At 50.1% G+C, this 119,154-nt stretch overlaps 2 protein-coding genes across 2 annotated transcripts; one reads left to right on the plus strand and one right to left on the minus strand.

Annotated features, from left to right (window-relative positions):
* Positions 1-1,570: 1,570 nt before the first annotated feature.
* On the plus strand, positions 1,571-12,335 carry Cebpg (CCAAT enhancer binding protein gamma). The gene is made up of 2 exons (XM_069998565.1): positions 1,571-1,659; positions 8,597-12,335. The coding sequence occupies exon 2, from the start codon at positions 8,700-8,702 to the stop codon at positions 9,150-9,152; it is 453 nt and encodes a 150-aa protein (XP_069854666.1). The 5' UTR covers positions 1,571-1,659; positions 8,597-8,699; the 3' UTR covers positions 9,153-12,335.
* Positions 12,336-15,649: 3,314 nt separating this feature from the next.
* On the minus strand, positions 15,650-106,635 carry Pepd (peptidase D). Its single transcript, XM_069998567.1, has 15 exons — positions 106,565-106,635; positions 102,188-102,371; positions 100,487-100,614; positions 94,156-94,219; positions 92,475-92,522; positions 91,852-91,913; positions 84,593-84,637; positions 77,349-77,424; positions 76,111-76,157; positions 39,119-39,187; positions 37,521-37,598; positions 28,048-28,196; positions 18,990-19,174; positions 16,327-16,518; positions 15,650-16,166 (listed from the first exon to the last, which is right to left on the minus strand). Exons 1-15 carry the CDS (start codon positions 106,579-106,581, stop codon positions 16,029-16,031), a joined length of 1,482 nt encoding a protein of 493 aa, XP_069854668.1. The 5' UTR covers positions 106,582-106,635; the 3' UTR covers positions 15,650-16,028.
* Positions 106,636-119,154: the final 12,519 nt, after the last annotated feature.

The following is a 119,154-nucleotide window of genomic DNA, read 5'->3' on the forward strand; positions in this document are numbered from 1 at the left end:
GATTAGAATCTCACAGATATTCCTGCCCAGGCTTCGCTTACAAACCAAGATCCTCAGATCTCAGCCTCCTGAATAACATGACAGGAATGAGCCACCAGAGCCTGGCTTAGTGCTAAAATCTTATAGAACTTTAGGCTCAGACATGGAGAGCCAAAGAGAAAAGGACATTTAGATGGGGTGGAGAGGATGTGTATCTTTTTGTTGCCATCTTCCTGGCTTTCTCCTTCTCTTTATCCCTCCATTCCTTTCTTACCTCCTTCCTTACCTTCCCTCTTTTTTCCTTCCTTCCCCCCTTTCTCTAATACTTGATCATTTCTTAGTGATCCTTCTAAACAGTTTTAACACAGGGATCTGACCCCTTTTAAAACGACCTTTTTTTCCCCTTTTAACATGTCTATTTTCTGAACGATCAGAATTGCTCCAGAGAAAAGTCATTCAACCCATTGGGTGGGCAGCGGAGTACTGCCCTCTACTCCAGGCACCGTCTACTCATTTTTAAGAGACTTTTTGGGCCGGAGCTTGTGGCTCTCAGGTGGTGATACCTGTCTTCCTCCTATAGGATAAAGCTCTTCTTTCTTTTTTTTTGTGTGGCCACTTCTGGGGCTTGAACTCTGGGGCTGGGCGCTGTCCCTGAGCTTTTTCACTCCAGGCTGGTGTTCTACCACTTGAGCCACACCTCTACTTCTGGCTTTTTGCCGGTTCCATGGAGATAAGAGTCTCACAGCCTTTCCTTCTCGCGCTGGCTTTGAACCGTGACCCTCAGGTCTCAGCTAGGATGACAGGCGTGAGCCACCAGGCCGGGCTTGGAGAAAAGGTTTTCTGTTCTTTTCTCTCTCTCCCCCTCACCTCTCTTTTTCTTGTGTTTTCCAATGTTTCCAGGGCATAAGCGTCCATCATAAAGGCAGGAGAGCAAGGGGCTCCGGACACCCCGATTGCTCCCCGGGAGGCGGATGCAGGGAGACGTCCCCCCGAAAGTCAACGCGGGGTGCAGAGCGGGGGAGGGGCTGCCCAAGGACGGCGGCCAACTAAAGAAGTCCCCCCGGGAAATACTTGTGAGCAGGTGTGATCCTCCCAAGAGGCCAGTTTCTTCAACTCTCCGACAAGTCTTTTCTCCTCACGGTCACCCACACAACTTCAGAGCCGCCGCCATCACCTCCTCGACAACCACAACCAAAGAACACCCCCCCCCCCCAACACACACCCAGCAGCCACCACAGGCCTGTTTTCCCCGCCGCACCCACCACACCCGCCGGCCACGCCCCGCTTCAGGCCCGCCTCCCTCAGTGAGCCAGCTGATGATTGGCTGGAAGCGCTGCCTGTTTCGAGAGGCGCCGCGTCACGCATAATCCAGCATTCCTATTGGTTATGGCGGCGGCGGTGGCGCGCGCGGCTCCTCCCCTCCGGCGGGGAGGGAGTGGGGTGAGGTGGTGGCGAGGGGAGGTGGAGGGGGTGGGGGGGGAGAGAGGGAAACCGGTGGCCGTGGCGGCGGCGGCGGCGGCGGCGGCGGAACGGGCGGAGGCAGCCGGTTTCGTAACCGTCACTCCTCGGGGCTGACTTGCGGGGCTTCTAGGCCTGGGTCGGAGTCGAGCCTGTGGCCGCTCGGGGCCCTCGCTTAGAGCAGAGACCGCCTGAGGGCGGGCGGGCGGGCTGGAAACCCAGGTAAGGAAGCCGCGGGGCGGTCACCACCTAGAGGAGGAGGCGGGGTGGAGGCCGCAAGTGAAGCCGGCCGCTTGCGTGGGCGCGAGCCCGGCCCAAGGAGAGACCTAGCCCGGGCCGCGGTGGCTCACTGGGCCGGGAAGGCCTCGGATGGTTCCCGACTCGGGATTACCCCCCCCCCCCCCCACCGACTTCGACGTCTGATGCAACCTGCCGGCAACACCCGACACCGACGGGCTGAGCTCATCGCTGGCCGGGGCCCCGCGCCCGGGCGCCATCCTGGACCCCCGCTCTCCACCCCCCGCCCCGCGGGGAGGGGACGAGGTGTCTCCCCTTCTCCCCCCCCCCCCGCCCTCCAAACGCGCTGGGTGACCAGCCAGGCGCGTATTGGCCCCTGGGGATGCAGAGCTGTGCCCAGAATAGCAGAAGGTGGACCATATCTTTTCGTTTCATGCCACACAGGACATTTCCTGTCGCTTCCAACCACAGCTGGGCTGGCTGGGTGGAAGAGAAGGGTGTGTAGCCATTTGTTTTATTTTATTATGCGGTTATATTGTTTTTCCCAGGATTATTCTTATTATTTTTTTAATTTTTGGCTGGTCTACGGAGATATTTGCATCTCCTGCAGGTCACTATATATAGACGTAGCGTAGTGCAAGGCAGCAGAGTTGAAGGGAAATAGAGCAGAGAGCAAGCAATGGGTGTAGAGGGGGAAGGTTGGTGGGAGCCCTCAGAAAGCTCAGCACACAGGTGTCAGGGGGAAAGAGGAAAGGATGCTTCCTCCCCGCCCCCCAAGTAAGCACGATTGTTTCTGCTTTTCATAAGGTTGATGGGTTTACCTTTTGCTAGATCCATCCTTCCTTTCTTCCTTTCCTTCCCTCCCTCTATCCTTCCCTCCCTCTTCCTCCTTCTCTCCCTCCTTTTTCTTTCCTTCTTTCTCTTTCCTTTTTCTTTCCTTCTTTCTCTTTCACTTTCTCTCCTTTCTTTCCTTCTTTCTTTCCTGAGAACCTACATCTTAACCTGTATTCCTCTTGGAAAGGTTTTTCATAGAGTTGATGGGCTACAGAAAAAAATTGGCAAGTTCTGACTCAGGCTGCACACACTTGAATCCTTATTTGAGTATATCAATCATTTTATGTAGATCTGTCTCAAAGCAGCGCAACACTCCAAGAAAATTTTCAAGTAAGATACTGTAAGCTGATTTTCTTGAAATTCTGCATGTCCAAGTTCTTGATATTAAAGAACTGGTTAGGTATTATGACTTGAATAGTATTTAGGTAAGCTAATTATTCTTCAGGGTAGTCTCTGCCTCTGGAAAAACTCATAAACAAGGATAACTAATTATGGGATGCTGAAGATTTCAGCGTCTTGTTTCTTACTTGCCTGGTTCAGTTTAGTGGCAGCCTTAAAAAAAAAAAAAAAGGTGGGATCTGGGTACTGGTGGCGCATGCCTGTAATCCTAGCTGCTCTGGAGGCTGAGATCTGTGGGTTGCAAAGTCAGATTTTCTCTGTGAGATAAACCACCAAAGAACCAGAAGCAGAGGTGTGGCTCAAATGGTAGAGTGCCAGTTCAAGCCCAGTACACTCCCCCCCCCCCCAAGCAAAACTTCACTTATAAAATTTAATTGAAATATCAACAAAAATTTAAATACAAAACTTCATTGTTAAAATTAAAATTTCAGGAGTATATTGTATTTGTCAAAAAGGCTATGTGATCTTGGAGAGATGGCTTCATCCTTGGGGAATAAACAGCTCTTGGTGGCCCCCTGAGAAAAACACGTAAGACCTTGTGGGGCTGATTATGGTCTGAAGTTGCTTTGTCTTTGAGAAGTGGCCACAGTAATGATAACTCTTCGGAAGCCACAATTCTAGGTTTATCCTTGGGAGGGGTGTCTGCATGGGTTCTTGTGCTGATAGGTACACTGATTGCCTTCTTTTCTGGCTGCCCAGCTCTAACAGTAAAAAAGAAAAAAGACATTCTGTTTGAATGTTGCATCTCATACTCTAGATAGGTTTAAAAGATGATAAATATATGTATGTTTTCTTCTTCCTTTTTTTTTTGTTTTTTTTTGGTGTTGGTCCTGGGGCTTGAACTCAGGGCCTCAGTGTTGTTCCTGAGCACTGTACGAGGTGAGCCACAGCTCCACTTCCAGCTTTTTGGTGGTTCATTGGAGAGAAGTCTATAGCCTTTCCTGCCCAGGCTGGCTTGGAACTTATCCTCAGATCTCAGCCTCCTAAGTAGCTAAGGTTAAAGACGTGAGCCATCAGATTCCAGCTACTTTTTCTTCTCAAACTCTTTCTTGGACCCTGCCCTAGCTGCTGGGCAAGTGAGGGTGAACTGAGCCCTGCCCTCAGCTGAGTCTGCAGGGAGATGCACTAGAGGTGGAGGCCATGACTGTGCTGGGGTAGCCCCGGGCTGCAAGTGGTCAAGCATTGCGGTGACCAGCACAAGAGATCCTGCACTGGAGGGTCAGGACCTTTCATGTAAGTCCTGGAGGCTGGAGGCACAGACCACTTGTCAGGGGGAGGGTGTGACTCAGGGAGGTTGGCTTTAGGGAACTAGGCTCAGCTAGAGACTGGTTCCCCTGAGAGATGATGTCAGCCTGAGGTAATTTGTGGGGCACTGGAATGAAGGGGAATGGGAGATGGAGGTGTTTTCTTCTGTTTCCCTTTGTCTTAGGAACAATAGTCAGACTTGCCAATGATTGAACAGATTGTAAAGAGTTAAAAGGAATGGAGGAGAACACTTATCTTCAGGGGAAAAGGAGGGAGCAACAGGTTCTAAGCATTTGAAGAAAACAAGTGACAAAAAGGGCTAGGGAAGTTCTTGACTTTTTTTTTTTTTTTTCCCCCAAGAGAAGATGGAGAAAAATTCAGTTTTATTTTTCTCATTCTAACATTCCGAGCTTTCATTGTATTAACTGATTTGAATGAACATGACTCAAATTAAGAAATCTGAATCAGAGGAAATGTGTTACTCATTTAGCTCAACATTCTTTAATACGTTTGTGCTGTTACTAGGCCTCGAACTCATCCTGGGCGCTGTCGCTGAAACTTTTTCTGCCTAAGACTGTTGCTCTACCACTTGAGCCACAGCTCCACTTCTGACTTTTTAGTGGTTAGTTGGCGATTAGAGTCTCACAGATTTTCCTTCCAGGGCTGGCTTTGAACCTCAGTCCTCAGATCCCAGCCTCCTGAGTTGCTGGGATTACAGGTGTGAGCCACCAGTAACCTGCTTAGCTCACTTTCACACTTAAGTGTTGCTGAATCCCTAGGACATTTTATTATACAAGGCCCATTAGCTCTTCCCCAGGATGAACCTGCTAGATTTCCATCTGTGCAAGGTTCCTAAGGATGCTGCTGCTTCTTAAGGATACTTGTCGGGGACCACTCTTTGAGATGTGCTCCTTAGCTTTCCTGTCCCTCCTGGAGTGGAGTGGTCACTTGCAAGGAAATGGGCACTACCCCGCTTCCTGTACCCTGAACTTCGGATCAGGGTTGGTTCACAAGGAGCCAGACCTGCATTAAGTTTTAACTAGCCATATTTGAAAAAACTTCATTTATTAGTCTGTTGTAGGTGCTCAGTAAATGTGGAAGGAACAAAAGTATAATGCCATAGTTTTTGTTCATTCACTATGTAAAGTACTCCTTTATTTTCCTCTTTGATCTGTTACTTGGTTCTTTTTTTTGGGGGGGGGGGTGTCAGTCATGGGGCTTAAACTCTAGGCCTGGGTGCTGTTGCTGTGCTCTTCAGTTCAAGGCTAGCACTCTACCACTTGAGCCATAGTACCACTTAAGCTATACAGTACCACTTCTGGTTTTTATGTGGTTGATTGGAGATAAGAGCCTCAAGTATGTTCCTGTCTGGGTTGGCTTTGGACTGCAATCTTCAGATCTCAAGTCTCCTGAGTAGCTAGGATTACAGGTATGAGCCACAAGCACCCGGCTTAGTTCATTTTTTCTTCACTTTAACAATTTTTTTTTTTTTTTTTTTTTTTTTTTTGTCGGTCGTGGGGCTTGAACTCTGGGCCTGGGAGCTGTCCCTCAGCTCTTCAGCTCAAGGCTAGCGCTCTACCACTTGAGCTATAGCGCCACTTCCGGTTTTCTGGTGGTTTATTGGAGTTAGGAGTCTCACGGTCTCTCCTGCCCGGGCTGGCTTTGAATCACGATCCTCAGATCTCAGCCTCCTGAGTAGCTAGGATTACAGGCGTGAGCCACCAGCGCCTGGCTACTTTAACAATTTTTTAAAAATTTATTTTTAATTAATTAACTTTTATTGTGAAAATACCGTACAGAGGGGTTACAATTACAGGGGCAAGGCAAGTACATTTCTTATCAAGCATTATAGCCTCCTCCTTTGTTTCCCCTTTCCATCCCTTCCCATCCTCCCTCCGTCCACGCCCTCCCACCCAATCTTCCTCCCCCCCACCAAAGTTATAAAGTTTGTTTTCGACATAACGACTTGTACATCTCATTGTTGCAATGGGTCCACCTGTATCCCTATTTAAACTATTTGTTGTTTCCCTTCCCCTCCACAAATTATACTGACATCAAATACAGTGAAATACAGGGGTTATACCGTGGGGGAGGGACATACAAACAAATATTTAACAACTTTCTTGAAGATTTTTTTTTTGTTGTTGTTGGTCATGGGGCCTGAACTCTGGGCCTGAGCACTCTCCCTCAGCTCTTCAGCTCAAGGCTAGTGCTCTACCACTTGAGCCACAGTGCCATTTTCAGCCTTTTCTATTTGTGTGTTAGGAGGAATTGAACCCAGGGCTTCATGCATGCTAGGCAGGCACTCTACCACTAAGCCACATTCCCAGCCCCTTACCTTGGCAGGATGAGTCAGACAGATAGAGGAACCCCTTCCCATTCCTGTAGCTTTGGTTCAAAAGTAGGCATGACCATCACTGAATTTGGAGTCTCTAATGACTAAAGTCAGAGGCTGAGTTTGTGGCCTGTAGTCAACCATTTCCACATATTTCCCTTGTGTGCAGCAGGGGGACCTTGAAGTCCCCAGGGAGGCAGAGCCGAGATCAGAGTTGACCTGCTTTTCTTGTCTACTCTGAGTTGGCTACATTTGCTATAGAGATTAGAGAGTAAGAAAATAATTGGTATATAAAAAGTTTTTAACTAGAGCCGGGCGCTGGTGGCTCACGCCTGTAATCCTAGCTACTCAGGAGGCTGAGATCTGAGGATCGAGGTTCAAAGCCAGCCCGGGCAGGAGAGACCGTGAGACTCCTATCTCTAATAAAACCACCAGAAAACCGGAAGTGGCGCTGTAGCTCAAGTGGTAGAGCGCTCGCCTTGAGCTGAAGAGCTGAGGGACAGTGCCCAGGCCCGGAGTTCAAGCCCCATGACGGACAAAAAAAAAAAAAAAAAAGTTTTTAACTAGATAATTAAGATGAATACGATTGCAGTTGCAAAGACAGTTCCAGGAGAAGTATTAAAACAAGTTTTTTTTTTTAAAATTGGGTAAAACACTGAATTTACACAAAGAAGTAAGCACTAGTGTCTCAGTAGTAGTGAATGGCAACTCTATAAGTAGAAGCAAAATGGGGCGACCTCATAGATTTTCAGGGGGAATTGTGAAAAGCCCATCACTGAGCAAAGACTTGGAGTAGAAATCCATCATGGTTTGCAGGGAAGCTCTCTGTCTTGCCTTAGTACTGGAGGGGGAACAGATGAACCACTAGCTCTGGGCTGGCCGAGTGGCTTTTAAAACAACTCATAGTAATGATATATGGTCTTGAAAAAGCAGACTTGAAAAAGCGAAGACTAATAACAGTGTTTATAGCAGTGCCTGGCTCAAGTTTGGTCAAAGCTATGGGTGTTTACTAAGTGAACTTTTCTGAATTAATTATGGGATGCACTCCAGAGTTTTCCTATTGATTTAGTTGTAGCAGTTTTGTGAAAAGGACCATTTTGTGGTTTTAATCCATTTCCATAGTTGAACCTAGTACTTTCATTTCTTTTTTTTTCTTTTTTCCTGATCCTTGAAGTTGGCCTGAGCATTGTCCCTGAGCTTTTGTGCTCAAGGCTGGCCCTCTACCACTTGAGCCACAGCTCCACTTCTGGCTTTTTTGTTGTTAATTAGAGGTAAAGAGTCTCATGGACTTTCCTGCCTGGGCTGGCTTTGAATAGTGATCTTGAAGATCTCAGCCTCCAGAATTGCTGGGCTGACAGCAGGAGCTTCCATTTCCATAGGCAGCAGCACTGCTGCCCTGCCCCTGAATCCCAGGCACTTGGACTTCCTTTCTTTGTGATTTCAGATTTCTCTATGTTTCAGGAATTATATCAAGGAAAAACAGAATGAGAAGCAAGGGGGAACCTTACCAGGTGTCTCTGAGTTCCTCTGTCCAAGAAACTCACTTGGTAACTTTGAGAAAGCTCAGCAAGCCAAAACCTTTTCAAAAATACCCCATAAAGGGTGCTGGCCAAGAGTTAATCCTGGCTGACTCCAGTTTCTGTCTGAATTGGGAGCGTGGGCGCCACAGCATCCTATTCCTCCTGGAGTAGTTTGACTCGACCTGTAGTTAAAAGACGGTTTTTCCCTTTGGTTGCAGGTGTCTCCTAACCATAATTAACCAAACACCTCAAATATCTCCCTGGCAGATTGTCAAGTGCTGCCGATTCATAGGAGCTACCCTAATTAGTGTCTTCTTTTGTTTTTTTTCTCTCCCTGTCTTGATAACCATCGATCACAGATGGGCAAAGCCCCTGGGGGTTCAGGTGGGCTGGGCTCCGCCTTAGGGTGCCTCTGTACCAGCTTACCTGTAACTGGAAAGCTTCAGACTTCAGAAGTGTTGGGACCGCTGGCTCTAGACTTGTCTCAGCGTCAGCAGTGTACGTGGCCTGCCGCAGGGGGGCCATGCAAGTTTAATCTCATTCAAGCCTGCCATTCGAAGTATTTTAATTCCATTTCTTTTTTAACTAGATACACCTGGAGATTTTGGGGGCAGTTTAGCGTGGCAACCCCATTGATCGCCTTGTGCTCATTTCTACCTGTCCCCCCCGCGTTGGCAAGGGAGAGTGTCCAAATGAGCAAGATATCACAGCCAAACAGTGCCGCAGGAGTGAACGGGGTCAGTGTCATTCATACCCAGGCCCATGCCAGTGGCTTGCAGCAGGTCCCTCAGCTGGTGCCTGCTGGCCCCGGGGGAGGAGGTAAAGCTGTGTCTGCCAGCAAGCAAAGCAAAAAGAGTTCCCCCATGGATCGGAATAGCGACGAATACCGGCAGCGCCGAGAACGGAACAACATGGCTGTTAAAAAGAGCCGCTTGAAAAGCAAGCAGAAAGCTCAAGATACCCTGCAGAGGGTGAACCAGCTCAAAGAAGAGAACGAACGCTTGGAAGCCAAAATTAAACTGCTCACAAAGGAATTAAGTGTACTGAAAGACTTGTTTCTGGAGCATGCGCACAACCTTGCAGACAACGTGCAACCCCTTAGCACCGAAACGACCACGACAAATGCGGAGAGCACAGGACAGTAGACCTCATTCTTTGCAGACTTGACAACTTGGGGGGCTAAAGGGGCGACCATGTGCACCCCTCAAATGGCTGAGTGGTGTCGAGCCTTCTCTATTCAACCATCCATTGGAGGTTGTTTTCTAGGATCACCACTAAAGAGTCGATTAGCCAGGGAATTTACATATCGATCTTAAAATGTGGGGGTCGGAAGAATGCTAAGGTATATGGTTAACAAAAAAAAAATCCTGGACCTTGATGTTCTTGAGTCTTGACTTTGTCAGAAATAGGCTTCTTTTAGGTTGACAGAAAGAATGGAAAATTGGCAGATCGTGCAGGCAGCTCTCGGTTTTAGCAGAAAAGATCAATTGGGTTAAGTGAAATTGCCATCTGTGTTAATCTATTTGTGATTAAATTGTCTATTACAATCCTGGGACTATAGAAACCAAACAGTTTGTAATTGGGCACAATTTTATGTATAGCATACACCTTGTTTTAATATAATTAATACTGTCCCATCCCTTCCCTCCCTCTGCCCCCACTGTAGTAAGTTTCTGAACTGTGATGTCAGCTTACATAAAGAAGCCACATCACACCATAAAAATAGAACACTTAGGAAGCGGAGAGACTTAAAAAATAAAAGACACATTAGAATCATGCTTTTGGGATACCTTTGGGTTACTGGGTGACATAGTTTTGTGATGGATTTTATATATATATCTATATGTCTACATATAGACATATAGATAGATATATAGATATATCCCCACTTGTGTCCCAAAATTTTAAGCTTCTGTAGTTGCTAGTGAAGCTTTTTTTTTTTTTTAAATTTCAGAATCCATTTTGACAGCCAAGTTAGTAAATAAAGTGATTTAGCAGCTTGGTGGCATAAGCTACTGATTAGGATTGGGAATACTAGTGCAGCTGGTAGTTTCTTCCCTATGCAAAATAACTGCCTAGGGCCACAATTTTTATGTGTGTGTGTGCGTGCTAGTCCTGGGGCTTGAACTCAGGGCCCAGGTGCTGTCCCTGAGCTGCTTTGCTCAAGGCTGATGCTCTGCCACTTGAGCCACAGTGCCATTTCTGGTTTTCTAGTAGCTCATTGGAGATAAGGACTTTCCTGCCCAGGCTGGCTTTGAACCTTGATCTTCAAATCTCAGCCTCCTGAGTAGCTAGGATTACAGGTGTGAGCCTTGGGCACCTGGGCCGCAGTTTTTAAAGTAAAAAATTTTCTGGTGAAGAAACAAGCACGATTTTTTTTTTTTAAGGCAAAATATATCTGGTAAAGAAACATTTGGTTGTAACCAAATGATTTGAAACATGTATCAACCCTGTGCCATCCCAAAAGAATACTCTTAAGAAAACTTGAAAGTCCAAGGTTTTAGCCTTTAATTTATTTCCCTTAAAAATGTCTTTTTATATTGTTTATATTGTGACAGTTTCTTTTTCTAGTTAGTAGGCTTTTCTTCTAGATTCGATATACCCTGCCTCTGTTTATCCACTTGGGTGCTTTTATGTTCCATAAATTATTTTCAAAAGAAAATATTGGTAACACTCAGGATATTGACATTTTTGTTGACTTAAAAATATGTCAGTTATTAATGTAAGGGCATCTCTAGAGTCTGCCTTATTTCATGTTGATAGTTTATAGATTGTCTCAACTTTTTTCCTTTTTTTTTTTTAAAGCAAAATTCTAACTCCCATTTGTTGGCTTCGGTGTATTAAGTGACTAGACACGAGTCCTCTGTGACTAGAGTCTGGGGTACCTGCACCTCACTTGAACCTGGCTGCTTTGCTGTTCTCCACGTAGGACTTGAGGTAATGGAACCAGCAGGGAAGTGGACTGGCCCCCTGGCTTTGGTGGGAGACTTCTGACTGCCACTCTCCTGTCATGTCGTGCTTGCAGCTCTCCAAAGCCAACACCTTGGGCAAGAGCCCAGCATTGTTCCTTGTGACACTTCCCGGGAAGGCTGCTAACCAGCCAGCAACCAGCCAGCAGGCTCTGTGGCTTTTTTTTAAACTTGTTTTTTATTAAACTAGGACCCAACACCAGTTTGTTTACTTCAGCTAGAATATTGATCTGCTCATAAAGTTGGTAGATGTTTTGAATAATTTAGCCAGGATGAACCCACAGAATCCTCCTGAATCTTTTAACTGCTGAGGGATGTTCTATCATTAGCTTAATTGGAGATGCAGTTAGGCCCCTTGAATGTTTAAACACCTATAATAGGTGTTAATGGACATTTTAATTTCTTATCTCCCCCCTCCCCAATAGCTTCCTGAAATGGATGCCTTCATGGGATTAACCAGGCATGAAAATGAAGTATATTGGAGGAAGTGTGTGTGTGAGAGTGTGCTCAGGAGAGAAGATTGGAGCTTGTAGGAAGATCAGTTCAAGCTTTCCTTTCACATTAGCACAAGCCAGTAATGGTGCATGGGACAGGGATGTTAGCCAGCTCTTGACCATCTTAGGGGAAAGTTGTTAGTCTGGTAGATTAGTCAGTGTAATGTTGAGGGAAAGCAGGAGTGGGGAGGGGGGTGAGTTTTAGGAACTGCAAGGTGACATTTGTAACTTTTGGACTATTAGCATTGGCTCTGTTCTGTGGCCCGCTCAGAGGTTGAGGGAAGCTATAGTGTGTAAGCTTAGAGCTGTGTGTGTGTGTGAATCTCCTGGGAGAGGAGCTCACTGGCTGGGGTCTCTTGTCCTGAGGTCAGAGCCCCTCTCCCTGGCCTGGCTCCTTGAAGCGACTAGGGTGCCAGCTCCAGATATCTGGGACATTTTTACTAAGTAGTAGCAAGATTTTCCTAAAATATGACCAGATGTTGGAAATTGAGGTCATGAGCGTGCGATTCTGAAGTTTCTGTAAAACGTCAACATCAACAATTGGACATGAAGGGAATTGTATGGATATTTCTTAACACCTACTAGAGGGCTGGAACTTTGTACCCAAACACCCAAGTTAGCACTCCCTCCCAGTGCTTTCTGATGCCTTAGAAATAGGAGAAATGGTTCTGTTCTTGTTGACAAGCTGGTGAAGAACAAGTTCACAAGGTAGTTAATTCCACCAGACACATCTGCCTCTCAGGAAAAAGTACTCGCTTGTTCTTTTTGTCCCTGGTTTTCAGTTTGTGAGATTACTCTATTTTTTTAAATATAATTTTATTTCTTTCAACAAATTTAAAAATAAAAAAAAGCCTTTGAACAATGACTATTTCACTGTGGGTTTCTTTATATTAGACACAAAAAAGCAGTTTGTACAAGGACCTGGGAGGAGCCTGCGGTGCCTGGCTGTTCTGGTCCCATCCGTGGAGCCTCGTCTCAACCTGCCTTTCCCTTCAGTGGTGAGAACTGGCTTTCTGTAGAGCACATCTTTAGTTATAGTCTTAGTAGAATGCATTCTACCACAGAGAAAGGATCCATGCGTTCTGCCTAATTACCTAGCATCTCAGTATTGGTCTCTTTTGACAGTGGGGATAGTTTTTTTTTTTGTTTGGGTTGGTCATGGGGCTTGAACTCAGGGCCTGGGTGCTGTCCCTGAGCGTGTTTGCTCAAGGCTTGTGCTTTACCACTTTGAGCCACAGCTCCACTTCTGGTTTCAGGTGGCTAATTGGAGATAAGAGTTTCCTGCCCAGGCTGGCTTCAAACCATCATCCTCACATCCCAGCCACTTGAGTATCTAGAATTCTAGGTCTGAGGCCCTGGCTGTGGGGACAGTTTTAATGGAGACAGTCTTAAGTTTGAAGTAGACAAAAGGCCTTTCCCCTACCAATACTATTTCATAGAGATGAATTCACTGATACGATGGATCTAAGAAGTATGTTTCAGAGGAAAAGGCCATTTCCATACTTGCCTTCTATGACGCTTTGTGTTTGGGGAAACAAATTATTGCGCTTTCATGAAAAAGTTGTAGGACAGTTATTTTCCCCTCAGTATATCCCATTTCATTTTAGATTTTTTTGGGGGGGGGGTCAGTCTGGGCTTGGGCACTGTCCCTGCGCTCTTTAGCTCAAGGCAAGCACTCTACTGCTTGAGCTACAGCACTACTTCTGGTTTTCTAGTGGTTTATTGGAGATGAGTGTCACGGACTTTCCTGCCAGGGGCTGGCTTTGAACCGCGATCCTCAGATCTCAGCCTCCTGAGTAGCTAGGATTACAGGTGTGAGCCACCAGTGCCCAGCTCTAGAATTTTTTTTTTTTTTTTTTTTTTTGGTGGTACTGGCATTTGGCTCAGTACACTGCACTTGCTAGATAGGTACTCTACCACTTGAGCCACACCTCAGTCCTTTTTCTGCTTTTAGTTAATTTTTCAATTAGGTTCTGGTGAGGGTTTTTGTCTGGCCAGCTTTGGTGTCAAGATTACCTATGGCCTACCGCGTAGCTAGGATGACAGGCACCCGCCAGTGTTCCAGCCTTATTGATCAAAATGGCATCTTGAGCTGGGTGCTGGTGGCTCACGCCTGTAATCCTAGCTACTCAGGAGGCTGAGATCTGAGGATCGAGGTTCAAAGCCAGCCTGCGCAGGAAAGACTGTGAGACTCCTATCTCCAATAAACCACCAGAAAACTGGAAGTGGCACTGTAGCTCAAGTGGTAGAGTGCTCACCTTGAGCTGAAGAGCTCAGGGACAGTGCTCAGGCCAAGTTCAAGCCCCATGACCGACAAAAAAAAAAGGCATCTTGAGAGTTTTTTGCCCTGGCTGGCCTCAAATCCTTATCTACTTCCAATCTCTATCTCCTGAGTAGCTGAAACTACAGGAGTGAGCCACCTCACCCAATGGGAATTTTTATAGATTGTGAAGGTCTCAGATCTTCTCATAACAACACCTTCAGATGAACCCTTTCACTGTCGGTAGGTACCTGTAGAGTTCATACACATTTAACAGGCACTTGAAGGAGAACACAGGCCGAGTCCTCTTCCACTGCAGCTCAGACTGCAAGTCCTTTCTAATTGCGTTTCTGGAGCAGGAGAAAGTATGCGGAGCCTCCTCTCCTGGGTCTTCCCAGACAGCAGGATGGTCTCTAGAACAGGTTGTAGCTCCCTAGCATGCCAATTGCCAGACCCAATTTTGTCATATGGCTCCTTCTGCCAACTACCCGTACTATTTCTCCTACTGTTTCTTTGGAGTCCTTGGTTTCAAATGTACCATGTTTTACTCCTCACTTCAATCCCTTCCTGACTGCGCCCCGCCTCCCCCCTCCCCTCCCCCAGCTGTCTGTACAAGGCCGATCCTGTTTCTGCCCTTCCTGGTGCTTCTCACCAACAGTGCACCTCTGCATGGTGTTTCTGGTGAAGCCCCTTAGGAGGGGTGGACTCAGTGAAGAGATGGTGATTGTGTTGTTCTGGTCCGCCGTTCTGGTACGAAGTAGATGTTGAGTTAGTCATGGCCCTTCCAGAGGGGGCTCTGGCACCATGTAGCTTCTGGAAGGTCTCTAATGAACTTTTTTTTTGGGGGGTTGGTCGATTGTGGGGCTTGAACTCTGGGCCTGGGCACTGTCCATGAGCTCTGCAGCTCAAGGCCAGTGCTCTACCACTTGAACCATAGCACCACTTCTGTTTTTCTGGTGGTTAATTGGAGGTAAAAATCTGCAAGGGGAATTTCCTGCCCGCTGGCTCTAAACTGGGATCCTCAGATCTCAGCTTCCTGAGTAGCTAGGATTACAAGTGTGAGCCACCAACACCTGGCTTTTAATGCACTTTTGAAGCTGTCTATCCTTCAGCTGAGGTTGGCGACCTTTTAGTGCAGCTACCTCAGAAATTCGGGTCATAACTCCTCAGGAAGACTAGCGTGGGCTGATTTTCTGCCCCATCATGCCTTCATTCCTGACATCCTTTCCTCCCATTCATCCTTCACCTTGGCTCAGAATTCCCGAAGCCAGTTTGGGGGATGGGCAGTTTGGTGGGGTCAGTGAGACAAATGGACACCTGAGGCTGGGACCAGGCACGAAGACCAGGCACTCACTAAGTCCATCAGTGGGCTTCCACTCCTGGCCATATGGCTGCTTTAGGTAGGCATTGTATGGCTGCTGGTTTGCTAGTGGTCCAGGGGCCTTTCCCTCATGCCCCAGTGCTTCTGGTGCCTGCTTGGGGAGCCTGGCAGAGCTGGCACTGCAGCCCAGCAGAGTCCCTGAAGCTCAAAGCAGGCTTGGGGGAGGCTCCCCTGTTCAGCCTGCCAGCCTGAGGCAGAATCAGAGGCGCACAGCCTGTACCCCCCCAGCGCCATTTTCTTTTCTTTCTTTTTTTTTTGTCGGTCATGGGGCTTGAACTCTGGGCCAGGGCACTGTCCCTGAGCTCTTCAGCTCTAGGCTAGCACTCTACCAATTGAGCCACAAGTGCCACTTGTCTCACAGACTTTCCTGCCTGGGCTGGCTTTGAACCATGATCCTCAAATCTCAGCCTCCTGAGTAACTAGGATTACAGGTGTGAGCCACTGGTGCCCAGCCCAGTGCTATTTTTTCTCAGGGTTCTGGGTCGAACATGCTCATTTGCAAAAACGATGAAGCAAAAGTCAGACATGGAGGGCTGTTTTTATGCTTGAAAAACTTTATTGCAAATTCCTTTCTGCACATTGATTTTTGAGAGAAAACACTGGAAATGTATCTTCCCGGAGAACAGAAATAAAAGTGGCAGCAAGCTGAAGTTTAATTGCTACTAAACAACAGGACTCATTTCCATTGGTCATTTAAATTGTTGTCGTTTTTAGACAGAGCACACAGAGATGAAGGGTAGGTTTTTGCAGAACAAGTGGCAGGATTTGGCAGGATCACGTGACAATGCAAGTTGTGACTTCTGAGCACCACGTCTCCCCCTGTGCAGGGCTAACCCCGAATGCTGCCTGGAGGGAGGGAGGCAGGGAGGCCACAAGGCCAGGCTTGGCTTCAGTCTCCCTGGGCCCCTAGGCTGCCTCTACTTGGAGCTGGAGAAGGGCGTCAAGGCTTTGTCAGCGCCCGCCATGCATGCTTCGATTTCCTCCACGGTGCGGGGCACGCAGGTGAGCAGCTCTATGCCAGAGTCAGTCACCGCAACGTCCTCCTCAATGCGGACCTGGGTCAGAGCGACAGGCACTCGTGGCGGACGGTGCCCTCCCCCCACCAGGACCTGTGTCCCGCCCTACTGTGGCACACATTGGGGGAAATCACCCCTCCGCTGCTAGGCAGGTTGAGGGCACTGTGGGTGCAAGAATGTGGGGCTCAGGGGCACTCACCCCTCCAAAACGGCGGAAGCGCTGCAGGGCCTCCTGGTTGAAGAAGCAGGCTTGGGCTGGGTCTGCCAGGGCCTGGTCCAGAAGGTGGTCGATGAAATAGATGCCCGGCTCCACGGTGAGCACCATGCCCGGCTGCAGGTGCCGTGCAGTGCGCAGGCTCCGCAGGCCTGGCTCATCGATGCGCTCCACACCCTGCGGGTTTGAACTTGGCTTCACACTTGCTAGACAACTGTCCTATTACTTAAGCCACACGTGCAGCCCATTTGTTATTGAGTTCAAATACACTCCTAATGTTTTTGCCTGGAACTAGCCTTGGACTGCTATCTTCCTACCTATACCTCCTGTCATGGAATTATACGCACATTTAGCTTATTGGTCAAGATGCGGGGGGGGGGGGGGGGGCGGAATTTCACTAACTTTTAGCCCAGGATGGCCTTGAACTGTGATCCTCTTGTTCTCTGCCTCTCAAGTTGTTGGGAATACAGGTGTACGCCTCCTCACCTGTCCACAGGTCCTTCTGATAAGGCCCATCTGCTTGCACCTATCTCTGAATTGTGAGTTGCTGGTTACTTCTGGGCTGCCTTCAAGAGCCCCCTAAGGTCCCGTGCACAAGGACAAGCTGCCCAGGTGGGCCCACGGGCTAGCAGGGCACCCAGCTGCCCCCGCGGAGGCCCCCTCTCCAGGCCAGAGGAACAGCAGCAGCCAAATGAGGCAAGCCAAAAAAGCTCTTAAGAAGGCTGCGGGCCTCCCGAGCGCATCTTTCCTTTCAGCAGTGGAAACCGGGCGCAGAAGTGCCAGTGCCGCTCCCGGCCCCACCCCTGGCCACCCCAAGTTTTCCACGTGAGCCTCCAGGAAGAGGAGCAGTGCTGCCACCAGGGCAAGCCTGCCAGCACCAGCAGGCGAAGGACCCGCGTGGGCACCGGCTGGCAGGGTGGCTCAGGAGGGAGACGTGCGCTGGGGCTGCCTGTGGAGGACTCATGTCCTTGCTCCCTCGGGTCCCTGTGCGTCCCTCTGGCCTCTGGCCGGGACCTCTATGCGAGCGGGCCGCGAGCGAGCTTTCTGGGGAGGATCTGAGCTTGCTCTGCTTCACTTGCAGCTCCCCAGGAAACCAGCTGCAGGGAGATGGGGCTGTCACTTCTGACTGTTTGGGGGCCAAGAACATCAGACTTCAATTAGTGGTTCATGTAAGGTAACAGAACCAGGCTGGCTCAGCCTCTGAGGGAAGGCTGGGGCTGAGCCTCCATCAGGGCGGGGACAGCCACTCTGACCTGGTGTGAACAGACTGGGGCACAGTGAAGGGACCCTAGTGGGTCACACTGGGCAGACGCTGGGCCGCTCAGAGCGCCTCTGGGCTGCCGAGCTGGAGGCTGGGCTGCAGGGGGGCTCTGCAGGCAGGGGTACCTGTTTAGCCTGGTGACTGGCACCTGGATGAGAGGCGCTCACGGCAAGGGCAGGATCTGTTTCCTGTCCACAGATAGCTCCTGGGGCTCTGTTCCAGAGTCTGCCTGCCCCTGCCCTCTATCCCTTTCACGTTGCACCTAAAGGTCTCATCCCCTTCCTCCACACATGGCTGTCAGCCAGGAACTTGCCAAGATGGCGTCTTTCTTCCTCTTCCACAGGGGGTCAGGCTTGCTGACCCCCCCACCCACTCCCACCCCTGCACAGAGCTGAGCTGAGGACGGAGAAAGGCTGGGCCAAGTGAGGTACAGGCCGAGGAATGCCAGCCTTCCTGGGGGTACCCATCCCTGCCTCTGCCTGCACAGAGAGCTCCAGGATGCCTCAGCTTTTACTGGGCTCTGAGCGGGGGAGACCCAGATGTGTCTGTAGGCCTGAAGTAAAACAAATGACTTTTATAGGAAAAGTCATATTTTCTTCCCCCAGTGTTTATCTGTCAGAAGAATAGACTCTGAGCACAAAGAGCTGCTTACTGGAAAAGATGAAAACAGTTTGCTGCCAATTTTCTTTGGTGGAAAAAAAAAAAAAAGTGCTTTGGCGACTAATGAATCCCGAACGTCAGCTAACAATGTCTGGAGGCCTCTTGGCTCTCCCGCACAATGGCATGGGTGAGGGGCAGAAATTAGGAAATTAAAACTGATTTTGTTTCTTCAAATTTAACTGTTTACACTTGAGGAAAAAAAATAATTGAATAATAATGTTCCTCTTGAGCAATGCCCTACCCCCCCCCAAAAAAAATCATTCTTCATGCTTTCAAAATACCCTGAAGCCAGGAGGCCAAGCCTAGTCTTGGCTAACTGGCTGGTGGGTCCCAGGGTGTGTGCCGATTGCACAATCGGCCCCCTGCACGGTGGGCACCAGGCCAAGCAGTGAGAATGGCTCTGCACCCCCCCCCCGCCACAGGGCCTGGAGGGGTGCAGCTACCTGCCCAGAAGGGCCTGGGGAGGGGGATGGGTTCTAAGGCCCCCCCCCGGGTGGTTCTGAGGGCTGGTGGGAAGGGCAGACGGGAGCTGTGGTGGGCATAGCCGCCTGCAGGTGCTGCCCAGGGCAGAGGGCGCCGCAGCCAGGAGCAGGAGGAGCGTGAAGGACCAGACTCGCTGAGGGACACAGCGCAGCTCTACAATGCTGGCTTCCACTGTACCCCGTACCTGCCCCAAGAACCCTCCAGTGCCCCCACAAACCCACTCTGCAGACACGCCCACACTGACCTCAGGGTAGCCTCCCACATCGTGCACATCAAGGCCCAGGAAGTGGCCGAGCCCGTGGGGCATGAACACGGCTCCCAGGTGGACCTGGACCATGGCGTCCACGCTGCCGCTCAGGATGCCGATGCGGGTCAGCTCCTCCAAGTGGATGCGGTCGGCGAGGCGGTGCATGTCAGGCCACCAGACGCCTGGGGGTCACAGCGAGGCTGCGGTGGGCTAGGGCCCCCCTCCCCCGCACAGGGCTAGGCAGAGAGGGACACACACCATGGGGCCCAGGAGTGTGGACCCTGGGACCCCTCTGTCTTCCCATTCTGTTTAAGGGGTTCAGCCCTTGCCATGGCTACCCAACTTAGTGTTTGTGGGGCCAGGGGCCTTAGGGAGACAAAAGCCTTGTCTCCCAGTAGCAGAGGTGGTGGCTCAGGCCCAATGCCACCCCAGAACTGTAGCCCCACTTTCGGTTTTCTGCCTATAGAGCAAGAGGGGGCCCAGCCGAGGGAGGGGCACCCCTGAATACCACAGAATGGCTTAGTCACCCTGGAAGCCCCTGTGGGGAGCAAAGGTTTCTGGGGTGAAGGTCCAGCTGGCACAGCATCACCCACAGTTGGGCAGGGGTCTGGAATCATCTCCAGGGTAGCTTGGATGGCCAGGCCCAGGCTGCTAATCAAGCTCCTCTTTGCCCCACGTTTCTGGGGTGAATGTCACCTTTCAAGCCGCTTTGGGGGGCACACAGGCTCTGTGGGGGCCAGGGCTTAACGCCAGAATTAGCCCGGCTGGTTCTGGGGAAGGAAGCCCAGGGGGCTGCTAAGTAGCCCACTCGCCAGCCTGCCTAGGACTCTGAGGACCCCTTAGAGTCTGAGCACCAGACAAGGCTGGGGGGGCAGTGCACCGGCCATGGGGCAGCCGGTGGCAGTCCCCATGACACCGCCTTGCCAAGTTCAGTCTCATGGTGCAACCTGAGAAGCAGGCTGACCTGCACACTGCTGCGGGAGGGGAAGCCTGGGGACTCTATGTCTCATGGTGAGAGGCTGTGCTATGCTCTAAGTTGGATCATGGGCCATATGGAGGTGCAGATGAGGGTGAGGGGTTGCTGCTCCCAGGTAGTGTCTGGCCCTGGGCCCTGGGGGCCTGGGAGATGCCCGGATCTATCCATGCGGCCAGCTAGGGAGCCTAGCCTGTGCACCCACCCCAGCCTGCAGGGTCCTAGGTCAAACAACTTTCCTAGGAGCCTGGCTACTGCACAGGCCTGAGATGAGTCCAGCTATGCTTGGCTCCTGTTTGGAGCCATTTTGGGCACACAGCTTGGCTGGCCTGGTCTGCATTCTAGAAAGCCCCACTTACTCTGATGATGGTTGCTGTTTCCCTCCTTCCCCAGCCTCTGATGCTGCCTAGGTCAGACAGGTCACAGGGGGCTGTGGCACTAGTCGCTCCTGGACAATTGCTGTGCCACCAGAGCTAGCCTGCCATACTTTCCAGGGGATTATCCTGGGGTTACAGGCCTTGTCTGGAGGGCCAACTTTCTTTTCTTTTGGTTGTAGGGTTTGAACTCTGGGCCTGGGTGCTGTCCCTGAGCTCTTTTGCTGAAGGCTACTTCTCTACCGCTTGAACCACAGCACCACTCCTGGTTTTTTTGTTGGTTTTTTTTGGGTCCGGTCGTGGGGCCTGAACTCTGGGCCTGGGCACTGTCCCTCAGCTCTTCAGCTCAAGGCTAGCACTCTACCACTTGAGCCACAGCGCCACTTCTGGCTTTTTTCTTTTTGCTTATGTGGTGCTGAGGAATCGAACCCAGGGCCTCAGGCATGCAAGGCAAGCGCTCTACCACTGAGCCACCTTCCCAGCCACATCTGGTGGTTTTTTGGAAGGTAAGAGTCTCAGGACTTTCCTGCTCAGGCTGGCTTTGAATCATGATCCTCAGATCTCAGCCTCCTGAGTAGCTAGGATTATAGGCATGAGCCACTGGCACCAGACCACTTCTGGCTTTTTTGGTGATGAATTGGAGATGAGTCTCATGGATCCTGGCTCTGAACTAGGATCCTCAGGCCTCAGCCTCCTGAGTAATAGGATTACGGGTGTGAGACCCCAGCGCCTGTCCAGGCGACCTTTATATTCTTGAAGCTTCCTGTTGGACCTGTGCCTAGCCCGAGACACCTCATTCTCTGGGTCTTAGCACTTAAGTGGCTCCCTCCTTGGAGATCCAGCCACTGTCCCTTGCGGTCACATGCTTTTCCTCAACTCTCAGGTTCTTCCATAGACCTGCCCACTTATTTCTCCCATCTCCCCCACCCCAAGATAACCAGTGCCCCGCCCAAGCTCAGCCTGGTAAAGCTGAGTACCCCTCAGGTCTGCTCATTCACGGGCTAAGGTTCTACAGACCTCCCCTCCCCACCCCCAGTTAACTCCCAACTTCCTACTTAGGCTGCAGGGGCCTTCTGGAGTCACTAAAGGGGAGCCCCAGGAAATGCAGCTCGTTTCACTTCCATGGCGGGGGGGGGGGGGGGGGGGGGGGAGGGGGCTGAGGCCTTGGCTGGGCGTCAGCAGAGGGAGGAGTCAGGTATAAATCACACCGCGGTGGCTCTCATGGGGGCCGTCCCTGCGCCTTGTGTGCTGCCCCAGCAGCCCCCATGGCGCCTCCGGTCCCCTCCTCTGCGGACCCTCAGGGAGGCCCGTGCGGCTCTTGGCCAGGAGCAGAGTTGCTGCCTGTGTGTGGTTAGGGTTGTGGCTGCCATTAAATCTCCAGCAACTTGGCCCCAGCCTCTGGCGCGGGTGGTGGTTGCGACACCCACGGCTGCGAGGGTCACGTGAGTATGTGAAGGTCACTGACCTCGAGCTTGGGCTGCTGGTGGGCACAGGCTGGGGTCCCCCTACCTCCCAACTGGCCTCAGGCCCTCCTCCCATCCCCGCAGCTGAGGTCTTGGGTACTAGTATCCTGGCACAACCTATACTGCCTGTGTGGATGAATGCCACGCGGGGCCTTGTGCCGGGTGCCTGTGGCTCACACCTGTCATCCTTAGTTACCCGGGAGGCTGAGATCTGAGGATCTCAGTTTGAAACCAGCCTGGGCAGAAAAGTCTGTGAGACTCTTATCTCTGCTACTCAGAAAAAGTTGGAAATGGCTCAAGTTGGTAGAGGGCTAGCCTTGAGCAAAAGCAGCTCAGGGACAGTGCTCAGGCCCTGAGTTCAAGTCCCAGGACTGGCATCGAAAAAAGGAAAGAACCTGGGCCTTGGCCACGTTGTTCTTCCTGCAGCTAGTCCAGACTTCCCGGAAGCTTCTCTCAAACCTGGGCCTACTTGGGAATATGGCACAGATGGCCGAGGGCAAATGCCTAGGGCCCTTGGCTGGCTTCCATCTGTGGGGAAGCAGCCTTGCTGGGGATGGGCACCTGCAGGCTCAGAGCGACACGAGCCCCAGGTGCGCCACACAGCCCGCTGGCGGCCCCCTGCTGCGCTCCTGTGCCCGCCCGGCCCCCTTGGGCGGTGCTCTTACTGTGCGCCAGCTCCAGCCTCAGCAGCATCCATCACAGCCCCGAGGCTTCCTGCCCGGAGTGTGACAGCCCCGGGGGCTCCCACGCCACAGCCAAGCCGGGAAGGCAGCAGAGGCCCCCACAGCCCCGCTTCCAGACAAAGAGCTCACTTCATCTGTGGACGATAGCCCTCGGGGGACAGATGACTGAGAGCCAAGCTTGGGGGGGTGGGGGTTCAGGAGGGGCTGCTCAGGGCCTGGGTTCCAGGGGCTGCAGGAAAATTTCTTGGCAGGCCCAGCTGGGGTGGAGCCCAGGGGCTTCCAGCTCAACCCAACTTGCTCACCCTCCTCCCCCCCCCCCCCCCCGCCTGCTGCCAGGGCCCTGAGGACCCCCTCACCCTTGCAGGAGAGCAGGAAGTAGTGGCCATCAGTGCTTCGGACAGCTCATGGCAAAGAAGGTCTCTCCCGCACCCCTTGGCAGAGCGCCCTGAAGGAGTATGTGGGGGCAGGGAGGCCAGGGGGTTGGCCTCCATGCTGAATCCTCCCTGTCCTGGCTCCTGCCCCAGCGGGCACCCAACTTACATCTCTGCATGGCATGCTGCCAAACTCCCTGTGTTCCTCTTTTTTTGTTGTTGTTGGTCGTGGGGCCTGAACTCTGGGCCTGGGCGCTGTCCCTCAGCTCTTCAGCTCAAGGCTAGCGCTCTACCACTTGAGCCACAGTGCCACTTCCAGTTTTCTAGTGCTTTTATTAGAGATAAGAGTCTCATGGACTTTCCTGCCTGGGCTGGCTTTGAACTATGATCCTCAGATCTCAGCCTCCTGAGAAGCTAGGGTTATAGGCGTGAGCCACTGGTGCCCAGCCTCACTGACTCTTAATGGGGGCAGCCAGTGGAAAATGCAGCCAGGCGTTCCTGCCTGGGTCGCCAGGAAAGGTGACCCACCCAGGTCCACAGAAGGCAGGCGCTGCTGCCCAACCCCCCACAACAGGCCAATTCTGGGGTCCCCTCCTCTGGCTTCACATGGGCAAGGGCAGAGGGGTGCTGAATGTCGCGCCAAACTACATGGGTAGCCAGGTGCCTGGGTGGCTCACGCCTGTCATCCTAGCTACTCAGGATGCTGAGATCTGAGGATGGAGCTTGGGCAGGAAAGTCTGAGACTCTTACCTCCATTTAACCACCAAAAGCCAGAAGTAGAGCTGTGGTTCAAACAGTAGTGTTAGCCAAGGGACCCACACAAAAAAGAAAGAAGCTCTATGTGGCACTGACCTGGGTGGCAGCCAGGATGGGGGCCGGGACGGAGGGGATGCTCTGGGCGCCAGGCATGGGGTAGCTGGGAGGCTTGGGTGATCGCAGGTGGCATGTGGGGACCTGGGTGTAGGCCACACGGTGGCAGGGCTTCTAGGGATGGCCGTGCAGCTGTGGCTGGCTCAGACATGGGGCTCGGCTCACTCTGCTGGATGGGGGACTTCCCAGCTCCCCTCACAATGGCTGGGGGTGGCATGGTCCCCCTGACACTAAAGCAGCATGACCCTGGATTCAACCTGGCTAGAAGCCAGTGCCCATGGGGGGGCGGGAGGGGAGAGAGCATTCCCGGGTACTGCAGCTGCAGCCTGGCCAGCCCCCTTTCTGCTCACCAGCGCCTCATCTGGCCAGGCTCAGCACAACAGGAAGGACATCCTCCCTGTGCCCACCCAACCTGCATTCAACCCCACCCCCCCAGCCCTATTTTGTATTCTGATCATTTTCATTTCTGCCTTTCCCCTGGGCGCTGCTCTGTGACTTTCTGCTTGCTTTTATTTACATTTCCCTCGAGGGTCACAGGAAGCAGCCTGCCAGTCTCAGCAGGGTGTTTATCTTGGCCCAGTTACTGGGCCCACAAACGGGGGAGGAGGGTGCTTCCGAGAGGACGGGCAGGGGGTTGCTGGCCATGGCCACCTCCGTGCTATGGGGTGACAACAAGACTCCAACAGCTGGACAACAGCTGTGGGCATAGGCCTCCTGACCCCCAGCCCTGTGATCAGATGGAGTCTGGCTGTGCCCTGGGGGACCTCAAGAGGCCACGCTTTGGCAGCACAGGTGGTTCAGTGTGGGGTACGGGGTACAGTGGAGGGCTCCCCCTCCCCCCCACTCCTCAGAAGCAGAATCAAGGCCCAGCAACAGGCTCCCTGGGCCAGCAGAGAAGCCCACAAGTAGGGAGCACCTCAGATATCTGCAGGGACTGGTCATTTGAGCTCGGTTGTTGCTACAGCTAGGTCTAATGCTAGGTCCCAGGAGTCAGGGGATCCGGTGTCCTCCATCTTCCTTAGTGCAGAGGGGGCCAAGGGCCTGGCCACTTTCTGGGGGTTGCTGGACAGGGTCTTTGTGCCAGCCAGGAGACCACCTATACAGAGGAGCCATGGAGCTCTTGCCCAAGCCCCAGCGTGTTTCTTACAGCCAGGGCTTGGCCGCTCCCAGGCTCAAGGTGGCCAGGTATGAGCAAGGCCAGTCTCTAAAGCCTGGCATTTTGAAACTAGCAGAGGACCTGAGAGAGATGCCAGCTTCCCAAAGCCAGCTGCCAAACTTCCCTCCAAATAGCACCTGTGAGCTGGGCTCCAGTGGCTCATACCTGTCATCCTAGCTACTTAGGATGCTAACATTTGAGGATCATGGTTCATAGCCAGCCCAGGCAGGAAAGCCTCTGAGACTTACCTCCAATGAACTACCTACCAAAAAGCTAGAAGTGGATCTGTTACTGAAGTGATAGGGCCCTAGTCTTGAGCAAAAAGGCTCAGGGACAGCATCCAGGAACCTGGGTTCAAGCCCCAGGACAGGCACAAAATAAAGGTAAGAAAGAATGCAAAGGTCCCTAACACACTGCACATGGTCCCAACTCTGTCGCCCTCTGGCATCACGCACAGACCAGCACGTGAACATCCAGGTTCTGGCTCTTTCTTCTTGTGCATGGGTTGTTTCTTGGGGTTGCGTCCCCCTGTGAGGGTCTGTTGTCCCCAGCGTATGTCCTGGGGACTGACTGCTCCTATAAACACTATGCTACTCCTACTTCCCCCTCCCCACTTGGTGCTTGAACTCAGGGTCTAGGCGCCAGCCCTTAGCTTTTTCACTCAAGTCTGGTGCTTTACCACTTGCGCCACAGCTCCACTTCCAGCTTGTTTTCTTGCACAATTGGAATAACAGTCTCACAGATCTTTCTCCCCAGGTTGGCTTTAAACCTGATTCTCAGAGCTCAGCCTCCCGAGAAGCTAGGATTACAAGTGTTGAGTGTCTGCACCCAGTTGCACTGCCACTTTTAAAGAGGGTGACCCACCTGAGATGCTGCGGCCCTGCGGCTGTACCCCTCAGGAGCATGTTTAATCTCAGGATTTCCTCTTTTATCTTCCTTTCAGGGCAGGTCTGAGTTCCTGTTCTTGAACTTGCCTGTCATGCACACTCTGATTCCGGGGCTGTGGGCTGTGGCCTGGGCCTCACATTGCCTCCTGTCCCCAGTACTCCCCGCCCCCCTCCCCCCCCCACCCCCCCTCCCATCCCGGCTGTCTCCCCTGCCAGCTCTTTAGCTTCTGTGGGGAACCTGGGGATGAAACCAGGGCCACACATAAAGGCCTGCCCACACTGTGCCACCTCTGGAGACGACAGATCTGAGGTCCCCTGCAAACCAGCACTTTGGCCTGCGCTTGTGGCTGTGGGGCCACAAGGGCTGGGCGGCCAAATGCTGAGCCAGCAAGTTCTGGAGGCCAGAGGCCACATCCTGGGGCTTTACAGTCCTGGGGCTCAGGATCTTCTTTTTTAAAATCAAGGTTCCACAGAGCCACCACAGTTCCACCGCTTAGGAACTCCATGTCCAGCCTTCAGCCCAGGGCCCCAAGGGGACCCAGAACATGAAGAGAGACTTGGACACAGCCAGCACTGTGCTGGCCTTTCAGCAAAGGGCAGATGCCAGGGACAGGGCTAGCTGAGCCCTCCTGGCATGGCCCTGGGCTTGGGGCCAGCTGGGGACCTGAGAAGACTGAGGGGCTGGAGAGGCATGGGAGCGGGCAGCTGAGTTGGGCCAGGCCTAGGGCTGTCTGGATCAAGGGCTTCTCTACTTTGGGGCCCCGTGGTGTTCTCTCTTCTGAAGCAGAGACCCCTATATGGCTTATGGAGGGTGCTTGGCTCTCTCCAGCCTGCCTTAGGGCCCAGAGGGCACAGGAAGCAAAGGCGGGCGTCACCAGGTGCTCCTGGCTTTCCAACTTTTGGTAGGTTCTGGGCAGAAGAGTGCGGTGGGGATGTATCTGACTCCAGCCGGATGACTCCAGGTAGAAAGGGGAGCCCTCCCCCAGCTCGGGTGAACCCTAAATCTCAGATGTCTCTGCTCCGGCCCTGCCTGACCATCCTTTCCCACATCTGTGGATCTGTGACAGCACCCAATGGCCGTGCCTCGGTGGGACTGGTAGGCATGGGGAGAGGGGAAAGTTGTCCCCACCAGAGCAGCCAAGCTAAGCATTAAGCATGGCCAGGGGGGGCCTAGGAGCCACGTGTCCCCAGTGGGCTTAGGGCAAAGCCATGCTCGGGCTGTAAGGAAGCCAAGGCTTTCAGGATACCATGTGTTGTCATGAAGACAAGGCCTTGTCCCCCCACCCACCCCCTCACACCTGGACCCCACATCTCAGCCTGATGGACCTAAGGTCCCTGAAGCAGGCCAGAATCTAGCCCTGCTGGAGGGACACTGCTGGTGTGAATGTTCAGGGTCATGGCACCTCTGTGGGCCGGGGGGAGGTACACCAGTGGAAGCTGGCTACTAAAGGCCAGAGGACAGGCAACAAGCTGGCTCCTAGCTACCTATTGAGAGAGTTGGGTCTGAGCTGAGACTCATTTCCACCTTGGCGGCTGGGACAAATGACCACGACAGAGAACTTAAGTGCCAGGCAGCATCATTCAGCTCAGTTTCTCTAGGCTGCATACAGATGAGAAAAGAGCCATCCAGGGGAGAAGCTTCCTGCCTAGAGTCTAACCAGATGCCAGCATCCAAAGCTGGCCAGACTTTTCCTGAGGTGGGGTCTGCTTTGGGACAGGTCTGGGGACACGCTGGTGTCCCGGTGATGGGTGTGGGTAGAGGGATGTGCTGAGAGGTGGCCAGATGTGACATGGGGGTCAAGCAATCAGGCCCAGGCACTGCTATTTTGTGTGTGTGTGTGTGCTGGTCCCGGAGCTTGACCTCAGGACCTAGGTGCTGTCCCTGAGCTTTTTTTTTTTTTTCTCAAGGGTAATGCTCTACCACTTGAGCCACAGCTCCACTTCCAGCTTTTTTGGGTGCTTTTTAAAATTGGAGATAAGTCTCAAGGGCTTTCCTGCCCAAATTTGCTTTGAACTGTGACCCTCAGATCTCAGCCTCCTGAGCAGCTAGATTTACAGGCATGAGCCACTGGTGCCTGGCTCAGGGGCCGTGTCTGACTGGTGGCCAGCCCTGCAGTTCTAGGAGTGACCCAGAGGATCTGAAGCCATTAGGGATCTCACTGGGTCCATGATGGGGAAGAGATGTGAACCACAGAAGGCAGGACCACTTCGAGCAGCCACAGTGCCTTAGTGCTTCCCCTAGCCAGCTTCTGGCTAGCTCCCCTCGCCTGCTCCTCACCTGGCTTCATGGTGCTCATGACAGCCCGGCAGCTCCGCAGCACTGCGTTGTAGATGGCCTTTTGGTCCTCAGTGAACTTGCCGTTGGCAGGAAAGGAACAGGTGATGTCGGAAGCGAAGCAGTAATACTCTCCACCCATGTCAAACAAGCTGTGGGGGAAAAGAGAGCAAGAAGTGGGGGGTGGGGAGAGTTACTCAAGGGCACCAGCTCCCCCTTACTCCTCCCACTTCCTTCGCACCTCACACTCCAGGGCAACTTTCTTGGGCCTGGCGTATGGAGGGAGCAGAGGCCGCCCCATCTGGAGATGTGAACAGCAAAGGCAGTTCAATCCTATGGCTTCCCCCCACCCCCGGCCCCATGGGGTGTGAGGAGCAAAGAAACCCAGGGCCATCCTGAAAGACCTCCATCTGTCCTCACGAGTGAGGGTGGTACAGGGCTCTTGCCAGTCCCAGGGCTGGCCAAGGGGGCTGGGGTCACCTTCCCTGGCCTGGCCTCAGTAGCTCTTCTGTCAGGCCTCATGTGGAGACTCAGGAAGGGCGGACAGGTGCTATCTGCCTATGTAAGATGATGGCCCTCCAGGTCTGCCATGTACCTGGCCAGGCAGAGGCAGTGCTCACAGACAGAGGGAAGGAAGAAGGAGCTGGCAGGAGCCTGGGGAGTTTGCACAGGGCCCAGCAGACAACACGGACTGAGCTGCAGAATCTGTTGTCCACATACCGGGAGTGTCTGGCTGGCACCTCTGGTGCTGATCTAGCTTGGGGTCCCCCCAGAAGGGGGAACCTTGACATCTCTCCCCGAGATGGGACACCCTTGTCCTCCAGGGTCTGAGAAAGGTCACCTCAGGCCCATTGAGGCTTTGCCAGGGTCTGGCTGGATGGTGCTGCCACCTGACCCCCTTGCCCTATGCACTTAGCAGTTCAGGGGGAGCCAGGCAGACAGAAGGGAGTATGGTGAGCATGCGTGGTAGGAGGGATGTGTGGGAGGGAGGATGGGAGAGGCCCAGGAGCCAGCAGAGGCAGGGCAATGGGGAAGCCAGCCACGGCTGCTGAGTCAGGATGGTAATGGAACCACTCCTCTGGACGCCCCGTGACAGGGCCCCTGGCACAGCAGAGGTTGATGGGTCCTCTGGTCAAGGGCAGATAAGAACCCCCCCTTCTTTTTTTTTTTGCCAGGCATGGGGCCTGAACTCTGGGCCTGGGCACTGTCCCTCAGCTCAGCTCTTCAGCTCAAGGCTAGCTCTCTACCACTTGAGCCACAGCACTACTTCCAGTTTTTCTGCTTATGTGGTGCTGAGGAATGGAACCCAGAGCCTCAGGCATGCAAGGCGAGCACTCTACCACTGAGCCACCTTCCCAGCCGGAAAAACCGGGAGAGAGCAAGGGAAAGGATGACTGACACTGTCCAAAAAGAAATGTCCTCATTACCTGACATGTCACTATAACCCCTCTGTCCATCACCTTTAGAGTAACAAGAAAATATAAAAATTTCAAATGAAAGAATCCTTTTTATTCTTGGTGCCAGTGCTGGAATTTGAACTCAGGACTAGGGTTCTATCTCTTAGCTTAGCTTTCTTTTTGCTCAGTGCTGGTGCTCTACCACTTGAACCACAATTCTACTTCTGGGGGGTTTTTTTTGGCTGTTTTATTGGAGGTAAGATTCTCACTGACTTTTTGGCCTGGGCTGGTTCTGCATCTCAATCCTCAGATCTCAGCCTCCTGAGTAGATAAAGATTACCAATGCCCGACTTCAGATTAGGAATCTTGCCCTGCTCATTCTGTGGCGAATGAGATGGGGCACAGAGCGGCCTGCTGTTCCCCAAGTAGGCCAGGGTGAGGCCTGGGTGCAGCCCCCCACCCAGGCAAGAATGGGGGAGGGGCCCTAAGCAGCCCACCCAGTCCTTTGATGGGATCATGGTCGAATCATGATACTGATGGGACCAAAATGGCTAGGGGATGGTGGTCCAGCCTCTATGGGGCAGGGGGGTGTCTGCTCAGGCAGACGCGAGGTGGGACCTGCCTGCTCGCACTGTCTGAGCCCTGCTCTGCTTGGAGTCCGGCTCCGGCTTGGGTTTCCCCTGGGGGTCCCTCTGCAGCCACATATCCTGGCCAAGCCGAGCCCCTGGGCACCGCTGTGGCTTCTTTTACAAGGGCCTCTCACCCAAATCCAACTGCAGGGAAAACCACAGGCATTCCAGAAGCTGCCTGTGTGCTGGCCTCTGGGGTAAGGGGTGGGACTCTGGCGGAGTGCGAGGAGGAGCGGGGCGGTGGCCACGTGGCCAGCTAGCAGCGGCAGCAGCCACACCAGAGCAGCAGGTCGGAAAGGTAGAGCGCCAGTGTTTAGGCTCCCCAGACGCTTTTGCTGAACTCCAAAGTCCTCCGCGGGGCACTGGGTTATCTCCTGTCTTTTCGGATTGCACAATACCCTGGGCAGTGTCAACAGTGCACACCTCAGGTGACTCTCAGTGTCCCCACTAGCAGGACAGGGAGGCTGGGGTTGGGTCAAACTCTTGGGGGGGAGGGGGAGAGCAGGGGAGACCTTATTTGAAGCAGATCCAGGGGGACCTGGCCTCAGTTGCATGTGACTCACCACAGCTCAGTTATACAAGGAAACAGACTCTAAAGCACACACGGCCAGGCACCTGCCTGGGGCCAGAAGCTGTCCATACATTTGCTCCCACATGCAGTATTAGCCCCTAAAAGCGGTCCAGAGGGTGGGACATAGCTAAGCCTGGAACTGAAGAGAAACTGAGGCTCTGAACATGGGTCTAGCAATGCCTACAGCTGCAGGGAAGAGAAGCCACTCAGAGCCCAGCAATGAGCTCTCATCCTGGCTCTGGCCTTCAGCCTTTGGGGCCTCAGCTTTGCCATCTTTAAAATGGGGACACTGCCCCTAGTGGCTGGTATGTGTCCTCTCAGGGCCAGGCCGCAGCGGAGACAGGGCTGCACTAGGGGTCTTGGCCTAGTTTTGCCTGGGAAAGCAGAACGTTCTCATTTGGGCTCCCTAGAGTCAACAAAGGAAAATTCTCTGTGGTTTGATGGTTTAGAACATCCAAGAATGGCCTGGGCAGACAGGACAGAGCCAGGAGAGAGAGAGAAGGGCGGGGGGAGAGTGTTAGATTCTTTGGGAACACAAAGCTCTATCGCACTACGCTGATCTAAAAGACCAGAAATTGGGAACTTTTTTTTTTTTTTTTTTAAATCAGGAAGCCCACAGAACACACCAAATATTGGACTCACCTAGAACAGCACAAAATAAGACACATCAGGTACAGATCAGACTGACCCAAGTTCAAACCTTTCTCAGTAAGGAAATGTGGGGTGGGATGTGCTTGGATTTTTTTCAGCCTTTACCTCCAAGATCTTAGCCACGTGTGTGTGTGTGTGTGTGTGTGTGTGTGTCTGTGTCTGTGTCTGTGTGTGTGTCTGTGTGTGTGTGTGTGTGTGTGTGTGTGTGTGTGTGTGTGTGTGTGTGTGTGGGTCCTGAGGCTTGAACTCAGGACCTGGGTGCTGTCACTGAGCTTTTCCGGTCACAGCTAACGCTCTGTCACTTAAGCTCTACTTCCAGCCTTCTGTTAGTTAATTGGAGGTAAGAGTCTTACAGACTTTGCTACCCAGGCAGACTTCAAACTGGGATCCCCAGATCTCAGCCTCCAGAATAGCTAGGATGACAGGCGTGAGCCACGAGCACCCAGCTTCAGTTGCCTTTTGTTGTTGTTGTTGGTATTATTTTTTTTAACCATCCATGTCCTGGAGAAGGAAGTTCAGACCCAGCCCCGTCAGCTTCATCCTGGCTCAGTGACACTCGGGCAAGGGCTTGAGTCTATTTTTGGGTTCTTAGTTCCCTATCTTTTTCTGTCTTGTTTGAAATCTCCCTCCGAGTTTCTTCACACGTAAGTGATTCTGATTCAGGACACTTGGAATCTAGGGACAAAAGCCATGGTGTTTATAAATCATCTCCCCGCACTCCTGTCTACTGGCTCCAGCGATCCTCTGCAGGCAGAGTGACAATGGAGAATTCCATCATGCTTGGCTCAGGGAAAAAACGCAAGATCCCTTCTTTTCTGGCTGCCTGGGGACACCCACCAGGGACACTACCCATCGCTGGCCGAGAGGATGTGTGTCATAATTTGAGACATCTGGGGAAGAGGCTCACATGTCGCCCAGCAATATGCTGGAGTCTCGATCCCCCCCCCCGCCCCCCGCCCCCAGCGTGTGTTCCTACAAACTGTATTTCTGGCTGAGATGACAGGCTCTTCCGGGAAGCTTTTGGCCTGGGCTACCTGCCACGATTGGCCCACCCAGACCCTCCCTGGGTCTCCCCCTCTCCCCTCCCTCAGCACCCATCACCCCCTGCAGGGACGGGCCAGCCCACAGGCAGAAGGCCTCCCAGAGAAATGCTGCCATTTGTTTTGTTTTGTTTTGTTTTAAATACAAGGGCCGCTTTGTCCTCTGGCTTGTAGCTTTGTTTTAACCAACTGAGCATAAGGCGTTGACTCTTAGCCGCTTCTCACCCAGCACTGACATCTCACACACGCGTGTGTCCAGAACAGCAGAAGCAATGCAAAACTGTGCTGACATTCATTTGTGTTCTAGGCCGGGGTGGGGTTTTCTGACTTCTCCCAGATCTCAGCAGGAGGTAGAAAGCCCACAGGGGAGGGGGGGGGTCACTTGTATCTATGGATTGCAGCGAGCTGACCCTAATCAGGTGAACTCCTCCCCAGGATCTGCCTAGGTCCTGTAAGACCTGGGGAAATAGGAATAGCCACCCTGCTGCCCCTATCACCAGCAGCTTCCTGTCCAGCGATACACACACTGATAAGAACAGTCACGTGCTGGGGGCCTGATTTCTGGAGAGAATCATCTTTACCAGTGTCCTGGAATGACACTAAGATGGGTGACATGCGCCAGGAAGAGCACCCCAGTCATCACAACCCTGGCCAGGGTGGTGGCCCCCAGAGGTTGCTTCCCCCAAGGGCCTGTTGCCACGTCTAAGGCCCCATAGTCCAGGCTGGGCATCAGGGCTGTGGCTGCTGGGTGGGTGGGTGGTGGGGGGAGTCACATGCTCCATTGCACTTTTCTGGTGACTAGTGTCTTGTGATGTTCGGGAGCACCCAGACCGTCTAGACAAGCACTTCTCAAAACTGTGACTCGAGACGTCCACTGAGCGGGTGTGGCCACACAGCCCTGACCCAGTGCACAGGAAGAGCAACCACGTGGGGAAGGTGACAAGCTCGGGAATGGTGGGGGTGGGGGGGGTAACTAAAGTGAGGTGCTGAAGGCCATAGACAGTTTGTCTAGACCGAGCTAACCAGAGCTGTGCCCTGCCCCAGAGCCTGGCATGTCCTGAAGATTACAAGATCCACCAGGCACCAGGGGGCTCACACCTGTAAATCCTAGTTACTCTGGAGGCTGAGATCTGAGGATGGAAGTTTGAAGCGAGGTGGAAGGCGGCGAGGGGAGAGAAGGGGAACTCCTCTCTAATCAAGCAGAAATAGAGCTGTGGCTTCCATGGTAGAACACCTGCCTCGAGTGGAAAAAGAGCCAAGTCCTAAGTTCAAGTCCCAGTACTGACACGAAAGAAAAAAAAGAAGGCAAACAGGAGCTCCATTTCTGTGGATCAGGCAGACAAGGCTGGAGTCATGGCAGGAAATGAGGGGAGGGGATTGGCAGGTGGCTGAGCTAGGGCCGGGGCTGCAGGTCCTCCTAGGGCAGGGGTGAGGGCAGGATATCACACCCATCACTACCAGGACGAGGCCCAGCCACGTCCTGAGACAACACTGCCCTCTTCTGGCCAGTGCTGGAATATTCAGCTCATGACCACACCAGTTACCTCCAGCCTACAGCTTAGGCAACCCAGGTCTGGGGCCTCCTTGGACCTGTGTTCTAGAAGTTTCGGAGGCTGGGGAGTGCGGAGGCTGATTTGGTGGTGGAAGAGACAGGAGGCAAGTTGGTGAAGAGGGCTGTCCCAAATTAGAGCTGCTGAGGCCACATCTTGGGCCTCCCCTAACCTTGAGGGCAGTTCCTATCCTGAAAAGGGGCGCCTGCCCAGGGCCAGGGGGGTGCACAGACTGTCCTGTCCAGGGGTGCCCTTGTTCCCAGGATTTAGACATGGGCACTGACATTCCAGGGTCGCCCAGGTCCAGCTTGCCAGTCCTTGGTGTCTCTAGACACCCACGGGCTCTCAAAGATGACCTAGCGGGAGGGGGGCCCACCCCCACCCCCTGTTTGGAACTGGCTGCAGGGGCCCCCAGTGACCTTGTCAGACCCCATCCTGTGAGCGAGCACGTGGGAGGCATTTGAGTGAGAGCCCCGCCCTCGGGAGCCCCGTTGGAGACGCCCTGCCTTGCTTGCCTTAATAAAAAGGAAAATGCAAAGCAGCTGATGCTTGCCCGTGGACAGTGACCTGCCTGTGGGCTTCATGAGGCAATGCCAGGACATAACAGAAAGCTCTGGAAGCCAAGAGAGAGCCCCCCCGGCCCCCAACACACACACCCAGAGGCATGAAGATCATAGGCCCTGTACATGGCCTCACAGTTCTGGCTGGGCTGAGCGAGGGCCCCGGGGCTTTGAACCACACTAGGTCCTGTTGCCCCCTGGGTTGGGATCTGGCCCTGGCAAGCACAGAGGGACCCAGGGGCCATCAGCTTAGGGTGAGGGACGGCCTTGAACTACTCTGTTCTTGGATCATAAGCTTAACCTGCAGTAGGGACCAGTGTGAAAGTTGGCAGAGGGGCTGAGAGGCAGCCCTGCCCCGCTCCACAGAGGCCCCTGCTGCTAGGAAGATGAGAAGGTGGGAGAGTGGACACAGCCTCCTTCAAGTCCTACCCAGCATCCTTGCCAGGGCTAAAATGTCTGTGGTGACGCATGCCTGTAATCCCAGCAGTTGGGAGGTTGAGGAAGGATGATCGGGAGTTTTTAAGGGCAGCCTGGCTTTGCTATTTTGTACTTACTCCCCCCAGGTGTCTCTGAAGCTGGGTGGTCTATGGGTGGCTCAGCTATGGAGGGTAACCCTCTGAGCTCATGAGCTCAGGGAGAGAGAGAGAGAGAGAGAGAGAGAGAGAGAGAGAGAGAGAGAGAGAGAGAGAGAGAGAGAGAGAGAGAGAGAGAGAGAGAGAGAGAGAGAGAGAGAGAGAGTGTGTGGCGGGAGGGCTACCCATACCTGAGATTTCAGTGGAACTGGGATTTGAACTCAGGGCGTTAAGCTTGCCAGGCAGAGACTACCATTTAAACCACAACCCTTAGCCAGGTGCTGGTGGCTCATGCCTGTCATCCTAGCTATTCAGGGGGTTGAGATCTGAGGATTGCGGTTCAAAGCCAGCCTGGGGAAGCAAACTCCATGAGAACCTTATGTCCAATTAAGCACACACAAAAAAGCCAGAAGTGAAGCTGTGGCTCAAGTGGTAGAGTGCCAGGCTTGAACAAAAAAGCTGAGGAAGGGGCTGGGAATGTGGCTCAGTGGTAGAGCGCTTGCCTTGCATGCATGAGGCCCTGGGTTCGATTCCCCAACACCATATAAGCAAAAAGAAAAAAGCCGGAAATGGCGCTGTGGCTCAAGTGGTAGAGTGCTAGCCTTGAACTGAAGAGCTGAGGGACAGTGCCCAGGCCCAGAGTTCAGGCCCCATGACCGGACCCCCCCCCCCCAAAAAAAAAAAAAGCTGAGGAAAAACACACAGGCCCTGAGTTCAAATCGCAGGACCAGCACAAAACAACAAAAACAACAAAGCTCCACAACCTTAGCCATACCTGAGATTTGGGAGAGATGGAGGGGAAGGACTGGTGTCCCTTAGCACCCTTTCCCAGAATGCTCAGAACCAGTTCTGATACCGTAATAGCTTTATTACAGACATAAAATCTCTCTGGGGCATTGTTACGTAATCAAAGGCTGGGACCCCAGGTGCCCTGCTGGGGCGTGTGCCTGAAACATATCCCCCCCACCCTGGGAGGCCCCTGGCTTCTGAAGAACTCCATGTGACACTGTATTCCTGTTTCATACCTTACGGTGAAGTGTTGTGCCTTTTATGTTGGGATAGCGGAGTGATTTATTATTTACTGAACGCAGTAGGGCGCTCGGCAGATCCATTTCAATAAAACAATGGATTATAAATGCCGCCAGCAATCTGGCAGTGGCAGTAATCAACAAAACATGTTGTTCTAAATGCTGCATAATAAATTGACTATAATAGACTCATAATTATTCTACTGGCTACATTTCAAAGTTACACTAGAAAAACAAAATCACCAATTTGAGTTTGGCATGAGCACCAGTGGGCTTCCTCGAATCATTGCTACTTACAGCTGCACTGGGAGACACAGGTGCCACGCACTGCCCACGTGGGCCGAGGCCACAGTACCTGGGCCATGTGTGGAGGCCTGATGTACACAGGACCTTGGTCTAGACCCCTGTCCTTCAGGGACTACAGCTAAGGACAGCCTTTTATGGAGTGAGGACCCCTGTTGGGGGCAGCTGAGGGGAGAGGAAGGGCAACTGATTTCCCTGGGGGGATGCTGTGGGGAGGAGTCCTCTAGCCAGCCACAGCTGCTCCCAGGACAGGAAGGATCTGCTTATGTGGCTGCCTCTGCCTCAGTTTCCCTGAGATTGGGTTTCTGTGACCTGTCCTTTTGGGTCCCCTTTGACCCTGTGATGACAAGGTAAAAAAAAAAAAAAAAAAAAAAAAAAAAACCAACCAAACAAACGAGGGGCAGGGCTGCATTGGGCCTTGTTCAGGACATCAGCCATGGATTAAAAAGACACCCTAGATCTGAGGCAGAGGTTACAGCGAGGCCAAGACAGGGTGGCCTGGCTGGCTCTGGTGAATGTCAGGACAGTGGAGATGAAAGGCAGGGGACACTCAGTAGCTGTGAGAGGGACTGTATGCATGGGTGCCCAGAGATCCTCCCCATGCTTCGGGATGGCACCCCAGCGTGTTCCACGCTCTGTGTCAGAGATCTGGGAGCAGAATCGCAATCTTGGGGTGCAGGTTGGGGCTCTGCCCACTCTACCTCATCATACCCTCCACGAGGGCTGATTACAGCCAGAAGCCCACCTGCTACCTCCCTCCTTGAACTTGATGGCGCAATGGTGCCCGCCATGGAGCTGTGGCTGAGGCTAGCAGGTTTTGGGGAACTGGGGGAAGGGGGATCTCTCAGCACTGATACACAAGACTGGAAATGTAGACCTCACTGGAGGGGGTATCCAGCCTGGGAGACAGAAAGATCACCATCCTATAGCCCCACAGAAAAGCTCAGAGGCGCCCTGTCCTGTACCCCCTTCAGCTTATTTGTAGGATGCAGGCTTTTGGCCCCAAAGAAGGCACCATACAGACCAGTGGCTGAGACTAGGAAGTCTGGGCTGAGAGCTGTGCTCAGCTCTCTTGGTTGACCTTGATGCTAAGTGTCTGGCCTTGGCTGGGCTGTTCACATTCAGAGCAGAGCTGGGTGGCAGCAACAGCGGCAGTGGAGCCTGCCTTGACTTACCACATGTCTCCGTCCTGAATCGTGCGGTCATTGGGGGCTCCGGCGTGTCCGTAGTGCAGCACGGCGGCATTCTCACCACTGGGAAGAGGCAAGAGAGGTTGTCAAAGCCATCCACTTTCCAGGAAAGGCCAGGGAGGGCGGCTGGGTAAGGCCCACAGCCTGGGTGGGGAGCCCCCAGGCCCAGCCAGCCACAACGGGAGGCAGCAGCAACAGTGCCCCCTGCAGATCAACCTGGGCATGACTTTGCCCTCTGTGCTGGGGGTGTGGACAGCACATGCAAAGAACAGAACTGGGGAATCATATTACGTGGGCCCGAAAAACGGCCCCAAGGAGCCCCCTCCTGAAGGGTGAGGGGCTCCCCAGGATGGTCCCCCGTGGGTGGTCTCAGGAAGACAGGAAGCTGGTGGAAGCTCTATGGAGCTGCCCCACAGAGCAACATCTTTTCTTTTTTCTTTTTGGTCAGTCATGGGGCTTGAACTCAGGGCCTAAGCAGTGTCCCTGATTTCACTCAAGGCTCTATCACTTTGAACCACAGCGCCACTTCTGGTTTTCTGGTGGTTTGTTGGAGATACAAGTCTCACAGACTTTCCTGCCCGGGCTAGCTTCACACTGTGATCCTCAGATCTCAGATCTCAGCCTCCTGATCAGCTAGGATGACAGGTGTGAGTCATCAGCCCCTGGCCCGGTACGATATCTTTAAGAAAAAAGAACTGTTGAGTGTCCAAAGGAAGAGAAAAAAAAAACAACACCTGGGTATAATATTTATGGCCCCATTTGAGAGTCTTGGGAATCATAAAAGTAGAAATAATGATTTTTTTCCCCTCGCTATCCACCAGAGAAGCGCATTTCCAAGAACTGAGGTGTTCAAATGTATTATTTATGTGGGAGGACGTGTTCATCAGCGAGCGCTGTCCAGCTCCTTCCTGGCTGGGCAGGGGGCAGACTCGAGGGGCAGAGCCTGGCGGGGTCTGGGGGCCAGGCTAGCTGGGGTGAGTTCCAGAGGCCAGGGGACCACCCAGGGGTGGGAGGTCGCAGTGCATAGTGACACATGCCGCCAGGCACCCACGCAGCTATGCAAACCCCAGAGGGGAACGCAGCACTCGGGGCCATTTTTACCAGCATGCTCAGCCATGTGCAGGCGCCACCCACACCTACTTGGAATCCCCGCAGCCTCCTGCAGTTGGTGATCGTCTCCTGCCGGAGCCGTGACCCAATGATCCTTGTACTGCTGCACCAGAGTCTCTCTCTCTCTCTCTCTCTCTCTCTCTCTCTCTCTCTCTCTCACACACACACACACACACACACACACACACACACACAAGGACATAAACCCTAGTCCCCATACCCCATCACAGTTACACACAAAGCCACAATCTCAAGCTCCTAATGGGAGCCCTGGAAGGGGACAGGATGGCATAAGCTGGGCTCCCTGGTTTGTGTGGCCCAGGGACAACCTGGTCCTAGGGCTTTAGGGGTAAGTATGACCTCTAGGCTTGGGTGCCAGGCACTGGTGTGGGCAAGTGAGCTCCCTATCCCCAGCCCTTCACCCCGCCCCCCTCACCCCAACACTCCTACCCAAGACACCTGGGTATACTTACCTACAGCAGATACAGGTGTAGGAGGTGTGACGCATGCCACCCCGAGAGTAGCAGTAATGTTGGAACAGGCTGCGGGGGGGGGGGGGGGGGGGAGAGAAATAGGTTAGGCAGTCGCCAGAGGTGCATGGTCCTAATCTCCAGTGAAAATCCACAGCTCAGGTCTGGCTCTACTATGCATCCAGGAAATCCAAGACATAGCCCTGTGCCAGGGAGCTCACCACCCTGGCTGCCCCAGCAGTGTCCTGATCCTAGGGCTTGGGACAGAGAGCTCTGGGGGACAGGCTAGAGCCAGAGGTCTGTGTGTCTGTAAGGCTGGAGATTTTCCTGTGTCTCCATCGCCCACCATCTTGCCTTAGCAAGAACACAACCCCCATCCAGGCCCCATGCTGTCCTGGGCTGGACCTCTGCAGATGCAAGATGAAGGCACAAACCAGCCTAACCCCTGCTACGCGGCCACCCCGGGCAGGCAGGCTAGTAGGTCTATGGTGGCTCCAGGATCTGATGTGCTAGACTGGCCACCTTGGGGTGCTGAACCCCAGAAAGGCTGCACTGCCCAGAGCTTTGGAGTGGCTCCACCTCTGTGCCTCTTTACCCCATGCCTTGTGATTACAGGACCTTGGATTTGCACAAGCTCTGGGGGGTGAGGGGCCCAGGCTGCACTCCAGATGCCCAGCTTTGGCAGAACTGAGCTGGTGAGGGGCCCCTTCCCCCAGACCTCTCCCCCCATCCTTCTCTGGCACCAGGGCAAGCCACGGACAGAGCACCAAAGGCAGCCGTGGGCATGCCTGCCCTGCATATTCTAGGGCTGCACTGGAGAACGTTTGTGCGGAGGAGTTTAATCTTCCAGGCACCGTAAACACAAATTATGTGTAATTGTGATGATTGGGTATTAAGTAGTTGTTATGCAGAAGCAGGTCTGCCAGATTCAATCGACTTTCAGACTTGCTTTAGAAACCTCACAGGCTAATTGGGTGTCTGGAGGGGAAGTATTTCCTCCATGCAAAGGATTTCAGGAGTTTCCAGGAGATAAGGTACCCCCTCCCCCCACCCATCTCCTGTGTTCAAGGTGAAAGAATAGGCAGAAATGCCCCTTTTGCCTCAGCCCGAGACCCTTAGTCACAGCCCTGAGTTTGGAGGGTAGAGGCAGTACCCCCCACAGCCAGCCCTCCTGCATGAAGGGGCCCCTGGCAGCTTCAGAATTGGTCCCCACGATGCTCTTGTAGCTTCGGGACAGGAAGTCTTGCCCCAGCAGAACTAACTTTCTGAAGGCTACATAGCCATGATCAAGGTGATAGGACAGGTGAGCTGCAGATGACCACGTGGTGTGTGGTGATTGGCTGGGTTCAGAAAGGACAGGCAGAGGGGCAGCCGTGCCACTGGCACGTGCACATGACAAACATGTTCTGTAAAGGCAGGGCCTGGCTGGGCTTGGCGCGCTGGCCTGCAGCACATGTCCCTGTCAAATATTCCCCTCAGCAGAGACTAAGTTATTTGTGGGTTGTGGGACTTGAACTCAGAGCCTTGGTGCTGTCCCTGAGCTTTTTTTTATACTCAAGGCTAGTGCTCTACCACTTGGGCCACAGCTCTACTTCTGGTTTTCTGGTGGTTCACTGGAGTTAAAAGAGTCTCACAGACTTTCCTGCCTGGGGCCGACTTTGAACCTTCTAAAACTTCTAGAAACAAGTTTATCTATCAGAGGAGAGCAGACAGCGGGTCAGGCAGGACAGTTACACGTTCTGTCGTCACCTCCACACACCTGGTGGTCCTAGATACTGTGATTCACACACATACGATATTGGCGTAATTGCTAGCCCCTGCCTCCTTGGGCTCTCTGAAAAGAGGGGGGTCTGGGGTGCAATGACCTGGTACAGGGGGGGCACCTCCTTCAGCAGTAGAAGGGGAAGGGATGGGTCCAAGTTCCAACCAGCAGCCAGCTACACCCCTGCTGCTCGGGACCCCTTCATTTCCTCACTCCAATAGCCTGGCCGGGGCAGAGGCTGCCTTGGATCGAGGCATCCATTTGACCCAGCCTGGAGATGATCAAGTGAATGGAACAGAAACACGGCACACAGCCAGGCCTGCACCTGCGGAAACATCTTCAAGAATGGCAGCACGACTTCCCCCCTGGGGCAGGGGAACCCACAAATCTAGCCAGACTTTGTGGACCGTTCTTGGGCCCAAAGCCCAGCTTATCATATTAGACGCAAAACGTCGGCGGGTGCATGATGAGTACAAGAGGGGCGAGCAGAGGGCCACCTGTGCCCCCAAGTGTCTTTCTGGGGGACACAGTTCATCTGTGATGTGTAGTTGAGCAGCCCCCTTCCTCCCCCGCCCCCGAACACTTCTTGGCTCTGGCCTTTGGCCTGGGAACTGCCTGCCCAGGGTAACAGCTTCTCACCGACATTTCCCAAGGGTCCTGCCAACTCAGTGGCTGGGTATGTGGGGCCGGGCACCTCAGGCCTGCATGGCCCAGCTCTACATGGCCTGAGCCCCACTGCTGGCCCAGGACATTTGCCCCAATGCCTCCGCTCCTGTCAGGGAGCCTTTACCAGTGCCCGTGATGTTTTTTTGCACGGGGAAGGGGGTGGGTGCATACAGGCTTAAGATTCCTGTGGACTAAGCCAGGCCTTGCTGCCAGGCAGGCTGAGACTACAGGTAGGCTTCATGGTCCCACCAATGAGAAAAAGCAAACAGCTACTCATAGAAGCATCCGACATTTCAAATGACCCTTTGGGTGAAGCCATGCAGAGCAACCATGCACTGTGCGTGCAAGGCCTCTGTGCAAAGCTTAGTCTTATTTTCCGTTCTGATACTGGTCCTGGGGGCTTGAACTCAGGGCCTGGGCACTGTCCCTGGAGCTGTTTTGCTCAAGGCTAGCACTCTACTACATGTACCATATCTCCACACTTCCAATGTTTGTTGTTGTTGTTGTTGTTTTTGTTTTTTTGGTGGTTAATTGGAGATGAGTCTCGACTTTTCTGCCCAAGCAGGCTTCAAACCACTATCCTCAGGTCTCAGCCTCCTGAGTAGCAAGAATTTACAGGTGTGAGCCACAGGAGCCTGGCGAATGTTATCATCTTCAGGACATGCCAGTCTTTGGGGAAGGGCACAGGTCCAGACAAGCTGTCCGTGGCCTTCAACACCTCATTTATTTATTTATTTGTGCCGGTCATGGGCCCTGAACTCTGGGCCTGGGCACTGTCCCTCAGCTCTTCAGCTCAAGGTTAGTGCTCTACCACTTGAGCCACAGTGCCACTTCCAGCTTTTTCTGCTTATGTGGTACTGAGGAATTGAACTCAGGGCCTCATGCATGCAAGGCAAGTGCTCTACCACTGAGCCACCTTCCCAGCCCTCAACATCTCATTTTATTCAACCCCCCCCCCCCCCGCCGTTCCTAAGCAAGGGCTCAGCTTGTTTTTTTTCTGAGCCTTGGGTCTGGAACGATGCCTACCTCTGGCCTCACAGTCAGGGCTGCAGGAGATCTGTACATCAAAATATGGCTAACGTTGTATAGACTCCTGACCTCACAGCTGGGCAAGGGGCCTGAGCTAAGCCAAAATGAGGATCTAAGGACAATGGACTCTGTTCAGTCTGGGGGAAGGGTCCCAGGTGGGCGTGGGTAAGCAACCTGCTTTGGAGAGGACACTGGGACCCCAGGATCCCCAAAGGGGAGAACTGACCAACTTGAGCCAAGGGCAGCCACAAAGACTGTGGCTAGGAGAACGGAAGCAACGGAGAGACACGGTTCACCTCTCTCCAAGAAAGGCCTTATCAAGGTACGAGGTAATTAGCATTTTAATTGGATAATTGGGAATTCTAAATTGCCTATCTCTTATTAAGCATAACTGAGGACATAACATGACATTCAATTAACAAATCTTCCCCTTTATTTATGACATGCTTGATTAGGCTGAATGCTGGACTTCTTCAGTATCAATTATTGGGGGTAAAGGGTGGGGGGGGTAGAGGATAATTCTTTAGTTGTCAAAAGTCCTAGCCAGAGGCTGGAGGCTGGTGGCTCATGCCTGAAAATCCTTGCTGTGGCTCAAGTGGTAGAGTACCAACCTAAAGGACAGCACCCAGGCTCTGAATTCAAGCCCCAGTACCTGAACAAAACAAACAAACAAAAAGCAAAACTCTGGCTAGGACAGATGGCTAATTACACACACACACACACACACACACACACACACACACACACACACACACACACACACACACACACACACACACACACACACACACACACACACACACACACACACACACACACACACACACACACACACACACACACACACAAAATATCTTGGAAATTCTTAGAAATTACACATTAAAAAAACACTCATCTTATCATCTAGCTATGACCTCTATCAAATATCATGTTGAAGCATCTTTTAAAAATGCATAAACAGAAATTTCAAAAGGTCTGACCTATCTGCAGACCTTTGGGCTAAGATAGACCCCAAGATACACTGCCCTGAACCCTGAGAATCTTTAGGAGTGTCTGGAGTCCATTTTGCAGAACAGATCCTGACTAAAAAAATGTGCATATTCTACTTGCAGGTCTTTAGCCTGACAGGAAAAATGTATGTGGCTACAAGTGTGTGTGTGTCTCTTTCCCTGCCATCTGTCTCTGAACCTATCTACCTACTCTCTCTTCCTTCCTCCTTATCATCTATCTCTGTATCTCTGTATCTATTTATCATCCATCTACCCACTTACCCACCATCCATCCATCCATCTATCCCTCCATGAGTACAGACTCATGCACCCATACATTTACCCATGTACTTATATATACATTCATCCATCTATCTCTATCTCTGTATCTGCCTATCATTTAACTACTATCCACTTATCCACCTATTCAACTATCCATTTGTCCATCCATCCATCCATCTTTGTCTGCCACTAGATTCCCTGCAGTTTTCCTCAGAGCTGCTGAGTGACTGACAGCCTAACTTTGAATAAGTACAGGTGGCAGTGCCACAGCTTGTAATTTCCTTAACTAGCTTCACACTGTCAGATGCTGGGTGATGTCCACCCCTGTTATGATGGACACTTGTGGCCACATGCCTTTTCCCTGTCAGGAGTGGAGGGTGCACATTTTTCATTCTCAGGGCCTGACACGTAAAATGGACCCCTGACATTCCTCAGGAATTTCAGAGTCAGAGGTTGGTGCACCGTGGGTTCTATCTACCCATTGGGCTGGGGACCAAGTGTTTCACTGTTTCAGTGATGAACTGGCACTTCCGAGCATGCTCATTCCTTCTTTCCTTTCTCAATGGCTTGTTCCCTTTTGAAAAATGTGAGTGTTCATCTTTTTCTTGCTGATCCTTATGGGATTTATATATGAAGGATCCTAGGCAGTGGTATGGGTTATTGACTATGTAACAAGTTTTCTCCCTTTCCTCTTTAATCTTTCTTATAGCATTTCTGGACAGACAATTTACATTTTTATTGGCCAGGTTCAGGTTTTGTTTTGTTTGCTTGCTTTATGGCTTCTTCCTCTGGCGCCATATTCAAGAAGCCCTTCCCTGTATCTCTTGCTGCGACTAAGGCGGCAGGCAGAGCTCTGCTTTGTTTTCTTTCATGAAATACCCCTCCCCCACTGGCCAGAGCATTTGCTGAAGATGAATCTCTGCTGGGCACTGGCAGCTCAGCGGATCATCCTAGCTACTCAGGAGGCTAAGAGCTGAGAATTGCAGTTTGAGTCTGGCCTGGGCAGGAATATGAGTGAGACTCTTATCTCTAGTGAACCGGAAAAAAAAAATCCCAAACAAAAACAGAAGCAGAACTGTGGCTCATGTGGTAGAGCACCAGCTTTTGGTGAAAAAGCTAAAAGATAGAAACCAGGCCTTAAGTTCAAGCCCCAGTTACTGGCACAAATGAACACACACACACACACACACACACACACACACACACACACACACACACACACACACACACAGACACACACACACACACAGACACATACACACACAGACACACACAGACACACACACACGCACAGACACACACAGACACACACACACACACACACACAGTAGAAAGGCTCTCCATGAAGGATGGAGATGATTTTCTTCCCTTCCCAGGAGAACAGTCAGGTATGCAGTGCCCCTGGGGAAGTGATGAGGGAAAGAAGGAGGGAAGAGGGAGCGAAGGACTTCCTCTGAGCCAACATTTCCTACAGCCTGAACGGCTGAGATGATGTGTACACAGATCATTGTGTTTACTTGATGCGTTAAGTATTTATTTGGAAGTTTACCTTCCATTTATCCTGGTAAATTATACTTCAGCGTTCCCTCCTGCCAGGGATGAAACGCTTCCTTTCAATGCGTGTTTAAAGGGAGTCATGAAGGACTCAATTTAAGGAAAACTAGTAAGCAGATAATAGCGGATATGGGTTAGAGACCTGGCTGAAAGCACCGAAGTGCCGTGTGAATGGCTGAGGCTGACAAATTCCACTCTAAGGTTTCCATGAGGAAAAAGGGCAAATGCAGGAAGAGCTGTGTCCCTAGCAGGAGCAGGAACTATGGCAGCCTAGGCAGCAGGGTCAGACCCCATGCAGCTAAGACAAGCTTAGAGTCTTTTTTGTATGTGTGGTAGCACTGGGGCTTGAACTCAGGACCTGAGCATTGTCCTTTGGCTTTTTCACAAAAGGCTAACACTCTACTGCTTGAGCCACAGCTCCCCTTCTTGCTTTTTGGTAGTTCCTTGGAGATAAAGAGACTTATGGACTTTCCTGCCTGGGCTGGCTTCGAACCTCAATCCTCAGATCTCAGCCTCCTGAGTAGTTAGGATTGCAGGTGTGAGCCACCAGTCCCTGGCTAAAATGCTTAGAATCTTCTAAGCATCCAGAAGGCCCAAGGTAGAGCCGGGCCTGCAGAGGAGGAGGCCAGGACTGGGCAGGGAGGGCCAGGCCTCGGTGGGTTCTAGCTGGCAAGAGCTCTTCCTGCCTTGCGTGTGGCTGTGTTTCACAGAAGTGGGTGATCCATCAGCTGTGAATGCCAGGAGCCCGTCTTCTAACAAGCCTTCCCAGGTCTGCTCAAAACCTCAGCAGACAGAGGGAACCATGGGAACACCATTCATCACTTTCAAAGTCTTTATCCACTTACGATGATAAATGGGGGTTGTTCTCAAGCTGCCCCTACAGAAAGACCAGCCCAGTAAAGAGGAGATGCTGCCAGCGGCGTGGGGGTGGGGTCAGGAATGTGCCTGATCAGTGTCTTTGGAGCAGCCCATGCCTGAGCTGCCTCTGTCAGAGGGTCTGGACCACAGATCAGAAGGGGAGGGTGACTCAGGCACTGTACTGGCTCTTCATGAGGCTGAGATTTGAGGAGCACAGTTCGAAGCCAGCCTGGGCAGGAAAGTCCATGAAACTCTTATCTCCAAGGAACCAGCAAAAAGCCAGAAGTGGCGCTGTGGCTCAAGTGGAAGACCATCCAGGCCTTGAGTTCAAGTCCAAGTACTGGCACAAAAAAAAGGTATGGGGGGCCGGGCGCTGGTGGCTCACGCCTGTAATCCTAGCTACTCAGGAGGCTGAGATCTGAGGATCGCGGTTCAAAGCCAGCCCGGGCAGGAGAGACCGTGAGACTCCTATCTCCAATAAACCACCAGAAAACCGGAAGTGGCGCTGTAGCTCAAGTGGTAGAGCGCTCGCCTTGAGCTGAAGAGCTGAGGGACAGCGCCCAGGCCCAGAGTTCAAGCCCCACAACCGACAAAAAAAAAAAAAAAAAAAAAAAAAAGGTATGGGGGAAGGAGGTGTGCTTGGATAGGGCAACAAGAATTCCCAGCCAGAGCCCTGGCACCCACTCCCACTATGCAGACTGAGAGATGGGGGTGGGGAGGGACGGCCACAGGGGCGCCTCATGTGTCCCCCACCTGCACCAAGATGTGTCCTCTGAGTCCACAGAGGCAAGAGAAAGATCCACAAGCCTTCATTGCTTCTCTGGTTGATACCTCCAAACACAGAGAGGGTCTGAGGAGTACTCCCCCGACAGGGGGGTTCCAGACACAATCCCCCACAAATTTCTATCACTGAAAACCTATTTACCAATAGCTCATTAATAAGGCCTAAGTCCTTTAATGACGGGAAGATTAAACTGTGTTTGAAATAATCCATTTTTAATTAAAATGTTATATCCTCTCTTGTTTCTGGACATATTCAAGAGGAAGCCTTCACATGTTTTATTTTGTTTTTTAAAATATATATTATACAAAGCCAATAATTAGAAGAACGCATGCTTTTAATTATATTTTAATTATTCCTCACCTATCAACACAAAGTTAATATTCTTTTTTATCTCTTTTATTTTTGTGTGTCAGTACTGAGGCTTAAATTCAGGACCCGGGAGCTGTCCCTTAGCTTTTTCACTCAAGGCAAGCACTCTGGGCTATACGTCTACTTCTGGTCTTTTGCTGGTTATTGGAGATAGAGTCTTACAGACTTTCCTAATCAGGTTGGCTTTGAACCTCAATCCTCAGATCTCAGCCTCCTGAGTAGCTGGGATGACAGGTGTGAGCCACTGGTATCCATCTAGGTAATACGGTATCTATCATATGTGGAATCGATTTCTGCCGTCTGTGGGAGCAACTAAGGTACCTGGAGACCCATGTCCCGACCTGACAGAAAGACTGGAACCACCAGGCTGGTACAGTGTCTCCTGGTCTCTGGCCCCCAAAGCAGCTGGCTCTGAGGCAAGGATAGAGGTTAAGTGAGGAGATTGGGCCCCATCCTGTTGGTAACAGGGCAGGAAGTCCCCAGATGCCTCCACTCCCTGGTCTGTACATTCTCTGCATTATCTCACCAGGATAACCCATGTGAGCCACCAAATCCCTCACCAAGATTTAAAAAAAAAGATCTACATACTCCTAATGAGAGGTCGGACAACATCTGGCCACATCTGTGGGAGCCATGGTCCCATCTGCTGTGCTGGACCATCCTGAGACTGCTATGGGGTGTCAGGAAAGTTCCTCGATGTTCTCTCCGCCTATGTCTTACACAGAAGAGACTGCTCCAACAGCTCACACTGGATTAACTGAACAAATCCCCCCAGGAAGCACATAGCGTCTGCTCACAGGACATAGATGCTAGCCCCAGCTGTGAGGAGACAACTCTCCTGAAAGGAAGTTGGGTGCCAGCAATCTATCTGCAGAATTGGTCAACAAGAGGCTGCCAGTTAAACATTTCCCGCAGTGAGATGCTAGAGAAGGCTGACCAGCCCAAGCGTCAGTCCCCTTGGGAAGGGGGGAATCTAGATAAGTGCACTGCAGTGGGGCACCACAGGGTACCCCAGGTTCCCTGAAACAGGTTTCCACTGTATGTGGGAAGAACCCAGCAAGACCTTCCACTCCAAAGCCTGTTTGACTGGAATTGTGGACAGATGTGGAGCGTGTTCGTTGAAGCAATCAGAGTGGGTGGGGGCCTCAGTATTGCAGGACTTTCTTTTTTCTTTTTTGCAAAGTTGGGGATGAAGTTCAGAGCCTTATTATGCCTACCAGACAAGCATTCCACCACTGAGCTCCAACCCCTCCTATCTTGTTTAGAATGTTCTATATGCACTGCAGGTCCCATTGGTGTGTTGATATATATATATATATATATATATATATATATATATATATATATATATATGTTTATATTTGTATATATTTATATTTGTATATGTTTATATATATATAATCAGAGTAAAACTATTTTAATCTGAAAAATGCTTTGGGGAAGAGATGAGAGCTACTTATCAAAGATCAGCTACTCAAACAACACGTCTTTAAACGCAGCAGAGATCTGCAACAACTCTGTGAAGCTGCCACAAGGGGTCACTCGTGTACACCGTCTGCCACCTCCTTGGAGCACCTTGACAAACCTGCCCAGGCTATAAGAACCACACCGGCGGATCTATTTTCTACACTACTGCGTGAGCAGATTATAAATACATAAATAGGCCAACTATGCCAGGTGCCAGTGGCTCACATCTGTAATCCTAGCTACTCAGGAGGAAGCCAGATAGCCTGGGCAGGAAAATCTATGAGATTCTTATCGATGATAGGGAAAAAAAGGAGACAGAAGTGGAGCTGTGGTGCTGTAGAGCACCAGCCTTGATTGAGTGAAAAAGCTGAGGGACAGCACTCAGGCCTCAAGTTCAAGTCCCAGTACTGCTACCAGCACACCAGCACATGTACACATGGCAGTGGGGGGGGGGGGGGAAGGGAAGAAACAAAAGCTCCTCTATCTTCCTACTCTGGAGTTGAATTCTTAGGCCAAACTAGTACAAGCAGAGAAGTAGGAACAGGAGAGAGAGAAACAGAGAAACAGCATCATCTGCTTTCTCGGCTAAGTAGGTACTCTACCACTAAGACGCGCCTCATCCATCTTTTTACGTATTTATTTTTGAACTAGGTGCCTTACACTTTGCTCATTGGCGTGTGCTCCACTGAGCCACATTTCAACCCCAGGGATGGGTTATTTCTTGTCTCTTCCTTTCCTTTCTTTCCCTCTCTTCCTTCCTTTGTTCCTCTCTTTCCTTCCTTCCTTCCTTCCTTCCTTCCTTCCTTCCTTCCTTCCTTCCTTCCTTCCTTCCTTCCTTCCTTCCTCTCTCCCTCCCTCTCCCTCTCTTTCTTTTCATGACTCACCTCTGTGGGCCACCCCCCAACACCAAAGAGCCCATTCTTCAGAGAACCAAGGACAGCGCTGGCTACCACTGCAGTGCAGGGCGCCAAGGCCAGGACAGGGAGAATTAAACACCCACTGTGCCTTGGGCACTGTTGCAGGGAAACCCCAGGGATCTGTCTCCTTGGGAACAAGAAGGCCCTCTGCCTAGGAGCACTGGGAAATGAGCTTGCCACCAGAATAGATCTAGCAGATGTGGACAAATCGCCTGGCGTGTATAAAGTATCACTCTTTTCAATCCCCTTGGATAGAAAACAGCCCAGATCTGAATGGACTTCTGGTCATGGCTTCTAAATCCATCCACCATTGGCCTGCTTTCATGACACAGGGCTGGGGCAGAGGTCAGGGGCCCTAGGGCTCCCAGCATGCATAGCCTGAAGACAGTGGTCATGCCATGGCCCTAGTTTTCTCTCTCTCTCTCTCTCTCTCTCTCTCTCTCTCACTCATACTCTCACACACACACACACACACACACACACACATTCTTTTGGAGACACTGCCAGCTGTTTTGTTAATTCTCCAGATGTGCTGGCCGCCCGCAGCCACAGGCCCCTCTCATCTTTCTATCTGCTCAGGTGTTCTTGGGGAAAACCAGAGTTGTTTCTACCCCACCAGGCCTGGGAAAAGCAGGTGGTCTTCAGGCTCCAGGAGCTACACAAACACCTCAATCAATTCTAACCCAAGTGGGAAGGGCTGTCTTTTGTGACACAAAATGCTGGGTGATGTCCCAAAGCCTCAGCCCCACTAGACATCTCTGTGGCATAGGAAGAGTCTTCTCTCTGCACTGCCTGCAGCTTCCTCCTCCCTCCTGCCTTGTGAGCAAATGTTTTATCTTTCTTTCTTATTGATCGATTGATTGCCAGTCCTGGGGCTCGAATTCTGGGCTTGAGTGTTGTCCCTGAGTTCTTTTTTTTCTCTATTATTGGAGCTAAGCATTACTTCCGGCTTTTTCTGTGATTAATTGGAGATGAGTCTCAGGACTTTCCTGCCTGGGCTGGCTTTGAATGGGGATCCTCACATCTCAGCCTCCTGAGTAGCTAGGATTACAGGTAGGAGCCTTTAAATAAATAAATAAGTAAATTTATTTATGTGTGTGTACTGGTATGAGGACTTGAATTTAGGGCCTGGCCTCTTACTGTCTCTTAGCTTTTTTACTCAAGGCTGGCATTCTACCACTTGAAGCACAGATCCACTTCCAGCTTTTGGGTGGTTAAATGGAGATAAAGAGTGTCGTGGACTTTTTTTTGCCTGAGCTGGCTTCAAACCACAATCCTCTCAGATCTCAGCTTTCTGTGTCGTTAGGATTATAGGCATGAGCCACTGGTTTCTGGCAGTTATTTATCTTCAAACCACAGAGCCAGGCAAAGGGGGCATCCCCTCCACAAACACAGGGCACAGCAAAGCCCTTGAGACATGCTGAGAATAATGATGCCCACTTTATGCCTCCGGGGTCCTAACTAATTTATAAGGCAATTTTAATAATAACTATATATTAATTTTACATCCCATTTTACCTATTCCAGTGGCTATGAGCTGTTAGGAATTTAGGTAATATATTACAATGGGCTTCTGGGGACTTTTTTTTTTTTTATTAACTAATGTCCCATATTTAAAAACCTTCTTGTCAAATGAGAAACATTAGAAATGCTGCCCTGTCTGTAATTGCTTCTAATAAGACTCAATATTCAAGGCCCTGGCTTTAACAGACAGCCCACGAGGTACTTCCTGAGGTGGAATTTAAGGTGACATTTTCTCTCATTGTTGACCAATAGAATACTTACCCATTTTCCCCCCACTAGATAGGGTCTCACTTCCTGCCTAATGAATGCCTAGACAGAAATCCTGTCATAGCTGGGGTGTCTGGTAAATGCCACTATATGTAGTTTCTTTCTGTTGAGATGGAGTCTCAAAGATTCTTCTGCCTGGGCTGGCCTGGAAGCACAATCCTCCTGATCTCAGCCTCTCAAACAGCGGGGATGCAGCTGCAAACAGCACTGTACCTAGCTAATGGCTGAGAAGGGAGTGTTGGGAACTTACTTGTCCTGGCTGACCTTGAACTTCGATCCTCCTGATCTCAGCCTCCCAAGGAGCCAAGATAATAAGTGTGAACCACCAGTGCCTGGCTCTGCCTATACTCACTTTCAAGCGCTATAACCTTGCTTTATCTTTTTTAAAAAAATTATTTTTTTCCCTTCCAAACCTATTCTGAAATGTAACATTCACCTTAGATGAGGAAATTTCATGACTGCACCTACAGATGGAGACCCAAGAAGACTGCTGGTTGCCCAAGAGCAACGCTGCCACCCCCTGCTCTTCATGGCCAGGGTGCTGCCTGTTTGAGAACTTTATATCTGAGCAGCGTGACACACTTTGAACCCTGCTTCTTTGATTTGACCTCTGTCTTCTTTTTGTGCATAGCCCAGGCTTCTTTAGTTGACTGAGCCGGGGTGGAGAGAGGGAAGTCAGAGCAGGCGCAGCGTCACGTCTTTGGCCCATGAGTAGAACTCACAGCAAGACTGCTGGGAGCCCACCATGGGTCAGCGTGGAGAGACTCTGCTGGCTATTTTTTAGTGATGGTTCCAGCATCCCTCTTTTCTGTTTGCCTGTCTCCCTGGAGGGAGGTGAGAGGAGCCACCCAAACCTTCAAGCCCATCTATTGCAAACCTGGAAGCAGGAGCCTCCAGTATGAGGCCTGGGTGTGGCTCCCAGGGCAGGGCTGAGGTGGGAAGAATGGACATTTTTCTACCAAGAGAGATGTTATAGAAACAGAAACCTTGATCACAAATGGTCTGAGAGAGAAAGGCAGATAGAGAGAGACAGAGAGAGAACACCAGAAAGGACTAGCATTGCCTGATAGGTTGTCCACTAGTGGCCAGGAAAGGTTATGCCCATGATGGCATTGGGCCTTGGGGCAGAGCAGTGGGAAGCCAGGTAAGTTCAGGGCGAGGAAGGTCTAGCTCCCTCAAGGCCTCCTGCAGCCTGAGCTCTCCCTGCTTTGTGGACTAAAGGGCAGACAGACAGTACTCGGGAAGTCGTGACCAGGACGAAAGAATGGGGGCAAACACCAGCCTGTGAAGAAAGGAGTCCAGGGAAGATCAAAGCCAGGGCTCCAAAGAAGCTGAGATGCAGCCAGAGTTGAGGCCACTCTCCTTCCTCCAGCCAGAGAGGAGAGGCGCAGGGGAGAGGGGAGGGGCGGGGAGCACCCACCGGAAGCCACAGTCTAAAGAGTCCTTTGTTTGTTATTTCTACACTCCAAGGCCCCAGGGTTGTGCCAATGTCTGATCCCCACTCAAAACCACAAGAGAGCCTGGGCGAGCCCACCGCAAAGGAGCCTCAGCTGTGCCAGCCTGGGGGCTTGGAAAATTGAGGCCCCAGAAGCCGTTTGTGAACAAGAAATGTAATTAGCAGGATGGAAAATACAATCTGGAGGCCAAGCGGGGGCCCCAGGGAGGTTGACTAAAGCAGGCCGCACCCTAGACAGAATGGACAGGTGGTATGGTGGGGGATAGGGGTGGGCATCTTCCTGGGGCCCTGGTCTGGCTTGGGGTCAGGAGAGCCCTAAGAACCGACTTCCTGCGCAGTGCAGGCCTGACAGTGGGGTCTTGGGTCTTATAGGGCACCCTGGCGGCCTCAGTTGACCATACTTGTGAAATGGGAATGACCACACTGCTGAGCATATATCTACACACAGGCTCTGAGGTAGCAGCTGTTATGTGTATGGCCAGCATCCTGGCCATGAGGGCAGATGGCCGCCCTGGGACTCTCCCTGGCAGCATGCCCTAACCACACTCCTGTGGTGCCAGCCCCATGAGACGCTCCAGTGTGCAAGAAGGCGGGTTAGTTAGGGTGTGGGATTCTCTCTCGCATTCACCACTCAACACTCCACAAACTCCTGGGCAAGATGCAGCAGGATGGAAGAGGAAGGGAAGCTACCTCCAGGGCAGAGGCAGGATGAGAGGGACAGGTAGGCCAGGGAATGAGGCAGGAATGGGGGGGGGGGAGGAGTTAAGCCAGCCCAGGCCTCCCTCTGACTGCTCTGCTCTTAGTTTTTGTTGCTATAACAAAATGCTGGCAACCAGACAATTTGTAGAGAAGGAAGGTTAATCACTAGTCCTGCCCTCCATCCCTGCCCGTCTCCCCCACCCCCGCCTGCCCCTGCCACACATATACAATTCTGGAAGTTCAAAAAGATCTGGGGAAGAGTTCATTCTACACTGGAACACTGCAGAGGCTGGAGTGGAAGCAGCTGCCAGCAGTGAGTGCCTGTGTGCAAAAAAGGTTGGGGGCCAGGCAACTGGTGACTCACGCCTGTCATCCTATCTACTCAGGAGGTTGAGAGCTGAGGGGTGAAGTTCAAAGCCAGCCCAGGCAGTGAAGCTGGCTTATTTCCAAGGAACCACCAGAAAACTGGAAGTGGAGCAAAGTGGTAGAGTGCTAGCCTTGAACAAAAGAGCTCAGGGACAGCATCCAGGTCCTGAGATCAAGCCCCATGACCGACAGGTGAGGGAGACAAATTTTCTATCAATGTTTCTAGCAATAACTGATCTCACCCTATCCCAGAACGAGAACTCACTGTGGCAAGAATAGCATTAATTCCTCTTAAAGGGCCAAATACCCCTGAATACTACTAAAACCACAGCAGCCTCCTACCATGAATTTGGGGGAAGGTGAAAAGAGAGGAGGAAGGGAAGATGTGTGAAGGAGAGAGAAACAGAAATGGGGAAAGGAGAGAGGAGGGAGGGAAGGAAGAGGGCTGGGAGAGAGGAAGAGGGCAAGAAGATTGGGGCTCAGTCATCCCTGATGCCCAGCCATCCTCAGGGGCTCCCATTCTCTAGGGCCAGGATGTTGCTGCCTGACCAAGATAGACACAGACAAGCCAGGCTAAGCAGACGTCTGGCCACAGTACCCCAGAGCACCCCTGGGTACTGGCGGCAATCTGCCAGGCAGACATCACCAGAAGGGGCCTCTGTACTGACTTCTGGTGCGGGAGAAGTGATTAATCTTTTTTCTCTACAAACTGTCTGGTTGCCAGCATTTTGTTATAGCAACAAAACCCAAACTAAGACAGAGCAGAGAAGTCAGAGGGGGAAGGTACTGTCAGGGAAGTTCTCTCTGCCCCAAAGTGGGAAAAGCACGGCTACTGTCACCTCCATCTGCCCACAGTGATCACTCTGCAGGAAACACGCAGAAGCTAGCAGTCTGCCAGGGTGAGGACAAGGGGCGCCCAGGCACCCATCCTGCACCCCGGAAGAGCACATGGTGGCAGTCTGTCAGAGACATCATCCCACCCTGCTCTACCCATATCCTGGAAGCCTCCACAGCCTCATCATTGGGTCTGTGGTCAGCATTACCACAGCAGGACAGACTCAGGCCCCAGCAAAGGAGGGACCAGTCTTTCCTTTAACTGGAAGAGTGCCACGTGCCATACGACTGTGCCACGGGATAGGGCCACATGCCATGGGACAGGTGGAAGAGGCAGCGTCTGCTGGGCTGGCCCACCTGGGCAACAGCCCTGGACAAGGTGAGCACAGTACCCTGAATCATCCTGTCTCACAACAGGAATTCCTTTCAGAATTCCTTTCGGTCAGTTGTGGGGCTTGAAATCTAGGTCTGGGCGCTGTCCCTCAGCTCTTCAGCTCAAGGCAAGCACTCTACCACTTGAGCCACAGTGCCATTTCTGGTTTTCTGGTGGTTTATTGGAGATAAGAGTCTAACAGTCTTTCCTGCCCAGGCTGGCTTTGAATTGTGATCCTCAGATCTCAGCTTCTTGAGTAGCTAGGATTACAGGTGTGAGCCACCGGCGCCCAGCTCAGAATTCTTTTAAATAGTAACTTGTTTAAACTGCCAACATCAATTGCCTGGCAATTCCCTGCACGGATGGCTCTCTGCTTTGTCTTTGAGTCTGTCCACTTTTATTTGTCCCCAAGTGTATGGCAGGAACCAGTTATATCAATGAAGAAACACCTCTGGTTTTGTTTTTTTGGTTTGTTTTTTTTTTTTAACAGCCACATGACATGCAAAGCTTCAGATGGATTTTCTGTCAGCAAACAGGGCGCCTAGAGGAGCCATTATTAACGGCCCTAGGAGACTCCTGAGCAGGCCTGGGAGATGATGCTCAGGATTCGGACTGGATTAAGGGGACACTGCCAGCACCAGACCTCTAGGTGTCATCAATAATGCTAAGACTCTAGACTGTGGTTGAACCCTCCACTGTCATAATTGCTTAGGTCATGACATCTGATGTTTGAGCCCAATGACTAATCGCTTTCTCCATTGCTGAGTGCAGGAAGCCCATGGGAATAAATCCCATCCAGTCGCCCACCCAGGTGAGCGGGAGACAATGTCTCAGACAATGTATGGGTGGTGGAGGCGTCCAGACATGACTCACGCTGGCTTCCCAGGAAACACAGGACATGTTCTCCTTATTGCCACTTTCTGTCAGGTAATCTTACAGTTGGATGAGGCACTTGATTACCCTTGGAGCCGGTGCCCAGGCTGTGCCCAGCAGTAGCCATGTCACAGCAGAGCCAAAGACAGGCAAGGAAAAATGAATATGGCGCCATTATTGGGTCAGACCTGTAATCCTAGCTACTCAGGAGGCTGCAATCTGAGGATCGTGGTTCAAACCCAGCCCAGGTGGATGAGAGATCTCTCATCTGCAGTGCAGCCTGGTGATGAGGTTGAATGGTTTGGAAAACCACCTGTTCCCACTATGTGTCACCTGGGACACAAGCTCAAAGCAATGGAACCAATTGATTGTGGCTTATAACCTCCAAAATCCTGAGCCAAAGTATTATTTTTCTCTTTAGAAGCTGATTATCTCAGGTATCTGTTCCAGCGGTAGGAAGCTGACTGATACAAACCAGCCTACTCAAGTCCAACAGCCAATCACCTGGTTGTGCCCCTCATCTCTCTTCCTGACCTTCATTACTGCCATCTTTGTTAACATCAAATGCACTAAACTTCACTTGTTCACTTGATCACCTCTCCTTCCAGGTTCACAAATGGGTTTCTTGTGATAGGAAGGCTAAAAACATGACACATCGCAGGGCCCAGGCAGCCTGCCTGCCGTGGATGAGCAAAGCATCTGTCCACATGCTTTAGCCTCAGAGGGATCAAAGGGTGGTTTGGGCAAACCCCCAATGGCCAAATCCAGAGCTTTTAGATGTGGACATTTGTGAATGTCATATTAGTGAATGCTGGCTAGTCCTGGTCTTGAAGCCATGATAAGTCTAGTTTGAGCTATTCCTACTAGTCCCAGAGAGATCATCCCAGCTCTCCAAGACTTTCTGAGATAAAAACAGGCCCTGGAATCGAACACCCTTTTGGTGAGGCTGGCCTCTGTCTGCCCACCTGGGAGGGATTGCCAAACACCCTGTTGCAACATCAACTTCATCTGCCAACCCAGAGATGTAGACCTGATCCCTTGATAAACCACTGGGCATGGTGACCACATCCCCAGGAAGGCCAGATACTGACAGCCACCTAAGCTTTGCCACTATCTAGCCAGACTGAGACTCCACTCCTTAATCCCGATGGTTTATTCAACACCCATCTGCCTGGCCCTGCCCTGGGCCCCTCTCTGCCCTGTCTACAACCTAGAACCTGAGGAGACTGGGCGCCTAGGACATGGATCACTCCTTCTGGTGACCTCTGACCCCTCCATAACTCTTCTGATGACCTTTCTCCAGCCCAGCTCAGCCTCTGCTTGGCAACGATTGTCTTAAAGGGGCCACAGACAGGGACTGGGGTAGTGGCTCTTGGCTGAATGTAACCTTACCTGGAGGATAGAGGGAGGGAGAGAGCTGGGCCTCCAGCCCCTTCTGTTTTGTGAGATAAATGAAGCCTTCTTTCTCAGCCTATACTGACCAGATCCTTCCCTGATTCAATCATGATGGTCTTATGGGTAATTCACAATCTATTATGCACTTGTCCTTTTTTTTTCCTTTCTTTTTTTTTTTTTATCAGTCATGGGGCTTGAACTCAGGGCCTGGGCACAATCTGTGAGCTCTAGTTCTACCATTTTGAGCCACAGCTCCATTTCCGGTTTTCTGGTGGTTAACTGGAGATAAGAGTCTCATGGACTTTCCTGCCCAGGGAGGCTTTGAACCATGATCCTCAGATCTCAGCCTCCTGAGTAGCTTGAATGACAGGTTCACACCTGTCACACCAGCACCCAGTTTTCTTTCTTTTTTTTGGGGGGGGGGTCCGGTCATGGGGTCTGAACTCTGGGCCTGGGCACTGTCCCTCAGCTTTTCAGCTCAAGGCTAGCGCTCTACCACTTGAGCCACATCGCCACTTCTGGCTTTTTTTCTTTTTGCTTATGTGGTGTTGGGGAATCGAACCCAGGGCCTCATGCATGCAAGGCAAGTGCTCTACCACTGAGCTACCTTCCCAGCTCTGTCTTTTTAATAAGTATGTTTAAAATCCAGACTTCTCCAAAGGCCACTATGCCTTACTGGTGCCCCTGCTGGGATAATGGTAACTGCCAGGCTGAAAGAAGCAGGTCCCCTTTTATCGGGCAGAGGCCTCGAGGTCCCTGAGCAGCTGAACACAAGCTCTGTGGCCAACAACCAGATCTAAATCCTGGCTCCCCACTGGCCCACAGCATGATGGCGGACAAACTGCTCAGCGCTCCTTTGTTCCTCACTCATAAAGGAGCCTAAGAAACGTCAGCAGGTCACTTGGCAGATGAAATGGATCATAGCCCTCACTTAGCTGAAGATCCATGAAGGTCTACAGACCAGATGCTGCTGGCACGTGGTCAGGCCTCAGGCCGTGTGTACTGGGGCGGCTGGCCATTCCTTTGCCTCCAAGGTCTGCTAAGGGGCAGACCAGTGTCCAACACTCAGTAGGTGTTTAATAAATGCTTGCTGAATGGGCTCAAAGCGGAGTGGGGTGATGGAGTCGGGCAGGCGCAGCATGAGGGGTACATGTGTGGTACATGAGCTGGATCTCTGGAAGGTGCTCTCTCCCTCTCCCTCTCTCTCTCTCTCTCTCTCTAACAGCCAGGCCCTGACTAAAAGTGCAGAGCCAGGGCTCTGGGGATCTGCTGTCCCTGTCCAAATTAATGAGTCTTATAAAAGTCCAGCCTGAGGGCACAGCCTCTGTGGTTTGGTAGGATATAATGACCACTGTCAGCAGACCAGGCAAGCTGGCACCAGGACCAGCTTCCTTGGCAGGGGACAGGTCATGATCACTAAGACTGGGTCCATCCAGCCCAGCCCAGCCCAGCCCTACTTAGTGCTAGGGCTCAGCTCCCACATCTACTTCCTCCTTTCCCTTCCCCTTCTTCCCCCCCCCCCCATTGCTGCCTTTATCTATGGGCCACCCAGAGCCACAGGCTCAGCTGGTCATCTCGTACCCCGGATCTCTCTGAGAGGTGTCTCACTGGAGTATGTCTGCTGCACGCTCCTCTCTGACCCACTGGGCCCCAGCCCCAGTGTCCCCATTGTGCCCTTCACTAGGTGGTTGCCCAGCATGTGACAGGTGCTGAGCTAGCTGCTCTTAGCCTTGTCTTGGCTTCAGCTCAAAGGTCACCTTCTTCTGGATGACAATCTGTCATCTGCCTGCCTGCCTTTCTCCAATGTCAGCTACATGTCTGGAACTGGAGCCCCGCCCTGTCGAGTGTCCACAGGCCTGCAGGCCTGGGCCCATGCCAGGGGTGCACCCCAAACTCATACATGGAGCCCCCCAAACTAATACCTCACATCATGAAAGTATTTGGAGATGAGAGTTTTAAAGCTTTAAGGGCTGGGGGTGTGGCTCAAGTGGTGGAGTGCTTGCCTAGTGAACATGGCCCTGAATACAAATCCTAGTACCTCAAAATCATAATAATCATAAGCATAACCATAATAATGAGGTGCTTCAAGCTGCAGCCTGTAGGCTGGGTCCTAATCCAACTGGGCTGGTGTCCCCAAGAGAGGAAATCTGAAGGCACAGGGAACATCAAGATGATCATGACAGGACACACAGAGTCAAGGCCGGTTGAGGGATAGTTGAGAAAACCTACCACACCCTGATCTTGGACCTCTAGCTTCCAGAAATGTGAGAAATGTATTTCTGTTGCATGTGAACTGCCCAACCCCAGCTTGGTATTTTGTTAAAGCAGCTAAGGCAGACAGATGTAAACACCTATACACTAGGTTGTCAAGGAAGGAAGCTGTGGGCACCAACATCAGGCCTGCAGGCATGCCACTGGCTCATGCCTATAATCCTAGCTACTTAGGAGGCTGAGATCTGAGGATTGAGGTTCAAATCCAGCTTGGGCAGAAAAGTCTGTGAGACTCTAATTTCCAATGAACCACCAAAAAGCCAGAAGTGCTGTGGCTCAAGTCACTTGGAAGGTGAAATGATAGCACAACAGCCTTGAGCAAAAAAAGCAAAGGGACAGAATCAAGGCTTGAACAAGCCCCAATACTGGCACAAAAAAAAGTTCTACCAGGAGCAAAGCCAAAACCTGACAAGAAGAGGGAAGCAGACCCCTAACCCACTTGTTCAGCTGGGGTTGTGCCCACCTTCCAAGGAAGAGCAGGTGGTCTAAACTATCCAGACTGTGCTTTGCACCTGTTAGAGATCGGTTTCTTTCCTCTTCAAAGCATTGTAGATTGATCGCTAAGTCTTGCTGTAAATCAAAAGCAAGTCACTACTCATTACCTACTTGGAATTCCCCAGGTTCTTCCTGGAAAAACTATTTCTCAGCTGTTTGATCTCTAGGCTGCCGGCACTATCTCTAGGCACGCCACCCATCAGACACTTATTTTTTTTTCCTTCTAGGCTCCTTTCTCAGTACCTAGATGAATTTCTACCTTTTTCCTGCTTTAAGAAGAGCTGCTGAGATAAATGATTCAAAGATTCGGGCTCAGGCTGAAAATATATGGACTGCAAAAGCTGATTCTGCATAAGTCACCCACTGGGGAGAAAAAGCAAAGATCAGTGCTGGCTGGATGTGCCCCAGTTACCCTGGCATCTGGATGCTCTCTCTGGGGGAAGGGAGGGATGTTTTACCCATCGAACCATGATACCTGCCCCAGCTGCTGCTGTGCCAAGTATCTGCGCCATACTGCCTCTCACATGATGCTCCTGAGGGCCAGGGAAGGTGCCAGCTGCCTGTGGCTGACAGAAAGGAGGGTGTGTCCCAACTGTACACTGTGTACTGGAGGAGGAACTTCCCTGCAGCTGATATCACTTTTCTAAAGAATCCAGATGCCAGGCTGGGAAGTTGGCTCAGTGGTAGAGCGCTTGCTGTGAATGCCTGAGGCCCTGGGTTCGATTCCTCAGCACCACATAAGAAAAAAGCCGGAAGTGGTGCTGTGGCTCAAGTGGTAGAGCACTAGTCTTGAGCTGAAGAGCTGAGGGACAGCACCCAAGCCCAGAGTTCAGGCCCCACGACCGGACCCAAAAAATAAAATAAAATAAAAAGACACCTTTAAAAAAAAAAAAAAAAGAATCCAGATGCCCATAAGAGCATGAGCCATGGTTGTGGGTAAGGGCCCACAGACAGAAGCCTCTTCCCCTGCTCGCTTGTGTTCCATGGGGGTCAACTGCTGCCTGTCTCCATAAACATCAACAAGCCCAGGAAGGGATCGAGTCCCACATCTGCTCTGATGAAACAGTAAGAAGGTAAAAGAGTGAAAACGACACCCGGCCAGGGTGGGATCTCTCAGCCATCCAACTATCTGCCCCATGTGTGCAGGGATGGGGTTAGATCTTTAGAGCCCAGAGGTGCCACCATGCACCTGGACTGCCAGGGAAGAGACCACAGTAATGCTGCTCAAAGTGGTGACATGGGGGCCAACCTGCCCCAGAGCCTAGATGCAGAGGCCAAATATCGCCACTTACAAACAAGGGGGCCCCAGAGTGCTGTGGCAATGTGCCTGGGGAGCTGGCACCCAGAAACAGAAGATGGCCTCAAGGAAACACACAGCTGCACAGGACCAGAAGGGGACATGAGGCGCACTGGAGCTCTACCTCAGGCATTTGGCTAATGTCTCCAGCCCCCTTTCCTGCAGTGTCCTTGTCACATTCTGTCTGGTGCTAGGACACAGGGTGCTCGATAGAGACCACAGCCACTTCAGGCTGGGCTGGATCATGCTTGTCCAGGTTAGTGTCATCACTAGGCATGGCTGGCAGCCATCAGCAGCTGGCTGCCCTGAATGTCCAAGTCTCTTCATCCTCCTGGAAGTGAGAGCCTCAAATCCTAGCTAAGCCGATTGATGTACCCAGCCTCTGGCCTGTGAGCCCGGACCAGGATGGTGGCATGTCCTTGAATAGCCTACACCACATCCACTCCATGCCAATGGGCTAAGGGTGGTAACACACAACTGGACAGGACAGAGGTGTGCCAAGCCTGGAAGGCCCTACAGCCCCAGGACACGAGGACTCTGTAGTTCGGACCTTTACACACTGGGGTGGGGGAGGAAATGCCCCGTGTTCCATCATAAATCACCTCCAGTTTCACAAGCCAGACATGCCTGCTGGCAGATATGGAAATGCCTTGCAAAGTTCCCAGGTTAAACCCTTCATGACATCTGCAGATTCAGAGCTAGGAGGGAAAAAGACTCCTGGCCCAGAATAATTGCTCCCACAGGGAGCTTCTTTTTACACTCGGCCTGTAAAAGGTCTGGATGAAAATTTTTGAAAAACCGACACTGAACCTAGAGCATCATGATGGCTATCCCGTCTGTTCCAGAAGCCACAGGGAAAAATTGCTCTTCTTCCTAAGAGGCGAGTCTCCTCATCAGGCACTACCAACCAAAGCCACTGCCATGCTGCCTTCCCAAGGCCGGGGCAGACAGGATACAGTCTTGCCAAATGGGCAATGGGTCCATCTGCCCTTCCTATCTACCAGGCATGATTTCCTGGAGCTCCAGGCAGGAGCAGAGTCAAACAGGCACCAAACCTAAAACCTCCTTTATCAACCTTGTGCTCTCATTTTTCTTGAAATACATTACCCTTTTCACCTCTCTTTTCTTTTCTTTTTTTTTTTTTTTTTTTTGTCCGGTCGTGGGGCCTGAACTCTGGGCCTGGGCACTGTCCCTCAGCTCTTCAGCTCAAGGCTAGCGCTCTACCACTTGAGCCACCGTGCCACTTCCAGCTTTTTTTCTTTTTTGCTTATGTGGTGCTGAGGATTCGAACCCCGGGCCTCATGCATGCAAGGCAAGCGCTCTACCACTGAGCCACTTTCCCAGCCCCCACCTCTCTTTTCTTCTCTGTCTCTGTCAGTCATCGGGCTTTAACTCAGGGCCTGAGTACTATCCCTGAGCTCAAGCCTAGGGTTCTATCAATTCGAGCCACAGAACCACTTCTGGTTTTCTGGTGGTTAATTGGAGATAAGAGTCTTATAGGCATTCCTGGCCAGGCTGGCTTTGAACTTCAATCCTCAGATCTAGCCTCCTGAGCAGCTTGGATTACAGGCGTGACACTCCCTTCCCCCTCCAGGCACTTGACTTTCCTCTCTCTTTTGATAGAGACACTGGCATTGGAAATCTTTCTCAGCTGACAGAGAATCAAGGCCTGGGTGTAATGCCAAGGGCCAGCCAACTGTTGTAGAGAGAATGCCTCTACAGGGCATGGCCTGGCCCACCCTGTGCTGCTCACAGCACAACCAGTCTTCAAGAGCCCATCTACAGCAACCCAAATCTTTCCCCCTCTTCTGTATCTAAGTGTTCCCAGCTGGGCTCTGCTCACCTTCCAATTCTCTTTCCTTGTTCTGTATGCTTAATGAGTGAATTCTAATATTACTGAAGGAGATTCTTTATTAGTAGTGTCTGTTTGGGGTCCTAAAAGCCTCTCTGCACCTGGACGATCAGGTATAAATCTTGCTCAAGATTTGGGACATTTTCTACTAGTGTTTTATTTAATATGTTTTCTATGCCTTTATCGTATACATTTTTCCTTCCTCTACACTCATGATTCATAGTTTGGTCTTTTAATGGTATCCCAGAGGTCTTTCATATCCCCTTCATATTTTATTTAGCTTTACCTGAGTGTTCTAATTCATCTATCTACCTTGTGTTCAGGCCCTGAAACTCTTTGTCTTCCAAGTTGACTCCTGGTGAGTCTTTAAAAAAAAAAAAAAAAAAAAAAAAGAGGAAAACAGGGCACACAGGCAAAGACAAAAGATAGAGGAGGAGCCCAAGTCAGGGAAGGAGTCAAGCTACAAAATGCAAGCAGCAGCTGGGTGTGCATGGCCCAGGCCCTGAGTTCAAGCTCCAGGACTGGTACACACACACACACACACACACACACACACACACACACACACACACACACACACACACACACACACACACACACACACACACACACACACACACACACACACACACACACACACACACACACACACACACACACACACACACACGAATTTTTTTTTTAAATGGAAGTAGCAGAGCACATGTGGAGGTTATAGGACATTTCTCCAAGTTGAAGTGGGGGTTCTGGGATTCTCTATAGAAGCCTTGTCTGCACTAAAGATCCAGCAGATGACTTCACCTTGGCTGGCAGGTATGTTGTATGGGAACCAAAGTTGTCTCGGGTGGCCTCAGATGGCCTTTACTACACAATCACCTTCACTTTTGTGTCTAACTAACAGAAGAACTTCTCAGTGGACCACTAAGCTTAGCAGACCGCCAGCCTTTACCAGCCCTAAAGCTAAAAGTGTTACAAGATAACACCAGAGACCTTCAGAAGAGGTTTCCCTGTCTTGTTGCTTTTTCTAACCTCATGCCCCCGTCAGTGTAATTGGAGATGATGACTGACTTAGAATGTTCTCTGGTTCTATGACAAGTTCACGTGAAGGAGGAAATGTGTCATTCAGGGTAACCTGAATCTCTGTTCCTGGCTCATGGGCACTCCTATTTGGCCCAGGATAAAAATATTTTTTCTTTGAAAACAGATTCACTATTTTACAACAGCAGGAGGAGAGACAGCAGCCCCCCTGAGCATCCAGAAACTTCCAATGTGTGAGATCAGGAATTTCAAAGTAGGCCCTGAGGTGGAGACCAGTGTCACTGTTCAGATGAAAGCTGCAGATCCTAGACAATTATGGGGTAGCCTCAGGCTCATCCTCATGGCTTCTAATTCTACTGGGCCTCCATGCTACCTTCCATGGCTGAGAAGGAAGCCACAGAGTGATGGGAAGTAGCACCGGTCCAAGGTGACATGACACACAACGATGCTGCAGGTCTCAGATAATGTAGCTCACAGATATGCATGCTTATCCTTGGAATGACTAGTGGGACAGACAGGAAGCACAGCAAGTGACATTGCTGAGTAGTGTGGTTATTGTGACCAGGCCGGCCATACTGATGTACAAGAGTCTGCAACTCCACACTCCACCCAGTTGTCAGAGTGGTTGTCTGACCAGTGACTAAGTCAGAACCCACGTAATATGAACTGTGTGACCTGCCATACCCATCACACCGCCTACTGACTGAATGCCAGGCACTGGGGGCTCATACCTGTCATCCTAGCTGTTCAGGAGGCTGAGATTTGAGAATCAAGGTTCAAAGCCAGCCCGGGCAGGGAAGTCTGTGAGACTCCTATCACTAATTAACTACCAAAAAGCTGGAAATATAAGTTATGGTGGCTAAGGTGGTAGAGTACTAGCCTCAAGCACAAAAGCTCAGGAATAGCATCAACGCCCTTAGTTCAAACCCCGGTATTGGCACAAAATAAACAAATACACACAATACATAAATTTATAAATGAATAATGCATACAAATATGAATACAAAAATAAATACATAAACATATAAATAATTAAAATCACCTCTCTTGATCTCAGAGCAAATGCATAAAAACTAGTGAGGAGATGGGCTGGGAATATGGCTCAGTGGTAGAGCACTTGCCTTGCATGCTCGACGCCCTGGGTTCGATTCCTCAGTACCACATAAGAAAAAAAAGCCGGAAGTGGCGCTGTGGCTCAAGTGGTAGAGTGCTAGCCTTGAGCTGAAGAGCTGAGGGACAGCGCCCAGGCCCAGAGTTCAGGCCCCATGACCGGAATAAAAAAAAAAAAAAAAGTAGTGAGGAGGATGAGGCCTGGAAAAAAGAAAATATTCCTGCTTAACGTACTCCAGAATATACATTTTAAAATAAAAACTAAATACTTGCCAGGATCCCATAAAATACTGACAAAAAATATTTTCAAATAGGTCAAAAGAAGAAAAAAAAACTCAAAAAAAATTTTTTTGGGGGGGGTCCGGTTGTGGGGCCTGAACTCTGGGCCTGGGCGCTGTCCCTCAGCTCTTCAGCTCAAGGCTAGCACTCTACCACTTGAGCCGCAGCGCCACTTCCGGTTTTTTTCTTTTGCTTATGTGGTACTGAGGAGTCGAACTCAGGGCCTCAGGCATGCAAGGCAAGCGCTCTACCACTGAGCCACCTCCCCAGCACCCCCAAAAAAAATTTTAAAGGGTGACATTTTCTAACTATAAATGGTGACAAAACTATTAACTAGTAACAAAAAGTTAATCAAGAAAACAAAACAAAACAAATAACCCTAACCACATCAATCTGGAATGAACTGGTTCATTTCTTGGGTCAAAAAACAAATCAATCAAAATTTATTAGGAAATGGCCAAGATAGTATTCAAAAACAAATTAGCCAAAGAAAAATCCATTTCCTACTGGTGAAGAAAACATGAACACGGATTAATCTGAAGAAGTTTAAAGATGGATGTTCAAAACCAGCTCCAGGAGAGGAGGAGAAAGGACTTAATAATAACATTGGAAATCTATAAGTTAGACAAACTGAACAGCTGGAAAATAAATGTAAGAAGAGAGACCTTATGAAAAGATCAATAGACAGATAAAATGCATGCAATGCTAAGTAATAAAGAACACAAATTCCAATCAAAAAGGCCAAAAAGGAAACAAAACTAAAGATACATGAGATTCTTTTTTTCTGTCCTGGGTCTTGAACTCTGGGGGTGGGCACTGACCCTGAGCTTTTTTTGCTCAAGGCTAGTACTCCACTACTTTGAGCTACAATGCCACTTCCTGAGATTTTTTTTAACTGAAGAGAATAAATTTTGGCATTTAAAAATCCTTGCTACAAATAAAAATTTTCTAGGAATGCACACTATTTTTTATCTTGATGCAGGTACTAGGGCTTAAACCCAGGGCCTATAGGCAACTGTCCCTTGGCTTTTCATTCAAGAGGGGAGCACTTGAGCCATAGCTCCACTTACAGCTTTCTGTTGGGATATGAGTCTCACAGACTTTCCTGCCCTGGCTTGTTTTTGAACTGAGATCCTCAGATCTCAGCCTCCTGACTAACTAGGATTACAGGTGTGAGCACTGGTGCCGGCTGTATTGGTTCTAAAGAATGAGTTGGAATAACACAACTCTATAGAAAAATCTGAAAAACAAAGAACAACTGGGGAACAAAAAACATGGAGACTTTTCCAAAACATAATTCTAAAGATAGTAGAGAGAGCCTGTACAAAATGCCACTGAAAGAACAATAAATGTGCATCGTCAGTCCTGCCTGTCCTGTGTTTTGTGTGTGTGGGGGGGGGGGGGGGGTGATTGTGGAGGGGGGTGGAGGGGGATGTGTTCATTGACTCTTCCCCATCATACCATGCTGTGTTATTGCCCAACCTCTTCTTAGATGAGGAAGCCAAGGTACCATGTTATCGATTTAACCAGGGTCACACGGCTGGTAAGTGGCAGAGCTGGGACCCAAATCCAGGATACTCATCTCTACAGATCATGCTCTAATCGCTACATTACACTGACTTCCTCTTTTCAGTTTATTAAGATTGCAGTCTACCAAGACAAGTAGGGTGTGTGCCAGGATGCCACAATGGCTGTATGGCATAAAGTCTGGTCATCAAATTTACCTAAGATACACACAGTGCCCAATCTAACACATTTCTCCATCAGGAGCATTGGCATTCATTGGAGAAATGGCTACCCATGGGCTAGAGGAGGGACTAAACAAGATGAGTCTGGAGCAAGGAAACATTCCTCATCTCAGCCAATTTAAAAAGCCAGGCCTGATAAAAAAAAAATAAATGCAAATCAAAACTACATTGAGATTCCACCTCATGCCAGTTAGAACAGCCATTATTAAGAAAACAAATAATAACAGATGCTGGCCGGAATGTGACCAAAAGGGACCGTTACTACACTGTTGGTGGGAATGTAAACTGGTTCAACCACTTTGGAAAGCAGTATGTAAGTTGCCCAAAAGACTAAACATAAGAGCTCTCCTATGACCCAGCAATCCCACTCTTGGGCACTTACAAATGATTACAAACAAGGCTACACTAAAGCTACCAATACAACCGTGTTTATTACGGAATTATTTACCATAGCTAAAATATGGAACTAACCCAGATGCCCCTCAGTAGGTGAATAGATCAAGAAAATGTGGTATATCTGCACAGTGGAATTCTATGCTTCCATCAGAAAGAATGACATCATCCCATTTGTAAGGAAATGGAAAGACATGGAAAAAAAATCATATTAAGTGAAGTGAGCCAGACACAAAGAAACATAGGCTCCATGATTTCCCTCATCTGTAATAATTATGCCTAGGATATTTCTAGCAGAGGATCACAATAGCTAAATAGCTATGTATATATGACCACATAAAATGATGCTAATTGAAATGAACTCCACCAATGTGGAAACAAGAGGGTTTTTTTGTTATTGTTTGCTTGCTTGCTTGCTTCCTTCCTTCCTTATTGCCTTCCTTCCTTTTCTCTTTCTTTCTTTCTCTTTCTTTTCTTTCTTTCTTTTCTTTCTTTCTTCCCTTCCTTCCTTTCTCTTTCTTTCTTTCTTTCTCTTTCTTTCTTTCTCTCTTTCTTTCCTTCCTTCCTTTCTTTCTTTCTTTCTTTCTTTCTTTCTTTCTTTCTTTCTTTCTTTCTTTCTTTCTTTCTTTCTTTCTTTCTTTCTTTCTTTCTTTCTTCTGTTTTTAACTGTCTTCCATTTTTTTCTCCTCTGGTTTATTCCCCATGATTTCGGTACCCTTTTTCTCATATGTAAGTTTATCTGATTTGGGAAAGGCAAGGAAATAAAAAAAACAGTGGGAAAAAGGGTGAACCAATGCAACAGCAGTACTCACTAGACACAAAGTTGGAAATGAACCTTACAACTTGCAGGGAGGGGATTTGAGATGGGAGGAGGGAAAGCAGGAGAAAACGAGGGAGGAGGTAACACTGTTTGAAAAGAAATGTACTCATTACCTTAGTCATGTAACTATAACCCCTCTGTACCTCACCTTTACAATAAAATAAAAAGCTGGGCCTGGTAGTGCATGCCTACCATCCCAACTACACAGGAAGCCTAAATAGGATCACAGTTCAGGTTGGCCAGGGCCAAAATCATGATCTTAGTTGAAAAGTAATTAAAGCAAAAAGGGGTAAAGATATGCCTCAAGTGCTAAGAGTACAGGCAAGTATAAGGCCCCAAGGTCAAACCCCAGTACCATCCTTCCCTACAAGAAGTCAAGGTTGTCAAAAACAAAGTCTGAGTAAGTGTCACAGCCTACAGGTGCCTAGGAGACATGACAACTACGTAAGTGTCTCCTGGACAGAACCCTGGAACAGAAAAAGAGTGTTAAGTAAAAGCTAAGGAAGCCAAGGTAAAGCCTGGGTTAGAGGTTAGATAACAATCACGTTCTGACAAATGTTCTGCTACAATGATAACAACAGCTGTGGGTGCAGGGTGTATCTTTACTACTTTTCTGTGATCTAAAGCTGTTCTAAAATAGTTTATTAATTGCTTAACACTGAGCCAAAAAAGCCAAGACAGATGTTAGAAAGACAGATGATAAAATTCCACATCCTCTCCTGATAAAAATCTCCCAGCAAGCCAGGAAGAAAACACTACTTCCTTGAACTGATGATAAATATTTATCTGAAATTGGCAGAACCAGGTTAGTGGTGAAACACTGGAGACAATCTATAGGTACCTGCTTGTACCACTGTGACTGGGGGGAGGGGGGAGAGGGGAGGGGGGAGAGGGGAGGGGGGCGGAAAGCGGCAGGAAGGGGGGATCCTCCAGGGCTACTTCTCTGGCATGCCTGACTGTGGCTTTGTCCCTAAATCCGTAATTATTCCAGCATGGACAAGCTGCACATTTGTACAGAGTCCTCCTGTCTGCTTCCTTGACCAGCACTCTGACAGGACCTTGTTCAGTTCTTCCCAAAGGCAATATGAGCTATTATTCCTGTGCATGGATCCAGATGAGTAAAACCATCTTGGGTTGTAACCATCATCACTGGCCCCCTATTCCTGAGTAACTCTAACTTAGATTTCCCAAGTATTTTCTCAACACACTATAAACAGGAAAAACTAGCTAGGCACAGGTGGTTCATAACTATAATAAATACTAGCTACTCAGGAGGCCAAGATCTGAGGAACACAGTGTGAAGTCAATTTGGGTAGAAAAGTCTAGGAGACTCTTATCTCCAATTAAACAGCAAAAAGCCAGAAGTGGAGGTATGTGGCACAAGTGTGGTGGAGTGCCAGCCTTGAACAGAAATGCTAAGGGAGACGGGCACTCATGGCTCAGGCCTGTCATCCTAGCTACTCAGGAAGCTGAGATCTGAGGATCATGGTTTCAAGCCAGGCCAGGCAAGAAGATTCATGAGACTCCAATTAAGCACCCAAAAACTGAAAGTAGAGCTGTGGTTCAGAGGTAGAGTGCTAGCCTTGAGCACAAAAGCTCAGGCACAGTGCCCAGGCCCTGAGGTCAAGCTCCACAATCAACAAAAAACCATAAGGGACAGCATCCAGGCTCTCAGTTCAAGCTCTAGTACTGACACAGAAAAACAACAAAAAGCAGGGCCTCTTAGAGCACAGAATGGGGAGCCAAGTCTGGACTCCACCTCCAAACAGCCCTTCTGTAAAGGTAAGAAGAAAGACCTGTCTGTTCAGCAAAAATGTGGCTGAAGTTTTACAACTTGATCCCTGGGTAAGATCCCCCTACAGGCTTAGATGAAGTAAGTGTGTGTGTGTGTGTGTGTGTGTGTGTGTGTGTGTGTGTGTGTGTGTGTGTGTGTGTGTGTGTGTGTGTGTGTGTGTGTGTGTGTGTGTGTGTGTGTGTGTGTGTGTGTGTGTGTGTGTACACACTGATGCTCTTGCTTAGCTTTTTTGCTCAAGATTGGTGTGTGTGTGTGTGTGTGTGTGTGTGTGTGTACACACTGATGCTCTTGCTTAGCTTTTTTGCTCAAGATTGGTGCTCTACTACTTGAGTCACAGCTCCATTTCCAGCGTTTTGCTGGTTAACTGGAGATAAAAGTCTCATGGATTTGTCTGCTCAGGCTGACTTTGAACCAGGATCTTAGATATCCTCCTGCGTAGCTAAGATTACAGGCATGAAGCACCAGCACCTGACTGGATGGAATATGCATGTAGGGTATGGTATGGCAAGAGTGGACATGGGAACTGTCAGAGAGAGAGAGAGAGTGTGTGTACACAGGTGTGTAGATTTAAGGTACTGTGGGGTTGTGTGCTGGGATATGAAAATCCACAACTGCTCCTCTCCCTCTCTCCCTCCCTGAAGATGGACAGGCACACTAAATACATAGGATGATCATGATCCCCTACATTTGTCCAAAGGGCAGAAAAAGCAATAAGACCTTAAATTAAAAAAAAAAAAAATCACAGCTGGGTAAATTCTTCACTAACAAAGGCCTAAAAGAAAGCAGAGGCTGGGAATGTGGCTTAGTGGTAGAGTGGTAGAGTGCTTGCCTAGTATGCACTAAGCCTTGGGTTTGATTCCTCATACCACATACACAGAAAAAGCCGGAAGTGGCACTGTGCCTCAAGTGGCCTTGAGCAAAAGAAGCTCAAGGACAGAGCCCAAGTCCTGATTTCAAGTGCTGTGACTGGAACACACACACACACACACACACACACACACACACACACACACACACACACACACACACACACACACACACACACACACACACACACACACACACACACACACACACACACACACACACACACACACACGATGTTCAAGACAGTTTTAGCTGGGTGCTAGCTACTCAGGAGGCTCAGATCTGAGAATCGTAATTCAAAGCAAGCTAGGGCAGGAAAATGTGAGACTCTTCTCTCCAATCAACCACCAAAAAGCTGTAAGTGAAGCTGTGACACAGTAGTAGAATACCAGCCTTGAGGGAAAAAGCTAAGGGACAGCACTCAGACCCAAAGTTCAAGCCCCATGACCAAGAAAAAAAAGAAAGAAAGAAAGAAAAGGAAGCAGAAAGTTGGGCGTTGGTGGCTCATGCCTGTAATTCTAGCTACTGTGGAGGGTGAGATCTCAGATCACAGTTCCAGGCTAGCCAGGGTAGGAAAGTCAGTTAAGACTCTTATCTCCATCAACCACCAAAAAGCTGGACGTGACTCAAGTGGTAGAATACTAGCCTTGAGGGAAAAAGCTAAGGGACAGTGCTCAGGCTCTGAGTTCAAATGCTAGTGTACACACACACACACACACACACACACACACACACACACACACACACACACACACACACACACACACACACACACACACACACACACACACACACACACACACACGCATGCACGCACGCAGGCTGCTATGTGGGATGAAAGAACCCAGGAAAAAACAAAACCCAGGCCTTATCAAGGGTCTCCAGACTATTTGCTGAGGAAATTCCCACCCAAGGGACATGGAAAAGGCCATACAGACCCTATCACACCCCACAGAACCTGTCTTTTAAATGATTGTCACCTCCCCCTCCCAGCTGTCACCAAATGGACTCCACGTGGCCCATTTGCAGCCTGAAGGGAAGGAAAGCCTAATTCCAATTAAAGTCCCAAGCTGTCAAAAGCATCAAGTTATTAATCTCTTCATGGCAAATGTAACCAGGACCTGCTTACACAGCCAATTGAGCATGCTCTAAATTAGTGTTTGCAGGTAATTGATTCAGGTGCCAGCCCCATGCCAGCCAGCGACAAGCTGGTTACGCCACTAACATTAAATAATATGGGGCGGTTAAAACAGACTGCCTGATTGGGTCTGCAAGTCAGATGCTGTTAGAGCCTGAATCGCCCAGACATTAACGGCTTATTGGTTTAACACAATTTACTACACCTCAATTTCGGAACATGATTTTCATTTCCTCTGAAATCTCAACTTGCAGGCATAGCACAGAGGAGGTGTCGTCCAAATGTCATCAGCTGCCTTGCTCTTTTTTTAATAGGCCCTTAAGACGATCATAAATCTCTGATAATTAAGAGGGGAAAAAAATCAGGTGCACATGGTTCATGCCTGTCATCCTAGCTACTCAAGAGACTGAGAGAGAATTGTAGTTCAAAACCAGCCTGGGCGTACAAATCTGAGACTCTTATCTCCAACTAACCAACAAAACGCTGAAGTGGAGCTGTGGTTCAAGTGGTAGAATGCCAGCCTTGAAGGAAAAATCTAAGCAAGAATGCAAGGCCCTGACTTCAAGTCCCAGTACAGACACACAGAGACATATAGACATATAGACATACAGACACACAGAGACACAGACACAGACACAGACACAGACACACACACACACACACACACACACACACACACACACACACACACACACACACACACACACACACACACACACAGAGCTTAGAAGGGAGTCTCTGGCCAGCACCTCTGAGCTATCCTAGTGATAAGCTAGTTTTCCATCCCTGCCTCCAGTCCCGATTCCTCCAGTTCCTGCCCTTCCAACCCCCTCCCCCCTCCAGCATCCCTCTGTGGGGCTGGGATTATGGGGTACCTGGCATCTGTGCAGGGTGCCATCAGCACAGATAATAGCTCACCTTACCCCCTGTGATCTGCACAGCATTCTGGCTGCCCTGAGCCAATCCAGCCAGGGTTCAAAGGGCTGCTCCCCCTTGTAACTAACACTGCCTGCTTTTGAAGACTTTTGTTCCCACCTAGTTAAGAGTTCTGAAGGTCCCAGTGGCACTGAGCATGATTTAAAGAAAAAAAATAGAGCAGGACCATTTCCCTCCTCCATCCATCCATGGAACCAGCCCCCTCATATATCCTAACACAAGCTGTGGGCCAGACACTGTGGACAGATGAGACCCAGCTCCAGCTCTGGAGAAGCTGTCTCTAGGCTCCTGTGGATTCAGACTATGTCCTGTTCCACACAGCAAACCAGACAGTGACAGAAGGCCATGCCCTCCACTGAGGCAATCAGCCCACCTCCAGGCTACAGATGCTTCCAAAGGTTGGGGCAGGCCCTCTTCAAATCCAGCCAGTATGGCTATGCCAAGATGTGGAGACATCTGGGGATTGCCCTCTTCCCACCACCTTAGGGTCTTATAAGGAATTATACCCTCTGGTCCTTCCCTTTCCCTTTAGGAACAATTGTGGGTCTTACTAGATCTTCCATTATGGGCCACAGGTGAGCATGGCAAACAGCCAGTACCCAACAGGGCTTCAGGGTCCGGCCCAGAGTCCACGGGACCCTGTCCACAGGCTGCAGCAGGTTTGGCTGGAGATTCAGGATGGAGGATGGCTCAAAGCCCCTCACACCCCATAGCACAGGGTACAAGGCTGCGGCATAAGCAGAAGGCAGGGCCCCATGCTGAGACAAACTATTTTTGTTGCAATTTCTTGCTTATTTTTATGTGGGGAATTATTTATGGGTCACTATGAGTCAACTCCACTGAGGACAGGTTTCTGGGGCAGTGGCAATCTGAGGGACTCTCTGCCCAGCCCATCTTTTCCAGAAGTGGTCCCATAGCACTATTACCTAATCGCAGATTCTCAAGGGGGGCCGTAATCCTGCATACCCCTCCCCCCATCCTCAGTGTGACAGAGCTGGGAATCTAATGGACACTTGTTATGTCCCACCCTCACTCCCCACCCCCATAGTCACAATAGCCAGAGCAAAGCCATTTTAATGTCTTACAGCCAGAATAAGAGAAAACCACAGAGGCTCACTGGGTTAACTATGACCAAAGTCATAGCCACAGGGAATGAAGGGGTGCACGCTGGCTACTGCAGTCCAACCTAGGCCTTAGCCTTGCCCTCCCTCACTGACACAGTAGGCAGGCCAGAGGGCTGGGAAGGCATACTAATCCTTTTCCTGTTACTGTAACCAAGTACCCAAGGCAGGTTACTTTATAAAAGGAAAAAAGGAGATTATCACAGCTCAGTTTTGGAGGTAACAGGCCAAGGTCAGACAGCCCATTGGCTTGGCCTTGAGAAACCCAATGGTGGATGGCATTAGGGCAGAACACAGGTTGAAACAAAGAGATCACAACACTAGACAAGAAATCAGAACGCTGGCAAGGCCCAGGCTTGCTCTTTTTATAACAACCCTCAATCAAAAGAAACTAACTCAGGATCTCACAAGAACTACCTTAAACCCAGAGGTCAGGTGTGCCAATGACTCAATGACCTCCCATTAAGCCCCACCCCTTAAAGGGCCCACTGCCACTCATACAGACACACTGAAGACCAACCTTCCAACACTTGAGCTTTAGAAGGACAAGCCACATCCTAGCCAAGGCAGATGGCAGATGGCATTGTGCAACTAGCCCCCAGCTCTGCACAGAGTGGCCTGAAGAAGCCTAGGGTAAACATAGACCCTATAAGGTGCGAAAGGACTAACAGAAATCAAGTTCTCATGAGGCCAGGTAGGAAAATGCCATGTAGCAACTCTTCAGTGTCCCCTCCCCAGGGGGCAGAGTCACTGGTAGGGGACCCAGGACAAGTATGAGTGACCGACAGCAGCAAACCAATGCCTGGGTCCCAGAGTGAGGATGAGCTGGCTAGCCACATATAGTACAGTCAGGTGACACCAGGCATGCTGACTGGCTGCAGGCCTAATTGGAGCCAAAGGCTGGGGGAGCCCTGCAGTGCACTTTATGAGCCACTTAACCATCCCTCGCCCCAGCCCTCCCAGCTCACAGACACAATGACAATGTTTACACATAAAAATGGCAAGCTGTTTTACTAGTGGCTTTCAAGACTTCACAATAGCTGCTATTTGGTAAAGTTTCCTACAGATTACAGAAACAAAAGTCCAAGAGTGGAATGATGGGGCACTAAAACCACTCTGAAAAGTAATCAAAGACCAGTACCATCCAACATTCTGCCAAGAGCCGGGGAAGGGGGGCCACCGTCAGGAGAAAAATTCCTATCTGCCCAAGATCCCAAGGCTGGCTTGTAATCCCCACTCCATCAGGACTCAGTATAGCACAGGCTCATCTGATACTTGCTCAGAGAACATAAATTACTGGAGGGCAAGGAGGGAGGGAGTTGGTGATGGTATTTTTACATTTTAATCTTTACTCAGAGAGAAACAGCTTACCTTTCCATCTCATATTCTTTCATTCCCACTTTCACCGCTTTCATTACCTGGAGGATAGATATTAAGTAAAGATGTTTGTATTAAGCAGCTAAGCAGCATGGCCTTATAAATAATGTATAGCAATTTCTCAAAAGAAGGTCTTCTTGCTAGGAGCCAGTGGTTTCACACCTGTAGTCTTTACTACTCAGGAGGCTGAGATCAGAGAATCAAGGTTCGAAGCAAGCCTGGGCAAGAAAAGACTTATCTATGAAACTCTTACCTACAATTAAGTAGCAAAAAGCAGGAAGTGGAAGTGTGGCTCAAGTGGTAGAGCACCAGCATGAATGAAAAAGCAAAGTGAAAGCATGAGGCCATGAGTTGAAGCCCAATGAAAGAAAGAAAAAGAGAAAGAAGGAAAGAAAGAAAAAAGGAAGGAGGGCAGGCAAGGCAAGGCAAAGCAGGCAAGCAGGCAGGCAATGTGGCTTGGGTAGAGTGCTTGCCTATCGTGCGTGAAACCCCAGGTTTCAGTCCTTAGTACCACATAAACAGAAAAAGCCAGAAATGGTGCTGCGGCACTGTGGTAGATGGTTAGCCTTAAGCAAAAGAAGCTTAGGGACAGCACCAAGGCCCTGAGTTCAAGCCCCAGGACTGGTAAAAAAAAAAAAGGAAGGAAGGAAAAGAAGAGAAAGAAATCTATATGGACTATCTCTACAAGGTTTTCTCTGTTTAACTCAGAAAAGAAACAAAATGAATTTTTACAAGAGATTAAACAGCCTATCAACCATCCTTGTCATTTCCTAACATTGAACTGTGATAGTCCCTGAGCTGGCACCAGGCTATCATACTAGGCAACTGTCTTTATTCAGTCTGTGCAGTGGGATGTTTAGAGAATGATGCTGTGAAGATGTTTTTCAGAAAGGAGATGATAAGCATGTTGGAATCATAGTTACAGATGAGAAAGATTCTTTAAAACAAGCTGAGAAGGGCCATAGAGGAAAGTCCTACCATCCCTGAAGCAGGGATGCCTTGTCGAGAAGTTCAGTGACGATTATAGCAGTCATGCCTCTCACAAGGCAGACGCCTCTCTTGGTCCTGTCTCCTGGTCCTCTCCTGTCTCCTGGTCCTGTCCCCTGCTTCCGGCCTCTCCAGTCAAGCTGAAACACGTAGTCCTCTTGCTCCGCCCACAGCAACGCTTGGCCTCACCCCCATCCCTCTTCATCTCCCTCACCCCTGCCAGCCAGAGCCAGTGGCCAACTCACCTCTCGGTGGGCCTCACTGGAGATCCGATTGGTGTAGCGCAAAACCTCCAATTCCATGTCTGTCTTGAACACTCGGCTTTAAGGAAGAGAAAAAAAAAAAGTAAAGTGGGTCAGTGATCTCTGGCAGGGGCTGAGCCCTCCAGGGAGACCCCCCCACCCCTTCAACACACACACACACACACACGCACGCACGCACGCACGCACGCACGCACGCACGCACGCACGCACCTTCAGAGCCTGGGTCTGAGAGCAGTCTATCTCATCCTACCTGTACCCCTAACAGACATTTCCAGTATAAACAGCCAGAAGTCACGGTGCATGATAGGAAGGTGCCCAGCCTCTGCAGCTAAACACATCATGCCTTCCTGAGCCTCAGTTTCTTCACCCACAGAAGACAAACACAATCTACACAGCAAAGGTCTTAGCCTCTAATGTTCAAGGGCAGCACCTAGGCCCTGAGTTCAAGCCCCAGTACTAGCACACACAGACTCAGAGGACAAAGGCTCAGGACAGGTCCTGAGCAGAAGGGGCAGAAGACAGCTTGGGTTTCCAGGCAGGATAAAGAGGTAACAGGTGGTATTTGAGGCTGTGGCCTCACAGCCACACCTAGCACAGAGGGGACGGCTGAATGAGAAAGGTGACAACCTAGGCAGGGAGAGGGACAAGGACTCCTGAGTCGCTCTGAGTCCAGAATCGCTAGCTACAGACTTGGAATGGCTAGAGATGTCCTAAGGAAGAGATTTATTTGTGCAATCTTTTTTTTTCATTCCTCTTAAATATTCACAGGTCACAAACTGCCTCTGGGTATATTAAACTCAGGATTAAGACATCAATTAACTGGGGTCCAAATGCTCCACTGATTATAACAGAGGCACCCAGGATGATACATTTCCCAAATCAGTCTCAAAGCATCCATGTTGAATAAAATCAACTTAAAGGCCCAGGAAATCTTTCTCTGCTGGAGATGAGCAAGCAAGGGAATGGCTTTGTGGGAGCTAGGTGGGTGAGAGATCAGGATTCTAGGACCCTGGTCCTCAGACACCGCAGAGTCAGAATGATACACCAGATAAGAATGACTGGAAAAAGCCAGGTGCTGAGGGCTCACACCTACAATCCTAGCTACTCAGGAGGCTGAGATCTGAGGATCACCATTCAAAGCCAGCCCAGGCCAGGCAGGCAAATCCATGAGACTCTTATCTCCAATGAACCACCAGAAAACCGGAAGTAGAGCTATAGCTCAAAGTGGGAGAGCTGAGTTCAAGCCCCACAACTGACCAAAAAAAATAAAAAATAAGTAACTGGAGAGACAGCAGAGACAAAGCCTGGTTGGAATCACATACCTCAAGAAACTCAATCAGTTAAGTCCTATGTCAGGGACAGGCAGATGTGGACCCATGTGTTGATCAGGGTCTGGCTGTGCTGTCCCACATCTGCTGTAGGGAGTACTCAGAAACAGTGTTTGTTAAAATGATACCCCATGGATAACTAAAAGCTGGATGAAGACTGGCATCTCTGTCTCTTTTACTGTGGGTCAGATTCCTAATCAGCCCTGCAGACAGGCATGCTAAGCATTTAAGGATTCTGCCTAAAAAAGCAAACTGTTGATACCTCATCTAACTCATTCCCCTTCAGGCCGAAGACACCAAGAGTAATTGAGGCACATAGCTAGACATAATGATGGCATACCGATAATCCTTTCAACTAGAGAGGCTGAGGTCAGAGGATGGAGAGTTTGAGGCCAGCCTGAGTTACACAATGAGACAATGTCTCAAAAGCAAAACAAAAGTAACTTAGATATTTTATTGTTAGCTTTTACAACATCATCCTCTTACATACAGGAGCAAGGTATCTCACAGTCTCTTACTGTCCTAAACTTGCAATCACCTTGGATTCTAAGAAAGCCTATCTTACAGACGCATCACCCCACATTGAAATCACCCCCTCTGCTGGGCCCCAGTGGCTCATGCCTATAATCCCAGCTACTCAGGAGGCTGAGATCTGAGATTGGTGGTTCAAAGCAGCCCAAGCAAACAAATCGGTGATATTCTTATCTCCAAGGAACCAGCAAAAAGCCAGAAGTGGAGATGTTGCTCAAGTGGTACAGCATCAGCCTTAAGCAAAAAAGCCATATATTGAGAGTCTTCTCAATATAGGTGAACTGATTAAACTCCTCCTCTGCTTCCCTCTTCTATTTTTCCATTTCATTGCTATGGTGAACTGCCAAACCTAATCTGTGACACCCCAGAGTCAGCCCGCTGGCCTAGGACTGGGGTTATACTGAGTCCCCTACATGCATGAAAACTCATGTTCCCTCACTCTCCTAAGAATCCCACTTTTCATCCATCTCTGTCACTAGATGGAAGGCTAAATGTCTCTTCATTAGGGAAGCAAAATCTTTTCACAAATACATCAAGGATCTAGGGGCAGGCCAGAGGCTGGTGGCTCATGCCTGTACTCCTCACTATTGAGGAGGCTGAGATCTGAGGATCATAGTTCAATGCCACCCTGGACAGGAAAGTCCATGACATACTTATCTTCAATGAATCAACAGAAAATTGGAACTAAAGTTGTAGTTCAAAGTGACAGAGTGCTAACCTTAAGTACAAAAGCTCAGGAACAGCACCCAAGTCCTGAGTTCAAGTCTCACAACCAATTTTTTTTTAAAAAATGAATCTAGTGCAATCTCAGGCATCAGTGGCTCATGCCTGAAATCCCAGCTACTCAGAAGGCTGAAATCTGAGGGTCGTGGTTCAAAGTCAGCCTGAGCAAGAAGGTCCATGAGACTCTCATAGCCAATAAACTACTCAAAGAATGCCAGAAGTGGAGCAATGGCTCAAGTGGTAAAAGTGCCAGCCTGGAGCAAAAGCTTAGGGACAACAGCTAGGCCCTCAGTTCAAGCCCTAGGATCAGTGCACACTTGTGCACGCACACACACGCACATGTGCACGCACACACACACACACACACACACACACACACACACACACACACACACACACACATACACTCAGGAATCTAGGGCACAATCTCTGTACTGCTTCATCTAGTACATCTTCTAATTTGAGATGTGTTACCCAGGATCCAGGGTCCTGGGACACTTCCTCCCTGTACACAGAAGGCAGGGCAGCAGAAATAAATCTGTTTCCCATCGCCTGCTTCACGCATGCAGGGCACTTTCACTCTTGAGTAATTAACAGCTCTAAAAACAGCGCATGACTCAGTTGAACACTGTCTCCCTTAAAGCCCAAGGAGGCACACAAGGATGGCTGATACACTCGGCTCTCCTGCAATGCTTTCAGAGGCTCTTAGCCAGAAGCCAAGGCATCGAGCCATTAGACGGTATGAAAGCATCCCCCATCATCTCCTACTCTCCCCTCAGATCAATGCTGTCATCTGCAAAGCAGCAAAGTAGAACCACAGCCTAAATTATGGAAGCGAGATGCCGGCTCTTATTAAATTTCAACTTTTGACCTGCGCAATTCCAACTGCAATACCTAGCACGAGGGAAGAAATGATCCGTTATGATCTCATGTTTGTAGGGAAGAGCACGATTACAGAGGAATTTACAGGAAATCAAAAAGGCTCTGCTTGAGAGAATAGAAAACAATAAAACAGTCATATGAAGAAAATGAATGACACCCAAACAAAACTGAGAACACATCAGCTTCCCTGGGCCTGGAGAGGAGGCTGCTGCTGCTTTCTGTGCAACCAGCTCTGGGAGGAATGCCTGCAGCCCCAGCCAAGCTGCTAGCTGGGGGCTAGGTGTATGTGGGGGTACCAAGGAAGCTTAGCTGCCCCTTGCCCCTGCTCTCCAGGCCTTCCTATATCATGGCATTGGCCCAAGATCCACAATAAGGGGATCCACCCTCCAGGATGTATTTGGAGCTTTAAAGTGGGGCATAAGATTCTAGGACCAACAGGTTGGGTTTGACTGTCTTTTCCTTGGCTAAGTCATGACCTGTGCTATGCCTCAATATCTCCCTCTGTGACATGGAGAACAACAAAGAATATCCAGTTAAATTAAAAAAAAAAAATTCATGCCAGATGCCAGTGCTCACGCCTGTTATCCTAGCTACTCAAGAGTCTGTGAGCTGAGAATCAAGGTTCAAAACCAGCACAGGCAGGAAAGTCTGTGAGACTCTTATTCCAATTAAGTAGCAAATGGTGGAGATGGAGGTGTGGCTCAAATGGTAGAATGAAACGAATGAAAAAAGGTAAGAGGCCGGGCGCCGGTGGCTCACACCTGTAATCCTAGCTACTCAGGAGGCTTGAGATCTGAGGATCACAGTTCAAAACCAGCCTGAGCAGGAAATCTCAGCCTCTTGAGAAGAGCACTGGGACAGAGCCCAAGCCCAGAGTTCAAGCCCCACGACTGACCAAAAAAAAAAAAAAGGTAAGATACAGTCCCAGAATCTGAGTTCAAGCCCCAGTATTGGCACACACACAAAAAGAAAGAAAGTGGGCTGGTGGCTCATACCTATAATCCTAACTACTTAGGAAGCTGAGATGTGATGATCAAGGTTCAAATCCAGCGCAGGCAGGAAAGTCTGTGAGATTCTTATCTCCAATTAACCACCAGAAAACCAGAAGTGGAGCTGTGGCTCAAAGTGGTAGAATGCAGGCCTTATGCAAAAAGTCTCATGGACTATCCTGCCTAAATTGGCTTTGGACTTCAATCCTTAAATCTCAGCCTCTTGAGAAGCTAGGATTATAGGCAAAGCAGCAGAGGCTCAGAAAAAAAAATGTAGTGACATCCTAAGGGGACAGGTTAGAACTTAAAATGTGCCCCCTGCCCCCAGAGAGATTGAGCAGTGAGGGCATTCAAGATCGGATAACAGGGGAGCAAAGATACAACATCGAGTTGCAATTTAATATCACAGAGCATTCCCTGCCACGTCTGGGAAGTGACAGGCCTGCCCACTATTCACCCAGAACCTTCCCTTCAGTCACAGGGCAGGGCAATAACTGTGGCTGTGATGGATCCACCAAGAGTGACGAGATCACTGCAGAGACAGGAAGCCCGGAGGCAGTAAGGACAATGTGACATTTCTGAAATCCTTCCATGGCCATCAAATGCCAAATAAGTCCTTTCTGCTGCTCTTTTTTTTTTTAAATAAAAGTTAAGAGGTATTGTTATTAAACGTGGGCTCCACTTCAGAGCCTTGGAAATGTCACGGGAATTAAAAGCATTGGTTTGCTCCAAAGTGACAAACTAATGGCTCATCCTTGGGAGATGAGGGAAGAGCTTATGACCCAGCTGAGGTCTGTAGAGCGTGCCTCACTGATTCGATCTGCAGGGAAAGTAATGAGGTGGCACAATGGACCAGGCGCAGGCTGCAGACCAAGGACTTGTTCTGCCCTGTACCATACTACCTGATGCCATCAACTTGAAAGACATGGCCTCATCCTTACAGAGTGTGTGGCTGTGACAAGCCTAGGTTGTAGACAGAGAAAGGAGCACTCTCTCTCTCTCTCTCTCTCTCTCTCTCTCTCCCTCCCTCCTTCCTTCCCTCCCCACTCTGTGTTTCAGATCAATACCAAAGCCCGTGGACAGTTCTCAGATCTCCACCTTCACTCAACCATCTTTCCCCATACTGCCCCCAAACAAATCCCAGAACTACCAAGCACCTATGGTTACCTCCTGCCCCGCCCCCAACACCGGTCACAATCTCAAGACTGCTCCATCCAGCTGCAGACGACAAAACCCCACAGTTGCCTTCACTCTACCACAGTTGGGAATTTTGCCTGGTACTGTTATTTACTGATCCTGTCAAATCTGTTCCCCCACCACCCCCTGCCCCCTGCATGTGTGTGTGTGCGCACGCGCACGCATGTGTGTGTGTGTGTGTGTGTGTGTGTGTCTGCTGAGTCTCCAGCCAGAGATCAGAATTACTTGGAAATGTAATTTCTTTTCAGCTCTTCCAGGATTTCCCATGATTCCCACAGTTCTCAAGACAAAGTCAAAATGGACACTAAGCCCCAAGGGTGTTGGTAGCTCACACCTGTAATCCCAGGAGGCTGAGATCTGAAGATCATGGTTTGAAGCCAGCCCCAGCAGGAAAGTCTGTGGTCTGTGATACTCTTAATTCTATTAACCAGGAAAAAAAATCCAGAAGTGGAGCTGTGGCCTAAGTAAAGGAGCGGCAGAGAAAGTGCCTAGGTCCTGAGTTCAAGTCCCAGTATCAGTACAAAAGAGGAAGAAAAAGAAGAAGGAGAAGAAGAAGAAGGAGGAGGAGGAGGAGAAGAAGGAGAAGGAGAAGAAGAAGGAAAAGGAGGAGGAGAAGAAGAGGAGAAGAAGAGGAGGAGGAAGAGGAGGAAGAGGAAGAAGAGGAAGAGGAAGAAGAAGGAGAAGGAGGAGGAGGAGGAGGAGGAGGAGGAGGAGGAGGAGGAGGAGGAGGAGGAGGAGGAGGAGGAGAAGAAGAAGAAGAAGAAGAAGAAGAAGAAGAAGAAGAAGAAGAAGAAGAAGAAGAAGAAGAAGAAGAATAAGAAGAAGAAGCCGCCAACGAAGAAGAACAAGAACAAGAACAAGAGGAATAAGAACAACAAGAACAACAAGAAGAAGAAAAAGCAACTTGGTGGCTCACTTCAGGAGCCCACAGAGGCCACACCTAACCTGAGTAGGCAGGCCTTACAGAACCTTACCTGATCTAGCTGCACTGTAGGTGCCAGCCCCTAGGGAAGAAGGAAGGCACCAAAAGTACATGCATACAGGTTCCACACCTGTCAAGACATTTGCACAACAGGAAAAAGCTGTGTGACTACATTCCAGCAACCAGATTATGTGATGTTTCCTTCTGGACTTTTTTACCTGCTATCTGAGCAGTGTCTGCCTTGTCCTATGGTAGGAGTTTGGAAAGACTGGAAATAAAGGAGAGACTGGGGGCACATCTCAAGTGGTAGAGTGCCTGCCTAGTAAGCCTGAGGCCTTGGATGCAAAGGAACTGGTAACCCTTCTATACAGCACTTCTTAATAACAATAAAATTATATTAAAAACAAGACAAAAAAGAAGAAGAAAGGAAATGATGGGGGGAGGGGAATAAAACAATCAACAACCACAAACAAAAACAAAAGAGATTTTTAAAAAATCAAGCAGAAATGGCTGAGACTGAGAGAGGAAGTTGTAGATATGGATTTCTGGTTTTCTGAGTGACCCTTTGAGTAGTGTAGGCAGGAACAGCGAAGTCCCCCCATCTCTGTAGCTGAGCAGGACAAACAGCCCAGGTAGCTACAGACCAATACTCACCACTCAACAATCTCCGGGTGAAGAATAGTGTTGTTGACATTGAACCTACAGAGAGGAATAAACCAAGGGCATTAGTTCAATGGTCTATACAGTGCCAGCCAAATAAACACACTATGACCATTACCTCCTGGTACCCCCTTGCATGCTGCACATTTTCTGCACACCTGGCCAGCTGTTGCCTCCTCCGAATACTGTCAGGGGCAGAGCAAGCTTTGTGTGTACAAAATACCAGCCTCATCCCCACCCGGCAGACAGACAGCCTCTTCTGTCAAGCATACCAACATATACATATGGACATACCAGCAAGGAAGAGGAAGAGAAAGGAACAGAAATGATATTTAGAAAAACAATGGTTTAGTTGGGGGCTGGTGACTCACGTCTGTAATTTTAACTACTCAGGAGGCTGAGATCTGAGGATCATGGTTCAAAGGCAGCCCAGGCAGCAAAGTCCCTGTAAGAATCTAATCTCCAATGAACCACTCAAAAACCAGAAATGGAGCTGTGACTCAAAGTGGTAGATTGCTAGCTTTGAGCAAAAGAGCTCAGGGACAGTGCCCTATTTCCTTTTTGATAGACAAAAGAAAAAAAAGGAAGGAAAGAAGGAAAGAGGGAGGGAAGAAGGGAGGGAAGGAAGGAAGGAAGGTAGGAGGGAAAGGAGGGAGGGAGGAGGGAAGAGGGAGGAGGGAGGGAGGAAGGAAGGCAGGAAGGCAGGAAGGCAGAAGGCACGCAGGCAATGGCTTGTTGAGAATGAACTATGTAACTTGTAGGTGGGAATGGGAAGGAAAAAGTGGGAGAGAGTGAGAAGGATTAACACTATCCTAAAAGAAATATACTCTAAGCTGGGCGCCGATGGCTCACACCTGTAATCCTAGCTACTCAGGAGGCTGAGATCTGAGGATCGCGGTTCAAAGCCAGCCCGGGCAGGAAAGTTCGTGAGACTCTTATCTCCAATAAACGGCTAGAAAACCGGAAATGGTGCTGTGGCTCAAGTGGTAGAACGCTCACCTTGAGCTGAAAAGCACAAGGACAGCGCCCAAGCCCAGAGTTCAAGCCCCACGACAAAAAAAAAAAAAAAAAGAAAGAAATATACTCTTTACCTGACTTATATAACTGTAACCCCTCTGTACATTATCTTTATAATAACAATTTCTAAAAATGCAAACTAAAAAAAAAAGACAATGGCTGAAGACTTGGGGGAAAAAAATCCATCTATATGATCCCATAAAGTTCTATGAACGCCGAGTAGTAAAATCTTAAGAGATATATACAGAAGATCATACATCAAACTCAGGACTGCCAAAAGACAACACAGGAATCCATATTCACAAATCAGTTGTATTTATATACTTTAGCAAAATAACCTGAAATGAAACTAAGACAATTCCATCTACAACAGCATCAAAACAAATAAAACACTGAGGAACTATTTTAATAAAAGAAGTACAAGACACACACTAAAAACTATAAAACATCATTTTAGCTAGGAGCTGGCAGCTCACACCTGTAAATCCTAACTGCTCAAGAGGCTGAAATGTGAGGATCACAGTTTGAAGCTGGCTCTGGTAGGAAAGCCCCTATTAACCACTCAAAAGCTACAAGTGTAAGTATACCTCAAGGGGTAGAATGCTAACCTTGAGCAAAAGAGCTTAGGAACAGTCCCAGGCCCTGAGTTCAAGCTGGTGGCTCATGCCTGTAATCCTAGCTACTCAGGAGGCGGAGATCTGAGGATCACGATTCAAAGCCAGCCCAGGCAGGAAAGGCTGTGAGACTCTTATATCCAATAAATCACTAGAATACTGGATGTGGTGCTGTGGCTCAAGTGGTAAAGTGCTAGTATTGAGCTGAAGAGCTGAGGGACAGCACAGAGTTCAAGCCCCACAACCGACACACACACACAAAAAAGATAGTGTGTGGTATTAGCATAAGGACAGACATACTTATTAATGTAATAAATTGTGCATCCAAAAATAAAACCATGTGGGGAGGGAACCGACTCTGATGAAGAAGCACTGGATACTTGGAAGGACACATTAAACTGTGACATATTATACAACCTTTTGAAATTAAGAAAAAGTAAAACAGGGGCTAGAGGCTTGGTTTAGTTGGTAGAGCACCAGCCAATGAGCAAAAGCATCAAGGTACCAAGTTTGAGTCTCAGTCTTAGACCAAAAAATGAAAAAAATAAAAATAGGAGCTGGGAAGTTGGCTCAGTGGTAGAGCGCTTGCCTTGCATGCCTGAGGCCCTGAGTTTGATTCCTCAGCACCACATAAGCAAAAAGAAAAAAGCCAGAAGTGGCATTGTGGCTCAAGTGGTAGAGCGCTAGCCTTGAGCTGAAGAGCTGAGGGACAGCGCTCAGGCCCAGAGTTCAGGCCCCACAACCGGACCAAAAAAAAAAGTAAAAATAAAGCAAATAAAATAATAAAACAGCTAGGTGCTGGTGGCTTAACGCCTGTAATTCTAGCTACTCAGGAAGCTGAGATATGAGGATTGTGGTTCAAAGCCAGCCTGGGTAGGAAAGTCTTTGAGACTCTTATGTCCAATTATCAGAAAACTGGAAGTGGAGCCATGGCTCAAAGTGGTAGAGCACTAGCCTAGAACAAAAAAGCTCAGGGACAGTGCCCAGGTTCTGAGTTCAAGCCCCATGACTGACAAAACAATAATACTGATAACATATTGTTAGTATTACTATTTTAAAAAAACACCAAAAAATCCAAAAATATGTCCATACATTTATGAACAATTTATCTTTTTTTTTTTATATATTGGGGCTTGAACTCAGGACCTGGGTGTTGTTCCTGAGCTTTTTTGCTCAAGGCTAGTATTCTCTCACTTTGAGCCACAGCATCACTTCCCATTTTCTGGTAGTTAATTGGAGATAAGAGTCTCGGGGTGGGCTGGGAAGGTGACTCAGAGGTAAAGTGCTTGCATTGCATGCATGAGGCCCTGGGTTCAATTCCTCAGCACTACATAAACAGAAAAGGCGGAAGTGGCACTGTGGCTCAAGTGGTAGAGCACTAGCCTTGAGCTGAACAGCTGAGGGACAGCGCCCAGGCCCAGAGTTCAAGACCCATGACCAATACAACAACAACAACAACAACAAAAAGTTTCAGGGTTTTTCTTACCTGGGCTGGCTTTGAACCATGATCCTCAAATCTCAGTCTCCTGAGTAGCTAGGATGACAGGCATGCGCCACTGGTGCCTAGCTTGATCTTTTATTCTGTCTTTTTTTTTTTTTTTTTGCCAGCCCTGGGGCTTGAACTCAGGGCCTGGGCACAGACCCTGAGTTTCATTTGCTCAAGGCTAGCACTCTACCACTTCAGCCACAGTGCCATTTCCAGCTTTTTTGGTTTATGTGGTACTGAAGAATAGAACCCAGGGCTTCATGCATGCTACATAAGCACTCTACCACTAAGCCACATTCCCAGCAGATCTTTTTAATTGTGGTATAAAGTACATAGAACATAAAATTGTCTTTTTAACCATTTTTCAGTGTACACTTCTTTAGTGACATTAGGCAGACTGCTGCACAATCATCCTTACTAGTTCCTGCAGGGCTTTTCCTCACCCCACGGCGGAACACTGGGTCCATTAAAAAGGAACTCCCCATTCCTCCTCCCCACCTGTTGGTAACCACTGCTTTGTTTTATGTCTCTATGAATCTATTTTAGGTACTTTGTATAAGTAGATTTACATGATGTTTGTAAAAATTCACTTTTGATAAGAGTGTTGAAGCACAGTTGTTTCAACAAACAGTGCAGAAACAATTGGTCAGCCATATGAAAAAAAGATGAAGTTGGAACCCCACCTACCACCACATGCAAAAATTAACTCAAACTAGTATACTGAGTATGGTAGTACATGCCTGTCATCTTGGCTATTCGGTAGAATGAGAGCTGAGGATCAAGGTTCAAAGTCAGCCCAGGAAAGAAAGTCTGTGAGCCTCTGATTTCCAATTAACCACCAAAAAAAAACAGAAGTAGCTCAAGTGGCTCAAGTGGGAGAGTGCTAGCCTTTAGCAAAAGCTAAAAAAAGCTAAGTGACAGCACCTAGGCTCTAAGTCAAGCTTTAATACTGGCATGAAGAAAGAGGGGGGAGGGGGAAAGGAGGGAGAGGGAGAACATGCAGGCATCTCCCCATCTGGTCCCCTACTCCAGGACTAGAACAGGGCCTCCCCTCGTGAAGATTTCCATAGACCCAATCTATAACCAATTGAATTAACTACTAATTTGATAGGCAAGCCAATAGTAGCCAGAAAGCCAAGAAGTCCCCAAACAACAAATTGGCATTTTGTCATCTATCATCATTTTAATAATGTCCCTCTACTTCCTGGGTTTTAAAATTCACATCTTCTGATATTAATATTCCTGCTATAACAAATTCAGCATTTCATATTTAACTGCCTAGTTAAATGGAATTAATTTGTAACCAATTGTCTTCAAATATGCAAAGCAGTTTCACTGAATACCAAAGGTAAAAAATAGGCTTGTAATGAATAACTACTGGACAGAAAATATGGGCCCTGTCCCTCCCTCAGACAAAGGAACTAAGCAGTCCTCAGCCTCTATAACCTCACCCAGAAGTCTGGATACAAGCTGGACGTGGGTGAGTCTGCTGTTGTCCCTTCCTCCTTACAGGCCAGTGAAGAAAGGTGGACTGGAAGGGTCCATCAGGACAAGGTAAGAGGTTAAGCTTGAACTTCTATTACACTGGAAAGATCAACTGTGGTTTGTGGAGGTGGAGGCATCTCAGAGAAGCTAAAGAAAAACTTCCAGGATAAGGAGCTTCAAGGGGCAGCAGGAGGTGACTGCGGACAGAGTGGTGGAGGACTAGAAAGCAGAGCAACGGCGAGACGCATGTGGCTTGGGAAATAGGCTATTATTATCCCCAGCAAATGGCTGGAGAAGCGCAGGGCAGACAGGTGAGTGTGGCTGTGAGCCGCAGGGGCCCTCAAGGTCAAGGTTACTCCCAGCCTGGCTCAGAGGTCGGGAGGAAGACAGAATTGGGTGCTGGACATCTGGGTGAGTAGGAAGCCGGGAAGGGGGTGGGGGGGCGGTCAAGCTGGACTCAGAGCCCAGCAATCCAGATGTGCAAGAAGGAGGTGGGAGAGGGGCACCTGCCGAACCTCCAAGTCAGCATCCATGGCCTGCAAAGTAGGGAACACTGGTTGAAGATTCCTGTCCCAGAGGACCAGCCCTGTGAGTTTACACAATGAGATGTGAAATTTGGGACAAGCCTGCCAGGGAGCCAAGAGCGGGGACAGTACCATAAGCAACCAGGAGACCCTAGATCAGAGAGACCAGTGTGAGGGTTCTCCCTTGGGCAGACCTGAGCTCCTGTCCATCATCTGGGTGTGGTGATGTGTCCACCCAGCACTGGGCATAGAGGGCATCTCCCAGCTCAGCCAAGCCCAATAAATTTGTAGCCTGTGCAGCTCTGAAACCAGCCTCTGCCTGGGCTGGACCAGATGGTGCAGCCAGGAGCTGGGAGGGATGGTGTGGCATTCAGGCAGTCCCTGGCATTCTCTTGCAGTATCTGAATGCTGACTGGACAGGGTTGACATTTGCAAGGCATAGGCTCATTCAGGGCTCAGATAAGGTCTTTGGGGGAGGGGGGAGGTCTTAGGACCCACAGGGGACAGAGGCTGAGGGGTCTGTCTATTGGAAAGGAAAGCCAGAGTTCATAGCAGGAAAATCTACCCCATGGGGAGTGGGGAACATAGCCTCCACTTCTTTTCCCCACTGGCAGTGATTATGGCTCTGGGGCAGTTTGGGGCTCTGCCTGCATCTCCATGACACCTCATGGGGTATTCATGCAGGAAGTCAGCCATGCTGGAGTCCAGCAGGCCGGCAGCATGACTACGCATGGGGTTCAAGGTCACAGAGCCAATGTGGTGATCACTAGGGCACCCCCTCCCAGTTCAGGACCCTTCCCAAGAGGCAGACCCCAGCCTCAGAGATCTGGTGGAGACATCCGTGGTGCTGGATGAGATAGGTGAGCAGGGTTCCTGAATGTGGGCATCTGAGGCTGAGGAGAGACACAGCTCCTTAGTGGTGAGCATATCACCACTAGGCTGCTCTGGGCAATCTCTGGAGAGGATGCAGAGATTTGGATGATACAAAGCAGCAAACCCGATCCTGCTCCTCTACCCCCATAGCTGTTATCATGGGGGTGGGGGGAGATTGATACATATTCATGAGCTCATAATCCTTCCTAATCACCCCTCCACCGCACACATGCACGGTCCCACAGCACGAGCCAGCTCATACATAATTATAAGGCGCATCTTCTACCACTGCCTCAGTCCACCAAAGGACAACAGAGGACACAGCGGCTAGGAAGATGGGTGGTGGGGGAGCGTGCAGGGGTCCAGACTGAGGATCAGGGCTGGGGGGGGCCACATCTACCCTTGGCAGCCTCACAGAGCAGGGGTCTCCTCATGAGGCCTCGTCTACAGCAGGAACAGCCCTGCCAGGCAGGCCCATAGACACACCACTGCCCCCAGAACCGGCCACCAGCCACCGGCCAGCCTTGGGAAGGGAAGAGCACACACATAACCAGCAGACAGTGCTCTCTGAGGGTCATGGGGGTGAGGGCTGACAAGAAGAGTGAGCTGCCGCTTGCAGGGCACACGGGGAGCTGCTGATGAGAGCTGGCCAGGGCAGGTGAGTGGGCAGGATTAAGGGGCAGGTCTGTATAGTGCAGGGAGCAAGGAACACAGTGCTAGGGGCACTGCTCCTGAAAGTATTGATGGGTAAATTCAGGCAAAGTCGTTTTCTCAACATTTCCTCAAAACGTTCAGTCTTGGTGGGTGCATAATTCTAGCTACTCGGGAGGCAGAAATCATGGGATCATGGGATCACGGCTCAAGGACAGTCTAGGTATCAAAGTTCAAGAGACCTCATCTCACTCAATGGTTAGGCAGTGTTGAGCACCTGTATAATCCAAGCTATGAGGAAGCACAATGGCTGGGCGCAGTGCACATGCCTGTCACCCCCAGGGTAGGAAGTTGGCAGCCCAGGTTAACCCAGTGGAAAGCCAGACCCTAGTTTGAAAATAACCAATGTAAAAAGGAATGGGAGGCATGGCTCAGGTAGTAGAGTACTTGTCTCATAAGCAAAAAGCCCTGAGTTCAATCCCCAAAGGAAAACAAAACAACACCCAATCAAGGCAATCTTTAGAAATCTCCTATACATGACATGCTTGTGCAGACTGGGGTAAAGATCAGGATGGAGAGATGGCCGTGGGCCCCTGGACTCACCTGCTGATGCCCTCAAAGGATGCCTCTCGGCAGACACTGCCGCTGTCTGTGTTGACACCACGCTGGAGGGGGGGAGGGGTATGTGAGAACAGATACAGGGTCCCCAGTGCCTGTCCTGGAGGGCCTGTCTTATCCAGCCAGGCTCAGGACAGTAAGAACAAGAAGCCCCACTCCAACTAGCCAACCCTTGCTCTCCTGCCTTGCCTGACAAAGAAGTCCCAGCCAAACATATACCCTAATAAAACACACTGGGCCACCTCTGACCACAAGCAACAAGCAGAACGCCCCCTCCGCTGCCACCAAAACCATTCTTAAAACAATGGATAGCCAGCTAGCTACTCAGGAGTCTGAGATTTGAGGATCACAGTTCAAACCAGTCTGGTCAGCAATGTCTGTGAGACTCTTATCTCCAATTAACTAGCAAAAAGCCATAAGTGCCCACTGTGGCCTATAGAAAGGACACAGCACTTCCTGTCTCCAACAGGGTCAGTCATTTGGACTGAGTCTCTGTACTTAGCACAGTGGTGGTGATGATTCCTCTCATGTCTTGCTCCTCCCCCATGACCCTCGGAAATTCCTCCCCAGTGCTAAGCACTCTTGGTTCTTGAACACCAGCCACTTACCAAGGTGAGGAGGACAGAGGGGTTCTGTGATGTCAGGACACTGGCAATCTGAAAAGGCAGAAAGCAAAATGCACTTTAGAACAGCCACAAAGTGTAACTGAGTTGATAAGCCACCATTACTTAATAATGAGCACACAAGCTGGATGCCAGTGGCTCATGCCTATAATCCTAGCCTCTCAAGAGGCTGAAATCTGAGGATTAAGGTTTGAAGCCAGGTCAAGCAAGAAAGCCCATAAGAATCTTATCTCCAATGAACCACCAAAAAGATAGAAGTGGAGCTATGGCTCATACATTAGAGTGCTGGCCTTGAGCAAAAAAGCTCAGGGATAGTCCCCAGGTCCCGAGTTCAAGCCCCAGTACACACACACACACACACACACACACACACACACACACACACACACACGCACACACGCACACACACGCGCACACACACACACACACACACACACACACACACACACGACCCAGTTGAGCAACTGGATCAGAAAGCATATATAGCCAGGCACTGGTGGCTCACACCTGTAATCCTAGCTACTCAAGAGGCCGAGATCAGAGGATTGTGGTTTAAAGCCAGACTGTGCAAAAAGTCCATGGGACCCTGACCAAAAAAAAAAAAAAAAAAAAAGCATTTACTCAGTTGGTGCTTGGAGAATGACTAAGCCCCTGAGCCTGTGAACAGCCTGGCTGAGGCCCTTTCTCCCCCTCCCAGCTCCTCCTGGAGAAGTGGGGAGGGCTTAGGAAAACGAACAGAGCTGTGAGTGTCAGGCCCTGAGTGTGTTGTTTCACTGATGTGAAGGGTCTGCATTCATCAATGCACAACGATCCCGTCAATTACGGTAGCAGAAGCGGCTCGAGCAGGCACTTGGGGATTGTATCTGCTATTGTCCTTGGGAGAGGGAACTGGATAACAAATGTGTGGGCTGATGCTTTTTCTCTCCACAATGACTCTCCGGACGTGCTGGTTAGGAACAACAGAGGAGAAAGCCACCCTTGCCATGCTGCCTGGTGTGCAGGCAGATCAAGGCCCGACACAGCAGGCCCGCTACATGTCTGCCTGCCTGGCAGGACGTCTTTTATTGATCCCATTGGCTTGAGTGGACCCTGGCTACCAACACAACTGCAAAACATTTCCTGGCCTGGCAGCCCCCAATCTTCCTTCTCCACAGAGACCCATTAGTACACCCTAAAAAAATCTGAGTCATAAGCTTGAAATGCAGCCTGGCACACACGACTACAGTACAGTTCTGACAAACCAGTGCCTCTGTCTTGTGGTAGGCCATGGTGAGCATCGATCTCCCAGGCAGTCCAGTCTCTCTGGCAGTCAAGATGGAGCAGTGTGGGCACAAGTAGAAGATACCCAGAGACGCCTGCCTCAGACAAATTTGACAGTGAACCTGTAACTGACTAGGACCTCTGAGAGGCCTTCCAACAATGAAGGCCAAGTCTAAACCCACAGTGACTGACAGATCTGTGTCCATCTGTGTGTAAGCCACATCCCTTGTTATACCTCAGTGGCTGCAATCCATGGCACTAGAGGTGCTGCCTAGCCCAGGAATGGCTTGTTCAGATGGGAGGTCTGAGATAGGCTTCCTGCCTGCCCCCTGATTAGGATAGTCAGGTGTGCTGCTGGGGGGCTGGTGGTTGGCTGTGGGAGGAGTGAAGATCCCCAGCTACTTACCTCATCCACGTACTGGATGTCATCCACGGCGTATTTCTCCTTGAAGTATTCCTTAGAATGGATCCTCAAAGGAAAGCACAAGGAACCCAGGATCAGGGCATGGCAATGACTCAGTACAACCCCCTTCCTGCCCCCTGGACCCAGGCCACAAAACCCTAGGCCCACATGTCAGACTGGCATAGCATTAAGCAGGTCTGCCTCAGCACAGAAGACAAGGCACCCAGTTACAAGGCGATCACTGGAACTGCTCCTGCCTCCTCCTTCCTCCATTCCCCACCGAGCCCGGCCAACCCCATCATTCAGTGTCCCTCCATCTACAGACACTGAGATCCCATGGGCTGTCAGTCAGTGTGCCCCCTACATTCAGGCACAAGCAAGCTCCATTCCCCCCTCCCAACCTGCCAGGGAGTCCCTTTCAAGGAAACCTAGCAAATTGACATGTTCAAGTTGTCGATTGCAATATAACTCAATAAGGTAAGAAAAACAATTCAAGCTTATTCCATCCAATTTGGAAAATCAGCCAGGGAGAAGATACAGTACAGTGGAGGTAGAGGCCTAGACCCACCTTTCAATGCCCCCTGCCCCCTCCCAGGGGCAACAGGCCTCCACCCCCTACCCCAGGTGGGTAGCTGAGTCAGAGGGAAGGGCAGTAACCATACCAGGGGAGGCCATCACCAGCCAAGATCACCAGGGGAGTTACCCCCATCCTTTTCCTACTACCACCCCCCTCCCCCCCCCCCCCGCCCCAGACTGTGGTAGCCTCTTGCCACTAGCAGGTGTGACATCTAACAGAGGTCTTCAGGCAACATACATAAGACAGTTTCCAGGTTCCCCTTCTTGAGCCCTCAGGCATGTAGATAAGGAAGCACTGGGGAGCCCCAGATCAAATGAGAGAGAGAGAGAATTACAGGATTCTGTGGCCTACACCACCCTCTTTGTGACAGTCTGAGAACTGGAGTCCTCCAGCTCTCCCTGGTCTCCACCCAAATGTTCCACACTTGACTCCAGAGGTACAGACCACAGGGCTCTGGGCCAGTAACAGAGCTCAGAGCTGCCCAGAGCCATCGAGGCCAGGGAAGAAACCCACTAGGGCCAAGGAACTCATCTCACTACTACCCAGAACATTTTTCGCTTCTTTGAGTTTTTTGGGTGGCAGTCCTGGGTATGTTGTGTGTGTGTGTGTGTGAGTGTGTGTGTGTGTGTGTGTGTGTGTTTTGGGTGGCAGTCCTGTGTGTGTGTGTGTGTGTGTGTGTGTGTGTGTGTTGTGTGTGTGTGTGTTTACTCACAGGCTTTCCTGCCCAGGCTGGCTTCAAACCATATTCCTCAGATATCAGCATATCCTGAGTAGTGAGAATTACAGCCGTGAGCCAACAGTGCCCAACCACCTCTCATTTCTTTTCCCTCTTGGTCTTGCTAAGTGGTCACTGACCATCAAACTCCCATCACTAATTAAATTTGCACAATTCAGTCACTTCAGCTTCTGCATTTGAGACAGGACTCAAAAGTTAAATGGCCAATGTCTGACACCTCCATTAGCACAGCCTCTAGTAACTAGTCAGGAGCAGCTTGGATAGAAACTGCTCTGCTGCAGGGCTGGCTTACAGGGAGCTCAAAGACCCTTTACTCCTGAGCAGTACTATCCAGTACTGAGTAGATACTGCAGATTGCATAAAAGCATGATCCAGAAAAGCAAGAGGTGCCACTGGTTCATGCTTGCAATCTTAGCTACTCAGGAGGCTGAGATCTGAGGATACAAGTTTGAAGCCAGCCTGGGCAGGAAGTCTGTGAGACTCTTATCTACAATGAACCAGTAAAAAAGTTGGAAGTGGAGCTATGATTCAAGTTCTAGAGCTTCAGCCTTGCGCATAAAAAGCTAAACTAGGCGCTGGTGGCCTGCAGCTATAATCTCAGGAAGCTGAGATCTGGGGATCACAGTTCAAAGCCAGCCCAGGCAGGAAACTCCATGAGACTCTTATCTCCAATGAACCACCAGAAAACTAGAAGTAGAACTGTGGCTCTAGCCTTGAGCACTAGCCTTGAGCAAAAGACCTCAGGGACAGTGAGTTCAATTCCTATGACTGACAAAAAAGAAAAAAAAACAAAAAACCAGTCTAAGAGAGATGAGTCAAGAAGGAAGCTTACCCACCTTCACATTTTCAATGCAAGGGACAACTGTGGCAGAAGTCCCCTCAATTCACAGGATCTCAATCCCCAGGACCTAAGCAGCCCACTCTGCCAGCAGGATGCGTTCCAGGCACCTGGAGGCAGGACTGATGCCTGCTCTGGTATAGTGAGCGCCAACACCCTGCTGGCGGGCCCAGGTGGGAAAGGGGCGTTAAATTAATGTCCTATGCTACAGACAGGATGGGGCCCTCAAGAAAATGAAATTTCAAAGAGCAAGGCTTGACGACTAGCTGACCACCTGCATACGGTTAATGAATAAGTAATAAGGCCAAATTACACCAGTCACCATCAATTTCCAGCGGCCCGAGCCTGCCTTCAGCTCCCAACAACACAGCTGCCTTTCATGCTGCTTGCGGGCAGCGGAACGTGGCAAGCCCTCGTGGCAGAGTGGAAGTCAGTAACCATTTCAAGATGTCATTAGGTTGTCAGAGAGAGAGAAGCAGCCCTCTCCAGTGCAGCGCGGGCGCCTCCTGCCCGATCCTGGAGACCTCTCCTGGCGTGTGACCACATCAGCGCTATCTCTGGAGGGCCTGGCTGGGGACTCTGGCAATTTCTAGGATGGCGGGGCGGGAGTTCCCTGAGGTAGGCTGCTCAAGAAGAACCAAAAGAATCCTGGCAGTCCTCTTTCAAGAAAGGTTGTACCCCTCAAAGTGGGCCCCACGCCCTCCCTGGTAATACAAGGGGCAAGGCTGAGGCCAGAAAGAGGCTGGGGGAAAGCCTTGAGCTTCCTCATGATCCAAGATGTATTCCTGGAGGCAAATGTCAGGCAAAACTAGACACACACATCGTATACACATCACACACCTGCCACACATATCCCATATGCCCACAGCTACACACCCCACCATACATGTCCACCACACACACTAAAAGGAGCCAAGTGCAGAGGGTCGGAGCCCCCAGCCCTGGGGCACTTTCTTTGGCCATCCCTCCTGTGCAGCCTAAGGACCAGGCAAGTATTTGGAGGGGGACGTGGGGGCGGGGGTGGGGGGGTGTCGGGCGTTGAGCACTGCCTCCCCATAAACCTAGGCCAGACTCACTGTCTCTGGTTGTTTGGCCAGGGACTAGAGCAGAGCTTCTAAAAGGATCTTCAGGCCTTGGTCCAAAGCTGCTCCCTACCCCGCCCCCCTCACCCCCCCCACCCCCAGCTCAAAGCTGTCCAGGGCTCTGAATCACAGAGGCAATTTCCTGCCTCTTCTGAGGACCCCAGACATCTCACAGTCAAGGCTGTCATCAGCTAAACCCGATTCTGATCGAACGTGACGGGGAAACGCTCTCGTGTCAAAAAGCCTTCACACTTTTATGAGCAAAGACTCCAAACAAAAATGAATTGGAAGCTACCATCCACCTGCTCTAACACGCGCCCCCCCCCATCCCCCCCGCCCCCTCCCAGCAGCGGCTGCAACCCTAACAGCAACACAGACGGTTCATGCAGGAGGCGGCAGATCCTACAGGCGGGGGAGTTGTTTCCCCGGGTGACTCTGGATTGTAGTATCTGCCAGATGGATTTTCAAAAGCCATCAGATAGAAGCTCAGAAGGAAGCTGAGAAGCTGAAGGTCAAATGCTCAGTCTGGTGGGTTTTGATTGCAAAGGCCAGGTAATCCCAGAAGCCTCTCTCCTGATGCCCTATTGATTACGACACCGTCTGGAAGCAGCTTGCACATCAGATCTAGCCACTCCCCAAACTCCAGCCCAGACAACCAGCCCCTTTGTCTGGCACTACCCTGTTGCAGTGAAGCCTTCTCTCCCAAAGATTCAGGACCAGGGGGATTCAGGAGAGGGCCACCCCAGAGCACAGAAAGGAAAAACCCTGCTGATTGCAATGTATCCTGGCTGTGGGGCCAGAATTCCCCTTGGGACCAAAGCTGTCTGGTCAAGCCTGCCAGCATGCACACGGAACCTTCCCACCAGGGAGACCAACTCGGCAAAGACTCAAGGTCACCCCAGGCTGTATGTCTGCACAAGTCTGCAAAACAGGGGCAGACTAAAGGAGCGCTTTAACGGCCTCTGTGGAACCCAGCTGTGTCCAAGGTACAGAATATTATTACTGTATTATTGAAGAGTACACTCCAGGAAAACCAACTGCTAGCAGCTGTTTTCTGACCAATCAGGCCCTGGGTTTTAAGCCCTCACTCAAGTCAAGTGCCAGTTGGTTCCTTAGATGAGGGTGAGGAGTGACATCCACTCAAGCTTAGCCACTGGAATGGTACAGTCACCAAGGCAGGGCCAGGACCCTCCTCTCAAAGCCTCAGCTTTGAGGACATCCATCCTCAACTCTCAGATAGGTACTCCCATTTCTTGCCTGCACCAAGAATTCATAAGAAGAAGTAGACAGAGAGATAGGAGATATACCCAGAGCCCCTCTACCTTTCCAGACAGTTAGGGCCCTGATGAAACTTGACCTGAAGCCATATTCTACCATCACTGTCCGTCTCTGGACAGGTATGTGCTCTGACTGCTAAGCTGACTTTCTGAGAAGTGGAACATCATGGTAAGCCAAGAGGCAAGGCCACCATGAGGCTGAAATAGCAGCCAGGTCAAAATCACAGGTACCATTCAGAGCCATGGGCCACTTGGAATGGGGGTCCCAACCACTCGAGAGACATTCCACTGATAACTCTGCCCTTGTAAACGCCTCTTTGGAGAAAGAATTGTGTGAGACTTTTCTTGTAAGACCAGCTCTTAAATGCTGCCAAGGTTTTATGGTTACTAGGTATCAGAGTGTCCCCCCCAGAGTCAGGAATTGAAGGCTAGATCCCCAATGTAGCAAAGTCTAAAGGTAGGGCCTAAGTTGGACCACCAGAAGCTCACACCCTGTAATCCCAGTTACTCAGGAGGCTGAGACCTAAGAAACATGGTTCAATGAATCTCAACCTTCCCCACCCACAAAGCCAGCTAGACCACACTCCTTCCAAAGGACCAAGATCCTCCAGGAGGAGCAAAGCCCACCTCTTCTCTGATGCCAACTCTGCCTGAAGCTGAGGGTTGTTTGAGGTTTTGGGGTTTTGTTTTGCTTTGTTGTCTTTGTTTTTGTTTTGTGTTGGTAGTAGTGGTGGTAGTGTGTGTGTGTTAGTACTAGGACTTGAACTCAGGGCCTTGTGCTCTCCCTTTGCTTTTTCTACTCAAAGCTGACATGCTACCACTTAAGCCACAGCTCCACTTCTGGCTTTTTGCTGGTTAATTGGAGTCTCACAGATTTTTCTGCCTAGGATGGCTTTGAACTATGATCCCTATATTCTCCATCTCTCCTGAACAATTAGGATTACAGGTGTTAGCCACTATCAGTGCTCAGCTGAAGCTGAGTCTTTACAACAAAGCTTAAGGCCCAAGGACATACCAGAGCCCTGCCAAGCCCTGGCCAGCAATATGTGGGTCTGGACCCCCCACCCAAGATGGTAGAATTGTCACCACAGATGTTGTTGAATCCATACAGACAGGTTTGTGGAGGAAGGACAGAGCAGCAAGCAGAGGAGGTGTGGCCCGCCCTGTGAGGCCCTGACCCTCCACAAAGACCCTCATCCTCCTAGCAGGTAGCCCATCACTCACAGCAGCCACAGACATGCCAGCCTATCTGATAATGAGCATTCTGGGGCGCTGGGCAGCAAAGACTGCAATTTATACATTAGCCTGGAATAATCACTCTCCAGGCAGAAATGACAGGCTGGAAGGCGGGGTCCTCTGATCACCTCAAACCTCCTGGATAAGCACAGCTTCTGCTCCATACTGTGAGTGAGCAGAAACGGCTCCTAGAGGCCCTGGGAGCTGGCAGGTGCCATGGAGGATGTGGGAGGCCCAGCTTCGGAGCCCACATGGTTACAGGGCACAGCTGGAGAGCCACCACCTTGTCTCACAGAGGAGTCAATGGAGGACAGACTCATCTATTGCCAGAGGCAGGCATTGAGGCACGCCTGCAAATGAGTGAGGTACCTCAGAAAGTCCCACTACCACCATTGCCCTCTCTGATACCAATCAGATGTACCAACAGGCACATTCAGGCCCCCACACCATACCCATTCAGGACATACAGGGGGACTGCCCCACTGTGGTCAAAGTAACTCCACTACTCTGTCCCTCCTGACCACCCCGGCCCACCTGCCAGTGACCATCTGCAGCCATGGTAATGATGACACGGGAACTGCTCCTTACTTTCCCATCCAGGTGGCATAGCTGTCAGGGAGCCTGGGAACAAACAGAGTTGACTTCCCACTGTCCACATCAATGACACCGTAGCAGCCTGACTCGATGACGCCAAATGCCCAATGAAAGAAGGACTCCTGTGGCAGCAACAGGGAACCTCGTTACCCAGGGACCAGGACCAAAACAGGAAGTGCCAGAGTGAAGACATCCTCTTTCCAGGCATCCCTTTCCCCCCTTGGAAACTGTCCCCCCCACCAGCCCTGTGCAGCCCACCTCTCTGCTGTGAGCTGCCCACCTAGCTACACCATGGATCTCCACTCCTGTCTGATGCTGTGGTACAGGTGCATGTGCCAGGTACACGACAAGGTGCCTCCAAGCACTAGTCAGACACCAGGCCAGATGCCTCATTCCATCCAGGACTTCTTACTCCTCCTCCTATTCCCTGGGGTAGCTGATGACGTCAGTGTTCAGCAGCAAGAATCAAGCTAAAATGCGTCAGCAAGGTACAAAGTGGAGGAGGAGCTCTTCTGAGATGAGCCCAGAATAACGTTAGTCAGGAAGCCCACAGCTGAATTTAGGAGATTGGTTTTTAAGTGACAAATACATAAATCTTGAAAAGCATCAAGACTAGTCAGGGGAAAAAAAAAAAAAAAAAAACCAAAACCTTCCTTAAGCCAGTGGTTCACACTTGGTAATTCTAACTATTCAGGAGGCTGCGATCTGAGGATTATGGGTCGAAGCCAGCCTGGACAAGAAAATGTGGGAAACTCTTACCTCCAATTGACGATCAAAAACACAGAAGTGGAACTGTATGGCTCAACTGGTAGAGCGCCAGCCTTAAGCCAAAGGACAGTACTGAGTTCAAGCCCCAGTACTGGTACAAAAATAAACAAAACAAAAAAATGTTGTTGCCTGTTGGGCTAGGAAGGTGGCTCAGCCATACAGTGCTCATCTAGCCTACATGAAACTGTGGGTTCGATTCCTCAGCACCACATAGACTGAAAAAGCCAGAAGTGGCGCTGTGGCTCAAGTGGTAGAGTGCTAGCCTTGAGCAAAAAGAAGCTCAGGGACAGTACCCAGGCCCTGAGTTCAAACCCCAGGGCTGGTCAAAAAGAAAATAAAAAAAATGTTGACTGTTTGACTATAGGCATATGGCTTCTGAGGACAGAAAGGGCCCTCTGGGCAGGAATGCCTTCCTGGCCAAGAACTAAGGTTGTTCTTGGCAGAGGATCTCAGCTCATCTGTGCTCTGCAGAGGCAGCTGGGGTCGGGTCCAGCTGGGGAGGCCAGCCCTTGCCTCATCTTCTCTAAACTAGATCCCTCCTCCAGCTCTGCATTCCCGTCCCCTGCTGAAGTAGATGCTGGATGGCCGTGGCTTTAGATCCACCCGCCCCTGAGGAAGCTTCTAGAGCTCCCACTGTGGTGAGACTGCAGCTCTGGACCAGGCAGCAGGGACAAAAAGAGAACTAAGTATAGAATCAAAAGATGTTTTGCCTCTTGGCAGGTCATTTCCTCTGTGGGTCTCGGTTCCCTCCCTGGCTTCCTGGGCAAGTGTTGTTCCTGGGGACCCAGTGCTGCTGACAATTCTCAGCCGGGTCACCTCATCCAATCTGTATACTTCCTATCCCCACACTGGCCTCTCCTGGGTTCAGAGACACTGCCCCTGACCTGCACAGCCTGCCCTGAGGACAGGAGGCAGGCAGAGCCTCACCTGACGGAAGATGATGGAGGTATCTGTACAGTAGCGCTGCATCTCCTCACCACCCTGCAGCAGCACAACCGAGCCGGCTTGCACAGCCATGTTCTTCTGCAGACGCTGGCACAGGCGCTGCCTGTTCAGGGCAAAGAGTGCCAGTGGCACCTTCAAGGTCTCGTTCCCCAGGGAGAAGGAAGGGCTATGAAGACAAAAGAACAAGGCCAACATACAGACCAGTTAACACTGCTACCACCCCAGCTCTGGCTCTGCTGAGAGGGCCTTGGACCTTCTTGGTACACTGTCCCTCAATTACACTATCTTTCTGTCATCCCTGAGGAACAGAAAGATGCACTGGACACTATGAATCACACAGCTAGATATGCTTTCTAGAGGGGCACCCCATCCTGGCAGCCAGAGCAAGAACTTAATAAATATCTGCTGAGTGTGCCACCCCTAGAGGACACATGGGCTACGCTTCTGGCTGTGCCCATCAGAAGGTGCTTTGTCAGCCCTATGGGACAGGAAGCAGACCCTTAGGCTATCAAGCCAGAAAGGGCCAAGCACCCACAGGCAACAGCCTCACTACCCCTTCCTGCACATGTGTTTCCTTCCTCCTGGAAGGCTGGGCAAGCAGTCAGATGATCAAGCAGGTCAGGCCGGTCTGTGTGCCACTTTCAGCCAGGAGGATGTATGGGCTCATCTTGGTGACACCTGTGAATCTACTGGCCCAGCAGGTACTAAGTGAGAAAGCACAGTCTCTAACACCCAAGCCCAAGGGACTCTATTCCAAGAAGCAACAGAGGAAACCACGGACCAGGCTCACATCTGTCATACTAGCTACTTAGGAAGTTGAGATCTGAAGATCAAGGTTCAAAGTTAGCCCTAAGCAGGAAAGTCCATGAAATTCTTCTCTCTCACTAAGCAGGAAAAAAAAAAAAGCTAAGGGACAGTGCCCAGGCCCTGAGTTTAAGCCCCAGAACCGGCTATAATTTGTATTTGTCTCATTAGAGTGACTAGGTATTACAGGACCAGAATGGTTACAATGCAAATGGGTTGTTACAATCATTTTCTGAATGGATCCTCCTGCCATGTGGCCCCACTTCCATACAAGGCGCTTATCCACACGTGCCTCCACCATGTGACGCCAGCCACAACACCAAGCTGTAAGGCAGAATGAGGCCCTCACCAGATGCACAGCTTCTACAACTGTAAGCCAAAACAAATCCCTTTTTTTTCTTTTTTGCTTACGTGGTGCTGAGGAATTGAACCCAGGGCCTCATGCATAAAAGGCAAGCACTCTACCACTGAGCCACCTTCCAGCCCTAATAAATCCCTTTTTTCTCCACCGTATAAAACTGTACCCAGTCTCGAGTATTTTGTTGTAGCAACACTGACCAAGTTAGGTACATAGATTTGTACTGGTATTTATGGGATCTATGGCACAAAACAGAACAAGACTCCCAAACTATATACAACGTGAAGCCACTTCTGAATATTGCTAAGTTCCCACCAAGAGAGGCCAGCCAAGACCTAGCTGGCTTCCCCATACTTGGCCTCCAGCCTAGGGTTAGGCTTGGCATAGATGGTCCAGTTACCAAACCATCCACTAAGGCCAAGCAGTCCATCCTGGCTAGAAAGGGCCTCAAGGCACCTAGCCAGCATTCCTCATTCCCATCTTCCTCTCTTCTGAGGAGGCTGAGAAGTTCAAGCACACACAAGACAGGACTGCGTAGAGTCAGGTCTAGGCCTGGAGAAAAGCTGGAGAAGGCAAAGAGACACTCAAGTGTCAATCTGGCTCCCATAGATTCACCCCACCCCCAGGCCTTCAGGGCTAATATGAAGCCTTTGCTCAGAGCACAAGATTCACTTTCGGGTGGGACCAGTGTTAGACCAAGAATGTGGCTTCTTTCAGACACTTTCACTTCAGAATGCAGACTTCAGCACTGCATATGGTCCAATAGGTACACACCCAGGGCAGGTCATCTACTGCTCCCTGCTGGCTCTGCAACTCCCAGAGCACCATTCAGGTAATGAGTGGGAGACAAGAGCTGGTGACTCATGCCTGTAATCTCAGCAACTCTGAGGTCACCAGCCCAGGCAAGAAAGTCCATGAGATCTTATCTCCAATTAACTACCAAAAAGCCAGAAGTGGAGCTGTAGCTCAAGTGGTAGAGGGCCAGCCTTGAGCAACAAAATTCTAAGGGATAACAGCCAGGCCCTGAGTTCAAATCCCAGTTCTGGCACAAAGATAATCCCACACATACACACACACAAAGGTTCTAAAGGGCAGCCCCACACTAGCCTAGGGTGGCTAGGAAGCCCTGAAAAGCTCTGAAAACTCCCCATACTGCCAGGCCTCCCCTCCTTTCCAATAGTGTCCCTCTCCAAGACCTATGTTTTACCCCCTCACCCATTCTGTATGATGACCCAGACAACCAGCACTACCTCAAGAATCCTCCTTCCAGCATCCAGCCAGTTCCCAGCCTGGCTCTTCTGTACTTATGGGAAAGCAGCAGGCACAGAGGTGCAGGCCATAGGCTATCCTGGAGCACTGAAGCCCAAATTCAGCCCCTCAAACTCCCTAGGACTACCTGGCCAGGCCAGATAGAGCCAACAGACCCATAGGCTCCCTGGTTTCCCCACCCTTGGCCTCCAGCCTAGGGTTAAGCAGAAGGCAGCTTGCATCTTTTGCTCTCTGCTCTCTCAGACAAGATCACAGGCAGGGTTCAAAGCTCGGGTTCTGAACTCCCTCATTCCCTACTGGGACTCTGTCTACACAGTTGTCTACCTGAAGTGTGGCTCGTTGCTTGGTACTAAAGGTCATCAAGCACAAAGGTCATCCTGCACTTAACTGACCTCAGAGTCCATGTCCCTCCTTGGCACATGCCAAGACAAGAGGTAGTAGACAGACTCGGAGTCCTCTGTGTCCATCTGCTCCAATGGTCTAAGGATAGGCCCAGTGCTGTTTTTAGAACACAGTAGGCACCCACTAGATGTTTGACTTGTACATTTGAGGCTCTCTCAGCCTTTGGAGGCCAACTGAGACCTTTGCTGCCATTCTCTTCACCTCCCCAAATTATTCATTCCTCCACTTCCAGTTTCCCTATACTGACCTTGCTTCCCAAACTGGTATCTGGGGTGCTGTCTCTGGTAACCCTGACCTTCCTAGCACCCTACACTACCAGGCCCACACCTTCTCCCACTGATCTGAGAGGCCAGGGAAGCAAGCTCTTTCAGAAGTAGATTCCAACCAGGTGCAGTAGCCCATACCTGTAATCCAATGGCCCACAGCTGTAATCCAGCCATTTGGGAAGTTAAGCCAGGAGGAGCTACAGTTGCAAGCCTTCCAGCCACTCAGGAAAGTCTACAGAGGACACCCAGAGCACCACACACTCTAACACAGGGATGTACCCCCACTCTTCTTTGTCCCTAGGACCCTCTGAACTCTGTCATTATAGATCAACCTTGCTAGGTACTGGTGGGTAATGCCTGTAATCCTAGCTGCTCAGAAGGCTGAGATCTGAAGATCTAGAAGTTCAAAACCAACCAAGGCGGGGAAGTCTATGAAACGCTCATCTCCAATTAACCAGCAAAAAAGCAGGAAGCAGATTTGTGGCTCAAGTGGTAGAAAGCCAGCCTTGTGCAGAAAAGCTAAGGGACAGCATTCAGACCCTGAGTTCAAGCCCCAAAAGTGACCCAAAACCAAATTTGAAAAAATAAAAACAGTTCAACTTCAGCTCAGCTTTCCCTTTCTCTATGACATTCTCCCAACATTTCCACATCTGTCCTCACCAGCACCATTCACTCTTTTTTTTTTTTTCATTCTGTAGAATTATGAGGCCACTACTTGAATGCACTGAGCTCTGAGAACCTGAGTCAGGCCCTGCCTTTCTTTCTAAGTAAGAAGGCAGCAAGTTGAAATACAAGCTTACTAGGTAGTAACGAAGAGCTGTGAAAACGGGGCTCAGGGAAGGCTTCTCTGAAGGGATGACACGGAGGCCCCCCAGAACTAACTGGGGAAAGTGGGGCGAGTCCACGCCCACCTCCAACACCGTCCCCCACCCTCCAGGAGGAACGTGGCGGGGAACCAGGCGTCCCCCCCCACGCCGACCGGAGGGGCGTGGCCGAGAGCACCCGCACTGGCCGGGGTCGCCCCAGGCGTGCGGCCGGGGCCTCGGCAGCCCCCGGGGGCCCATGGGCCACGGGGAGAGTGAAGGGGAGCGGCGGGCACCGGCGCCGGCCCAGGCCGGGAGCAGAGCTCGCTGCCCCGCGTTCCGAGGTAGGCCCCGCGGCGTGCTGCCTGGGGCTGTCACCCACTTGTCCAGCCCAGAACGCCGACCGAACCTTCTCGGGGCCCGCGGGAGACAGCGAGGGAGAGGAACGAGAACTCACCGCGCGGAGGACGCCATGTTTACTCAGCACCCGAGTCACGTGAAGTGCCGCGTCAGCTGAACCCGGCGAGGGTCCTAGTGGGGGGGGCGAGGTGGGGGGCGGAGCAGGGGGCGGGGATAGTGCCGGGGAGGCGGGACCTGGTCTGCAACTGGTGGTCTGGTGGGTGGGGCGGGGCCCATGTGTGGGGGCGGGGCCTGGAGTGGGCAGGGCCAGTCTCAGTAGGGAAGCGGACCTGGTCTGCAACTGGTGGTCTGGTGGGTGGGGCGGGGCCATGGCCATGTGTGGGGGCGGGGCCTGGAGTGGGCAGGGCCAGTCTCAGTAGGGAAGCGGACCTGGTCTGCAACTGGTGGTCTGGTGGGTGGGGCCGGACTATGGCCAAGTCAGGGGCGGGGCAATGTGGCTGAAGATAACCGAGGGAGCTCTATCCTTAAGACCATTATACAGATGGGGAAACTGAGGCCGAAAGGCCCAAGTGGGCCTGTCTTTGAGAACTTGGCTAACACTCTCTGCCCCTTATGCTGTGGCTATTTCAGTGAAGAGACTCAATTCAGAAAAGCACCGGTGGCCCACACCTGTCATCCTAGCTACTTAGGAGGCTGAGATCTGAGGATCGCTGTTCGAAACCAGCCCAAGCAGGAACGTCTGTGAGAATCTTATTTCCAACCACCAGACAAACGAAAGTGATGCTGTTGCTTAAAGTGGTAGAGCACTAGCCTTGCTCAAAAGAGGTCAGGGGGGTAGAGCACTAGCCTTGCTCAAAAGAGGTCAGGGGCAGCGCCCAGATCCTGAGTTCAATCCCCAGGACCAACAAAACAAACAAAAACAATTGACTCCTTCCCTAATAAGGGACATTTTTTTTTGTTTGTGTACTGGGGTTTGAACTCAGGTCCTGAGTGCTGTCCCCTAGTTTTTACCCTCAAGGCTGGAGCTCTATCACTTGAGCCACAGTTCCACTAACTGCTTTTTTAAAAAAAAAAAATCAGTCTTGGGGCTTGAACTCAGGGCCTGGGCACTGTCCCTGAGCTGTTTTGCTCAAGGCTAACACTCTACCACTTTGAGCCACAACACCACTTCTGGTTTTCTGGTGGTTAATTGGAGATAAGAGTCTCACAGACTTTCCTGCCTGGGCTGGCTTTGAACTGTGATCCTCAGTTCTCAGCATGATTCTCAGTTCTCCTGAGTCACTAGGATTACAAGCGTGAGCTACCAGCACCCAGCTAACTAACTGTTTTTTGATGATTAACTGGAGATAAATTTCAGACTTGCCTGTGCAGGCTGGCTTCAAACTGAGATCCTCAGACTCAGCATCCTGAGTGAGTAGGATTACAGGTATGAGCTACCAATGATCGACTATAAGGGGCATTAAAATAACAATAACAATAATAATTTGGTTTTGTGAAAGGAAAACCTGCCCCCAGCTAATCACAGCACTACTACTTATTTTGACATGAAATATGCCAAAATTAAGCCAACTGCCAGCTGTGTGTACTTATTAATATATAAAAGATGTAGTTATCTTCAATATTTACAAAATAATAAGGGGTGAGCTCCCACCCACTGAATAGAACAACCTTGTCCATGGGCAGTAAGTAATATTGAGGGGCCTGCCAATAGTTTCATAAGCCTGCTTTCCCCCTCAGTCCTTCCCCATCAGAAACTCCTGTTCCCTTCTCCTGCCCATCAGAGAATCTGGCAAAGATCTGGGAGAAGCCGCTCACTCAGGGTGTGGGAGAAGATTACGTAGTTACTCATGCAGGGCAGACCCGGACGCTGCTGGGAGCCAGGAGGCAATTGGGAGAAGATTGATTTTACAGAGTTGGAGTGGGAGTGTGTAAATCAGCTCAGAAAAAAAAAATACTAGGCAGCCTATATACTATGACATTGCCTCCTCCAAGGCAATGCAGGGCCTTGGTAAAGCAATCTGCCCTTGGGATGGCCTATAGGTAGCTGGGAGATTGACTATGTTGTGCCAGCCCAGTAACCAGAGCATCATTGTTCTCCCGAGGGACCTCTCCCCCAGCCAGACACCTGAGGAGGGAGTATCATCCTAGGTAGACTCCTTTGTCATCGTGACAGCTGGGCTGGCAGTGCCACCTGTTCTTGCTCGCTCTTCCATCCAGGTCACACTCTCTCCTATCTCTATGGACCCTGGTGATTGCTGGTTATCCGGAGATAGCCTGGCCCTGCCCTGAGTCATGAATCACCTTTGGAGCCATGGGGAGAAGAGCTAGGGGGAACATAGGTCCGTCCATCTCTTTTGGCTCATCAAGGACTCTGGTCTGCTGAGAGCTTTATGGGACCATATTGGAGTAGCCTAGATGCTGGATCATGAGATTTGTGGCCCATGATTCCACCGAGTGACTTAGTATGGCATGAGTTCTAGAAGCCCAGTGCCTGTGGTAGAGAATTTTAGGACAGAAGAGAAAGCGAAGACTTTAGACCAGGCACTTGGTGGCTCACACCTGCAATTCTAACTACTCAGGAGGCTGAGATTTGAGGATCACAGTTCGAAGCCAGCCCAGGCAGGAAAAATCCATGAGACTGTTACCTCCAATTAGCCACAAAAAACTGGAAGGAGAGCTATGGGTTAAGGGTTAGAGCATAAGCCTTGAGGGGGAAAGCTAAGGGATAGCATCCAACCCTATATTTAAGCCCTGATATGGTATGTGCATGCATGCGCGCATACACAATGGCTATGACAGCTATAATTCTCCCTGTTCTGAGGCCACACCCTAGGGCTATAAAGCACAGGAATCCCACATCATGTCTGGCTCTTCATCCCCTCCTCCCTGCAGCCCAGTCACCTGGGCATCCATCTTCCTGTAGAAAAGAAGCAGACATCAGCCAAAGGGCCTTCCCTGAAAAGCCCCCTGTCATTACCTCAGATGAAGTAGTCTCTGTTGTGTGCTTCAGCAGAGTTTGTGAGCATTCAAGATGAGAAAGCATTGAAGGAAACTGTGTGTGTGTGTGCGCGCACGCGCGTGCACGCGTGCATGCATGCATGCATGCATGTATGTGTGCCAGTACTAGGACTTGAACTCAGGGCCTGGTTGCTGTCACTTAGCTTACTGTTTCCAGCTTTTTGATAGTTCATTAGACATAAGAGTCTCATAGTCTTTCCTGCCCAGGCTGGCTTTGAACCATGATCCTTATATCTCAATCTCCTGAGTAGCTAGAATGACAGGTATGAACCAACAGCACCTGGCCAACAAGCTCTTTTTGTGTGTAAAAATGGGGAATATAGTGTTTTTCACTGTTTGGAAGGCTGTTTTTCTCATCTTGAAATCACAAACTGCTTTTCTTCCAGGGAGACTTATAAATACATCCAATTATCGACATTCGATCTAGGAAATAAAGTTCTGAAATTGTTTTCTTCCAAGCACCTGGCTTGGGCCGGCCAGGTTGCACAGGTGATAATTACTTTTATTTCTACAAGCTATACCCGTGTGGAGTGGCTGGCAGCCCTACCTTTTATTGCTTTATCTTTATTACATTGCCTAGGTTGTGTTGGGCTATTCATTGGTGTAACTTTATTACCCCCATTTCAAGAGCTTGATAAAAATGAAGGAACCTGGCACTGGTGGCTCATGTCTGCAATCCTAGCTACTCAAGAGTCTGAGATCTGAGGATTGGAGTTTGAAATCCGCCCAAGCAAGAAAGTCCATGAGATTCTTCAATGAAACACACACACAAAAAAAGCCGGAAGTGGAAGTGTGGCTCAAGTGGTAGAGCACTAGCATTGAGGGTAAAGCTGAGGAACAGTATCCAGGCCCTGAGTTCAAGCCTCTGTACCAGCAAAAATAATAATAAAAATGGGGGGGGGTGGGATGGGAAATACTGTCCACACTTCCTAGTGCTAAAAAAAACTTGTTCCTTCTTCACCCCTGGCCTCAACCCATTTTATGTTCCAAATCCTGGGCCCAGAAGCAATGCTCTGGGTTCTGACATTCACAAAATTAGAAGACAGTTCAGAGAAAAGGAAAAAGACATCACTGGCTCAGTTACCTGCCTGCCAAGAACCCACCCGCATGCAGCCCTTGTTTCCAGGGCTCTGATGCCAGTGGCAGATCTGGGTCTCTAGGGAGCAGTTGAGGAAGTGTCCTTTGTCCACTCTGGGATGTTGATGAGCCCAGGGCTGCTCATTTCAGAGCAGGCACCGGGTGCTACTTCCTTTCCTGCTTTGTTAGGGCCCCTGGGGCCAGTTAGAGGATGTGAGGGAGAACCTGTGGAGGTCATTATTGTCCCTTTCTCTTTGGAAGGTTCATACCCCAGTGGGCAGGGCCTCGCCAGTGCCCCTGCCTAGGGTCTACTCAGCCAGAAGAGATTTGTATTGGCTGTGGCAGAACTCCCTTCTTTTGTCCCACGCCCCTCCTGCAGCCCCAGCTCTGAGACTGGAGACAGTGGGGCACAGCACCTCCTGCAGGCCATCAGTGGTACTGCACATATGCATCTCAGAACCCAGCCTCCAGGAGATGATGGTGGTATCTTATCACTAAGACAGCCTTTGAAGTGACACCAGGCCAGATGTCACTGTGACATTAGGGCATGAGGTCCAGCTGGGGCCAGGGGTCTGTAGCTGTCTATAGGCAGAGGCAAAATCAGGAAGGGGCTCCACACCCCAATCTATCACCTCAGGTCTCACTCCCAGTCCTCTTGGCCTTTTTCAACCTCACTTGACCCCTCTCCAATGCCAGTTGCTTGGACCTGCCTCTCTGGTCTTTTCCACACTGGCTCTTTTGGCTCTCACCTCCAAACTCTAAATCCCTCCCCACACCTTTCAAGCACCCCCACCCCCAAGTATCAGTCTTCATGCCTATTGCTAGCCCTGTTGTGTTTTTTCCTCAAACGTTTTCTTCTTTCTTTCTTTCTTTTTTCCTTCCTTCCTTCCTTTCATTCATTCTTTCTTTCTTTCTTCCTTTCTTTCTCTTTCTCCCTCTCAATCTCTCAACCCCTCTCCCTCTCTTTCTCAATCTCTATCTTTTCTCCCTCAACCTTTTTCTCTCATTCTCTCTTTCTCCCTCTAATCTCTCCCTCTCAACCTCTCTCTCTCTCTCATGCACTTTTCTGTTGGTTTGGCTGTGGATACTCTGCCCTTCTTCTCTCTCACACACTCCTCTGAGGTGCCACCTACTCAGGTGAAGCTGACTCCACCCAGGACCTCCCCCCAGTCTCCCCCTCCCCACTCCCCCCTCCCAGCTATGGAGGGCAGGGCCTTTTCTGATCTATGCATTGACACAGCTCCACAGCACTGCTGGACACTAAATCCTGATCAATAAAGCCTGGTGCCTCTTTAGTAATGAACAAAGTCAGGCTTAGCCTTTGGGTTGTGAGTCTGTCTGTGGGATGACTTACAAAGAAGCTACACCAATACCCACCTGGACAGAGACCCCCATGGGCTGGCCACAGTAGAATGTGGTGGCAAAACTGCTGTAGGTTCTTAGGCAGACAGCCATGCACAGCAATGATCCTTCTCCCTTTCCCCCTTCTCTCCCCCCCCCCCCCGCCCCACCCCCAGGGATCACTGTGGTTACTGCTGCTTGAAATGGCCAGGGAGGACCAGAGATGTTGGATGCACATAATTATCATCCCAAATCTGATCATCACTCATAATCTGCCTGAGATAAATCACAAGCAGGTAATTATTATGTCAGGCCAGGTAGCCCAGAGAGAAGTTTTAAAATAGCAATCAAATAACTTCTCAGTTCATTCAAATCTATCCTAACTCCCTCCAGGGAACCAAACCAAACAAAACAAAACAAAAAACCTTTGGGCTATAGAATTGACCAGGTGGAAAGACAGGCAATGGCTTCATACAAAATGAGGACTCTTGGACTTAATGTCTCTTTGTCAAGTTCCAGAATAATGTACCTGTCACAACCTTTGATCGATGATCAATCATCCAAAGTAAATCACACTACAAGGGTGTCCTAGTTCATAGATATCAAATCCAAATTTTCTAGCTGGGTGCTGGTGACTCACACCTGTAATTCTAGCTACTCAGGAGGCTGAGATCTGAGTATCATAGTTCAAAGTCAGCCAGGGCAGGAAAGTTCATGAGATTCTTATCTCCAATGAACCACCAAAAATCTGGAAGCAGAGCTGTGGTTCAGAGTGGTAGAACCCTAGCCTGGAGCAAAAGAAACTCACACGCACACAAATTTCCAGCCTCTGCCCAGACCAGGACTAGGGATCTAAGATTTTGTGAGCCTCCTGTTTTCCAGAAGAAGAAGAAGAAGAAGAGGAGGAGGAGAAGGAAGAGGAGGAGGAGGAGGGAGAGAGAGGGAGGGAGGGAGGGAAGGAGGGAGGGAGGGAAGGGAAGAACGGGAAGAAAAAGAAAAAAGAAAACTATTGGAGTGAGTGGTTTCTATCTGTAATTCTAGCTACACAGGAGGCTGAAAGATCTGAGTTCAAATCCAGCCCAGGGAAAGAAAGTCCATGAGACTCCAATTAGCCATCCAAAACCTGAAAGATGGAAGTATGGCTCAAATGGTACAGTACCAATCTTGAGTGAAAAAGCTAAGGGACAGCACCTAGACCCTGAAGTGTTCCTCCACTTGAGCCACAGCTCTGCTTCTGGCTTTTTGCTGCCTAATTGGAAATAAAAAGACTCCTGGACATTCATGCCAGGCCTAGCTTTGAACCTCAATCCTCTCTAAGATCTCAGTTCCTTGAGTCCCTAGGTCTGATCCTCTGTTGCCCAGTTTCATGTTGCCCTTTTGATGCCTCAGTTTCCCCCATTTGTAAATAGAAATTTTCACCTGATAAATGCAGCCTTTGCTGGGCTACTTCTCTCAGTGGAGAGAAGGAAGTTGGAGGCCCAGTTGGCTGAGAGGGTTGGGAGGCCCAGATCATAGACAGAGGCCCAAGTAGAGATGAGAAAGAGATCCTGTCCCAAATAGGGGACCCTCTGGGCTTGTGGGGAAGGGAGGAATCTCAGGCCATTACAAAGACGAAAGAAATACAGGGGGAGGCCTGAACTGGTGAGTGCAGCCTTGGGACAGTTGCTGGAGTCTAGACCTTAGAGGAATGACTCAGAGAGCTCCTCCCCGCTCCCCTTGTACCCACTCCCTCCATGCTGGGCCATTCTGTTGCAGGATTCATGGCAGGGACTGGCAGGGAGCTGCAGGCTTTTCCTTCTCAGAACTGAGGTTACTTTCAGATTCATGGGAGCCATAAACCCATGCCCTATTTCTGCTCTAATTGAGGCTATTTGTATTGAGACTAAAACAATCAGAGACAATTTTATGGGTATATTTTTAAAAATAATTACATCCCATATATTTAAGTTATACAATTTCAGTGGTGATTGAACTAGGTCCCCCCTCATCCCCCTCCCACAAGATCCCAGCATGAAGGGCATATGCTGGAGGATCCCTGGTCCGGTCTCCAGGACTCTGCATGTCCCCCAAATCTCAGGCAGAGGTCATATTGATTTGTATAAGTCTCCAGGGGCTGAGACACAGTTATGATTCTTTCTGGACATGCATAGCAAAGCTTTGGGGAACAGGTATACCAGGATAAGATCAGAGGCTCTAGAACTTGCCCAACTGTAGCCTTTGTGTTGTGCCTCTGTACTTTGCCACCTAGGATATCCATTTACCTCTGCTCACTCTATTTGTCTTTGGGAGCCCCTCATCTCCTCACTCTTGACCTTTTTGCTTCTGCAATAGCTGATGGTGCCACAAACTCTGGGATCAGCCAATCAGAACATTTGTGTTCCCCCAGTCATGATGATTGGCCCAAGGCTAATCACGTGGCCCAAATCTAAGCCAATGAAATGGCAGCTGGTCTTTCCAAAGGACTGACCCTTGGCTGCATGAGAGTGAAAAACCACTGGCAGCCATCTTGTCCTAACATGGGGCTGGAGAATGGTGTCAACATGGAGAAAATCCAGTCAGAGAGCTGTGCAAGAAGGAAGGTTCTGGTACTTATATATTGGGACGTGGGAGCTCAGAGAACCATTTTGTTGTTGTTGTTCTTTTTTTTTTTTTTTTTTATTAGCAAGCCAAGAAATTCCATTTTGGCTTAAGACAACTTGAACTGGGCTTTTGTCACTGGGATCCAGTTCTGTTGATATAACTTTTGCAATTCTTCATTTCTCCCATCAGTAAAGTTTGAAAGGTCTAGCTTGGTGGGTTTGTTATGATCATTGATTCAGCATGGACTCTCCACTCAGCACAGGCTGAAAAAGGAAGGACCAGTGTGTGGCACAGGGGTCAGAGAGGCCAACAGCCAGACCCTCATCCATGTATGGATCCACTATATATTAAGGAGACTAGGTTACAGATGGAAATGCTGAGTATCCCCAGCTTCTCTTCCGGCCATCTTCTTGCCCTTTTCTAAGCTACCAGGTGCCTCAGTATTCCCAACCCCTGCCAGTTCCCTGAGGTACTGGAACCTAGCAGCGTCTGATCTGTGCTTCTCAACCCATCATGGACTATAGGCAAGATGTGAACCCAAACTGGCATCCCTCTGAGCATTTTTCTCTGCCTTGCCAGCCTGTGTCCCAGAGGCTGTATCTTTCAAAATCACTAATCATGACCAAGCACCATTGGCTCACGCCTGTAATCCTAGCTACTCAAGAGGCTGAGACCTGAGGATCATTGTTCAAAACCAGACTGGGCAGGAAAGCCTGTGAGACTCTAACCTCCAATTAACCACCAGAAAACTGGAAGTGGCTCTGTGGCTCAAGTGGTAGAGCGCTAGCCTTGAGCTAAAGAACTGAGGGACAGCGTCCAGGCCCAGAGTTCAAACCCCATGGCCGACAAAAAAAAAAAAAATACTGATCATGATATGAATCTTGTGCAAGACCTCCCTTCTCTCTCTCTCTCCCTTTCCCTCTCCCCCTCTTGTTTTTTGTTGTTGTTATTATTGCCTTTGGGGTTTGATGGTGATGGTGATGATGGTGGTGATTGTGGTGGTGATAGTGTGTGTGTGTGTGTGTGTGTGTGTGTGTGTGTGTGTGTGTGTGTAATGGTAATCATCCTTTAACTCAGGGCCTGGACAGTTTTTTACTTAATGCCTGTCATTCTACCAATTGAGCCTACAGCCCACTTCCTACTGGCTCATTGAAAATAAGAGTCAGGCCGGGTGCTAGTGGCTCACACTTCTAATCCTAGCTACTCAGAAGGCTGAGATCTGATGATTGCAGTCTGAAGCCAGCCCAGGCAAAAAAACCAGTGAGACTCATCTCCAGTAAACTACTGGAGAAAAACAAATCCAGAAGTTCAAGTGGTAGAACACTGGCCTTGAGCACAAAGAGGCTTAGGGTCAGTGCCCAGAGAGAGAGACAGAGACAGAGACAGAGAGAGAGAGAGAGACAGAGAGAGAGACTGAGAGAGAGACTGAGAGAGAGACAGGGAGGGAAGGGAGGGAGAGGAAGGAAGAGAGAGAGAAAATAAGAATCTCTCAGGCTTTCCTGCTGGGCTGGCTTTGAACTGCGATTCTTACATCTCAGCCTCCTGAGTAGCCAGGTCCAGGTGTGAGCCAATGGTGCCCAACTAGCTCTGCTCTCTTTTGAATACCCAAACCTGGTGGAAAAATTAACTCTCTGAGGAGCTGGAGAATGGAGCTTATCAATAAAGCATTTGCTCATCTTGTACAAAGCTCTGAGTTCAATTCCCAACACAGCAAAAAAATAAAAAAGGCTTGACGAGGATGAATAACTACTTGTTTGTTAATGTATTTCCACCAGCACACAAAGGTACAAAGTAGAAGCTGGGACTGCCCCCGCCCACTTGGTTCTACAAGGCTTGTAGGAGATGTGTTCATAATCAAGCCATTTCTCCTATCCCTCCCATCTCTTCCTGCAGAGTCAAGTGTGGATAAATCAGGCCCAGTGTTGAGTTTGGACCTGGTGATTCCTCACTCAGACCATCAGGGGTTCATCAGCCTCATTCCTGTGCCAGTCCCCAGCCATGCCAGCCTCCTACCACCCAGCCCATCGATACAGTCTCATTATTCTGTCCTATCTGCCTAGGATGCCGCAGAGTGACAGCTGTTTCATGCTTAATTACTGATGGGCTGAGGCTATGCCAACCCATGAATAAAATTACAGTTGTTCTGCAATGCAAATACTGCAGGTCTACAGCCGACGGTCTGCCAGATGCTTCTGTTGATTGGCTGGCTGATTTTTTTTTTGTTTTGTTTTGTGGCCCTTTTTTTTTCCTTTAATGAGAAAAGTTGTATTACATGTTAAAGAAGATTAGGAAGGACGACATTCTCACACTTAAAGATTTATATAGCACCACAAACAAGTCATGGGGGGGAAAGGAAGTTATTTATAAACTTCAAAGATGCCCCTACGATCTGATTGCATTGTTTTCAGGGCCTGGAACATTTTTAGCTGATAATTTGCTTTAATGACAAAAGGTGGAGTGTGAGGACCAAAATATCTGAAATAGGCTTTAAAAGGTCAAAGCCTGAGATTAAAATGGGTTGAAATTACGGAGAATAGGGAAGAACAAAGGGAGTTTTCTCTTTGAGAATAAATGGCAAACAGGGAGGCCAGGTCACCGTGGCTCACACCTGTAATTCTAGCTTCTCAGGAGAATGAGATCTGAGGATCCAGGTTTGAAGTCAACCCAGGCAGAACAGTCCATGAGACTCTTATCTCCAATTAACCATCAAATAAAAAAGCCAGAAGTAGAGGCATGGCTCACATGGTAGAGTACTAGCCTTGATCATAAAAGCAAGTGAAAGCAAGAGACCCAAGTCCAAGACCTAGTAATGGCACAAAAAGAATATAACGAACAGGGTTGGCAAAGGCCTGTCATCTGCAGGTGGCCCCTGGGCACAGGCTCAGCTTATAACACTCAGAGACTCCTCATCCTCCAGTCTCAACGTCACAGCAGGACTATTTCTCCCCCTGTCCTTGAGCCTTTCTGTGCCCCATCCAACAAGAAATCTCATCTGGGCCACAGCTGGATGACAATACAGAGTTTGGATTCGATGCTCTGCAATCCATACCGATTTGAATACCGAATAGCCAATTCTACTTCCCCCTTTTTACTTTGAGAGTAGAGCTTCCAAGGGAAGGTGGGCACTTCCTGATGAATGTAACTGGGAGGTGGCATGTCCCCTTTCCATGCCACCCCCAACTGTGTTCTGTCTGCAGATCCTTCTCTCTGGAAACATGGCTCAATTCAAAGACAGTACAGTGGGAAAGGGGGAGGGGGGTGTCTGGGTCCCACCTACAAGAACAGCAGATTCCAACATAGCCCCATCTGGGTACACCTTGGTGTGTCTGCATGTACGCCTACTCTGTGGTTGTACAACTGTGCACCCTTGTGTGTGTGTGTTTGTGCTCTGCATTCATGTGTCTGTGCAGGTCTGTGTGAGCAAGTGTACATGCCTTCATGTATATCTCACATGTGTATGTGGGGTCAGTGTATACTCCTGTACATTTCAGAACTGTGTGTATGTTGGTTTATGTGTGTATCTGTGTACACCTTATCTAATGGTCCACACCTAGACTAGACATTTTTTTCCTTCCTTCTTTCCTTCTTTCCTTCCTTCCTTCCTTCCTTCCTTCCTTCCTTCCTTCCTTCCTTCCTTCTTTCCTCTCTTTCTTTCTTCCTTTCTGTGCTAATTCTACAGCCTGAACTCAGGGCCTGGGCCCTGTCTTTTAGCTTTTAAACTCAAGGCTGGCAGTCTACCCTTGAGTCACAGTTCCACTTTTGGATTTTTTTTTCTGGCTCATTGGAGATGAGCAGCTCACAGACTTCCCTGCCTGGGTTGGCTTGGAACCAGAATCCTCAGATCTCAGCCTCCTGAGTAGCTAGGATGACAGGCATGAGTCACCAGTACCTAGCTTGTTTTTCTTTTTAATTAAGTCTGATACTCTGAAATTGACATGTTCTGACACCAGGACTGGAGGTTCTGAAATGAACCCCATGTCTGCAACAGGAGCTCTCAGGCAGTCTTAGTGGGGAAAATAACTAAAATAACTGCCTCCTGAGATAGCCCAGGCCTAGCCTGGGGAGCTGGGGGTTGGCAAATGGGTAGCTAATGACAGCCAGAGCACTATGTCCTCCTGGACTTGTCTACCAGCAGCAAGAGGAGAGACACCAGCCAACCCATAGGGTGGCCTCAGGAACCCCACAGATGAGAAAGGTATCCCAATGCTGTGTCTCTGTGCGTGTGCATTAGAGGGGGTGCACAGCCTGCCTACAGATATGCATGTTCAAGTACGCAATCTGGATAAGGGCACAGGCCAATATCTGTGTGTGCATTTGTGTGCAGATGAACACAATGGTGCTCAGACATGTGTGTAAAGTGAGTTGCATTCCTGATCCGGGACAATTGTATCCTCACCCAATGTCACCTGGAGACAGGTGGGTCTGCAGGGAGACATGCTGCTCCTGCCCTCTTCCTCACTGGTCCCAGGTCTGCCAGGGTCAGCCCCATCACGTGCATGGCTGTGACCATGGAGCTGGTGGGCCCAGCCGACATAGGTCACAGCCCTAGCACAGTATGCCTGGACAGAGCGGCACAAGAAGTTGTCTAAGCTGGTATCGGTGGCTCACGCCTATTATCCTAGCTATTCAGGAGGCTGAGATCTGAGGATCGTAGTTCAAAACCAGGCAGAA

Source organism: Dipodomys merriami, unplaced genomic scaffold (assembly GCF_024711535.1).
Source record: "Dipodomys merriami isolate MVZ:Mamm:240054 unplaced genomic scaffold, mDipMer1.0.p SCAF_52, whole genome shotgun sequence".
Lineage (NCBI taxonomy): Eukaryota > Metazoa > Chordata > Mammalia > Rodentia > Heteromyidae > Dipodomys > Dipodomys merriami.

Excerpts from the sequence above, each read along its gene's own strand:
- Pepd (XM_069998567.1), bottom strand. Across the intron at positions 91,914-92,474 it reads CCTCTGTCCTCCTCACCTTG|CGTGGTGTCAACACAGACAG; the intron begins GTAAGTGGCTGG and ends CCCCCCCTCCAG. Across the intron at positions 77,425-84,592 it reads CACCCGGAGATTGTTGAGTG|CCGAGTGTTCAAGACAGACA; the intron begins GTGAGTATTGGT and ends TCTTCCTTAAAG.
- Cebpg (XM_069998565.1), top strand. The coding sequence starts at position 8,700 with ATGAGCAAGATATCACAGCCAAACAGTGCCGCAGGAGTGAACGGGGTC.